Genomic DNA, 144,179 nt, shown 5'->3' with positions numbered 1-144,179 from the left:
TCCGATTGTGGATTTCTCACCTGTAGTAGTCCTTCTTGCAGTAGATGTTGCTTTCCTTGACGAAGCACGAGCCGTCGGGGCCGAGGGGCGCCTTGCACTCGCAGCACTTGAGGCAGCCCGAGTGCCACTGCTCGTCGACGGCGAGCAGGAAGAAGCGGTCCTTGATGCGGCCTCCGCACCCGTAGCACGCATCGTAGCCGCCGGGGCCCTGCAGGACCCCGTCCTCCTGGTCCTTCAGCATGTCCCCCGAGGCACGCACGCTACTAAGTCCGCCTCAACCACATCCACGTATTAAAAACATCGCCTGAAACATTTTTAGTTCCACTTTAATTTAATTTTATCAATATTATAACAGTTTATGGAGTGAAAAATAAATTTTAAGCAGTTTTAAAATTACTGATTTTAAACTTTTTCAATTGGATATAGGAAAATGTTATGTTAAGTGTGGTTTTTGCTATCTAATTTAATTTATTTTATTTTAAATATGACTATTGCTCTTATCCCTACTTAGTATTTTGATTTTTAAATTGATGGTATAATTTTCTGAGATGATTATAGAAGGAAACGTAATGTCATATAAGATTCTGAAGGGGCCAACAGGATTGAGTTTTGATGTTAAATTTGGCGTTAATCATCAGTGCAACTGCGAGTTTTTGGTGTCAGCGAGCGCGATTATTTTTCCCCTGACGCTTTGGCATTGAGTCATGTCAGTTGTTTTAATGATGCGGTGAGGAGCGCGCGTGCGATTCCCTGCCATTCTCTGCTTCAATGGACGACGGGTCAATACGTTCGTTCGGTCGGCGCGTGGCGTACTGACTGCTGGGTATGTGCTCGAATTTGATCCGCTCCACTATTTCGCCCCGGCGTGTCTCATTATTCGAAAAGCGGCGCGAGGGCGTTGCCTCTGTGTGTGCAATTCAGCACTTTTCCAGCAGCCCACCTGCTCGTTCCCAGCAAATTCGACGCCGCCGCGACGATTTCCAAATTGTTGCCATTTCGCTTTTGTTTTGACAGCATTTGTTTTTGTTGAATCGTTCGGTCTGTTTTCTTCTTTCTTTTAATCCCCCCAATTAGCGCAGATCTGTCGGAGAAATTATGCAACACGCGTGTCTCCGCTGCGCAGCGGGCTGCCGAGGGTGGAAATCCAAAGGGGCTGGATGGCTCTCGCATTTCCTCTCCCGAGCCAGCGAGCACTTTCGTATTTACAAAAGCTTTTGCTTTTCTCTCCCGTTCTCCCCGCTCAGCTCGGCGTGGATAAGTTTCAACCTGCCAGACACGTGTGTGTGCTTTTCACTCTACTTCAGATTTACATCAGACGAAAATGGGTCATTATAAATTGAATTAGAAGAATGGTAACTAACCACTTTGATCTCGAAATTTAAAACTTAGATGATTTATGAAGAGATTAGTAATATGGCAGGAATTTAAGTATTTTCTTTTAATAATTATAGAAATTTATTTGATGAAAGTTGAATGTAAATCGATAAACTTGTGGAGATATGTCAATAGCATTTATTGAAAATTTAAATAATGATCGCTATTGAATATTTTTTATTTTTTACATGACGCTAAATCAATAATAAAGATAAATGTACGTTTCCAAACTCGTGCCAATAATTCTTATATACAATTTACAATTGTTTATATATTTTATATAATATAAAAGAAAACAATGCCAATTTGTTTAAAGTTGTAAAAACATTTTAATAAATTAAATATAGGAACATATAATATTTTTAAATTTTATGTTAATATACTAATGTTAAAAGTAAAAGGTAAATTAAAAACCTAAGTGATGAGCGATGTGTGCAGTCAATATTGACTTCAACGACCGGATTTATAAAAAGAGCACCTGCACAATAAAAAATCCTTTTGTTAATTTCAAAATTAAATTAACCTTTGAAGTTCCTGAAAAGGACCTTCAGTTGAAATTTTCCATAATTTATTTACCCTCTTAGCTAGAGGTTGGCAAGGGAATAACCGAATGACAAAAAATCCCTTTTAATTCCAGAGATAAAATATTTTTAAAAGTATATTTTGGAAAATAAATCTGAATCTTGCTATAAGTTAAAATTTTTGCACTTTCTTGGGCAAACAAAAGACAAAAAAACATTTTAAATTGTTTGGCATCCTAATTCAAACCATTTTAATCAAAGCAATAATTTAAAATTTATTATTTTCTAATTAGGACACCAGGTACAAGAACATATTTTGATTTGCAGACTTTTCATTACAATTTATTTATTATTAAAAATCAAAACTGTTCCATTTTTCATCTTTCAATTTGCTCTGGAATTTGTAGAGGATTAAAAGAAGAAAAATACCTGCGCGTGGTCATATCAAAACCTAGTTCAACAGTAGGAGATAAACTTCTATGGAAAAAAGCTCAAAAGAATGGAACGAAAAATAAAACTTCAGATAAAATAAACAAAATTATACCCCACCGCAAACCTAATACCACAACTAGTGTGCGTGTAAACCTTGTCTATTTTTTTCTTTCGTCTTTTAGAAATTTGTATTTTCCTTAAAAACTGCAGAGAAAAACCGGACGGACAAAATTGCAAACCTTGCTTTTAGCCGCTCATCCTATTTTTTTCTTTCAAATCAGCACAGGGTAAAACCTTTCAGTAATAATATTAATTATAATTCCGATCGCATAATTCAAGATTGTAATTAAAGTAATTATAAATGAGCAACTTTTTCGTGCAAAATTTTAATCAGGTAAAAAATAAACAGGTGTTGCTGCCGTTGGAGGAGACCCACTGCGCGTCTAGCTTTTTACACGCGAGAGCAAATCAGCGAGCACCTGCTCTTGTCGGTTGTTTCGTCGCTGGGCCCCTTTCTTCTCTGCCGGCAGCACAAATATTATTACAAGGATTTTTTGTGCCGGGCAAAAATGATCGTTCGCCGGTGGAGGTGAAAGAACAAGGTCGCTTGTTCCGAAGAGAGAGAGAGAGAGAGAGAGAGAGAGATAGAGAAAAAAATGCATGCACCGTGGGGCGCGCTAACACACAATTTTCGGGCTGAAGAGAACAATGTGTGCGGCGCGTGTAATTACTACAAGAAAAATTATACGCCTTCTTTGTGAGTGACAGGATAACATCTCAGGAATCCTGCAAGCCGAAAATTTATGGCGGATCGCTGCTTTTTGCGCAAATTAGCAGGATTTTCGGGCATTCCTCGCGCGAGCTGTGGCGAATATTTATTATCGCTTAATTGCTGACGAGGAGAATTTCCATCGCACCTTCCCTTCCTCTCACTGCTCAAGAGAGCATGTGCGCGCCGCGCGCGGTTTTTGAGTGTATTCTAAACATGCGTGTGCGCGGATACGGGCGACGAGTAATTACGCTAGATTGGCTCCGCGCGCACCGAAAGTGATTTGTTAATTAATTGAAGTCGGGTTTCACTCTCTCACTCATTCAGCAACAACAGGAAACTTATTTATACTTGACTGCCGCGTAGCTCGTGTTTTGACACACTTTTCTTTGTCACTCGCTTCACTTGCAAAAATTATCTCTATGGTTCGGATTTTTATAAGGTTAAAAGAAAGGGAAGACTTTTGATGATCTGTGAAACAAAAGTTAAGGTTCAATCGGTTGAAAGTTTCCTATATGAAATTATTTTGCAAAATTTCCTTGAAATAGTTTAGAAAAATTGCTGACATTAGGCTAAAATTTGCCTTTAGAGCGTCGTTTAAATTTCCCCGAAAATTGGCTTTGAAGAAGATTTTTATCCCAATCAAGTAGTTAACTTATCTACCTCTCTTTTAAAAATCATGATTTTTTCGTAAGAAGAGAACTGAGCATTTATAGCTCATTATTAGCACGCTATTTGAACAGATCGCGATGATAGGAATTAAGAAATCTAGATCAATAATATGGACTGGCTGTTAAATTTATTTATTATTATCTTTTTAAGAGAAAGAGTGTGCGAAATTCTTTATTTTTCTTAAATTATCCCAATGAAAATCCGTCTGGATTGTATTTTTTGACCGCTTGCTGTGTTTCTCTCGTCGAAATCTGTACAGGTTTGCGAAGGAAATTCAAATTCATGATTTTCAGAAAATATCGACCACTTCCCTTGGTTGAAGAGCACAATCTTTGAAGGGTAGTCTATTAAATTTTATTGCAGTTACGTTTTTATGTTGCAAAATTAAATTGTATACATTAATAAAACTACAGCAAATAACTAAAATACGGAAGCCTAAAACGCAGTAGTATTTAAAACGATTTATTCTAATTTTTTCTTAAAACGTTGCGATAGGTTATTTGTTTAAAAAAATATTGAAGTAATTTAAATGAAAATAAAACTATGAGCACTCTTAAAAAATTCTCCTCTATCCCATTGAAACGTTTTCTTGTTCTCAAATCAACAAAAAGTTATTTTTATTCTACACCTTTAAGCCTGTCGGGACATTCCAAAAATAAAATAAACCAATTTTCATCGTTCAAAATGAAATAAAAGCCCGAAAGCCCCGCATTCAGCCACCGAAACGTGCACTCCGCCGACAAATTTTGGAGATACACGCGAGTTCCGGAAGGGGTTGAAGCCGGCAAATAAGTGTGTCGGTCAGGACGCAGCTCGGCGGCCGAATCGAAACAAACAGAGCGGCTGGAGAATCGGATTTCACTTACCAGCTAATGAAATATCCCGAGGCGATGAGGAACGAGTAGCGCGGGTTGCAGACCAGCATAAAAAGCGGTGCCGCTGCTTTGGGAATCGCCCGGGAGGCTCGAGGCGAATCCCCTCTTCACGCAGCCTCCGCGGCTGGACCAGTGCTCGGCGGCGAGCACGCAGCCGCACTCGGCGCCGTGCACCAATTGCGGGCCGCGCTGGCCGACGGGGGCCGGCCCTGCGCTGGTTGGAGCATCTCGCGCTGAAGATGGATGCATTCCGCGTTGCGAGAGCGCCGCTCGCACACCCAGCACGCTCTCTCGACAGCCGCCACTGCACGACTCTCCTCCAGCTGCTTGCTAGTCAGACGCCGCTGCTCTCTGCTCTGAACAAAACAGATTCAGGATTCAGGAGCTCAGCTTGCCTTTCCGTCTGCACAAATAATGCAAAATCGATGCCATTCAGCCGGGGTATTTTGAAGCTACTTGGAGGAAGACGGGAAATATTTTTAATTCTGTTACAAAATTTGAAAAAAATAGAATTTAAAAATATACAAACACGCGTAATTAATTTTATAAAATTTAATCTGCATTGTGCTTTACCTCCAAAAACAAAATTCATAGCCACAATATTATAGCTGCAGAGCAGAAAATCCTGTATCAGCAAACGAGGAGATAAATCAATCCCGGCACTCACCCTTTCCCTGACTAAATTCACAAGCTCAAAATGCAATATGATGAAAAACAAATTTCAAAGAGCAAAGCTCTACTTCTTCCAAAACACAAGAGTGCAAGAAGGAAAAAATTCCCTCGTAGCTGAGGAAAAGAATGTGTTTGAAATTAATTTGGCTTGGATTGGCAAGTGAAACATAAGGATTTTTCTCCTCTTATGGAATGAGACCTAATTTTTTCAAAATCTGAAATGAAGACATTTTAATGAGAAAATTTATTTATGTTGGAAGAGTACGTCGTACAAAATGAATTGTTTATTTAAAAAATAGAGATTTCGTCTCTCTTACATGTTTATTGTTTTGCTCAGAATTTAGTGCATAGTCGAAACACACTTATATTCTATTCAACAAACAGTCGATTTAGAAATCTCTGCTGAAGCCTGCAGCTAATTTACTTTTGTATTATTGTTTTGAGGGTAAAGTATACCGCTGATCTGAGGCTTAGGGCTAAAAAGCGAGCTGTATACGTTACAAAAACATATATCATTTCATTAACCCTCTCAAGTTTCACTAAATACCCAAGACCCTGTGACAATAAATTGTTTATTTGTACGATTGGCAAGTTGGCAAAACATAATTGTGTAAGCATTGCGTGTAAACGATTGCCGAGTAGAGCGTGTTGAACTGGCTGACAATTCATGTAAATTCAATAGTAAATTCTACGCTGTAAATTAAGTACTTTCGCTATTTTTCCGTTTCATTAACAGAATTACCCAATTTTTCTATGAGTATAACAGTAAAACGAGCATCTGAAAATTTAAAGAGCCGGAGGCATGAAGGAATTTATGGTTCTCATTTACTTTCCCATCAAACAAACTTGTGCAGAGATAAATTGGTGATTTTTTTATTTTTTTTTAATAATAGCCTTAATTCTATATATCAGAATTTTCATGGCAGTATATATAGACGAGAGAAATGCTATAAGAGCATTTTTGTATCAAATAATAGTTGTAATTGTAAGTTACGCACCAAATGTCCGAAAGTGATTTTAATTAAAGCTGCTGATGTTTTGGTTTAAAACAAACCGTTAAGTGAATGTCAACCAACTTGTCCTAAAGGTTTGCATTTTTGGATGCAACTAATAAGCAGAATAGTGCATTGTTAATTTGCTTATGAAATATTTAAAACTTATAATTATGTTTCTTTTTAATTTAATATTTTTTAACATATATTTGTAAAGTTATTAACTTTTTTGAATAGTTACATTTAAGAATAAATTAAATTTATTTTATTTGTATTTTAACCGTTTTAAATAACAGATTAGTTTTTATTTGAATAGTAGTAAACAGTTGTACGAAATTTTTCAGAGTAAATAAATTTATATCGCGCTCTTACTAAATCTAAATCCATGGAAATATAAAAATATTATAACGTTTCTATGTTCATAACTCTGTTCGGCTCAACCCTGAATTCTTCCGATTCTTCTTGTGACTTAATAATGAATACCTCACGTATAACCATTCAGTGAAAAGGCGAAAGCTCCTCTTTGCACGCATTAGTAAGCAGAATAAACTAAAAATCTTAACTTTTTCTATAATTTCTGAATAAGGCCGAGGGCTAAAAAACGAAATACTGAATAGTGTATTTTTTTGGTTCTTCCATCAAAGTGATAATTCGCAAGAAGAGCGAAAAGGCTCGGCGAGAGCGAAAGAGAGTTAGTGGTGTTAGTGTTAGTGTGTGTGTTGCTGCAGAGAGGGGGAGGGCGGCGGGAGGGTGTGAACAGAGCGTAATTACCGCGCGCGGCTGCTCAGCGTGCATCAGGCGCGGACAATGCGCGCAGCAGAGAGCCGACTCGAGATAAGCATCGGGATATTCTTACACCTTGCCTCGCTCTCGCTGGTTCATAGATCATAATATTGTTGTTGATGCACTTCCTGTCTAATTACGCCGCTTGAATTATGATAATGGCCACACGGCTGCTCTTTTTTCGTCGTTGCAACGGGTCTCTCGTCGTCGTTTTTAATGCACTGCTCCCATAGCACTTTGTTCGACTTTTTGCACTCGCGCAGCACGAGAGCATTTTCGCAGCCGCGTCTGGAAAGTCTAGCGGCGTTTCTTTCGCGTCATCGCGGCCATAAATTACGTTTCGTTAATTTCCACTCTAATTTCGATGGGGCCACGCGATAAGCGCGCCGATTTTTAATAAAATTACACACACCGCTCACGCTAATATGCATATTCGGAAATTAATGCTGCTCTATCATTATAGTATAATATATACACATTTTAATAATTATCCGCATGCAAAGTCGCCGGTTTTGTATTAATAATTTCCTCCTCTCTCTCCAGTATATCAAATTACAAAAGCGAAATTAACACCGTGCCGCGCGCACAGGTTGTAAAGTATCGCGATCTATATTTATAAATTCTGACATGCTGTTTTCATCACAAGAGAGCAGGCCATAATGGATTATTATAATTTATGACCCACAACAAAACCACATCACGCACCTCTCTCTCTCTCAGGCTCTCTTAATTAAACACACCACCACCACTTGCACGCGCGGTCCCGTTCGCTGCTTATCTCGCCGGCCTCTCGTGGCGCCGATGAATATTTAAGAAAGCGACGACACTCATAATGCCTGACGTTAATGGCGTAGAGAACATGACGTTAGACATGATCTCCCGTTTTGGCCCGCAAATCTAATTTTTTGGCCATTAGCGGAACGCGAGCTGCCTATCAGAGTAATCTAATTATCTTGTTTTCGCCATGCGACCTATTAGAAAAATATGCTAATCAGCGGAATGAAGCGGTGTCTATCTTGTTATGATCTTTTTTAATATTTTATGCGGTGCGCCTTAAGCACTCGCTCCTTAATAGATCGTGGAAATTTCACTTCATTCCGCTGTGAATTTTACGCATTTAAATTTTGAAGGTCATGTTCTGGATTCTGTTGGCTTCACTCGCAGTCAAGTCGTTAAACAGCAATTAGCACAAAAAATTCATAACAAAGAAAAATATTAAAAACAGTTTCTGGACCATATTTTAAATAAATATTCCGTCTCAAACTAAACGAAAAAACTATTTATTTCAATATTTGAATTTTTGTTAAGTTTTCTGGAGGTATGTATATTGAGACAAACACATTTTAATTTCAACGTTCTTTTTTCATAAATTATCATGTTTTTGTGGCTCATTATTCGCCGAGATCTATATTTAACCGTGTGTGATTTGAGAAAGGAAATCCGCTTTTCACAGAAACTAATCATAATTTTAATGTATGAAGAATTGCTTGTTGTTTAAGCAAAATTTTTATAGAGATTTTATCACCAGCAGAACTTAATTAAAGAATACAAAATAACATTTACAAAAGAATTAAATGTATAGTTTTTTAAACATATTTACAAGATTCATATTTCTTTTTTAATTTAAATTAAAATTAGCAGTTACACACAATTTCTTAGAGTGTATAAATTTATACTCTGCTCTCCACTATCGTTATTATTCAATTTAATAAAATAGTGCCATTTGTAATTGTTTGGGTATATCTGTTAATCTTCCGATTCTTTATTAGCTTTTACAGAGACATTTTCACCAGCAAAACTTAATTAGAGATAACTAAAATATCAAAGTTGTCAAATGTATAGCACAGTGAGTTTGGATTTTCTTTATTTCGGTAATGCATGCCAGTTTTTGTCGCTTTTAGTGCGTAATTTGAAACAAAATCAAGAGTCTGTTTCCATCTATCTATACTAGGCTATTTTTACTCTAAGTTTCCAATTATGAAAATGTAAAAATCCCTGCGGATTCCTTGTTGAATCGGAAAAAAAGAAATAAATTATTTCATTACTGTAAAGTAAAAGCTGTTATGACCTTACGTTTTGCTTATGTGGTGACTTGGTGAGGAACCAATTAACAAAATGATATCATAAAAATTGTTAGTCTGAAGCTTTTTAATAGATTAGATTTTATCTCTTGCGCCGTGGGCAATATCCTCAAAACGAGCAATGAAGGCCTCATGGTACACATAATAAAAAGGTATGATTTTTACAAGCCATTAAAACAATAATTTTGTACTGCATTAGGCGAAACAGAAAACCGTCTAATAATCAACACTACAACTTTCCAGGAAATCCGTTTAAAATTATTTTTCTTGCTTACAAACAATGAGGATTAGCTTAAATTTTTTCAATTCAATACCTGAATGAAAAAATGAAATTTGTTAATGCGGTCATCATTTTTTTAATTTCAATCGCCCCATTTCCTCTTTTTTGACGGTGACATGAAATTGGAAGTATTTCAGATTTAGAGTGTCATTTTACGTCAAAATTTTTGACAGCAAATGATTTATGCCGGCTGCAGAGGAGAGTGTATATATATTGTATGTCAAAAAGGCACACATTATTGCCGAATGCTGCTCACGGTCTCAATTAGATCAGAGAAGCCGGCTAAAATAAGCCATTATAAAGCATCTGCGGCGCAAAGGCACACGGTCATTAACTTTGTTTTGTTCAAATAAACCATTAAGATCCAATAACACGCTCGTTTGTGTTGCTGCTCGCTTACAGTGAGTGAGAGCGGAATCAAAAAATAATTCTCTCGTGAGGGGAGCAAAAGGCAAGCAGTATATAAGCGCAGGTGGTTTTGCTCGGATTTTGGGTGCGAACGTCGCCTGGGTGACGCCTGGGTCAACGGGTCAACCTCATCATTCATCACGTAGCTGTGCGGCGGCTTGACATTGTCGCTTTTTGCACTCCTCGCTCTCTGGCGCAACGAGTAAATGAGTCAAGACATTAAGGGAGCAGCAGCATCAGCAGCAGCGGCTCACGAGAAATTTCTTGTGACGAGCAGTGTTGGATTTCTTAATTAGCTCCAGCTCCCAGACGACGGCAAACGACGCATAGATTTAAATCGAGTCGACAAATATTGTTGCTCGATGAATATTATTTCAACATGTGCAAAAATTCGTTTTCATTTGATACTTTTTAATTTAGTTAATTTTATAATTATGCTTTAATAAATAATATATTTTTCTCACAATTAGATCTGTGATTTAACTTGTCAAGTATTTAATCTTTCAATTCATATAGTTTCCAGAGTACGTGAAACAGTTGACCAGAGAAATCTATCTAAATAAATTAATCAATGATGTGATACGTTGAGTAAATTAATTTAAAAATAAAATAAATTATTTGATGGTAAAAAAGTTTAACATTTTATTATTACATGTGTGCTATAAATTTAATTTAAAATTAAAAATATTTAATAAATTAAAAAAATAAATTAAAATATAAGTAATTTATTTTTGTTCTTTAAAAAAAATTAATTTTAAAATGCTTGTTATTTTTTAAATATTTTTTACAATTTAGTTAAAATAACTTTTGTTTGATTTATTGAAAGGAGTGATACTTACCCGGCAGAGAAATGTTAATTTAAAAATCAAGCAGCCCCTAAAATGAAAGCAGATGTAGAGCGAGTGAATATATAAGAGGGAGGAAAAAGCCCCTCTTCTCCCCTCGAATGCACCGCATTTTTGGCTTTATTAATTAACCGAGTTGACAGACGCATTCTTTTTACTTCCAGACGTGTATGGCGTCGCTCCAATTACGGAGTTTGTCTAGCAATTAGGCGAAAATTTTCCCGAGCGTTTTATTTCAATGAAATTGGCAATTTAATTTAATTGCACCAGGCATCGGTTAATTTCCATTCGATCGTTTTGTCCGGCAAACCACGCCTCACGATGATGATACGACCTCCCAACGCAACCTCTGTGCACCTCGTAAAGCCCTTTGGAATAAAAAATGTGACGTGTTTCTTCTTTTAATACCACAAGCAGCAGCAGCAGCAGCAGCACACACATCGCTGCTCTCTGTTAATAGCACAAGCGAGGCACACAACACGAGCTGTGTGTGTATTTATTTTCCAGCATTCTTCTTCTTGCTCTCGGCCGTTGTCGTGCACATTTGACTTTATCTTGGCATGTTTATTGTCCGGGCCAAGCTGGAATCCTCGAGAGAGCACCATTTCTTATTTCCAGCAGCAGAAGCAGCACCGAATCGCCGCCGCCGCCGCCGAGGCAGATTGAAGCGCAGCACGGGAATTGAAAATTTCCAAATGGATAAAAAAAATCAAGTCGCCCTCAAGGGACGTGACAAATTGTTAACTTTTTAATTTTGTGTGTTCCTTAAGTTAAATTGGAACTTTGGAATTTATATTTTAACATTTATAATTCTTTAATTGTTTTAACATTTTTCATGGTTCAATTTTTGAAAATTTAAAAATCTCGATTTTTTGTTTGGAAAAATAGCAGCAAATAGCAGTGCATTTTTTGTTATTTTTAATTTTTATATCAGCCTTAAAGTTATATGTCTTTTCAATGACACGAATAAGTGGAATGGTATATGTATAGGCGCACGTCTCACATCTTATATTTTTAAGTAATAATTCTAGTTATTTAACAGTATCAAATAAAAATAAAAAACTGGCTCTTTTCCTAATTTTAAACCAAAAATAGTTTAAAAACCATTACTAATTTACCTCGAAAAATATTTAATATATTATAGCTCTCAGGAAAACTGTCTGAAATCGTAAAAATCCATGATAAATCTCCTAAAATAAATAAAACATATCCATCTTTCTCAGTTCTTGGACCGTGATAAATCAATCCAATGAGCAGTTAAACGCGAAAATATTTAATGAAATCAGTTTCTAACCTTTTCGGCGATGAAAATTTGGACAAAATTTGTTTCAAAACGGCACTGCTTTGAAAATTTGAAAACATATTATTTTTAATTCCTTTCAATTACATGTTAATTTTCGTTATAACTCATTCAGTAATTTGACGCGCGAGAATAGACGTTTTTCTATTTTTCACATCCCCGTGTGCGGTAAAGAGCGGCAGTGAGTCGATTTGCCCCGCTTCTTCCCAGCAACATTATATCTGTGACCAGCATCTCGCACCTCAATTTACATTTGGCCAAACCGGCCTCTAACTTGGCGCACACACGCTCTCTGCGCGTCCGACGCGACTGACAAGTTGGAATAAGTTTTATTGCATCTGGTCGTCGGCAAAATGCCGCTTTTCTAATAAGCATCGTGGGTAAGCAGCAGCGGACAAATTGCAAACGTGATGAGTGCCTAATGTATGCGTATGCAAAATTAAATTAGGCCGTTTAACAAAAAAGGGAGCGGCAGAAAGACGCAATAAATTGAGGCAGGAGCTGCATTGCTGGCGGTAATGTGTTGTCGCCAACTGACATTACTCCACTCCTCCCCGTTTGATTCTCTTTCTTATTGTCGTACAAGAAAACACAACACTCTCGAAATGGGCTACCGAAATCAAATTTATATGAGATCCCACGATTTTCCCAGCAGCAGCAGCAGCAACAAAGTGTAACGCCTTCTCGAGACGCTTGTTGATGCGACCGTGTTTTAAATTGTAGACGGACAGCGTACCTGGTTTTCTGTATATATATATATATATATATATATATATATATATATATATATATATATATATATATAGAGAGAGAGAGAGAGAGAGAGAGAGTATATACGAAGTATAGACATCTGTTCGAAACGAAGTTTTCAAACACCGTCTTTTAAGGTTAATTTAAATTAAAATGAAACACGTTTAGATTGAAAAACATTAGAATTGTTATATCTACAATACGCAGTTGATCCATTTAACCAGTCTAACAATATTTCTCTGCAACACTTTTTGGGTGAAATGAAATTTAGATTTTAAGTAGGGTGACAGTCCTTACCATTTTTTGAAAGGCATGCTGACTTTACAGGAACTTTTCTAAAAATTTGCAGTGCTACTTAGGTCAATCTTTTTATATGCATGGATTTTCAAGGTTTTGATACATCAATTAAATTTTAATTTGCAGATATGAAGGTGGATTGTATCACCTAATTGCAATTGAAACCAGCCGGTGAATAATAATTTAAATTTTTGGAATAAACTAATGATAGATTAATTTTTTAAAACTAAAACCAACTATACACTGACAAATTAAATTCTTTGAAAGTATAGTAAAGTAAAGTTATTAATAAAACTATTAAATTCAACTTGGTAGTCTTATCTTTATTTTTTTAAAAATTTAATTACAATTTTTTACCTAACAACAGCTTCAATAATTTCTAAGGTTACATGGATAGCCAATATTTTATCAATTTTAAATTCACCTTATGAGTAAAAGTGGTTGAAAGTAATGAATTAATCGTCTGCATTTTAATTTGATTGACATCAGCAAGAATTTTAGCTGAACTCGGCTCAAATTTACCAACAAGAGTGAACTGAAAAATACCTTAACATTATCACACACAAATTCAGTGGTTTGAAAGTGTAGTGGAATATTTTCGTAATATTAATCTAAATTACAATTAAATATATACTGCTCAGGATTTTTAAGAATTCAAGACGGAATTTTTATTATTATTCCCCGCCTAATAAACTCTGAAAAGAAAATTCACACTGGAAATTAAATTGACCAACGTAATTTCCGAAGCCATTGATAAAATTTGAGTGGGCCGCCGAATACATTAATTCCAAACAAGGTCTGTCAGTGTCTCTCTTTTTAGGGACCTGTCACAGTCACTCTGGGGTCTATTCATCAATAATTATTATTTTCCGAGAAAGAGAGACAAACCCACGCATGGAAATAAATTCGACTTGTCCTGTAATAATATAGCTTTGAATTTGGGCAATAAGTTTGGAAGCCGCAGTGCGTGTCGCGCTGTCAAAAGACACACAGATGCGACACAGTAGCGTTCTAAATTAGTCCTTGGTCGCTATCGGACGTGTTCGAGGGGTCCTAATGGCTTCAAGGAGGCGGACAAGCTGCCCAGGTAATTCGTCGTCCTCGGTCCGCGCGCGGGCCCACGTTCCTTTTCTCAGCGCTTTTTTGGGCGTGCCTGACACCCTGCATGAACGAGAGAGGTACAAAAATATTTATGCTGCTCGCCCCGAGCGAATGCCTTTGTTTATTTATTTGTTTTCCTAATGATTTTCATTATGGGAGCCGATAATAATCTCATTTCGCTATGCAAATCAGCGTATGAATATTAATCAGGCGCCGACGAGCGAGCTGGGAGAGTGCACGCATAAAAGCACTCAAGCGATCGACTCACAAATTACACGTCTCAACAATGTGTGAATGGCTTCGTTCAACGCGGGAGGCATATTTTTCCGATTTAAATTGATCGACTCAACATACATCCACTTGTACGATTAATTTTGAGGGCATCTATAATATGAAGTATAACAACCTCTAATAATATGCAGACAGATTTGTAATAAATGAATATTAATTTTTATAATTTCATTCGTTTATTTTTATAAATGAAAACTTTTGACCACAAATAAGTTTTGGATTAATTTACAGTACGTCTAATTTAATTCTTAGATCCCATGCAATAACTGATCTTACTATTTAAGTCTCTTGAGCTGCACTCTTAAATATATTTATCCTTATTTGGAGCTTTTGAGCATAGTATTTTATAATGGTAAAAATAGTTTTGCTTTATATTTCCTGCTATTTGAAAACAAAATATATATTTCAGCGATGAAATAATTAATGGATCATCCCTTACTACGAAAGCTGAAATGAAATTAATCTATGTCGCTTTTATGCGATGACAATTGCAGATGTAAAATGTTAATCACGGCCGGTGAGGCTGAGCAGTGTCTTTCCTGAATAAGAAAAAGCTGCAGTGGCGAAAATTAACCCATGTTACAAAGTCTTTCGTCGGTGAATCTCACCTTAGAGCAATATTTCCATTTGGGGTTTTTAATGGAAGACGTTCCTGGAAGCCGAGAGCCTATATTTGTTCTTTGAATGGTATAGCTGCAGAACACGGAAGGGAAATACACACAAAAAAAGCTCAATTACAGTTTATCATATAAAATTATGACAATTTTGTATTAAGGTTGAAATAAAAAAATGTTTCTAGGACGAAAAAATCAATTTCCTGTTTTACAAATATCGACTTTTCTCCATTGAGATTTATCGAAACTTTTAGAATTTGGAAAAAAATCATAGACTAGTGGACTTTTTTATAAAAATATATAAGCAAAGGGGTACCTGGTCAAAGGATCAGTTATTCAAACTTTGATTTTCTCTTGCGAAACTTTGAGCAAACGCCAAGAACGATGCAGATGTTCCGAGTCTTTGTCCTTTTGGGCCTCTTGAGCCTGGCTGCGAGCGCCGCGATCGCCGATCCCACATTCGCGCTAGCAAGAGGAACCATAAAAACTACCCTTCCTGCTCAGGTAGAGGGAGTGACGACCAACAGAGAGACCAAGAATCCCTACACCACGAAGCCAGGGTTTAGAATTCCTCGAGGAACCATCAGAATTACCCGCCCTGCTCCAAGAGAGCCCTATTAACATGGCCAAATTCAAATAATTTAATTTAATTGTGATATTCGTGTGTGCTCAATTTATTCCTACAATCAAAATTATGCTGCTGTTGGTGCGTTGTCATAAAAATCTAGTCTTTTTGATGAGGGCCAATTCTGATCGTATATGAATATGATATATTATGTGATAATGGTGATAATTAATTATTTTTAAGTGATCTCATGACTTTCTTTACGTGCAAAAAATTCTTGTTGAATTTATGTATTTTATTCCTGAATTTTAAACGCTTCCTATGGACAATATTGAAATTATGTGCATTTTGACTTAAATAAAATGACTTTTTTATAAAAGCTATTATGTTTCTTTTTTTGAAATGCCTCAAAGTGATCACCTGCGCATTGGAATACTGAAATTTTAAATTGCCCAAAATTAAAAACCCAAATATACATGTTCCTGGTTTAATGAATTAATACATCAAATCTAATGTAATTAAATGTAAAACAAAAAGTAACTAGAGGTTTGAAACCTCCCTTAAAGACCAGATATTTTACAAAAAATGCAAGAAAAGTTTGATGAAGCTCCAGGCAAAATGTTATGCAGGATAACTCAAAAGATATTGGTTATAATGTTTTCTCGAATTATTTTCATTTATACTTTTCCTTCACATTTCGGCCAAGTTAATGGTAGAATGAATTAAAAAATAATTAACTCACCCCATGATATTAAAAAAAGAAACAAATGAAGGTTAAGTTACTTGAAATTAAAATAATAAGAGCTCGTATAACTCATAAAGTGTCAGATATAAAAGACAAGTCGGTAAAAATGTTCCTTTAAGGGACAGTAATTTTTCTAAGAACGTGTTGCTTTAGTGACATATTTCGCAGAAAATAGTCTTTGAGCCGTGACGTCGAGTTGTCAGTCTAATTGATCTTGGCATGTCATGACATTTTCACGCTTTAATTGCCACGCTATATAGCAGAACTACTACATAATTGATCGCAATTATAATTACACGCTTTTTGCTTCACGCGCGATGACATTGATGCGGGCATGTCACACACACACACTGCGGTTATTGCGACGGAATGCGAGAAGCTCATGAACTTATACAGCCAGGGTTTAATAATAATAATTCTTAAAGGCTGTGGGAAAATTAAATCACTTCTGCGGCTTGGCTGACTGAGATGAAATATAAAGAAGCTGTTTTTCGCCACATTTCAGTTCTTTTCCAAAGAAGTTTCGTGAGTCATAAAGCGCGTTTTACGAGCTGGCCGCTGACAAAAAATTAAAAAGCGTGTGATGTCTCAAGTAATATTTTTAGTGAGAGCGTTTAAACCACGTGTAAGACATCAAGAGTGTGCTTGCTTACGGATATAGCACGAGGAAGCAGTAAATTTATACTAAGAAGGGCGAGCCGCAGACTTGTATAGAGACAAAGGGAACACACGCAGCCACGAAAATAAGCTGCACTGCTATTTAGATGTGATTACCGTGATGTGTTATTCGTTCTGAAATGCGACGTGTGACATTTGAATGAGATTATAAATAATTGGAAGACAAACACTTGCATCCTGACTCACCGCCGCACGCGATCGGTAAAAATAGAATCGACTTGGAATTTTTTTAATGTTCACGAAGGTGATTTTGAGAATTTTGGCCATTTTTGTGCCTATTTTTAACGGCAGGGGTCACGAGTGGCAACTGCTCTCCATCACCATTAATGAGCAATAAATTTTTCAACACCGAGAGCACCAAGACCTAGAGGTCTAATTTTAGGGTTTTGAGAAAAGATCTTGTCAGTTTCTGAGACCACACATTTCCTCAAAACCGCGGTGGCGGTATTCGCCTCGACGAATTTCAGGTGCAGGTGTGAGCCTTCAGCCGACAAAAAATTTAAAAATAAGTCATAATAATTGTCAGGGGAGTGAACAATCTATAATTTGCTTCATTAATACAATAGATTTTATCTAAATATTTTTATTACATGACCATTTCCATAAAAGAAATTCCCACAAAAGATGAAATTTAGCAATTTCAATATTTGTATTAGAAAAGTTTCACCTCATTTGTAATCTTTTATTAATGAATTCTATAATAGTTAAGCGACTTCTTACATCTGTCAATTTTTTAAATAAACATTGGCCTCCAATTTTTCAATCAGGGAAAATTTATACAAAAAAGTGGTTAAAAATTAAACAATAAAGTTAGCAATTAAGAGATTTAATTCATATTCACAAAAATTAAAATATCGTCAAAACAATTTGGTAATAAGAAACAAATATAAATTTAATTTTTTTTTGTTTTATAGTTAAAAATAAAATTTTATAAGCTTAAAAATTTTAAAAAGCTTGTAAAATAATTTTAATTTACGTGTACAATAAAAAGACTATCTGATAAAATAGTTTCTATAAAAATTCAAAAAATTACGTGTACTCAGAAACATTTGTGACCTGCTTTCATAAAAAAATCATGGATTTGCAATATGCAATAACGGTACACAAATATTGCAACTTTTAGGAATGGGGGGTGGGGGTTGATAGATATTTTTCACGATTTTAGCAAATTACACAATTAAATAATGTAAAAAAGTATTGAAATTTCCCATGCAAAATAAATGGCTGAAAATGTGATCTCTATGAACCGCATTTTTAATCCTAGAATACAAAGAGATTCTTAATGAATTCATTTATTCCGGAATATCTTGTAAAAACACAACGAAATATCTTCTCTGCAGTGACTTTGTTATTTTGCAAGATATTATTTATATGCTCAACTTGAATTTTTCATTTTTAAACACAAAAATCGTTTATATTTCCATAAAAAAAATAATAACAACCGTTTTCAGTAAAGGAGAATTTAATTTATAGGTTGGTCATGATTATTAATTGCAAATACCATTTAGTGTCCAGGTTTTCAGTTCATTAAAAAAATGTTCAAAGCTTCAATTTAACATTTTTCTTTCATCTAAAAAATCGCAAGCTTCAAGTTTAAATCTAAAAAATTCCAACCGGCAACAAGCACTCTCGGCGTCGAATTCAGCTACAATTTACTGCATCCTCGACGGTTTAAAGCCGTACAGATTGATTAATACGCCGCGATATCAGAGACTTATTGGTGTTGTTGGTCACAGGTAATTGAGCACCAAGTGTCTCTCTCTCTCGCTCTCGCACACACTCACACACGGAAGTAGCGGGCTGAAAATAAATACCGTGAGCGCGAGCGTAAATCCATCTCTGCCGGACGAAAAAAGATGCGCGCACGAGAGTAAATCTCAATATAATGTGTAAAAATAGCGGCGAGCGGTGAGCACCGAAATGTTTCGCCTCATGTGAAATGACAGGCCGGCGTTTATTAAAGAGAGAGAGAGAGAGAATGAGAGAGAGAGCGCAGCGTTTTCGCCTGCTCTCACTCTCGGCGGCTTGATGGACATGTGCTCCGCTTTGTAGCTAATTGGGCGTATATGTTTAGCGCCCAATACATTAAACGCGCGCAGAGATGAGTATCATCTCGTCTCATTCTGCGGTGCGAGCGAGCCTTCCACTGCGCCGCGCCGCGTAAATGTATATTGCCGTCATCACCATAAACACCTGAAGGGCCAAAGGTGAACTCACCAAAATAAACGGCAATAAACTCAAATTAATCGGCTCGGATTGATGATGCCCGGTGATAATCACCTCTTCACTCGGGGCCGTGTTGGCGCGCAGCTGGCGCAGGCCACAAAGCAGAAGAGGAATATAAAATTGCTTTTGATCCTTTGTCCGGGCTGATGAACCGCAATTGACACACACGGCTTTTGAGGAACATTCTTTTAATCAACCCCTCTTTGACGAAGGCGACGGCGGATGGAAGAGTCACGCGAGGCAGACGTCAATCCGAGCCTTTTAATTAACAAGATTTAAGTGTGCAGAAGAATCGAGATTTTTAGAAATTTGAAATTAGTATCTATTCGTGTACAATTATTTGATATATTTAGAGCTGTGAAAATAAGACGTTTTTTCGGGACTGCAAAAAAATACGGTTTTCAACTGGTTGTTTTAGACAAAATTTATCCCAATAACCATTGTGCATTTTTCCGATGACCTATTTTTTGCCTAAACGTTATCATAAATGTCATTTTCTTGTAGAGCAGGGAATGCTCCAAAAGCACGAAAATAAATTGAAATAGACATTGTTGATTCATTATTATTTATCCTTTACTGGGAGAGACTCAAGTCAAAGTTATTCCAATTATTGTTCCCTCATTGAACCGTTCAACCATTCCTATCAATAAAAAGTGAAAAAAAATCAAAGAGAACAAAAAATGAAAAATTCATTATAGTGGCGAACTCGCTAATGCTTCAACTTAACGTCTGCAGAAACGGCAATTTAGAATCTTTATTTTAACAGTGGAATATTTACAAACATATTTATCTTCTTTTCATAACCTACTTTTTAGTTCTCTAGTCTTTTACCCAGATGAGTTAAATTGCAAGAGGATCACAAATAATAATAATTAATACATAAAATTAATTTTTCCAAGGTGATATTCCGCAACTTCCATGGGAATTTCATTCCTCCACATAATTTATCAAGCCCCAAACATTATTTGAATTTTATTTTGCTTAGATATTTTAAATATTCTTCAACTTCAACAAAAAAAAGAGATAAAAATAAAAAGTTTTAAATATTGAAAACAAATAAAAACTGTGAATAGCCATTAAGTTAAAAAACAATAAGTCTTTAAGTAATATAAAACTTTAGTTGGTTTAATTTTTTTTGTAAACTATATATTATACTAAAAAAGCATTTAATTATTTCAAAGAAAAGCGTAGAATATTGCAAAAAAAATGAAAAATTCATTATAGTGGCGAATATTTAACATTTTTCTGTTAAAGTTGGGAATACTGTTGAAGGGGTGGTAAAAGGAACGTCTGAATTGGGACCCATGCACCCAACCTACTGAAAACAGTGACAAAGAGAATGAATCATTTTTATTTTCTTTACATGAAAAATTTCCTTAAAAATTAAAACTGGCGAAAATTTCTCCTATCAAAGCATTTCTACAGATTTTGAGTCAATTTAGATGGTTTTAGACTGACTTTAGATGGATTTAAATACGGTTTAAATGATTCATGCTGATTTGATTGTCCCGAAACGATTAAAAGAGCAGTAAAAATCTATCGTCTTAATTTCACAGCCCTAAATTTGAAGCTTTGTAAAACAGAATCCGCTTACGAACAACGTAAATATTGGTTTTGATATTATATTATTTCAAAATTCAGGGATTTCCTTTTCGGTAGTTATTAAATTGTACAAATCGTAGACTTGAAAATTATATTTAAAAATATTTTTTAATTAATTATCTTTTAAATGGAGAAATTATATTACTTTAAGAATAAATTAGTGATAAAATGCTTAACTTACGTTGGATTATTGAATTAAAATATATTTTATTTACATCCAAAATATTCATATGACTATTCAGTAAAAAGTTGCATGCAAAAAAATGGAAAACATTATACCAGCAGAGAAATTTAATCTGCAGATATATATTTGTTCTTCCACAGCTTCTTATATTTTTAGGATTTTAAAGATGAATTCATTTCTCGGAGAACAATTAATCGCACACATTGTCTACAAAAAGGAAATATGTAAAAACCGTTAAAGTACATGCCACTATTACCTTTGTTTGTTTTTATCGGTTAATTGCACAAAATTAGGGATACAATTATTTTAGTTCTAACTTGTAAATGGTTTGAATTTTGACAATTTTGCCCGTAATAATCCCTGCCTCTTGGTTTTAAATAAAAAAGCATTTTAAAATAATGATTTTGAAGGTTGCTAAATTAATAGTTTGAAATTGAATTTTATATTAATTTGCAGAAATATTTGTGAGAACCATTGCGACCTGTTTACTTTTTTTAATTTTCATAGCATGCCTTGAGTGTTCCATAAAGTGTTAAACTCAACATAAAGGTTCAAGAGCTATCGTGTGTATCAAAGGAATAAGTAAATCAAAACTAAGAAGTACATTGCAGCTTGTATTGAGTCAGCAGTGCGTGTTGCACCGGAGTGGAACGCTCGCTCGCTCACATAATACTCAGCAAGTTATGCGTCTGAGCCTGAATTAACTACATTTCTCGTTGATGGCAATTAAATACAGTCTCGTCCAGCGCTGGCGCATTAATTCCACCCCAAGGTAGCGCGAGATCAAAGCTGTGCTCGGACCAGCCGGCGCCTCTTTCTCGCTTTCAAATTGAATAAATTTATGCTTCGGTGCGGCCGTTCACGTCGGGCCGGTTGCATACGGCGCCAATGCAGGCGTTTTTTCCGCTCTCATCCCCGTAAGGGTAATATCTCACTCACAGAGTGCTGCACGACTCGCCAGCCCTTTTCTCTTAACGCTTTTGAAGAGGCCCAGACGCGCCAGAGCGAGTCAAACAAAGGACAATATTTTCGTGGACCCACATTTCAATAAGCCTAATCTGGTCTCGCGGTGAGAAATTTATCCACACAGCAGCAGCAGCACAACTTGGCTTTTTGATTCCTCTGCGCGGCTGGCTGACGGCGTTTGTGCCGAGTCAGCATATCTGGATGGAATAATAATAATAGAAAATGTAATCACACCTCAAGGGCACCACTACCGTGTGTGTGTGCCAGTGCATTTCAAACCGGGCATTAGACGAGCAAGGCGAAAAGAAGCGCTACTGTGATTGTGCGCCATTGTGCGCGGCCAATCGACTCGTCTCTTTCTCGATCATGCACCTCTCTCTCTCTTTGCCTGTGTACGTCGGTTGCAGCGTTTTTGTCTTGCCGGCCGACCAGAGATTTTCCGAACGGTTCCCACCGACTTTTTGCTTTGTTGTTTGTGTTATGTATGTATCTCTGCCGGCCGATGCCTCCGCACAAAGGCGTCTGACGGAGGATCGAGGCACGATTACTATTACGCCCGCCGCGCACAGTTCTCGCGCTGAACGATATGACCTGTCTGTCTTTGACGCGCACCAAACAAACTATGTTTGTTCTTTATGCATCACTAACACAGACGGAGCGGATGCGGTAACAATCGTCGATTGTTTAGCACGAATCACAATATTGAAATTTGAAATGGCAGGCTATACGGCAAAAAATTTGAAGAGAAAAAATCTCCAGCCCTCTGACTTCATCAGTAAGGCCTCGTACCTGAAAAAAAAAATGAATCCAAAAGTCTAGAATTAACTGCTTATTATATTATAAATCACAGTTCTTTGAAAGCATTTAAATCTGACTGTGAAAATCAAATCTATAAAAGGAAACGTGAAGAGATTTATGTTTATCGGCTTTGTCCAAAATTTGCAAATTATTTTTAATAAATTAAGCGTATATGTAATCGATAATATAATTAGCTGCATCCTATTGAAAATTTAAGATGGAAATAGAGATGTATTACTAACTTTGAAATGTCAGACCTAATCAAAAAATCTAAGTCTTGTTTGAAACCTATGGTGATTTTGGGTTGGGATATGGCGCTCTTTAAGCATTACAATTTAACAATTGCGGGCTCACTCGTAGGTTTTTTCTTTGATTTTCTAGATTTTACATTTTAATTTTTTGTCAAATAATATAAATAAATGATGTGATCTTCAAAGTTATCTAACGATTAACATTGCGATTTAAATTGCATGTGATTTTAATTAAAAAAATATACATAATTAAAAGGATGACTTTAAATTTTGTTAACAAAATGCGTAAAATGCTACTTATGAATTAGAACATATCAATAATAATTATAAAATTTTCATTGCATGTTATACATTTTCAGCCAAATATTTAAATATTATTTATGTCATTCTAAAAAAGCGAGAAAATAACATTTATTTTCAATATTTTTACAATTTAATTTCAACTCTTTAATGATTTGTAATTTAATACATGCAAATAATTGCTTATTGTTAAGCGGATCTGAAGTACAAAACAGGAATAACAAATTACTATCACCTGCCTTACATAGATTTTTCTTGATATTATTAAAAAAAATCAAAAGTTTGGATTTTAATCAAGCAGTGAGCGAGCACTATATTATATGTCTCATTGCATATCATTTTTTATTTTGTCAGAAGGAAAGTATCTTCATAATTCACACACCGTTAGATTGCGACTAAAGGAGTTGAAATCAAGCGAGAACATTGTTTGCAACCTCTTTTTCCTTTGTTTTACAGTGAATTTGTGGAAAAATCTTTTTACCTTTAGCTCAAATAATCCCATAAATTCAGGAAAAAGCTAATATCCCGTAGGTTTCCATTTCAATTTTTGTGAAAATCAGCTCAAAATATTGCATGCCAATCAAGCGGCAAGAATGCGCTTCCTTCTTGAAAATCAGGATTTATATCTCCAGATTAAGGATTTACTCTCCTTACTCCAGATGAGAACTTTACCTCATAATTCGCACACTATTGGATAGATCGCGACGAAAGGAATCGACATCATGCGAAAAAATCGTTAACGAACCGTTTAATTTAGTGAGAAATCTGAAACTAATTATAAGTAAGCTGTTTTTCGGTCCTGATTTCATTATTGCGCATTGTAAAGATTAACTGTTGCTAATTTTTGCACACAATAATATGCTCAAACAAACTGTAGTCAACAATACTAAATTTTCTTAATTGTTGGCCTGTAAGAAGCTTTACTTAAATTAATTCCAGTATTGCTCATTCAGTTCCAACTAAAGAGGATTGACTCTGAAAAAACCTGGAAAATCGTTGTTGCCCATGCATGAACTTATCCCTTAGGATTCAGTTGAGACCAAAATTGACCTAAATTTTTGAGAAAAGTGGCTGTAAAGTAAGCATTCTTTTCAAATGGTTAGGACTGTCTCCTTACTTGACATCTTATTTTATTTCACAACAAAAGGCTGTTGGACAGATCTCAACCAGAGGAGTCAAAATCTGCCAAGAAAATGTTAATTTTGGAGAAAATTTAATGAGGAATACTAGAAAAGCCTGGAAAATGCTTGTTGCCGATGCATAAACTCATCCCTTAGGATTCGGTTAAAGCCTAAATTGATCTAAGGAGCGCTGTAATTTTTTGAGCAAATTGGCTGGAAAGTTACCGTGCTTTTCAAACGGTAATGACTGTCTCCTTACTTGAAATCCGATTTAATTTCAAAACCAAGAGTTTCCCCAATAAGTGGCATACACCGTTGGACACATATCGACGAGAGGAATCGGAATATGCCAAGAAAATAATATTCAAGCACTGTAAATTTCGGAGAAATTTGGCAAAATTTGAATTTTTACTGTAGCAAAGTCATTGTAAAAAAATGTTTTATCGATCAACAATTGCTATTGCATCCAACAATTTAAATAATTTTCAATTGTCACCGTGAATCAATCCACTTGAATCATTTATGTTCTCTCTAAACAGCATTTTTCAGCAACAGCTGTCGAAAGGCGAAGGCGGGCATCTAGCTGACTGACTGAGCTGCTATCCGCTATTCTTTTCACATCCATTTCGCGTGTCAGGCAACAGTTTAAATAGGCGCCTTTCTTCGCGGAGGCTGCTGTCCGTCAACGCACAATGCTGGGCCGAACCGGAGGCACACTTTGCAGCACACGGCTGGCCTGCTCACCTTTGTGTGTGCGTCTCGGAAAAATGCGCGAGATGACGAGCAGCGATAGCGCAGCGCCTGCCAGCCGCCCGCCAGATAAGGGCGCGCGCGACAAATAATAAAGGGCCCCGCAGATGCAGATAGCAACCAGCACCCACACTCATAATTTCGAGAATGTCATTCACACTCCCGGCTGATGCTGCCGCCGCTGCTGCTTCTGTTTTGCCGGCAAACAGAGGCATTGTCTCGAAATTTCATTGTCGAGATGGCCTGCGCGAGATATCACTGGTTTTGTAGATCTTTCCTGGGTGCTCTTTCTTTCTCTCGAGGGGTCCGCTGACGGGGCATGACTTTGCACATCGCCAGCCGCATTGTGCGCCCGCAGCAAGCAGCTCCTCTATAACTGAGAGAGAGAGAAGAAAAAAATACACATGCACGCACGGACAGACAGAATTCCTCCGCGAGACGGATAATTTATTATTAAAAATAAATCACCACCCGAAATTTTATATTACATATTGTGAGCGAGCGAGCGTGCTTTTTGTTCGCGGCTCAACTTCTTTTTCGTGATGAAAGAGGCCAGCCACGTCGGGTGGGTGAAGGACGAGGCACACCGGTGTTTGATGAATTTATTTGGGAACTCGCTAATGCTCCTACTTAACGTCTGCAGAAACGAAAAACCTAAATCGTTTTGCGCCTACTTAAGCATAATTATGTTCACAGTCGAATATTTTCAACCACATCTTCAAAAATTGCACTATCCCAGAATAGTTAACTCACAAATGATATTGAATATTACTTCTTGATATCAAATTTATCTAACAAAGGTATGAATGAACTATTTAAAGTTCGTTTATTAAAGTGTGAACCATTAGACAAGCCTGATAGATTATATTTTTAATCTTCTTTTGCTTAAAAATGTTTAAATAAATTAACCATTAAAAAATCTTTAATTTGAACATCTAAACAATATGTTTTAATTAAAAACTATTTAAAATAAAAACAAATAAGAATAACCAATAAGTTTTCATTAATTTAATACTTTAAATTTAATTTAATTGTTAGTAAAGAGAATATTATAGAAAGTATTTAGTTATTTTTATCGCAATTCCTGCACTGAGCTTTTCAGGCATGGTTTGTTAATATTCCCATTAATTATGTGCAAATTTTTTTCGCCGCTAATGCTTTGCATTTTAAACACCAAGACATGGCTGCAATTAAAATTGTTTTTTTTCGAGCTTTTTTAAACTATATATGTTTTTGCTGTTTATTTTTCGAACTGAGATGGTCGCATTAAGAGAGAAAAGAAGTGATATTAAGGGAAATCAAATATCTCTTGGGACAAATATTGAGCAATTATTTTTCAATTATTATTTTTTTACTTTGTATGACATTTAATATAAATTATTTCTAGTTTCTCAAACTCTTCCAAAAGAAATAAATAAAAAGTGAGGATAAATTTAGGATTTCAAAAGTTTATAGATTTTTCTAGGGCACAATATTGTCAGCTTGTATCATTAATCATGATTTCGATTTTACACTACTTACTGTCCTTTGATTGAGCTTTAAACCCATATAAGTTGGTTTAAGATGATTTTTTTTAATAATATTGAACCCTAAATAAATTTTACGATTTAAAGACAAAAATTCGATTGATTAAATTCCCGTAGCCTGTGTACCTAAGGAAATTCATTAAAATATGAACAATATTTCACTTAAATCAAGCCTGTGGCATTTACAGATTTTCTGTAACAGTATTCAATTGATCTGCACTCGCCGCTCTTGGCCTTTGTGAGCACCGCGTGGTGTAATAACATTAACAGACTAGGCACAACTAATGCTAAAGCCGGCGTGCACAATTGGAAAAGGAAAATGTTTTATTGGCGCTTGCATGGCTGTGTTTCCTTTTATTGTCCTCCGCTCTTTCTCTGCGGTATTAACAAAACTGGCCAGCCGCGCGAGATCAGAAAAGGCCGAAGCGCGAGCGAACGAGTGAGCGAGCACTTGGCTATTTATTGTTTATCCATTTTACACCCTCACCAATTTATTACGCCGAGAATAAAGATCAGAGCTGAGATGCGGATGATTTTTATTGTATCAAAAGGGTTCCGCTGTGTGTGAGAAGCGGCGCGTTTCACAGACGTCCGCGCGCACATGCAGTCATAAAGGTGCTGTGTCGAAGGAAAAACGCCGTGTTTATCGCGCTCATATAGTTTCATCCCGCTCTGATCGTTTTATGACACCTGATTCAGGCCTCTTTAGCATATATATGGCACAAAATTAGAGGCCGGCACAAGCCTGTCCTCGTGGTCAAAATTAAATTCACAATTTTCTGAGTAAAAATGTATTTTTGTTTTTATTTCAGTCACATAACAATACAGAGTAAAGGGCAGGTACAGATATCACTTTAGGATTTAAAATTATCACACGTAAAATAATTTGATAAATGCTAACAGTCTAAATAAGCTTCAAAGATAAATCGAGTAAATTTAGAAGAAAATAAGGTTGACCATTTTATCAAGTCTCAAAAGGAGCAGGACGAGTTGTTCTGGTGGTCCCTCGGGGAAGCCCTGTGGTAACAGCCTGGATCTTTACGTTGTCGTTCACTCTTTTAGCAGGAAGGGTAGTTCTTATCGTTCCTTCAGGTAGTCCTACGTAGGGGCCGACGATCGCAGCGCCTGCAGCCAGGCATAGAAGGCCGAAAATGACAAAGACTCTAAACATCTGCATGGCTTGGCGTTTGCTCGAAGTTTCGCAGGAGAAACTCAAAGTTTGATTAACGGTTCCATTTTTCAGCTCTCCTTATATATACAAAACTGAATTTTGATTAAAAAATTTGTCTATGACAAAAAAAATCTTAACAGATTTCAGCTGATTTCAGTATAAAATAAAATAGGAATAATCCATTCGTCTTAGACTGATATTTTATTTTCACCTAGACGAAATCTGAAATTCTCAATTTATTTTGTAAAATTTATCAAGGAGATTTGTATGAGTCATTTACTTCCGTTTTCTCATGCTGCGATAGGAAAGCATAAAAGTCTCTCGGTGCCTTGGATATCTTTCACGCGAACCAAAACGGGAAAACCCAAATTAATGGAAGAAATCGGAGCTTAATTAGAAATTTAATGATCAGGGATAGTGGCAATTGAATCGATTATTTTTTCTGTTGGCCTGATGTTCTTTAAGATACCAATTTAACAGATTTCACTTAATTTTAAGTGAAATCTCCCCGGAGTAAAGTTGTAATAAAGCAAGTGTAAAGACCACAAAACCTTTTCAAAAAAAGGTATTACTTGCCTTCTGCATAAAATTCTATGCATTGTCAGTGGATTTATAATTATTCTTCATTCAATATTTTGCATGATAATAGTTTCAATTCGCATTTGAACCATTTTGGTTTGATACTATGGAACAAATTGTAACATATGGCTCCAGTAAGTAGACACAGAAGAACTTTGGCTCTATACCCTCCCGCGTTAAAGTGTTTTGTGAAAATAAAAAATAGTTTGTGATTAATTATTTCTTATTTTAATTTATTTCAATGCTTACAATTTAATGAAACTTAAAAATATATTTTACTACAGAATACCTATTTTAAAATAATACAAAAGTAATACAATATAGGTTAAATCTATTTAAATTATTTAAAAAATGCCAAGCCTTATGTATTACTATGTAGGATGAATCATTAAAATGGAGTCCTTTCTTCTGAAATTTAAATTGAAAAGGACACTTTAATTTTGTAAATGTATAGCCCTGAGTGCCCACAACAACGACCATGATCTATTTTGGTTTTGCACACGTGCAGGCCTCTAAATTTTCACCCACTTGACGGCGATGTGAGAACAATAATGTAGGCACGCACCTTTCTCGAATCCAAGCGCGAGTCATAAACAACTAAAAATCTTTTCGGCTCTCCACACGCGGCGGTGCTTGCCATGTTTTTAATTCTTCTTTTTTTATCACCATCACAAGTCTGTTAATTTTTATATTGCAACCCGCACAACTCACACACTCACACACACACTCGGATCCGTACCGAAAATTGCTTCGAGATGCACCTTTTTCGTCCAGCAGAGAGGAAGAAGGAATTTCTTTTATTTCACGAGAGATGTCATAAAACTGAAAACAAGGGAACAAGTGCTCTCGTGGTCATAATTTGATAGCCAGTTCTCGAAAGGCTTTGAAATACCGCGGATTTTACTCTCACGCATTCCGCTCACTCGGCATTCCTGCATGCGTAATCAAAGTCAATTGCTCTGAAATGCGTAAAACGGCGGAATTGACCAAACAGGGACAAAAATGAAAATTGCCTCGCCATTGTTCACAGATTCGAAGGCCGCCGAAATTAGTTTCGCCTCCATTCTATGCAAAACGGCCAAATTCCCGGTTATTATACGCAAAATTATGAAAATTACCGCGCAATTTTTGCTCACAAAATGAAAGGGAGGAGAGAAATCATTTTTATCAAATATATATTTTTTACTTGAAAGACGGGTTTGAACTTAATTCTTAACAATGAAAAAATAGATTTAATTATAGTATTTAAAACGGTTCAGAGCCGATTTTAGTGGTTTTAATTTTTTGCATAATTTCACATCGATTTTCTTGCCAATAATATATATTTTATCGACACAGCTTAGTATAGCTTCTTAAAGTGATAATAAATTGAATGGAAAATATTCCACTGACTAATTTAAATTAATTAAAAGAAACAATTAATAAATCACAATTTTCAATCAATGGTTTTTAAACAAAATATACATAAAAATTTAAAAAATATTTAACATTTTCTGTACATTATATTCAATTCAATCTATAATTTAACTGTTTATATTTTTTTAAAATGTAGATGGTCCCAATAAATTTAAGCAAATTAAAATGATTCATAAACAATGTTTGACCTTTTTAATTAAGACTGAATGCTTCTTAAATAATATTCTGTGTGAATTGTGATCCTCCTCGATTTGCGCTTTAAAGTTATCTAGGCCCAGACAAAAAAATTATTCGTACGTAGTAAATTTCCAAACCTTCATTAAAAATAAATCAAAAGCAGCACGAGCAAAGACATGTCGATCGTTAGCAAAATTATAAGAATTGCCGTGCAATGCATGCTTTAAAAATGCAGGATATGAAAGTAACTCATTCGGTTAGGGAACGATTTTTTTAAAATAGCATGGGTTTGAAATGATTTTTTTATGTGTTTTACCCACATTTCCAGAGAATACCTTTAAAATAAAAATCAGATTTTTCAGGAGATAGCAATTAATTTACCAGGAAATAAATTTTGGGTAATAAATAATTTAACAACAATTAATGCGCTTTAAAGGCTAGAAAGTATTTAATAATATTTTTAATTTTATTAAAATATTTAATATTTACCGCAATTTACACCTTATGAGGAAGTTTAAATAAAAATCGTTTTTTTTGCGCAATTTAAACCCTATATAGAAACGGCAGTGTTAAAAGTTTTTTAGTGTTTAATAATATATCACATGTTGTTCAAAAGTCATAAAACTGTGTAATTTGTATAAATTTGGTGCCTTAAAGTAAATCAAATGCAGAGAATAAATTTACTCGACCGTCCTTAATGTAAACCCTAAACTCATTTGAAAAAACACATATTTGCCGAGGCGCAGCTATAGTCGTTCCCGCGGAGCATCTGGATTCCAGAAGAGCAAACCGAAGAGTATATATAATTGAAGGATGATGAATGTGGCGCCGAGCCCCGACTCTCTGTATACCATTCATTTGCATAACAATTAGAAAAATCCACTTAACACCTCGGCAACAAGCCCACGATGAGAATTAATAAGAGAAACTCAATCTCTTAATCGAAATTTCGGGGCGGACGAAAGTGGGCGGCCGATCAAACAGACGACCGATTTTGGATTAAAGTTATATAAACGCTTGTTATTTATTTATCTCTGGTGAGCGAGCATTGCAAGGCAGCCCTCGGGGGGCTAAAGTGGCGGTCGAGATTTATGCGCGCGGCGATGACACGCCAGCTTCCACGGCGGATGGACAGATTTATGTTTTGTAATATTCATAAGCGCGAGCCATGGGACACGCCATTAGAATTGTGTAAATAAATAGGCAGCCCTTTCATCACCTGGCCTCTTGATTTAGCACCGCGGGCCAAGAGTCGTATTTTAAATTTTATTGCTAATGGGATTCTCTCTCATCCAGTCTCTGCGCGCATAGCGCGCGGCCACGGACCTCGATATGTTTTTCTTCGCGTGCTTTTATTTAAATGAATTTTAATTTCTGTAATGAAACGCATAAATCATGGCCTGCTTAGCGGATCTCATAATTCCTGCAGCGTCTCGGTAATGAATTTTTCGTTCCGAGGCCAAACGTTCCTTTCGCCTACAAACACAAATAATACCCAACAAGCATCTTCTTTAAAGGCATTTGAAAGTATGCATGAGCAAAGCAGGGATATATATGAGATCATATTTTTCAAATTAGCGGGGAAATCGCCAAAATTCATTTTGTTGATTCCAGGTATATTTAAGTTATTAGAATTTATACTCTTAAAAGCTATAAAAATTATATTATTTTAATTTATTGTCATTGACAGCTTTTGCTACAGTCATATTTCTAAGATTTTTAATTTTTTTCTTTTGTAAAACATTTTTAATTTTATATAAATACATTTTTATAGATATTGTTTCGAAAAACAAATCAAATAATTTCATGTTAACGAATTTAAGTTTGATAATTTGTATTTATATTGTTCTGTACATGTAATATATTCATGATATATAGTAATAAATGTAAAGAATAGTGAACGATGAAATCGATAATATCTCTAAATAATTATCACTCCCTTGTCAGTTTATCTCAATGGTCTGCGTTGCATTGAGTAGCATCCCTTAGTATAGTATGAGTATCTTTTTTAATTGAGGTAAAGAATAGTCATCGTCACTCCGGTTTACTTATGGGTCGTAAGTGGTTCAAATAACATAGCATCTTAAAACTGAAGTACACTCACTAAGTTGATAGAATTACATAGATCAATGGTATAAGTTGCAAGCTGATGGCCTGATTATGAAATGGTCGGTTGAATCAATCGCTCATTGAGTTTTGAAAAATTCAACCCAACAAAATTTCTTATGACAGCCAAATTTAAAAGGAAAACTGACAATTTAGTTTGCCTGCACTTGCTTTGCGAGAATCTGACTGAGCGATGTTTGGGGTCGAGTGCGGGCTAATTTGCGCCATGTTTGGTTCTTTTGCATTTATAAGTTCATCCGGATTCGGGAATCGTTTCTTGCTGGTTTGCGCCTCTCCAGCAGGCGTGAATTAATTTAACGGGTCGAATGTCGAGCGTTTTCACGAGTTATTTGCTATCAGGATAAGTAGCCCACCTTAAAAGTGGTGACTTGGTAATAAAAAAAAACTCTGGGAAGGTTGCGCTTGATTAAAATTTCTTTCGATTTTGTCTCTCAAATGGTATGAATCTTGAATATGAGAGAATTTATTTAATTTTAGTTTTTTCTTTCAAAATCGGAATATGGTAACCTAGGTTAATTTGGCTTTATTTTAAAAAGTGTAATAGATCTGAATAATTTTTTTAAATCAATCGCCTATATCGTTGGATATTCATTAAAATAACGGAAAAAAATTAAATAATAAGAACTAGATGTTTTAAATCATTTCTATAGATGGTTTGGTAATATTAGGTCCTTTTGAAGCATGTCTTTAAAAATAACATTCATTATTTCAAGAAAACAAAAAATAGTTGTTGTAATCTCTTTCACCTAAAAACACAAGAAGATCATCTAATACATCTTTAAAGAAAAACTCCGTTTCTTAGAAGCTGAAACGGAGCACTTTGAGTGTTTTCGGCATCTTTCATCCTCACATGATCGGAAAAAAATTATGTGTCAAAAAGCTAGTGCAAGCAGTGCCGTACGTCCTGCGACTGCAAGTGTTTGAAATCGGACCGCAGCTGCAAAACAAGCAAACAGCAATGAATGGTCTTTGATTTGCCTGCCGAAAAACTGAGGGGGTGGGCGAGAGAGAGAGGTGTCCGGTGTCAAACGCAGCAGCCCGTGCGCCGGCCGGGTCAGGTGCCCCCGACAGCCGGAAGCTGCAACCTTTGCAGACCGATGCATCACCGCCCTAATCACTGCTCTCGATTCGAGAAAATCTGGTTCTTATTTACGGCAAATGCGCGCCGGTTAAACGAGAACACCGGCGGAAACTGCTGCTCTCAAACAGACATGCTCCATCGCACTCTTTCCCAACGCGTGTGTATTGGGAATTTGGCTTGCCACACACAAGGGGTGCAACATTCTGTGCGTTCCTGTCAAGCAGCCTAAATAATACGGGCATAAAATATGAGCGTTAAAACATAGAGTCAAATTTTAAAAAAGGAGATTAAAAAAGAGATTAATTTTTAGGGGTAAAGTAAAGCTCGCTGTTTGATTTTTGAATTTTTCATCGTTCTCTGAATCTAATAGTCGAAAACCAAGATGATTCAGCATGAATTATTTAATATAGAGTTCATACTAATGAATAGCGTACTGTTTATCTACGTCTAATCAGTATGTTGATTAGATTTCTAGAAAATCGACAATTTTTTCAGACCTCCCAACCGCTATAGGAGCATCAATTGCAATTTCATGCCATTTGATTCTTTTACTTATGACTGTCTATACCGGCCTAAATATTTGTAAAAGTGTCCAATTTTTTTATTTTTCTTTCTGAATCTTCCTTCATTTAAATTCTTTGCTGTTTGTAAGCCTGACGTTTTTTTTCGCGCAAAAACTTCATAAAACAGACAGATTTTTATAAGTCATAAGCCAGTCTAAGAATTTTTGACATAATTTTGGTTCTTAACTACAAAAGGGGGGAAAATTCCCACTTGGTCTAAGAGACGTAATAAAAAAATCTGTAAAATGACTCTTTTGTTGGAAGCAATATTTAAAAAAAAAGTTTACTGAAAACTTAAAAAAGTCCTCTGAAAACTTGAATTAAATTTCCAAGTCTTTTAATACATTTTCACCAAATTTCAAGCAATAAATAATAATTGAAATAAATATTTCATGTCATTTTTATTCTCTGGGATAGAGAAGAAAATATGTTAAATTCTTAAAATTTTAAACGAAATCGACTCCTCCAAAATTTTGTTGTTTGATGAGACCCATTTGAGCGTTTAAAACATAAAGAATAAATTTAAAAAAAGAGATTAAAAAAGAGGTTCATTTTTAGGGGTATTAAAGTCAAACCCGCTGTAAAATATGAATTGCAATTCACGATTTTTTAATTTTTCCATCGTTCTCTGAATCTTATAGTCGAAAACCCAGGATGATTCAGCATGAATTATTTAATAGACTTCAGACATACATATATGTATAGCGTAATGTTTATCTACGTCTAATCAGTACTGATTAGATTTCTAGATAATAGACAATTTTTTCAAAGCTTCCAACCGTTATAGGACTATCAATTGCAATTTCATGTCATTTGATTCTTTTATAACCGTCTATACCGGCTTAAATCTTTGCAAAAGTGCCATAAATATTGTCCAATTTTTCTTTCTGAATTTTCCTTAATTTAAATTCTTTGCAGTTTGTAAGCCTGATGTTTTTTGCGTGTAAAAATAGATTCGTTTCAAAAACTTTATGAAACAGAAAGATTTTATAAGTCTAAGCCAGTCTGAGAATTTTTGACATAATTTTGGTTCCTTAACTACAAAAGGGTGGTGGAAAAAATTTTCAAATAGTCTAAGAAACATAATAAAAATCTGTAAATTGACTCTTTTGTTGGAAAAAAACTAAAAAAAACTTCTGAAAACCTGAATGAAATTTCCCAGTCTTTCAAACATGTACATTTTGTCAAAATTTCACACAATAAATACTAATTCAAATAAAAATTTCGTTTTATTTTATTCTTTGGGAAGGAGAAGAAAATCTTTCAAATTCTTAAAATTTTCAACGGAATCGAATCTTCCAAAATTTCGCTCTTTGTTGAGACCTTTTTGGATTAAATCTCACTTTCTGAAAATGTTTAGACTATTCAAATTTTAAAAAACAGATATAGGTAGATCCCATCTGGCTCCCTATTGTACAAATATTTTATTATTTGCCTGTAAGAAAAAATGTCCCATCAATAAATGAAACTAACATTACAAGCTTTACGTAATAAATGAGGCAACGTTCAATGTCCTACAAGACTATTTGATTGCTTTTAAAAACCATTGGATTATTTTAACCAAAAGCCCCTCTAAAATTGACTGTCATAAGTTTGACAGCCCTTTTTTATATTTATTTGATCTTGCTTATTCTAGGAAAACGTCTTTTAAGCAGTGAGATTCCAGCATCACCAGCATGGCGGCCTCGGTCCACTTTATCAGCGAGCGCAGATCAGCGATGTTAATGTTTCTGCGCTTTTCATCAATTCCGGTGACCGCAAATGCGAGAGGTAGATAAGAAAGAAAAAAAACAGGCCTTTCAGTCATTCAGTCAGAGGCGGACGAGCGGGCATACACACGTTTTACGTATTTGATGTGGGCTTGGCTGCCGGCAGCGAGCGAGCGAGCGAGCGAGAGGTTGATTTTATTTTGCGAGCTGGTCTCGCTCTTTTAACACGTCTTAAATTTATTGTCGATAGTAAAATTTATGCAAAGGAAAAGATTGCGCAGGCCGGAGAATAAATAACTCTGTCAAAGGCGTTAATGCGATCTTTATGTTAAAGCCTGCAGAGCACATAAAGTGTCGGTATTATCTGTCAGATCAGGTGGGCTGCTCCTTTGCTGGGTGGCCAGCCTTTTTATTTTCTGCTCTCGGCGGCCAGCAGGAAGAGCAGAGCATCCTCGCCTATATTATTCTCGAGTGCGCTGGTAATTTAATGGTAATGATGGCGGTAACAGCTGCGCGCGTGTGAGTTGCATGCTGCCTGCATGCACTCTCGCCCTGCTCGCACACGATTCATTGTTTAGCACCTCTCGGCCACCAACAACACCAGCCATTAATATTTATTAAATTTATGTTACATGTCTCCAGCCATGAATGAGCCGATGAATGGACCTTGCATGCCAGGCAGTCCCGAGAATGCAATTTATTTCATATTTTTTTTCTCTGTAGAATATTTTCCAGATCCGTGAAGGTATATCTAGAAGGTCTTTTGTCTAATTTTTTAAACAATAATAAAAGAAAATTGGATTTGTTACCCCCGGACTGTTCCCAAGTCTAAATTTAAGCTTCCAGTTCGCTTTAAAATGGTAAAGATATTTAGTTTTCACAATATTTTCCGTTATTGAAAATTCCAAAAAATCTAAGGCTCAAAGGCTGCTTGAAGTTGCAAATAAAAAACTTGTACGGCGGAAAAATTAAAACTCGTGAAATATTTACTTCAATAAATATTTGCTCGTGTGAATTTCAGACTTGGAAATTTAATCCATTTCAGCTGAAAGTCAACATTAATGTTTACTTCCGACAAAAGAGTCATTTTCCAGATAATTATTTTGTTTCTTAGACGACTAGGAAATTATTCCCGGCACTCTTTCTGTTAGAAACCAAAATTATGCAAAATATCTTAGACTGGCTTGCGACTTTTAAAAAAATTTCTGATAAAATTGTAGCAGAAAGAGGTGGGGGTAAGTATCCCCTAAGCCCTTTAGCTGTTTAGGGGAGGTCAATACGAGTCAAATTGTGTGCAGTTTTTGCAATAGTGATGGTTTGAAGTTGACAATATTTGCAAAACACAACAAAGTTGAATATATATTTTTTCTTTCGAATTTTGAAGAATAATTTATCAAAAACACCGCTTAGAATATCCTAAAAAAATTCACACCTGTCTCGGGACGACCTTTTATAGGAAAATTTAAAATAACAAAATCCGGAGCTCATTTCAAACCTATTTACTTTAAACAAAAATTGACGCAAAAGTAAATAAAATATACATTTTGCGAGCATAAAACTCATACGGAAGAGATACACGCGGCAAGGCAGTGTTCAGTGTAGCAGGAAGTGTATGCTTTGAGTTTGAAAATCAACACATATGCTCTCGGCGCGAGGCACTTATGTAAATCATGCTTGCTTAGCAGCTCATCCAGCCAGTTAGTGCTCCCATTTGTAATATCATCATCCGCAGCTTCTTTCTCTCAAAATGTTTGCTCTGCGGACTAGCTTTTTAATCTGGTTGAGTGTTGATAATCATTTGAGCAAACATGGGCCGCGCACTCCCGCCGCTCTCTCTTTCTCTCTGGCGCGCGCCACGCCGCGTGCGTTTATTTTTTTATTCCCCTGGCTCAATTACATTTTCGCCTAATTAAATGGAGAGCAAAGCGACACACGATGGAAGCAGTTTGTACTCGTAAGCATTTTTGCGTGTCTGGATGTATATTTGAATTTGTGCAAAACGATCCAATATCATTGAGATTTGTGCTGAAAATATAATGATATGTTATATTTATCCTTTTAGTCAGCGAGGAGTATCTTTTTAATTTTTTTATAATAAAATTCACAAGGAATCCAGGGAATGCATGTAAGTCGATTTCATACAAAAAGATTAAGATTTATTTTGATGGAAAAACCCTCATCGGCATAAAATAAAAACATTTAAAATAAAAAATCTCTGGTGTGTTATAAGTTGATTGAAACATGGCAAAAATCATAAACTCAAATATTTACCAATTTTTCTCCAAAATTTATATCACTTGGCCATATTTTCTTGGCAGACTTTGATTTCTCTTGTCGAAATGTATCCAACAGTGTACGACACTTTTTAGGGAAGCCTTTTGCTAGGAAATAAAATAAGGATTTCAAGTAGGGAGACATTCCATACCAATTATTGTAAAAGGAATGCTATCTTTAATATGTTATACTTGTCTAAAAAATGCAGTGCTAGTTTGGTCAATTTTGACTTAGTTTTATACGTCTTGACAATAAGGATTTTCCGTAGGGCTGGGCATGGGTATTGAGCGGTTTTTGCAGATAGGATCCCGCATTTTTGGTGCTCATGACAAATTACATTTAAAATGTTTAAAAACTCAAAAAATCCACGAGTCAACAAAAACCAAAAACCCATTCACTCTCCTTGTTGGGCATTTATTCTTTAATATAACCATGAGGTGCAAAAAACCGCACGAAACTGGTAAAAACACTGCACTGCAAGTTTTGAAACGCTCCCCGGGAGATACCCAGCCCTGATTTTCCGGGATATTGGTCTTTAAATTATCCAACAGAGACTTCGCAAGAACAGTATAATATATACTGAATCGTCAAGGTACGACGAAATAGAAAAATGCAATTGGGTGGTAAATTTACCATTTCAAACGACCTCATTTAACGTTAGATCAAATTTCAAGTAATTGACAGTGGAGAGAAACAAGAAACGTTTTCTGCCTCCATTAATGTCTCCAGGAGAGGCATCTGTGGCGCGCGGCAAAGTCTGGACAAAGGAGCCGGAAACCGCGCGCTCTTTCTCTCTCTCTCTCGATTCTGGCCACGCCACAATGATCCTCTCTCTGCCGGTGCCGCTTGCTCGCCTGCGTGTCTGCCTGTCTGTCTGTATATATATATTCTTCTTTTAAAATTATATTCATGTATATGATTGATAATGATCAGGCGCACATCAAAGGGGGAGAGGACCTGAGCAGAATGCTGCTTCATCACCTAGTTATGATCAATCAAAAGGCAAGAGCGGCTGAATGCGCGCCGCTTGTGCAGCTCCCGTTGGATAGAGATGTAACCCTTTACCATTAATCAGCCAATTCAAATTTCAAATGCACGAGAACTGTGTGCGCCGCGCGCATCGTGACCGGCGGCACTCTCGCCAGCCTCCTTCCTCCCCTCGAGCATTTCATTTCGAAAATATATTCCATTAATTGCGAATTTGGAGATCGCCTTTCAAGAAAAATAACGTTTTTTTAGTAATCAAACAAAAAATTGTAGCCTGGCTAGCCACAATAATTTAAAAAATGATCTAAAGATAAATATTAAATTCTCTGCACTAAAATTTCTTTTTTTAGCAATTTATCTTCATTTTAAAACTTTTTTTTGTCAAATTTACCTCAGTAATTTTTTTCCAAAATATAGTTTCTTTGAAAGGATTATTAAACTTTTCTTTTTAGTTTTATATTTTCATGTACCCTATAAGCTGTTAACTTAAGTTTTACGCAATCGTGTAATTATTGATGAGGAACAACACATACATTATGAAGACCGTTGTAACAAATTTGAAACGGTTCCCTCTCCGTACACATGTATAAAATTTAAACAATTTGTAAAATTAAAATGTAATTTAAAATTTCTGAAACACTACTTGAGTTTAAGCAGAAATTCAACTGTATTTTTTGTGGTAGCAGCTGCTGCCCTACCATTAAAATTGTTCTTTTGATTTTTATAAAAACCTGCAATTTCACATTTCAATACTCTAATAAACAGACTCTGCTCACTATGTTTGCTTTCGAGGCATTTTCAAAATATAATGAAACGAATGTTTTTACGAAGAAGTCTTTTTTATTACAGTCCAAATACACAAAATTTTAACATTGTACATATAGGAAGAGTGTACATTTCAGGTAAAAAATTCAAAAATTCAACAAGAATTTTGTACGTAAAGAGTGACAAGAGATCATTTTAAAATACTTAATTATCACATAATATATCATACGATCACATTTTTTTAGAACCTCTATGCACAGAACTTCCCGCAGGCTATGAGCTCAAGTCTCAATAACACCGCCGAGCGGATAACATGGTGCCTGAGTGGCCGCAAAGAAGCTTGGGCCCAATCGTGACCATCTTTTCGCCTCTCCGCACCGAGGTCTTTAATTGAAACGCCAGACATTTGTCCAAAAAGCCGCTGGAAAGGTGCGCAAACCAGACAGTGGCGAGTCGGCGCAGGTACGCCTTTTAGCCCGTTGAGCAATTTGAGCATTTAGAGTCACTAAACTAACCACCTTTTTGCCATCTCTGACATTGGATAGCCAGCATTAGATACCCGAACTGCTCAAAAAAATATAATTGCTTTTGACACTCCTGAGAATGCCTTAACAAAGCGAAATGCGAGCCAACGGGCTGGCCCTCATCAAAAAGACTAGATATTTATGCCAACGCACCAACAGAAGCATAATTTTGAATGCAGCAATAAATGGAGCACACATGAATATAACAATTAAATTAAATTAATTGAGGTTGGCCATGTTACTAGGGCTCTCTTGGAGCAGGGCGGGTAGTTCTGATGGTTCCTCGAGGAAGTTCAAATCTTGGCTTCGTGGTGAAGGGATTCTTGGTCTCTCTTTTGGTCTTCACTCCTTCTACAGGAGCCGGACGGGTAGTTTTTATGGTTCCTCTTGCTAGCGCGAATGTGGGATCGGCGATCGCGGCGCTGGCAGCCAGGCTCAAGAGGCCCAAAAGGACAAGGACTCGGAACATCTCCATCTTTCTTGGCGTTTGCTCAAAGTTTAGCAAGAGAAAATCAAAGTTTGAATAACTGATACTTTCACTATAGGTTCACAATTGCTTTTATACATTTTAATAAAAAAGTCCACTAGTCTAAGATATTTTTCCGAATTAAAAGGTTTGATAAATTTCAAAAGAAAATATCGTCGATATTTGTAAAACAGGTAAACCAAAAATTACATCTTTACGACCAAGAAAATGTTTTTATTTTAGCCTATCAACGTAATACAAAATTGGCATAATTTTTTTGATAAAAATTATATTGAGCTGTTTGTGTGCGTCATTCTCTTCCGTGTTCTACAGCTATGCCATTGAAAAGCAAATATGCTCTTGGTTTCCTGGTATGTCGTCCATTAAAAAAATTCAAATAGGAAATATTGTCTTAAAATAAGATACAACGAGGCTCAAAATTAACTTAATCATGGATTTGGATGTGAGTTAGAGAGCCGATTATTTCCTGTGTGTCTGATTTACTTCAACAAATCAATTAAGTAGAAAATTCACAATTTAAATACTTTTGAGCATCTCTAACGCCCTTCTGTAGAGCCCAAAACAATCTAGAACATTATTAATTGCCTGTGAAGCCCTCTAAAAATATGCAGAATTGGTTGATGCATTATCGATTTATCTAAATAAATTCGATCGTTCGAGGTAATTCAACAAAAATTTTGATAAACCTATTGCTCTAAAGGAAAATCAACCTGGTAATCAAATTTTTATAAAATTTTCAAAGTTTTTGTTGCTTTTAGTTTTCTACTCAAAATATTTTTCAAAATTCACTATTCAATAAGCAGAATTTTATTTGTTCATGACGCGTTTCACTACGTTTTGAACTTATGTTTTTGTCTTTAATGATCTTTATTATTCGCAGATTGTATTTTTTTTAAATTGTGCTATGATTTTTAAATCAAAATGACGTGTTTTATAACTGTTGTTGGTTCCTTGTAAGGCATTGATGGGAAAAGGAAGTATTTGCTTAATAATGCGAGCTCTATATCTTATCGGCTATCAATTTATTTAAAATATGAAATTTATGACAGATCAACATTTTAATGCACTATTATTTCGCAAACGACTTAAAAACTTGTTATAAAACTCTTGAATTCGAAGCCAAAGAAAATGGAATCAAAATCAATCAGTTAACGTGATTATGCTTAAGTGTTATAGGATATTTAGTTATCTTTCCCAAATATTATTGAAAATATTATAATTAAATATTTCCATTCAATTTATTGATAGTTGATTTTTCTGAATTATGCCTAACAATATAATTCTCTCTTAAAATAAAACTATGTAGTTGCAATTTATCAAGTCCATCTATCAAAATTAGGAGTCTTCAATTTCAAGTCCCACGGGACAGGTGTATCCAAATTAATCACATTTTATTCTGTTTATACTCCGTACATTTGGCTGCAAGGTAAATTTGGAGGCATGTCCTTTCAAAAGGTTGACCAAATTGGTTCCTGTTCCAGGAAGCACTTTTTTATGACTTTTTCAGACTTGGCAGTGAAAGTTAAGGAAAATAGAAATTATTTTGTCTAGGTTCACTTGACATATCGATAGCTTTCTATCAGCAATTAATCAAATTGACTAAAAAACCGGAAATTGATTTGACTTTTACAGTTTAAAAGGTCACGAAAATGATATCCTTATACAGTCCTAGAGTTTCTCCTGCAAAACTACTTTGAGCACATACCAAGTCAGTAGAAGAAACATGCAGACCTTCTTGATAATCTTCGTTAGCTTCTTGGCCCTGGCTACCAGCGCGCCAACCATCAATCCCTTCGATGGGCCCAACTCTATGAAGGGCTTCTCCAAATTCGAGTGTTCAGGAATCGATCCAGGTCTTGAAAGAAGCATCAACACCTACGTTGAGAAAACTTTCGGCTCCTCGAATGGTCATGTCTCGTGCTGGGAAAGTGATGAGGAAACTCAACCCGATATGTTCACCTTCGTAAATGAGAATGGCGTCGTTTATTTTGGACGAATCAAAGACATCCCGGAGACTGAAGAATTAGGGTTACCTTCAGGAATCATCTTATCTACCAAGCCTGCTCCTAGAGAGAATCAGCCAATCAAAGAGTCCACCACCACTGAGCCACCACAGGGACTTCCTCAAGGAACCATCAAACCTACACGTTCTGCTGAAAAGGAACGGACATAATTAATCGTTTAGTTTTCTGCTTTTGAATATCAACGTTTGTGTCAAAATACGGTTTTTGCTTTTTGTTGTACAATCTAGTCTTTTTAAATTCCGTTCGGAGTAATCTCAACTTCTGACGGTTATTTTCCTGAAGCATAGGTTAGACGTGCTAATCTTGTAGTGATATCTTAATTTTTTGCTTTCTCTGTTGTGGAATGTTTGCTCAATTTGTGATACTATTGTACCTGAAATGCCAAAATTGTCCAATATGTTCTCAATATTGACATCAGCCTAATCATCTACTGTGATTTTACTTTAATAAATATATTATTACAAAAATATGCTGTTTAATTCTCAATGTTTTTGAAACTATTTATTTAACACGCTTGTGCAGCTCCCGTTGGATGGATCCCTTTACCATTAATCAACCAATTCAAATTTCAAATACACGAGATGTCTGTGCACCGCGCGCATCGTGACCGGCGGCATTCTCATCTGCCTACTTCCTTCCCTCGACTATTTCATTTCAAAAATATATTTCTCCAATTGTTAATTTGGAGATGGCCTTTCCAGAAAAAACTACATATTTGACTATGTTTTTATACAAATCGAACAAAAACTTGTTGCCACAATAGTTATAAGAATCTTCTGTAGATAAATAATTAAATCCCTGCACTAAAATTTCTTAGTTTAACAAAAAGACATTTTAAAACTATTTTTTGTCTAATTTACTTTCATGGTATTTTTTTTTAACTTTAAAAAAAAAAATTATGGTTTCAGCTTCAGTTTTATATTTTCATATATCCTAAACTGTAATTTAAGTTTTATGCGTTCGTGGTATAATTCTATAGGTGCGTGTCACATATATAATGATGACTCTTTTAACAAATTCGAAACGGTCCCCTTTCCGCACACATGTATGATATTTAAACAATTTATAAAATAAAATGTAATTTAAAAATTCAAATTTCTTGAGTTCAAGAAGAAATTCAATTGCATATTTTGATGGCTGCAGCTGCTGCCCTACTATTAAAAATATTCGTCAGATTTTTATCAAAACCTGCAATTTCAAATTTCAATATTCCAATAATCAGAATCTGCTCAAAACATATTTTTTTTGGGGCATATTCAAAATATAAAGAAACGAAAGTTTTTTTCGAAAGTCTTTTTTATTACATTCAAAATGCACAGAATTTAAACATTACACAATATAGGAAACGTTTACATTTCAAGTAAAAAATTAGTAAATTCAACAAGGATTTTGTACGTAAAGAGTGTCAAGAGATCATTTTAAAATACTTAATTATCACATAATATATCATATGATCACATTTTTTTAGAACATCTATGCACAGAACTTCCCGCAGGCTATGAGCTCGGGTCCGAATAACACCGCCGAGCGGATAACATGGTGCCTGAGTGGCCGCAAAGAAGCTCGGGCCCAATCGTGACCATCTTTTCGCCTCTCCGCACCGAGGTCTTCAATTAAAACGCCAGACATTTGTCCAAAAAGCCGCTGGAAAGGTGCGCAAACCAGCAAGTGGCGAGTCGGCGCAGGTACGCCTTTTAGCACGTTGAGCTATTTGAGCATTTCAAGTCACTAAACTAACCACCTTTTTGCCATCTCTGACATTGAGTAGCCAGTATTAGATCCCCGAACTGCTCAAATATCTATAATTGCTTTGACACTCCTGAGAATGTCTTAACAAAGCGAAATGCGAGCCAACGGGCTGGCCCTCATCAAAAAGACTGTTAGATATTTATGCCAACGCACCGACAGAAGCATAATTTTGAATGCAGCAATAAATCGAGCACACATCAATATCAAAATTAAATTAAATCAATTGAGGTTGGCCATGTTAATGGGGCTCTTTTGTAGCAGGGTGGATAGTTCTGATGGTTCCTCGAGGAACTCCAAACCCTGGCTTCGTGGTGTAGGGATTCTTGGTCTCTCTGTTGGTCTTCTCTCCCTCTACATGAGCAGGAAGGGTAGGTTTTATGGTTCCTCTTGCTAGCGCGAATGTGGGATCGGCGATTGCGGCGCACGCAGCCAGGCTTAAGAGGCCCAAAAGGACAAAGACTCGGAACATCTCCATCTTTCTTGGCGTTTGCTCAAAGTTTCGCAAGAGAAAATCAAAGTTTGAATAACTGATACTTTCACTAGGTTCCCAATTGTTTTTATACATTAAAATAAAAAAGTCCACTAGTCTAAGATATTTTTACAAACTAAAAGTTTTGATAAATTTCAATAGAAAATACCGTCGATATTTGTAACACAGGTAGACCAAAAATTACATCTTTTCGACCTGGAAAATGTTTTTGATTTTAGCCTTTCAACGTTGTACAAAAATGGCATTAATTTATTTGATAAAAATTATATTGAGCTGTTTGTGTGCGTCATTCTCTTCCGTGTTCTCTAGTTTCCATTAAAAAAGCAAATAGGCTCTCAGTTTCCTGTCTTTCCATTGAAAAATTCAGATGGAAAATATTGTTTCAAAATGAGATACATTGAGGCTCAATACTAACTTAATTATGGATTTGGATGACAGTCGTTGTTTTCCAGTGTGTCTGGCATACTATAAAATACCAACACTTTTGAGCATTTTTAACACCCTTCTATAGAGCCCAAAACAATCTATGAAACGTTACTAATTGCCTGTGAAGCCCTCTAAAACGTGCAAAGCTGGTCGATCCACTAACGATTTATCTAAAAAAAAATCTAATTTTCGAGGTATTAAAACAAAACTTTAAACATTAGTTTGTAACCCTATTACTCTAAAGGAATATCAGTCTGGCAATCAAGTTAAAATAATATTTTTTTTTTAATGTTTTTTTGCTTTTAGTTTTCAATTTTAAATATTTTCAAAATTCACTGCTCAGTAATCAGAATTTTTTTATTCATGACGTGTTTCACTACGTTTTTAGCTATAGTTTTGTCCCTAATGATCTTGAACTTTCGTAGAACGTCATTTTATCTAGATTGTGCCAATTTTTGTTTTATCGAAATCATGTGTTTTTTCACCGTTGTTGGTTCCTTGTAAAGCATTGAAGGAATAGGGAAGTATTTGCATAATAATGCGAGCTCTATATCTTATCGATTATCGTTTTTTTTTTTTGATGATTTTAAAATACGAAATTTAAGACACATCAACATTTTGTTAAGCTTTTTTTGCAAACGATTTGAAAACTTTATAACTTTTGAATTCAACGCCAAAGAAAATGAACTCAAAATGAATTGGTTAACATAATTATGCTTGGTGATGGGCGATTTTTCATTATCTCTCCAGAAATATTACAATGGAAAATATTATAAAGGATATATTATTTCAATTTATTGATACTTAAATCTTTCTGAAATATGTCTTAAATTTCTCTCTTTTAATATCAATTTATAGTAGCATTTTTCAAGTCTATATACATATTAAACATAAGAGTCTTCAATTCCAAGTCCCACGGGACAGGTGTATCCAAATATATCAATTTTTATTCTATCTGCTCTGTAAACTTATTGGCAGCATGGTAAATTTGGAGGCATGTCCTTTCAGAAGGTTGACCAAATAGGTTCCTGTTCCAGGAAGTACTTTTTCTATGACCTTTTCAGACTTGGCAGTGAAAGTTAAGGAAAATAGAAATGATTTTGTCTAGGTTCATTTGACAAATCGATAGCTTTCTATCAGAAATTAATCAAATTGACTAAAAACCGGAAAAGGATTTGACTTTTACAGTTTAAAAGGTCACGAAAATGAATTCCTTATACAGTCCTGGAGTTTCTCCTGCGAAACTACTTTGAGCACATACCAAGTCAGTGGAAGAAACATGCAGACCTTCTTGATAATCTTCGTTAGCTTCTTGGCCCTGGCTACCAGCGCGCCAACCATCGATCCCTACGATGGGCCCAACTCTATGAAGGGCTTCTCCAAATTCGAGTGTTCAGGAATCGATCCAGGTCTTGAAAGAAGCATCAACACCTACGTTGAGAAAACTTTCGGCTCCTCGAATGGTCATGTCTCGTGCTGGGAAAGTGATGAGGAAACTCAACCCGATATGTTCACCTTCGTAAATGAGAATGGCGTCGTTTATTTTGGACGAATCAAAGACATCCCGGAGACTGAAGAATTAGGGTTACCTCCAGGAATAATCTTAACTACCAAGCCTGCTCCCAGAGAGAATCAGCCAATCAAAGAGTCCATCACCGCTGAGCCACCACAGGGACTTCTTCAAGGAACCATCAAACCTACCCGTTCTGCTGAAAAGGAACGGACATAATTAATCGTTTAGTTTTCTGCTTTTAGATATCAACGTGTGTTTGAATACACTTTTTGCTCTTTGTTGTACGATCTAGTCTTTTTAAATCCCATTCGAAGTATTCTCAACTCCTGATGGTTCGTTTCCTGAAGCAGGTTAGACGTGCTAATCTTGCAGTGATATCTTAATTTTTGCTTTCTCTGTTGTGGAATTTTTGCTCAATTTGTGATATTATTGTGCCTTGAAAATATGCCAAAATTGTCAATATGTGCATTTGACATTTGCATAATCAACTACTGTGATTTGTCTGCAATAAATACATAATTAAAAAAATAACGATGATTCATTCTCATTATTTTTCAAACTATTTGCCTCTAAAGTATAAATTGAAAAAACTTGACCTCCAAGAAGACCAAGACAAATGTATGAGAAAAAATTGCAATGCAAACCAAATTTATTTATAAAAGCAAAATCTCTTCAAAGAAGCCGCGTGAGTAGGTGCCAATTAATAGGGTTGCAGTTGACATTGAAAACTAGTTATAAATGAAATAAAACAACGACTAAAGAACAAGGATGACGAGGATTTACAAATTTTTCTTATATCTGAAATGAACCATTTTAAACAAATTTTTGTAAATATATTATGCAGCAGATATTAATTTTAATTAATAAATGTTTTAAAAATTAATGCATTAAAAACATTGTTTTAAATAAATAAATTTGTTAAAAGTTTGCGTCAGTTTATACTACTTCAACTAATAATTTTAGGGGTGCCAGCCATTGACACTCCAATAGCAGAGGTAAAGCACTCTATTATAAAAATTTCATTCCATTAAAACTATAAAACAGCACTAAATTAAAAATTAGGAATATTTATAGTGGTATACGTAAATTTAAAACAACGCTCTCCTTGTCTCATTTATATAATTATTTTCTCTCACGTCATGGGGAACATAAACTTTTGCTTTAGAATAAAGTGAGTCAAAGGACTTCTCATACAGATTTGAGTGTGGCGCGGCAGAGCGCATTGAGAAGAAATCTCAACAGCCATTGACGTCGTGGCGGCGTGTTGCAGCGCTGAAAGGAACTCGGTCGTCGGCGTTGCGACTAATGCCCCGCGGATTGAAAAGAGCTCGTCATGTGCAATATGCATGTGCATGTGTTCCAGATTTTCAGCCCATTAAGGCACCTCGAACATGCATTGCATCATGCTCACTCTGCGTGCTGCGCGTATAGAATTGCACGGGCCGCGCGCGCGTGTCTAATTGGAGCGTCGGGGGCGGCTCGGCACGCGCCTTATTTCTATTCGCTTTGTTCTGCGCCGTGCAGTGCGGTCGGTGCGTAATGAATAGTCGTGCACGTCGCGCCGAGAAGCCACCCTTAAACCACTTTAGGGGCCGAGAAGCGCGCCACGCGACTCACCCTTTGTGCGTTACGCTGATCCGCAGAGAAAGGAAATGTTTTGCGAGTAAAACAAGCCGAAAAACGAGCGCCGCTTTTTTACTTTAGCCGGCCGGGGGTGCATATCATCATCGCGGATCCGGACGCGATTAATCGTCTGAAATATCAATCTGTCCGGAATTATCACATCACGCCTCGTTTCGCACTGCCGGCCTGTCGTGCGCTAGCATAATTTATGGTCTCTTGTGCGGTCCAGCGGCGCTCTATTGCTTTTTTATGATCTCCGAGCATTTAATGAGAGCGAAAAATAATTGGCTGCGTTTTGCGTTTCCCTCATCTCGTAATTGAACGGTGATTTGCATGTTTACTCGTCGTATTATATTGCTGTTTTGTCTCTTTGGACCTAAATTATGGACACGCAAGGGTCGGTTTACTTTGTAGGAAGAGAATTTCTTTGAAATACATGACATTACAGGCGTCCGAAATTTCATAATTTCAATTGTTTACGTCTATATTGGAAAACATAAAAATGTGATTGAATTTTGAAATGATTTTTGGTAAGAAAACAAGCCTTCAACTTTATTAATACAACATTTTATGCTAATATATGAATCGCAGATTACCTCTAAAATATTTCAAAACCAACCTCCATGTTTGAAGTTAACTAATGTTTTTGTTCCTTAATTTTCAACGATGTCTATTGTGTCACATTTGAAGTAAAAAGTCCAACTCCAGGGGTAAACATCATTATTTTATAAAAAAAAATTATCCGTAATGTAATTATAGTATTACTATTTAATATAAACTTTCTGCCGCAAGGGACACTATATTTATTAAAAATTTAAAAATTAATTCTGCTTATTACAAAGAATATCAATTTCTCAATCATATATGATAAATAAAAAAACAACAAATGCAAAAATAAAAATTATTTTATAAATAAATTTAATTTATATTTATTTAATATTTTTACAAATTTTTTATAAACTAGTTCAATAAGCTAAATTTTCTTACTTAAACTTGCATAAAACGTTTATAACTTATTATATTGTATTTAAACAATTTCTCTTAAAATATGCCAATAGCATAATAACAAAAATGAGCAAAAATTGGAAGAAATATTGCAATAAACAGGAAAATTTATGAGATAATGAGAAAAATTCCCTTCCAGAATATAATTAATAGAGGAAGAACATCTACTTGCTCATATATTATTAAAAGAGTAGAATTTTGGGCTTGAGAGAGGTTTTTTTACGAGGAAAGTCTACATAGTTGCAGCCGGGAGAACAAGACAAGTGGTATAGGGTTTCCCAGGATTGCGGCATGCCTTCTCCATATTATTATTATTATTATGGTGGTCAGCAATGAGTACAATCAAGTGATTTCAATGACCAATGATTCAAGAATCCCAAAAATGCTGCTCGTGATGACTGATGAGGGGTCGAAACATCCGACTGTACAGTGTGCGTAAGCGAGTCACGTTATTTTTCCTTTCCAATAAGTTCCACCCTGATTTAAAATCCATGACAACGACGAAGAGCTATTCACTAATATTATTTATTTTCCATGAAATATTACTTTTTTAGCCATATTTTAAAGCAAGATCAAAAGTATTTTTTAAAACAATCAGTGCAACAGAACAATCATAGCAACAAACAATAATAATTGCAACTGTGCAATAATAAGAGTTTTCTTCAATCATGCAAATTTCCATTCTTTGTGTCATTGTAGTAAAAATACGATTTATGCATTGTTTCTGTTCTGAGAGACAATGCAATTGAAAGATCAACACCGACATAATCTAATTGGCTCTAGCACCCAAGTCAAGATAATTTATTTTCTCGGCAGAACAGTACTACTTGAAAAATCTTTTTGGACGTATGATGCGTCCCTCTGTGTACGCATCCCTCAACAGTTACGACACATTTATCGCCCATCGCAATTGCAGTGCCGAGCCTTTTTCGGTAATGCGCCTCGCAATATATAAGAAACGCGAGTGTGTGTTTATGCAAATGACAGAAACACGCTCTCCATTGTGTTTAGAGAGCGCATTATGCAAACAGCTCAGCCAAAATAAATAGTACATTACGGGGCTTGTTTGTATTTGCACAGTGATTGCAGCAACATTTGTACAGCTTAATTCCTCCTCCTGTTTCTGCTGCCAAGAGAATTGCTGTGTCGTGTTGTCATATTAGCACACAGCCCTACATTTGTCACCAGACTGAAACTATACTAAACTTCTTGCCCTCTTTATATTATTATACTTGGCAGGCTTGTTTGCTTTTCTAATCGAAACGCATAATATACACACACATGCTGCACGCGCGCACCCTTTGCGTTTGAGTGAAGTGAAATTCTCGCTCGAAATGATTCATTCAGGTTTGCAAAATGAATGCGCCGGCGGCAAACAATGCCCGCGGCCGCTATGCTGCTACTATATACTTCAATGCAAAGTGAGGGAGCTAGCATATCGAGGTTAATGGAATAAGTACAGGTTCCGAGAAGAGATGAAGCTGCTGTCAAGTATGAATATCTCAACCGTGAATAAAAATTGATTCGAATTGCAATATCGGGTGCTTTATGTGCGTTATGCAGAAGCGAATTCAGCAAATAATATTATTGGCATTCCTGTTTGCTCTTCATTGCGGTTCAAGCAGGCAACACAACAATTTTTAAATAATGCAAAACAAACGAGCGTTCGAATTTTGTAAAAGTGAAAGTCTGGCTTTTGAGGAAAGCTTATTTATTGCACCGATCGGGGAAATTTAAATGATATACTTTATATTTTGTGTTATAAGCATAAGCCCCCGAGGAAACATGCTTTTTACAAAAATTTGGCAGGGGGTTGAGAGGGTTAAGCACCCCTAAACTCTTCATTTGGCCAGGGAAGATCAAGATGAATCTAACGGTGGTTAAATTTTGCAGTTCTGATGGTTAAAATCCATGATTTGGAGTTTGCAAAACACGGAACAGTCGAGAAAATTATTTTTTTTTAAAGTTTTGCCTGGGAAAAACTCCAATCTGAAATATTTACACAAGCTCACACACTTAATTATACACCTTTTGAGCTCTTTTCCGAGAATTTAATTAGAAACCAGAACAAACCATAGTGGCCATTGACCTTGATCTAGGTCATCGAATTGTCTCAATGTTTTTTTTAAATTGTCCTGTAAAACCCGTAAAAAATGATTATGCTGTCGAAATATCTTTACTACGCAATTAATTATCTAGTAAAGAATGATTTTTTTATTTAAATAATATTGAGTTTGCTTAACCTCATGCCGATTTTGTCCTCCGACCCGTGACATTTCGTCAGCTACCATAATTTGTATAAGAAAAACTCTGTTGGTTTTAGCAATATATTTACCGTTCTGGATCAAGTTATCAGATTTTTTTAGTTCATTTTCATATCAATTTCGCTTTGCCTTTATGAGTATGACGGAGATACGTGCCTCAAGATCGTATATGATTAAGATAAAAAATTATTAAAATGTTTTTTATATAAAGAACTCTAGGAAGGAGAAATAACGACCTCGAAATTATTTGCTCGCAACATTTAGATTAAAATAAAAAAAAAATCCAATCTTTGCTTGCTCAGTGCTATACCAAGTATGATCAAGTCCGTCCATCCTTTGCAAAGCAAATTACACACGTTCAAGTGGGTTCGCAGACGCGGAGAGATACATGCGTGCTCATTTGCCTACACACTGAATCCCCATGGGAAAGCAGGTACGAGGAGAGAGACAAAAGCGGAAAGGTCTCCCCCGTGTCACGTTTGTTGTGGGAAGATCGCGACTTATCTTGGAAATCAGCGTCTGAAGCTGCTCTCTCACGAATCCGCAAACGCGTATAGAGAGAGAGAGAGAGAGAGAGAGAGAGAGAGAGAGAGAGAGAGAGCGCAAAAGGGGGGCGACTCGGGGCCGAAAATAGCAGAGAGATACGAGGGTGCGGTGGCTGGTTGCAGGTGCGCGCCGGAACAAAGGTGGGCGCATCTGATCGGAAGCACCCCTTTCACCGGTGCGCGATGGATAATCGGCCAATTATCAGGCAAATCGCACACGCTGCTTGTTTCTTTCTTTCTTTATCTGTGCGCTGTGTTCCACCACGCCAGGGCGAGCACAACACGATTTACAATCATCGGCTCGTCATAAAGCCGATTTTTGAGCATGAGGGCTCTCGGCCATAAATAATGCTCGCTCGCTCACCAACCATCGCAGCGATATATCTGTCTTTCTCTCTCTCTCCTCCACGCTCCCCATGATATGTATGATATTTTTTATATATGTATAAAACGAGTGCCGCCACCGAGCCGAGAGTTGAGTTGCACGTAGACCTTTATGGACCGAATAATTCGACCCTAATTGGAAACGCACTCGCCTTTTTATGTTCATTGTGAGAGAGTTGGTTGCCTGATTATTTTCGTGCCATATGCACTCTCCTCTATTTCAAGTTGGATTTTTTATTGCATCTCGTCAAATGCGCACGGCTATCAAATAAATCTTGGCTCCGCGTTTTATGTGCAAGTGCCTAGTGCTGGACGCCAAATATGATATGGCTCCCTCAGCTGCCTCCATTCGACTTTTGATGCCAATAAAAATCTACCGAAAATCTAGCAAAACACCTTCATATAAAATGAGCAAAATAACATTTTCTCAATTCAGCGATTGCAGCAAGGATCAAGAATCGGGACGTCTGCCTTTTTCCTTCCACTCATCCACTCCAAGTTGCAAGAGAGCACAGTTTTTATCTGTATAATGATTATGTATACAAACTCCACTTAAGGAGGCAAACGTTTGCTGATTACACCAAAAACTATATTTTCTTTGTCATAGGTGTAAATAAAATAGCATTTATATTGATAAATACTAATTTTCATAACACTTCGATTGGAGAAAGGTCAATTTCCGTTACATCCACCTAGACTAAAATCACTTTGAAAATTTTCTAACCTTTTCTTCGACGAAATCAACATTTTTGATATTCTAAATACGACCAAAAAGTTCTTCATGCGTATCCACTTCCGGGCTCTAGTGCTAGGATTAAAAAGTCAAAGATTCTTGAAAATCCAGTTAAGTTTAAATTTTAAATTGGAAAACAAATCGTTTGTATACATTGTTGCTCATTATATATATTCGAGCACTATTAGCATTTTATTCTGAATCCATGACGCTCTTTATAATTTCACTAGTAAGTGTTTGTCCTTGGTGGATTTATTTCATGATACGTATTTCTTGATATCAAAACATAAATACTATATTATGCATTTCCTTTTCTGGACAGGGCTTTTCTTCATTCAATATAGAGGTTACTGGTCTAGTGGGCCCTATTATTTGTTCACGATAATATTGGCGAACGGGCTTATCGCAGACTGCTGTGGCCCAAAGGTACAAGGAGCGCCACTTATCTCATTCGGATAGTCTAAGATATTTATTGTCATATAATTAAATAAAAAGGAGCAGTTCCACGAAAGATTAGCAAGATTGAACGAACTTTTGAGGTAATGGGAGCTGAGGTCGGATGTTGAAAAAAGAGGTCGGTTGCCCTCTGTTTGAGTTTTTGAAGTTCCCCGAAAACTGATTGAAAATTTTAACCATAACTTTTGGACATGTTTTGATCTCGAAGTGAAAATTTCTAAAATTTCACCACCCATCATGACTCTCAATTCTGAATAACTTTGATAAAATAGTAAAAAGTGGTGAAGGTCAAAGGTCACGGTCAACTCCAACCTTTTTCCAAATTTCCTATTTTTAGGGTGATATTTTTAAGAGTAGCCCATTCAATTCTGCACAATATGGCCAAGTTTCAATCATGCAACCGCAGCAGTTCCGCTGCACTCTGGGTTCAAAGCCGCTCAACCATGAATGACCATAGAATATTTTTCGGTTGAGGATGGATTCCATTTTTCGAATTCAAAATGCTTTAAAAATAAGGGCTATTTAAAGTAAGATTTCGCACCCAACAGCTGGAATTCTAATTTTGATTTAGTTCCAGGAGATTCTTGTCCTTAGACTTTCTTGTGGCGTAACTAGAAGGGATCCGATAATTTTGAATGCCGGATATCGACCTTTTCCTTTCAGTACTTCAATTTTTTCTAATTCGGTTTCTATCTATTTTTGACAAAGATATTGGACTTAACTGTAATCAAAAAAGGATGCCTTTATAAAGCGGTGTTTGAAAACGGAATCGTTACAGAACAACACTTTGCTCTCTTGCAACTTGAAGTGAATCCAGAGACTGTGGAAGAAACATGCAGACGTTCAAAATCGTGATCCTCTTGACCCTGGCTGCAAGCGCCCTGACCAACAAGAAAGGGCTCAACCTCCGCAACCCTTTGAAGGGCTACAAAAACGTTCCGGGAAACTGCTCATCAATCAATGCCAACCTCACCAAGTACGTTAATGAAACATATGGTTTATTATCGAATGGTCGAGGCATAGATTTGTTTATTTCGTGTTGGGCGAAGGGCAAAGGAAGTACTTCCAAAATATTCAGCCTGGAGGTGAAGATGGATGGTATCACAGAGATTGTACTATTTGAACGAATCACAGAAAAGTCCTTCACAAAAAAGTCAAGAGATCGGCCAAAGGATAAAAATAACAACCCAAAGAAGAACAAAGATGAAAAGAATGGAAATGTGTCCAGAAAAATCCCGCCTGGAAACATCAGAAGTACCCGTCGTCCTGACCGAGAGGAACCATAACAGGTCTTTAATCTACGTATTCATTTGTGCGCTCTTAGCTTTTGCTTAATGCTTAATTGTTATTTCCAAAAACATGTGATCTAGTCTTTCTCTAATAGTGTATTTTGGATTTTTGTACCTGCGATGCAATGTGCTCCTTATGTATTATTTGCTCTATTTTTACTATTTGTAATACCATTCTTGGCTAAAATTAAAAAAAGTCTTCCACAAAAAATTGCTATTATTTTTAAAAACCCTTACAAATTAATTTCAAAGCTGAAATTGGATCCTAAAAAATAAAAAGATCATAGCTTAAATCTAAATTCTTCACGCATTGAACATTTTCCCCTGCCCCATCCTTCATTGGACTTATCTCCCTGACTTTTAATGTGGTCAGCTTCTGGTCATATAATAATACAGCGGTTGGATGGAAATCTTGATTTTTTTTAAAGCGTGATGAATTATTGCATTTTTTTTCGATATTTCTCAAAATAAGTAGCCAAATACTTCGATTCAATTTTTGATTGGGTACTGAATCTTAGATAGTTGACTATTTTTTCTGAACTTCCAGTCGTCATGGGACCATCCAAATGAGCACAAATTTTAAAAAGCCACTTGAAAATGAATTTTTAAACACACGGGACAATGGCGAAAAATGTCAAGCAGCAATTTCATGAACGTGTGAAACAAAAAGAAACACTAATGAAGAATCCTTACAAGGTCCTTTTTCATATTAAAGTGAAATTCCGGACATCAAGAAAAATATCCGGAATTACAATTTTAAATGTAAAAATTATAATTGGACTTTTTCATGTGCCAACTTGAAACTGCTGAGATCATTATCCAGGAGTGTCTTAAAACGAATTGAACGAGTCGGTTCCAATGCAGAGCTATTTTCATTATTTGGAGGACAAATAAAAATGTGTATTTTTTTTCTCATGGTTTTATTTTCAATCAAAAACTTATATCTTTTCAAAATGCAGTGAGCAAAGGGATTTCATTGCATAGCAGCAAAAAATTACAGAAATCAATTGGTAAATATTCAACCCCATCGCACATATCTTGATCGCTCACTCCCCTCGCACGTCGTCAACAACAAGCAACACCCGCCCGCATGAATTGGCAAAAAAGCGACAAGTCACACACTCGACAGCGTCACCCGAGTCCGAAATTCAATAATTAATTGCCAATTATTTCCCGGGGGTGTCCCCGCGGCGGGGGGCGCTGACTAACCAGGCGTCCGCGCGTAATCCGCGTTCACCCTTTGCAGCCCGCGCAACGAGCACACCGGACCGAACCGAATCGAATCCCCAGAATGGAAAATACACCTGCAGATCGAACGCTGCTAACAATGCACGGCGGCGCGGCTGAAACATGAATCCGACCGAGAGCACAGCGCAGAGAGAGAGAGAGAGAGAGAGAGAGAGAGAGAGCCTGGTGCACGAACTGAAAGGGATGATGTCGATTTTGATGATGCTGATGATGATACAGCGCGAGCAGGTCTCTCTCTCTCTCTATCTCTCTCTCGCTCTCTGTCGGCCTGTTATAATGATGCAGGGGAGCCGGATAACAAAGCTAATATTCTGTATATAGCTCACAGAGAGAGAGTATGTAACGCCCATTGATGTATAAAGGGAGGAAGATGCAGAAGGAATATATCACACACACACACAGTAGCGAACGAGCGCGCACAATGAAAAGAATATTTTAATGATGCGCTCTCGAGCGCCGAATACACACACTCGCTGGATGCCTTGTAAACTCTGCGCTTTGTAGGAAGGCAGCGTGGCTCAAGATTTCTCATTAAACCATTTCAATATGTTATACGCGGATAAATGTATATTTTTGAAAAGCGGAAGAGTGAATGGGACATCTCGTATGGAGAGTGCATGTTCACGAGTGGCAAAATGAGATGATGTGTGTGTGTGTGTGTGTGCTGCGCGAGTGATGAGCACAGAGTGAGTGCAATTATTATTTTACTCTTGTGGCTTTCAAATTGAATGAATGAATGAATGAGTGCAAACGAGGCGACTTGCAATCATTGCGCAATGCGACGCAGTTAGACTCGTGCGCCATAGCAATTAATGATCATAAAACACAAATAAAACATGGAATCGAATTTTAACACAAAAATTTATTTATTTTCCTCATTGGGTCCTATACGTAGAATGAAGGGTGAACACCTTTAATTGAGATTCTAATTAATGTACGTGAAATAATGTGAACTATGGTTACTATAAATTAAAAGTCAGTTATGATGAGCTAATTATATGCAAAAAAAAAATTAAAATATAAACAACGTTTTGTCAAAAATATATTTTCAAGGGACTCATTTAGATTTGTTAAACAAACAGAAATAGAAATAATATTTTACTTTTTTTGTTAAAAAATATTTTTAAAATTTTATCGAAAACCGATTGTTTGAATTATGAAAAATGAATGAAAAACAATGAAAATTTAATTAATTTAACTAAATTCATAGTAAAAAATGAGTCGCTGTGAAAGAATAATTAATAATACAAATTCTAAAAAATAACCAAGCTCAGCGTTTTGATATTTCCCTCCAAGTGAATTTTTAGAGATTTGAACTGCAGCAGATGATTTCGAACAAGGTGGCGTTCAACTCTTCAAGAATAAAGAACACTTTCGTGCCACTGAACAGAATATGTACTCGGAAGAGCTCTAGCTGTATAATTTGTTTGTTACAAGAAAAAATCACTCTTCTGAGAACTGCTCTAAGAGCTGGAATATGAATAAAAAAAATAAAGAAAGAAAGAATGAAACGGCACCACATGCGGCTCTCGCAAGATGGTCCCTTGTAACATTTATCTTTTTGCCTGCCTGCATGCGCATTACTCTTTAACTTCGAGCCAGCGCAGTTCCGTGAGAAATGACAAAAGCAAAGGACGGAGAGAATTTGAATGCAGACTAAATTAAACTGAAGCTAAAGAGGGTCCATAAAATATTATTTTGATGACAATTTACTGGTTTTATAATAGCACATTTAAAATAAAACGAGACGAATTCTGTGAAGGTTAAAATTCCCTCCCGTCTAAATTAAAATAAAAACAGAAATTATTTTTCAAAATCATTATCAATGTAAATTTGATTGTCTCAAGCTCATGAATTGCGAAGAACTAAAAATAAAATCATATTTAAGAAAAGCAAACAATTCGTAGTTTATATCAAGCTGTATCAAAAAACACATTTAAAAAAATATTTTTTGCAACTCAGTGACAGCGGATAGGAAATTGCGAGGATAAAAAAACGAGCGTACGCTTGCCTTCACTCACTTTACTTTTATATATATTTCAGGGCGCTCTATCGCGCGCACACTTGCAAAAGAAATATATTTTCCGGCGGCGCCACCAGAGCAAACTTTTAATGACTCGGCATATTTTTCAGTTGCACAGTGAAAAGTTTTAACAACCCTTGAAACTTCTCGCTCCGCGCCTCGCTTTCTGCAAAAAGTATGGGTGAAAAAAAATTGGCGCGCGCACACCGCTGCACACGCTGCAAAGAGAGAGAAAGAGGAGGTAAAGCGAACGACGAGAGAGAGAGAGAGAGAGCCTTTTTAACGCGATGGCGTGAGAACTTTATTGATTTTGCGCGACTTCTTCTTCGCCTCTTCTCCGCCCACCCCTGCGATTTTTTGCAGCAGTCTCCGCCCTGCTCGAGCGTAAAGAGTGACAAGGTTGGAACTTTTTCTTTTGAGCTGCCTTCATTGGAAGTGAACTGGAAAGGCAAAAAGAAATAAAAAAAATCTGAAACTCCGGCAGCTACACCAGCTTCTGCTCGAGTGCAAAATGAGCAGCAGCAACAGCAGCTAAATTAAGAGAGAACGCGCTGCGCCGATATACGTATATACACTCAAATTACGACGAGGGAGTGCTGAAATAAAAACAAGCATTCAACGAAAAGTTGCACGCTCAAGTCTGGAGCTTTTTAAGCTAAAGTACGCCCCAGACCCCAGACGCAAAATATATATCCTTTGCATTAAGTGTCGATTGAATGAATCCACGTTATTTGCATTTAAATTTTCACTCGCTCCACTTAGCGTCATTAAATAAATTAAAACACTTGCTTTCCGTTCAGATTGAAAGATAAATTTTCAAAGTAAAGGAGAACTAAAATTAAATCGGAGACTTTACTTGGTGTTCCTGTTCTGGAAAATGCCTTCCTTTTGGTTTACTTTAAAGCGGCGTATACGTGTAAAAAAATTTTAACCTTAGACATTTTCTGTAAATAGGGTAGAAGTCAATAATTTTCCCAGGGTACCGTTTAAAATTCTTTCTGTTCCAAGGTTTGCGCATTAATTACGCAGTGAACTGAAAGTCATTTGAATTTATTGCAAAATTTTCAGGATTTTATTAACTGCCAATTGTGGTATAAGTTCTAATTAGTTTAAAAGGTTGACCTGTATATACCAATCTACTTTGAGTTTTTGAACACTAAAAAAGGTTCCAGGAAAAACTGATGAAATTAGAAATTTTTCCCACGAACCTATGATTTTTCAAGCAGTGAAACAATCATTGACTATGCACATTTCCCAGAATCCCTAATGTAAAATATCCGCATTCTCACGGGTCAAGAAATAGAGAATTCACAGTGAAAAATCAGTATAATACAGCAGAGGCGCCAAAATATTCCAACTGTCAATCAAATAATTAAGCTTTCCTAGCATTTCCGCCACACCGCAGTAGAAAAGAGTCATCGGCGATAAATAATTCCCGAGAAGCGTACGAGAAGAGAGAGCGTTATATGTGATTATTTTAATAATATTATATATAGTGAGGTGTGCGCGGAGGAAATTCGGCGAGCGGTATATCGGCCCATGTAATTAGAAAAGGGCCGAGTCACTCTTCTTTATGCGCGCACAAAGCCGGTGGAGTAAGGTGGTAGCCGAAGAACAAGTGGCTGCTAATAACAAGAGCACCTAATGACTGCTGATGAGCCGCCTTCACACCGCCGCATCATTTGTCCCCGCGTGCACGAAGAAGTGTAATCATTCAATTCACACACGCACACCACACACTCCTGCTGGCATGTGCGCCATGAATTAAATCATTACCTGCTCCCTCTGACCAGCAAGCAACGTGATCCAAATCCCTGAAATCGTAGCGGATGCAACACGTCTGCCTCTCGAAGACTAATCGCTTTGTTTGCTGATTGTGAGGTGATCGAATCGTTTACTTAATAACAGAAAATAAAGGAACGAAAAAATAATAGAAAAAACGTTTTTTAATAAAAATTGATTTAAAGACACAAAACATTTTCGTCTTCAATTTGAGCTTATCTTCAAATTTAACAATTTATTTAGGTATTTTGTAATAGTTTAAAATAATAGAGGAGGAAGCAATAATTGTGCACTATACTTGTTATAGTAAATTATTTGACCAGTTGCATAAACCCTTAGTTATTGAAGCCGCCAACAGATGGTGCAACCTAAAGACTTTTTTAAAAAATTTGTTTTAAGCGGTTTTAAGGCATTTCTGCTGTGATTTCAGACTCATTCTAGCTATTTTGCTTTTTTTAATTAATTTGCTATTTTTTGACTTGCTGAAAACCAAAATCGGTTCAGCCATTCGCCGTAGAAACGTTGGAAAAGATTTTTTTATTTAAAAAAAATAGTTTTTCACGATTCTACAGCGATTGGCTCAACCGATTTTGGTTTTCAGCACGTTAAAAATTAGCAAATTAATTAAAGAATGCACAGTAGCTATAATGAGTCTGAAATCACAGCGGAAGTGCCTTAAAATCGAAAGTCTACGGTGGTGCCATCTTTTGGCGGCTTCGAACACTTAGGGTTTATGCAACTGGTGAATTGGAAAGTATGTAGTTTCGTTATCTTGAACGTTGAATAGAATTTCCCGGGGCACGGCGCCCTATACTACATATAAACACGGGAAGAAAATTGTTACCCCTAAATTGACTGATGCAATTATTAACATCGCCTCTTTTAGCGTTACTCCAGACCAACCAACGTGGCTGCAACTTAACGTCGATCGAGGTATTATGGAGCCTGGTGTGTCAGTATTAAATGCGCGCGAGTGTGCGGCATGAGTGATGTTTTTATTGTGGGCGCGTGCTGCGCTGGCCGCCAAGTGATGAGAAGGCGAGCAAGCAAGCGCAAGGAACACGCAATCCACCTGCCTGTTGCATTTCCGAAAACCATAAAAACAGGGCCGCTGCTTCCTCCACCTGATCTCGCCGGGATCGTGCTCTTTATATTGCCTGATCCGTGCGCGCATTGCCGCCGCCTGTGACCAACGGAGCAAAGATGAACAACGTGTGCAATAAAGTTCATTTTCTCTGCTAGAAGAACAACAGTCTTCTACCTTCGTTGTGGGTTCATTAATTTCAATATATCATTACTGATTTTCTGTTACGTAAACGACGAAGAGTGCAAAGTATTTTCAATCGTACTATAAAATAAACATGATTACGCAGATTATATTTAAAATTATAGTTAGGTTTAAAATAAAAGATAAATTATAAGTATACAAATTTTTAAAAAATGCCATTTTTAATAGTATAAAATATATGATATTAAAAATAACAAAAAACTAGTTAATCAATTTAAACCTATTTTTAAAAAAAATTGAATATTTTGTAAAAAAAAAATTAATAACTATTTATTACACACTTTTACTTAACTAAGCGTAGATAACTAAATAATGGAAAGTTTTCAGTCCAATTAAAAATTCTAAGGTTAATTTGCAAATAATAATGTGAAGGTTCCTAAAAATTTTGTTGCAAATCCTGCTTCGGTTCCTTTCGGCTGCACCAAATAAATAAATCTTCCCGGTTTACTCTCTCTTCAGACGCACAGAACAATAAATCAGAGTCAAATTCTGGTTTTAGGGGAGACGCGCAGGAAAACAATTATGAATGGGCGGCCAATTAAATGGCAGCTTTTGCCTGTGTCTCTGCTTGGGGTGGTCCGCGACCCCGAGGTCACTTCCTGTCACAGCTCAGACGAGCTCTGGTCCATAAATTTTCGCTCATCCTCTCTCTGACGACTCTCGTCGGCTGGGCCGCTCTCAGACTGAAGCATCTCCGAATCTTCCTCTCCGCCTATTTTAAATTAGACAGAGTGACGTCAAAAGAGCAGTGACATAAATTCTGAATCACGCCGGGCATTATATAAATCTCGGGCGCGCATTCCTGATAGGCGTCTGTTGCTTCTCACAGGAAATTTCAAACTGTGATTAATTCTTGATGATTGCGGTGGAAAAGAATGTTCCCCTAAACAAAACTTTTTGAACGATATTTTAGATATTTGACAGAGAGTCAACAGTGAATTTTTCATCAGGAAATTAATTCAAAGCATGAGCTGAATATTCCGATGGATTAATTTATTAGATTGATACAAGGCAATAATAACGATTGAAAAATAAAAAAGGTTTGTTTTAATAATGTGCAATAATTAAAAGATAACCTTGATATATACTATTGAAATTCAAATTCATCACTTGATCATATTTTCTTAACAATTTTCTATCCCTCTCATCGAGATCTATCCAACGGTTTACAACATTTTTGGGAAACTATTGGTTTTGTGAAATAAAATAGCATTTCAAGTATAAAGAGACAGTCCTTAATTATTTGAAAAGCATGATAACTTTGCAGCCTCTTTTCTCAAATATATGCAGTGCTACCTTTGTCATTTTTGACTTTAAAAAAACTCCAGGGATTACTTTACGTAATGGCAACCAGAATTTCTGGGGTTTTGCAATTTCCTCTTTTTTAACATTTAAATATTTTTTCAGAATGTTAATTTTTTGCTGGTCGGTTGTAGATTTTGATGCTTTTTAAATTCTTACATTCAGAGTTCAGAATTTTTTTGATTTTTTTAGAGTGCATCTGGATTTAGCAATTTTAATCGGATTTATTTATGTCGTAAAGAGATTGTTTTGTATTTCTAGGGTTATTGTTTTCGATTTCATATTACTTTCAAATTTATTTTAGTCACTAATCATGGCAGGAAAGTATTATAAATGTTGTCTATTCTCGTATAGATGATGAGATTGGTAGAATATTTATTTATTAACAGACGTGAACACCTTGCGTACAACTATTTACTTTTTTATGTATTGTTATAGAATATTAATTATTTGTGTTTAATAAATCAAATTTATATTAAATAGTAAATATACAAAATTTTTAATTATAAATTTATGATAAATTTATTTTGTTTTTAATACCAATTACGAGACTCAATTTCTGGTTCTGTCTACAATTCATAAATATATAAAAAAAACTCACGCACAAAGTAACCAACATATTATAACATTGGTGTCAGATTGAAATAATATTAATTTTATTCATTTTTCTGTTGGCATGTACATAATTTAATGCAATAAATGCACCAATCCACATATGTATATATCCAACACACAGCTACATTCATTCAAAAAGAAAAATAGAAGTTGCTACAACTTCTCTACACAAACAAAAAATTCTTCAGCACTATGAAGAGGATCTGTTCGAATTATAAAAGCTATATCAAAATTTGTTAATTGCCATCACACGGCACTTCCAGAAATTTGAAATCCAAATTAAATTCTAACCAATGATGTGATAAGTGTTAGACCAATAAAAAAATATAAATTAACTGTTGCAACTACTATACAAAATCTCCGAGCTAATTGCAAAACTTCAATCACTGAGTTTTGTCCAGCATTTGAACTTCAGGTTGGAAGAAGCAATGAGCTAGGAAGACGAATGTGGCGCACTGATCGTTCCAAGGGTTGCTTCATAGTATTTATTTCCCTTCCTAGCTCGGCTGCGTGCGCGTGCAATTCGACTCGACGGCGGCGGTGTTCCGCTGGTTGCTTCCCTTTCAGCGGAGCACATGTTTCCTCTGCTCGGCGGCAGCGGCGGCGGCGGCGGTTTCTTCGTCTTCTGCGGGCCGCACCACGACAATCATTCATCAGCAGCGCGGAATATCAAGCCACATCTGCGGCCCACATGAGACACACAAAAAGATAACGCGCCGCAGGAATGAGAAATAAATGCGCGTACACTCGCGTAGCCCCATTCAGATTTCTTTCTCTCTGCTTGCGACTGGTTGGCTGGCTTTTTGCTCCACTCAAAGATGCATGTGAAGAGCAGCAGCAGCAATGCACCGCTGAAACGAAACTCAAGAGCACCCGCGCGCACTGCAGGGTTGAGTAATTTTTCACTCGTCGCTCCCCCTTTCCCACGATGGCTCCGAAAATATGGAGTATTTTCGCCGCTTTTGCGCTTGGCTTTGCCGCAGGGTTAAGTGGGGAATAATCACTGCTGACTTTTATTTAGAAAAATAATGCACTTTTGAGTCTGAGCACTGAGAGGCAAAAAGCTGCTTTATAGAATGGTTTATGTGTTTTGAATTTAATTATTATTCCCTTTGATTAGAAGAATCCAAATGGGTAAAACATCTTGTAAAAAATTTTAAAACTGTATTTGTATTAAATTTACAAGTTTTATTTACTCTAATTTTTAAGCTAATCAAAACAAATGTTTGTTTTGCTAAAAAATATTTATTTTTCACAAGCAACCAAATGATAGGGTTTAAAAATTTAACAAGATATAAATATGTTTAAGTTTTTTTTATTTTGATCACATTTTTTTAATATTTTCACTTATTTAATCTATAAAAAGGATATAAATTCTCTTGGTACTATCATTATAATATGTATAATCATTGGAATTAATACTTATATGACGCATCCTCTGGTCAAGTTCAATCTCACAATGGTCGGAAAATCCAAGCAAAGCGTTTAAATTCTGAGAATTTTGGCTGATGTCCACGTCGCTAGTTCTCAAATCCGTAGCAGCAGACCGTAGGTAGCGACACTGTCTCTTATTTCAAGTCATTGCAGATCTAATTCTGCCTTTTTTGATTAAGTATTTAAGTGGAAAACATTATAAACTAAATTAAAATATTGAATACAATTAGCAACTGACCAAATTGTAATTTTTTTATCAAACATCTAAGCAATTTTTGCAATAGTAAAATTTTCCAAATGGATGGATAGTAGTTATCTTGTAAAAAATTTAAAAAAAACTATTTGTTGTAACTTTAATTGTTTTGTTAATTTAATTTTTAAGCAAATTAACAAATGCTTGTTTTGCTAAAAAATTAATCATTTTTCACAAACAACCAATTGATAGGTTTTAAAAAAAATTTATAATTGTATAATTTTTGCCAAAATTTAAATATAACTAAGTTTTTTTAATCTTGATCACATTTTTTTAATATTTTAAAGCTATAATAAGGATATAAATTATTTTGGTACTGTAAAACATATATTTATTTGAATTAATACTAATACATCATAGTTTCAAGGAGAATCTCATACGTCTAGGTATTATGCTATTCAAATTAGAACAGCTACTTTTCAAGTGGTACAAAATCCATGCCATCAAGATCTAATCAACAGTGAGGAATTTATGAGGCTACTTTTAACAAAATAAATCATATTTTAAAAAGAGGGACACAGTGTTTGAGTTTTTGCATGCAAACTTTAAACCAGATTTCCTGGGAAATCTATCAAAATTGTTGCTTTCCCAATTTATAAGGAAGAAAAACTGTTTTTTTTCCAAAATTTTCAGTAGTTCTGCCAGATGATACTGTTTAAAGATAATTCTTAGTCGCTTGAAGTTTTGAATAAAACCGGAACGAATTAAATCATCGAAAACTTCGACATTTTTGGAAATTGTGGGCTATACGTTTGAGTTTGAAGCAAATTTAAAGTTTAAAAACAACATTGCACAGTATAAAGCATGATGAACCCGAGTTTTGTGCGGGTAATTGTTTCCATACTCATCCTGCACAGGGCGTGGAGCAGTGGTAAAAACGCACGTCTGCGCGGATCGATTTGTCAAATTCCTGTGCGTCGCCGCGACATCCGCAAAAAATGCAGCGGCGCAGAATGACAAGTGTGGAGCCGCGCGCGGTGCGATCCATCTTCCTGCCCGCGGGGCAACTCGGAAGTTTTTATTTCGTTGTTTTGACGTGCGCGGATCAGCGGCGGAGAGGCTAAAAAAACGAGCGAGAGCTCACCTTAGTTGCCGAAAATAAATAGAGTAGATAAAATGTGTGTGAGTGGTGTGTGGTGCATATACATACGCAGTGCTGCGCTGCTGGGCGAAGCGCCGCCTCTAGAGTTAGCGTGTAAGCGAGGCAGTACGCGCTATTAAACGCTTTCCTAGCGGTGCCACAGCTGTCCTCGCCATTAGTCTTGCCCTTTGAGTCGCGGCCAGCACGCACAAATAAAAAAGATCGAGTTTGTTGTGAGACCGCGTGTAAAACATTACATCAATCAGCCCGCGAGATTTATACAGCACGCCGAGAGCCAGCCAGCGGCTCAGCCATGAGCCTGCCGGATTATTTATAAATAAGTAGACATTCTTTTAATCGCCCTCCGCGCTCTCTCTCTCTCTCTTTCTCTCCGCTGTAATTTCGGATAAGGGCAGGTATTGAGCGCGTGGCGCGGCGCAGCCCTCGTTAATTAATCGCCCCTTTGAAGTTGCTCATCCACACATGAGGAGAGATTGCTTTGCTCCGCTTTGCCCAACTCAAACATCACAACGCCGACAAATTTATTGGCTCGACCGTGTCACTCTCTTTTTCGCCCTGCAACCCACGTCAAACACCGTGTGTACGTACGCAAGCGTACACTATGCTTGAAAATGCTATCGGCCGCGGCGAATAGTCGGCGGAAATGCCGCCCTTCCCAGCCAGCGCCGCGGAGAGTGCAGCGCTAGGCAATCCGCACTGCACAACCGACAAGCGGGTTGCAATGATGCACAAAAATGCATTTAGAATCTCATTCGTATATGAAGATACGATTTTTAAACACACATTACTTCAATTTCTCCTTGCCAACGAGTTAAGTGATTAGGATACTTTTAGAATTCGTGTTTCTGGTATAATTTGCAACTGAATATATTTAAAAACCGATTAATTAATCAAATAATTTTCTTTCAGACTCTAATTAATTTTCAGTCATCCCCGGCCCCTAGGCTGGATAGGAACCTTATGAATTAGACCTGCAGTGGAAATGGAGAAAAATAAACAGTTTTTATGATTCTCAAAACAAAAAATTCGAGGGATTTTTCGATAAAGAAAAGCTTATTTTTCAGACCTATCAATATCAATTCAATAAAAAATTTCTCTTTGATGTCAAACCATGTAGTTTTCAAATAACCAATTTCATTCAAATTTTACTTCCTGTATTTTCCAATTTTGGAAACAAGACGATTTATTATGTTCTAATAAACTGTATAAAAATTTTATCAAATGATTTTTTTAAGAAAAGATTTATTTCAGGAAACTACATAGAATCTTTCCAAAATGATTTTTTTATCCTGCTGACTTGACTTCAAAAAATTATGGGGACTGAAGAAGAATTCCAAATCGTCAAGGATCATTTTCGAAATAAAAAATTGAAAACTTGCTGGTAAACCTTCGGAATTGTATCTTTTTAATTATTTTTAAAATGCAAACTTTGTAAAATATTTGTTCAAATCTCTTAAAATGTGATTTTATTGTAAAAAAAATTAGGAGAGGATTTTTTGTAAAAACAATTAATTATTTCACTGTGGTAACTTTTATAGTCTAAAAATTCATTTCATACTCTCGAGTATTGCATTTGATTGGGGATCATTCTAAATGATTAAAGCGAGGCTGCGTAATCAGCTTGAAAATAAAACAACCAAGATTTACCATTTTGTATAAAATGATATATTTAATGTAAATAAGGTTTGTATATATAATTTGAAAATATGCACAAATGTCACAAATAAAATAGCATGTGGATGGTCATGAGTAAACTGCTGTTGGTGGTTGATCTTGTTTTCTTTGTCTTACGAGTTAGTAGAGTACATATTATATAATAAATACAGCGGTGTACTTTTGTTTGTTTGTTTGTTCCGAGTGAAAAGGAAAATCATACAATATGATATATAAGTTATACAAGTGTTGGCTGATGCGAGTGGGTAAAAGCTGAAACGAAGGAAAATGAACGCAGAGATTTACAGACGTTTTAAAAAGAAGTTGGCTGGCTGGCTGCGTGTATGGTTCATTACAACATGCAATTTGCATAAAGGAGATTCAAATTTCACGTCCATTAATAATTTTTACATCCACAAATATATAAGCTATACACACTCGCTCCTTGTGTCATTATTGTGTGTGTCTGTAGGTAGAACATGCACGTTTTGTGCCGAGAAGCAGTTGTAAGTGTCCATTGCCGCCGCGACCGCACTCTCTGCACACAAGTTTTATATAAAATCTTCTTTCTCTCTCTCTCTTTCTCTCTCGCTCGCGCTTGCTTAGACGCACACACATTTATATATTTATGTATACGTATCCTCTCGCCACTCGCTCGCGTTTATACACAGACACGCTCTTTGCATTTGAATAATCTGTATGTATGTATGTACGCGTACTATATGCATTCTGCTCGTTTACGTATTTAAGTATAAAACAACACTGCATTTTACATTTCACATACAAACAAAGCGCCACGATTTACATAGTAAATAACTCTGATGCTGAGATGCTGCGCGCGGTACGTGAGAGAGCGAATGGAAAACTCAAAGTAACCAACACTGAGCTACACTGTATTTAGTTTCTCTCGAATCACTGGCGCCTCTCTCTCGATGAAATAACAATAAATTAAGCGACCGCACCGTCCTTATTTGCACTCTCGATTTTAGTCCGCGATCGAGGGGGGTTTCCAAATAATTGTACTCTCGTGGTGAGCTCACACGCAGTCGAGCGAGGAAGGGCTGCCCATCATGTACTGCGGACTGCACGAGGGGTCGCCCTGCAGGTGCAAATAGTCCGAGTGAGGGTGGCCCAGGTGCGTCTGCTGCAGGTCGCCTCCGCACGGCGAGTCCAGGCCCTGCTTGTCCGACGGGATCTTCCCCTCCTGCTTGATCATCATCCGCCGCCACTTTGCTCGTGCGTTTTGGAACCAAACCTGTGAACACGAAACGAAAAAGGGTTGTAGAAATTATGATTCGGCAGTTTTCCATTAAAAAATCTTATATTTTAAGGGCTCTGTCCGGAGTTTTTCGAAAATCGTAAGCTTAAACTCTGTCAGGCTCTCAAATTTGATAATTCTTTACGCCAAATGATTATTTTATTGATATTTTTTACAGTGGCTGACATTTTCAGAAGAGCTATAATGGGCTGTTAGTCATTTGGTAGGTTCTCTGAGTTAAAACAGTTCAAATGACTAAAAATTTAGACAAATATTAAAATCTTTACAAGTAATCAAATAAAAACGTTCAAATTCTGAAATTTTTGGCGGCTGGAGCAGATTTTCTCAGATATTTTAATGGTAAAATGAGCTCTTTCCCAGTTTTAATTCATATTTTTCAGTTCTGATACATTTTAAAAGATTTCATTTAAATGTTTGCTTTCCAGAACACAAAATATGAAGTCTATTGATGGAAAATTGTTTTCATTAGTTTTTTTATTGGATAGATCGTTTGAAACTCTCCTTCCCGTGCTTTGTGCAAACCGGTTTAGCCGATATTTTTTGCAAGTCAAACAAGCGAGCTGTAAATGTTAAGAAATTCACTGGGGCACTACATGAATTGATTAAATACTACAAAATAGGCCAAAAACAAATTTAAATCCCATAAAGCCTCGAAATTGTACAATTTATAAAGAAAATTTCAACTTGATGTAATTTTCAAAAGCTAATAAAATAATTTATTTTTTAATTCCTCCAGCAACTGGAACAACTGTATACATTTATAGAAATTGAAATAATTCCGCTGCTACTCTCTCTTTAAAGATTTAATGAATTAAGTGCCAAAATCCAAAATAAATCAGGTTGATTGTGATAATTTTAAAATTAAAATAAAAATATTCTTCGCCATTTTTAACCAATAATTTTTTATTTTTTTACGAAGTAATTACATCAAGATTTCGCGCTTTGATGCCAACTAGCAGTGTGAATGGCCAAAGAATTAGCGTTTGAATGCGGCCAGGGCACTCCCCAGTATATTGATAGAAATGCAAAGAAGCAGTTTTGGAATTAGCTCCGAATTTTCCTCCCCTGTGGTCCGAATCTGGCGATCAGCTCTCGAGGAGATCGGAGCAGCAGTACCGGTTTGAATAATTCATGAGAGGGACAAGATGGTTCCGTGTCACCTGCACGGTAGGCTTAAAGGTTATTGGTTATGTGAAGAGCACCAGCACATCCCCCTCTCTCTCGGCCGCTGCTTCTTCTCTCTCTCTCTCTCTCTCTGGTGTGTCTTATAACACACGGCACAAACGAGCCAGCGAGCGGACGGACGAAAAAAATAGAATGCTCGTATATCAGAGCCGCGCGGCGTATATAAACATTATGGCCCATTGTTTGGAGGCCGCCGTATCAAATAATCCAATAGAGCGGCCACAAAGCAGGTTCTTACGTGCTGTATAAATTTTATCCATCGTCGAGAGGCAAAAGAGAGAGAGCGAAAGAGAGAGAGAGGGGTACCGTCCTAGGGCCATTTTATTTTATATTTTTCATGCTTTGATTATGCAGCTTGCAGACAAGAGCTAGCCAGTCATGTTATACCACTGGTCTTTTAATTTGAATAACAATGCCGCATTGTGTAAGCGTATGAAATATTTTCCAGACGTCAGCCTCTTGAGATGAGTTATGTTTCATTTGGAGAGAAGCAGGAAAATAAAGAACGCACGCTTTGTGTGCGCGTCTCAGTGAATGGCCGCTAATTTGGGCGAGGTGAATATACATTCAAGCCGCTGCTGGATGAAAGCATAAAGTATTATTCCCCTTATCTGCATTCCTCGCCATAACTTTTATCATAATTCGCTGAAATCTGCCATTATGGCCTTGCCCCTTTGGAGTAAAAATTTATGTTTTCAGCATGTTGATGAGAAACTATATAATAATGAGTTAAAGTACTAAAGGTAAACTATTTATTTGTTAGTAATTTGTGACGTTTAAAAGAATGAAATTAAAAAACAAATCAAAATATATACTTGGTCTGTAAAGTACAACTTTTTTATTTTAAATTATATTTTAATTTTAAAAAAATGACATAATTTACTTTTTGATATTTTTTAACATTAAAATTTCAATACATTTAACTAATTTATAACTAGAAAACAAATCAAATTATAAATATTAATTTTTAGAGATCAATTTAACAACAGGATTGTAACAAATAATGAACTCTAGTCTTGTTAACTCTGAGAAATATAGTATTTAACTTATTTAATATAGAACTCCACGTTAATTAGAGGTCAATATTTATGATTCATCACAATTATTATGCTCCGCAATTAGATGGTGCACATTTGTTTTATAGTTTCATACCGCTAAGAAGCTATACAAAATTAAGCGTCACTGTTCATGTTAAAATTTAAGTTACTGTATAATTAATTACTCCCAGCAAACACAAATCTTGATGGGAATCCAACTTAAGGTCTTTAAGAATTTTTTTAATTTTAATTCAAAGTAAGGAAAAGGAAACCAACCACCCCCATTCCTACATTTCACCATAGCCTTAACAAAAATATTTAGCCAAGGACTGTTACTTTTTCGTCCATTTTCTTTTGTTTTGGTGAAGATGAACGCCTTGCGGTTCACCAGAGTCCAAATATTTACTCGGGAAGAGAGCAATGAGAGACTAGAGCGCGACACTTTGTTTACCGAGCGGGTCGGCCGGCGCGTAGTCGTCGGCCGGCAACCCCGATCCTCTCAGCGCCCCAATCACGTCCCGCCCATTTGCCCCACTTTTTCATTCCTCCTCGAATTATGCCGAGTGCGTTTTGTCCCGGCAGAGCCATACTTGGAGCGCTCGTTGGGTCATAATTGTTATTTTTATTTCCCATCGAGCTGCATGCGGGCCCAAAAATGTTTATAGCTGCGCGCCGCGGCACGTTAGAAATGCTTTTTTGTCAACCCACTCGCCGCGTTTCAAAGAACAACCAAAATTCATCAGCACCGCTGGTTTCTTTATTTTATTTTCTCTCATTTTCCTCGTAATGTGCCGAGCCGCTGGCTGGCTGGGAAGAGCAGCTCTTCTTTTTTTTTCTTTCGCGGCCTTCAACAGCGTGAATGCCCAACTTGCGGACATAAATATTGCTATTCTAGCCGCGCCACGCGGCTCCTATTTAACAAATGGGGCCTCCGTGAAATTTATTTATTTGGCGTCTAGGAATTTGTCCTTTTCGGTCAAATGGGCACCTCGAGCGCTTTACTGTGAAAGTGTAACGCAAATGCTTGACAAGAAATTTACTGTCCGTGTCACATGAGGAAAATGGCTTTGAGAGAGTTTTATTTCCTTTCAAATTCATCACAACTATGGCCAAATTTTTAATTTCCGCTTTTAAAAAATGTTCTAGTAAAAAAAATTAGAGCAAATATTTTCTTGTCTGGACAGCCGAAAAATTTGCATTTTATTTTAAATAATTAAAAAAAGCTTCAACAAAAATCCGAGATTGCCTTTTAGATTATTTATTTTTGCCGCACACCTATAATAAATCAGTTGGGGGTTAGGTCCGGCGAAAAAGCGGCAGCAAAAATTTTAATAGCGCTGAAAGTAACGTCTCGACATTCAGAGGAACAATGTCCCACGACAAAGAAGGATGAAAACAGAGAGGGCGTGTATTCAAATTCAGAGAGAGAGAGAGAGAGGGTCTTCGAATGAAGAAAAGAAAAAAGAGTTGCGGGCAAAAACAATTCGCGTCTTGCTCACATGCTTGCGAGAGAAAGTGTCGCGGTCTGTAACTAGTGCTGCCGACTGCCGATCCGACGAGGGATATTCGTCGCCGTTTAATTATTCAGAGACCTTGCTTTGAAATGCTTAGCATGTGTCTCTCGCACAAGCATATTGTTCGCATAGCGCAGCTCTAATTCGAGGGTGAGAAAATTTATTCAATCCATCTGCACAGCAAATTTGAGCTATTTTGCAATTTACAAGAAAATTAATCAATCCTATATTAATGGATTAATTCAGTCAAACATAAATAATAACATCTATTTTTTTAATTTACTTTCAGTTGAAACAAAATTACGTTTCTTGTAAAATTGATATGACGAAATTTACTGAACATTTCTTACAAGTATTAAAATGGAACTATAACGAAAAAATTAATAAAATAAAGTTAAAACAAATACTTAAAATAAAATTTATTCAAAGTGAGCGTTTATGAAATTATAAATTTTTTAATTTAAGTACTTAAATATATTTTATAAAAATATAATAAACAACGAATTAAACAAAACCTATTGTTTTTTGTTAAGGCTGAGCTGCCGCTTCTGAAAACTACACGGCTGCGTGCCGATTATTTTTATTATTCTATGATTTGTAAACGCAGCAGCAGCAGCCAAAAAGCACACGACACGCGGACCAGGAGGAGCCGGGCAGGCAGGCGGCGGGCGCAGCAAACATAGTCAGTTTGTAATATAAAAGAGAGAGAATGAAAGAAAGAGGACCACCCGTGTGCTCTCGCGGCGAGATTATCTATTCCTTTTACATCTCCTCGTAAAAAACAAGAGCGCGGCTGCACATGCATAATATATATGCTCGCTCTGCGCGTGGTATTCGAAAATGTATAAAACACAAAACCACACGGCGAGAGTTGCTCTTGCGGGGAATAAGAGAAGGAGGAAAGTCCTAAAATAGAAAATGCCGCCGTCCGTACGTCGCAGCAGGCGCATTACAATAATTCATGAGCGCCGAGCGCGACTTGCATAACGCATTTTGTTGAATGCATTATTATTATTTGTGCACCACAGACAATTTATGGCGCGACGTATTGAAAATGCAAGCTGCTTGAAATGCATCAAATGCACGCGGTTGGCCTCTACAGAGATGAAACAAAAAGCGCGCACAGTTCATTCATTGCCCTCGTAATTCTAATTGACTAGAAACTGCTTTTTCATGGAGCGAAAGTCCTGAGGCCTTTAAAGCAAAAAACCCCCCGAAGAATTTCCATTCCTGCAGCCTTGTTTTGAAATAATTATTTTGCAAAATATTTCTTACCTGCAGAACTCTCTTTGGAAGACCCGTTTTCTGCGAGAGCTGCTTCAGATCTTTGGCGTCGGGGTTGTGGTTGATGGCGAAGTACGACTTCATGGTCCTTAGCTGGTGGTGCTTGAACGAGGTCCTCATCCTCTTGGTTCTCGACTGGCTGCTGGACAGCCCACTTGGACTGGCACTCGACCGGCCGAACGGCGTTGCCACATCCAGGTATGAAGAGTCTGAGTTGAGATCTGCAACAGTAAAAACGTCGGTTCAAAAACTAACTAATATTCCTGCAAATTATGGCTGAGAATTGCAGACGAAATAATTTTCCTGTTTAATTTTCCTCAGTCGTGGTTTTTAAACATGGTAGCCGCCGTGAATTTGCGGCCAAGTTGTGCGAGCCATGAAAACAATTGGTCTCCCCAGGTAATTTAAACACTGTCAAACTTTGGGCCACCGCAAAGCCAAAATTTTGCTTCAGCTGATGCAGCCAAACTTAAATTTCGTGGCTGGGACCAGTGTTTTTTATATCAAAATAAATCTAGAAAATATGGTATTTATTTTCATATATAATTCTTCTTCATTTAAAACTATTAACTTGTCATTTAAAAGGAAGCAAAATCCTACACGTGCATTTTATTAGTTCAACTGCTGATTTTTTCCCACAAAAATAAAAGAAATTGTTAATATTTTAAACAAAATTTATAAATCATTTGCCTCAAAACCAATTATTTGTCACTGAACGCCAATTTTAATAAAGAATATTTTCTTTAAAATTTTAAACACTATTATTAATTATTATTATTATTTATCAAACATCATTTCCTTTAAACTACTATTTATTTTTAATAAAAATGTCCTGTATCAAAAATATAATTGGATACTTTATCTATGTTTTGCAATGTAGATTATTTTTAAATTTTAAATAAGCCACCCCGCACACTTTAGGAATATGAAAGAGATTATTAATATTAAACATAAACCTCTAACCATGGTAGTTGACAATTACTAATAATTAAGATATACTAATAATTGACTCCACAAGTCCACAGCCCAAGCATGAATTTCGTTTGCTAAATTGATCAACAGAAACTAAATTCACGTACTTTCGAAATAACAGCGCGTGTACGTCTCGCGAGAGTGTTGGAATGCTGCGCTGTTGCTCTCATCATGCGTTCCGTTTGAAGCCGAAAACGTTAACGACGTGATCGGTGTGAGAGCAAGCGAGCGGGCATCCCTCTTGATATAGCTTATAAATTAAATGTTGCGCAAAGCAATTAAGACCCGAGGCTGAGAGGAGGGTGCAGGTTTGCGCTTTGCGAGCCATTCATTCTGATGGGCGGCGTGCATAAATCGCGCTGGGCGGCGGGCGCGCCATAATTTAAACGCGCGGCGTCCACCTTCAAAGGAGCGTGAAATTTATATTTAATTATCCGGCGTCGCGACTCATCTCATGCCAAAAATTGTCACCCTTTGAAACTGCATGTGTGCGTATACAGAGGAAAGCATAATCCACGCGTATTATATCGAGGCGAACGGCGTGTATTTATTCATTGCAGCAGCAGCAGCAGGATAAATAGGACGGTATGTGCATGCACGTACTGAATTGAATAATCAATTAATCAGGCTGCCGATTACAAAATAGGCAGTGCATTCAACGCGCGGCGATTCTAAATAATGGCCTCGCCGCACTCAAACTGGTTCAATTCAATGCTATGCTGCGTGCTCCATGCCAGCCAGCATTTTTGCTTTGCTGCGCTGCTGTGTTGTACCGAGAGTGCAACTCTTTTTTTGTGCCGTACACTCACTCTAAAATAATAAAACACGGCCGTATTGCACACTTGCGCCACTGCATTTTATTTAAATGGATAAAGGCTGAAAAAACACGCTTGGCACTGCAGCTCAATAAGGCCTTGTAATTCATTAGTAAATTGCTTCTTTATTTCAAATATAACAGAAATTTTTCATTTATAGGTATAATTTTAAATGATGAAAAATAATATACAATTACACAATCGTGTGTAGCAACATGAAAAATTTATTTTTAAATGGTTGTCGATTCTTAAGTAAGTAAGTAATATATAAATCATTGAATAAATTAAATTCACCAAATAAATTATATTGTACAAATATAAATAATAAAAAACAACATTTTGAAGGTTTTATATTACTATCAATAAAATAAAAAATAAAATAAATGTAATTTTTAAATATTTCACATATAAATTTAAGCACAAAATTACCCAGTTGAAATATCAAAAATAGACGTTTTACAGTAATATATAATAGTTTTATTATTTACAAGAGCAAAGATTTTAAAATAAGTGAGAATCTTATCTTTTGTTTTGAAATTTTTAGTGGATTGCTGCAAAATCCTGGCAGATCGTTAACCTTTACTTGATATCAAGAAAAAAATGGACAAGCCGTTTAGAGAGCAAAATCATTTAATTTCGAGCCAAAATTTTAAAGTAAAAAGCGGTGCCATTGAAAATTTTAAGCTTTTGATCCCTTAATTTTATTCTTGGCTTCAATATTCAGATTCAATCCTATATTCGCAGATACTCAAAACCAGATAATAAAAACTGGTAAAAATTTCAAGCGACATTCAAATAGGAAATCAAATTGGAAGTGACGGAAACCTAAATTATACCTATTCCTTCAACGCTTTACGCAAACAAGCTGCAGTTAAAAATGCTAATTTAATTCCGTTGTTAATTGCCGACTAAATTCAGACTGAAATGTCTGTACTTGTGTGTGTGTGCGTTTATCGCCGAGCAAAGATCAAGTTCTCAAGTGGAAAGAATCTTAATTCGCTTTTAATTGAGACAAAACGCTTAACACAAAGACAACTTAAGTCTTGATGGCTGGCGGCGAAAAGGGGGCAAAATATCCTTGAATTCAAGCACGTAGTTTGTGTAAACAACGAAACTGTGACGACGCATTATTGCGCGATGGAAGGAAGGTGCGTAAACGTATTTACGCCGACCGCGACTCGCATGGCAGTCACACGAGAAGAACATGTAATGCTTTTAACTTAATAACGCGAGTGAGTGTGTGTTGCGGTTAAGTCGGCGCGGTTTATGCTCGGCGGCACACTCACTCGTATATATACGTAAATATGTGATGAATTCAATAGGCATAATCGATCAGCAATACACACTCACTCACAATGAAGGCAACGAGCGTGGCGAGCAATATAATTTATTTCCCTGCTGCGGCGGCGGCGGCGGCGGCGGACGCGGGAAATAAATTATTATTCAGAGTAAAGCACCTTTTTCGCCAGACAGCATTCAAAGAGTAATTAGCGCGCTATACCGAGGAGCAATAAACTCTGAATGCACTTCCCGCCTGGCAAATAAACACAATTCGAGTGTGAAAATTGCAATTTTCATTCACTGCACCGGGCATTAAATTTCTTCGATATTTTTCTCCCGTGCCAGAGCGCTTCTTAGAAAGGGCGAAAAGTATAAGTTTTTATATTGCTCCAACCCCTACACCGCAACATGGCATGTTTTATTGCTTCGGGAATGTTCACTAAAGGTTGCTCACCTTTACGAGAAGAAATAGAGTGTCGGCGCCTGAAGGGTGCGTGCCGCGCGCTGCTCAACTTTTTATGATTGTATAAACTGTGTGGGGTCAAACGTCAAAAAAGGACGCCCGCGCGCTCGCACCTGTTACTCCAATGTACACACTATTATTAAATAATAAATTTCTCGTTTGAGAAACTTCATGTTGAAAATAGAAGAAAAAAAATTGTTCAAGAGGTGAAGGAGGTGCGAGGAAAACAAACAAAGGTAAAATTGAGGTGCAAAGGTTCATTTCAACATTTTTTGTTATTTTTTTTACTTTTGCTGCGGCATTTTCCAAGAACGGAGAATTGATTTTTTTTCATGTATTGTTATTTAGTTTGTGTTAAGATTACTCAATGGAGTATGAGTAGAAAATTTCTTATTGCTTTGATGAATAAAAATTTTGAAATAATATTTTTTAATTTGAAATAGTTTCTGTTTGATTATTTTCATAGGGTTTGAAAATTAATTTACACGCGGGAATATTTTAAATGTCATATATAAACACGTAGAACTAATATAGTTTCCAAATAATTATTTAAACAAGTTAATCTGGGAATTTAAGAATATAAATAAATTAATTATTATGAAGTTATTTGTTTCGGATAACCGCTTTCAAGTCAGTTTTCTTTTTTGTGAAGACTGCATAGCAAGAAAAAAAATTAATTTAACTTTCTTTCCTCTATTCCAATCTACAAAATAATCTCTTATTGTTTTTGTTGACTAAAAATCAATAGAATTTAAACCCGCTAACCCTGACGAACTTGGAAGCGCTCGTAATGCGAAACATGATTCAATCATCACAACAGATCCGTTCAATCTGGTGCTAATCTCCCAACAAAGCCACCCCCTCGCGCAGGCCCAAATCCAAAGTACATACACGCGTTTGTGTACACGATATACACATGTATATTTATTCCCCTGGCGAAAGAGAGAGAAAGAAAGAAAGTGATTTGGCGTATCAAATTGTGCGTGCAGTGCCACTTTATTAGCGTCGTCGGGTGCGCGATTATGCACGCCAGCCAGCAACAGCAGGTCCCCTTTGCAGAGAGCATTTCACGTCACTTGACATCAGCAAATAACAAAGTTGACATTTCCCCGGCTGGGCTGGTCGTCGTTCGGTCGGTCGGTGCTGTCGAGAGAGCAGGCCGTGAAATACGGCGTTTTCCCTGCCCGCTGGTTGGAATAGATTTGCAGAGAAGGGTCAAACGCGCGACATCAAACAGATTACGCCTCGATGGCTAATCCATCATGCCGCTCGCTGCCCTCGCCGCCGCCACCGCGCCGTGTGTGCGCGCGTTATCACGGCAGCATCATTATTTTGATTTGCTCTACTCCGCGCGCACAGCATACACACACACACAACACAGCGTCAGCAGGTGACTTGTCGGCGATAATTAATATTTGCCTGCTCTCTCTGTGATGGCTGCTCGCTCGATCGTTCCATCAGATTTGCTTTTTTTTCAATATTTCCCAGCTATTCAACGTAGAAAAAAATGAAAATCAATGCTAGGATGACTAGGATTGCTGGTTCATTGGAATTTAACTTCGGAAAAGAAATAAAAAAGAAACCAATTTTTTGAAATTCTTAAAGTTACGAGAAAAATTTCATTGATATAGTTACAAAAAGGAAATTTTGCCAGCTCACAAGAGATAATTTTGTCCCTTTTACGGCTTTATTAATTCACTGCGCAAATCTTTAAATGGATCGCAGTCTTTTTTCCCAGAATTTTAAAACCATTGCTATAAAAACCACTTGATCTACACGCAAAATTCAATTTTTACTGATTTTTTTTTTAATTTTTGGTTTAAAATAGGGCATTTGAAAAATTTCCTAGAAAAAGGAAAAACATTAAGCATAAAATTGGCTTTTTAACAATTAATTCAAAGGATTCAACGATAATACTGGAATATGACTGCACAAAAGTTGCCAAATTAATAAATAATTTTATTTCTTTTGGGAACGAAATCACTTGAAAGATGTCTTCCGGGTTTATTATCTATTTTTCATGTATTTAAAAATTTCTCCAAGAGATAAGAAAGAAATTTTCCTCTTTCCCGAGCTTCAAGTAAAAACCTAGCAAAAATACAAAACCAGACGGCATATTAAGAGGGTTGCTCAGCTGCTTTTGAAGCGTACAAAACGCAGCGCGTGGGCCAAAAAGTCTCGAGTGAAAGCACACCCCCAGGAGAAGAATTTTTGCAGCGGCGCAGGCAAGGGGATGAAAAAGGGGGAATCAAAGACTTATTTTCGCTCATCGGATTTCCTCCTCGTCGTGCCCGTCGCCGCCGCCGCCCTCGCGTATACGTGTGTATATATATGTATAAGTGTCAGCTTATGGAACTGCACACATTTTAATTGGCAAGATGGCGGTCCAGAAGCAGCAGCAGCAGCACTATGCTGCTGAGCAAACACGTGACCCTTCCCTCTGGCTGGCGCACATCTTACAAGGGTCATATTCAAGCTAGCTTCAAACGGCCCGTGTATTTTTTCCTCTCTTTTCTTTCCGAAGGAGTGGTGTCTTGATGCAATTCTGCAGAGGCGTACGTATTTTATTTAATTGACAAGCTCGCGAGCAGCGAAAGATAAATACCAAACACAGGGGACGAATAAATCGCCGCCGTGAAAAATTGAGAGGGAAAGAAAGAAAATACAGCCGCGCGCTGAAATTTATCTTTCCTTTACGTAAATAATCGCACGCGGCTTAATTCTTGACTGCTGTGACGGATTTTATTTATTTGCGCCAGGGAAAGAAGATCACCGTAAAAGGCCGACTGACCTCTCCGCCGTATTTGTCTCGCGACTTTACGTGCTCGGTGCGCGTCCAACAACATGCAAATTCGATTTCAGTCTGCAGAGGAGATTAGCTGCTAACCTTTTAGATAGGGCTGTTAATTTTAGACGACTGACTTTTTTCTGAGCTTCAAACCTTCATGACCAAGAATCCTGGAATTTTGAACATTTAAAACAATATTTAAAATTGTCTGAAGCCATCTAATTTGTTCAGTGATTATTGTTTTTTCTTTAAAACTATGAAGTAATTAGCCTCGTGTGTGAGAATTAGGACCATGGCAGCAACCATTCCCTGGCAACCCAATCCTTTTGGAACTGGAGACCATTCTATATATATAAAAAAACGGGTTTCCTTCGGAGCATGCGGCCTATAGATCGATGCAAAATTGTATAGTGCATTTGAAAACACTTTTAGACTCTAATAATTGCCAAAGGCTATATTTTGACGCACATTTAATAATTAAAATAGTCATTTCGAACCGTCTATATAGTGAATAAAATCGATCCAAAAATAGTAGACTATTTTAGTTAAAAAAAACAATTATTGTTAACCTTTCCGATTATTTGACTTATTTATTTAACAAATTGGATCACTGTTGAGAAAATTTGACACTGAGGAAATTGCATACATATTAAGCTAAACCGACAGTCTAAATTTACAATTGCCCGAGAGCAAATAAAATAAATAGAGAGAAACAAAAAAAAATCGATGGTTAATTGAGCTGACCAAACGTTATCTTAACTGTCAAGATCAATTGAATTTAGGTTGACAAAAAAGTAATATTTTTATACATTGCTATATTAACGTTTTTTTTAAATTATTACTAAAAAATGTATCAATAACTTGCTGGCAAGAAATTATTTTAATTTGTTTCTTTAATTTACAAAAATATTTTCTTATTTAAATTTTTATTTTAACATATATTTATTAAAATCAATGAGATTAACTTGAATAAGTAGTTTATCTTTTTTATATGGGTTTAAAAACTATAAATGATGTATATTCGTGTCTCCTGGCAATTAAATACCAGAAGTAAAAATTTAATTACGACCAAAATTGTACGTGTCATTTTATATATTATAATCTCTATCATACTAAAAATATAATAAATTCTAAGCTTCCAAACACTGACTCATAATTTCACTTTTTCTCCACGTTAGAATTATCGCCATCATCAAATGAAACTTTATTAATAAAATCATAATTAAAATTAAGAGGTAGAATTGACGAGGATTAAGAGCAGGGGGTATTCGTTCCAAGAATAATTCAAACAAACTTTTCGCTCAATTTGCGCGGGTAACGTCCCGAAAGTCCATCAGAGCAACAAAGTTTAAGCGTCGCGAGCGGCGAATATCAAACGCGGCGTGCCGACCGAATAATTGGGATCGACACTCTGGTACAACACATTTCTGAGCAATTGAGTGCGCAGCGCTCACGAGACATCGCGTATATAGGGTTGCTTTCATAATTTGTCGCGCGCGCGTTCGCTGCTCTTTCCTCGCGGCGGCGGCGGCGCTGCTCGTAACTCTCAGCCAGGCTCTTTGGGCACTTTGGCCGAGTGCCCACAATCAGTTAGCCGCGACGCCCCAATTAAAATTGCGCCGCTCATTACCTTTTACGTGACGACACACACCCCTTTGATCACAACCTACGGTTGGTTTTTCATCCACGGCGCGGCCCCTTTTGCTCGCGCCGCGCGGCTACAAAAAAATTCACTCTCCACTTTTCTGCCGTGTGTTTGCAGCGCGCGGCAGTTTGTCGGCTCGATTTACGGGGTGTCGCACGCCTCTTTCCGTTTTCACACTTTTGCACTGAAGGAGCAGAGTTGTTGAGTGCGGAGCGAAAGGTGCACTAATTTGATTGTGTGTGAAGTGCGCGAAACACGCAGCACACGCTAAAGAGCATCGTATACCAGCGAAAGAAATGTTTTATTTATTTTAATAAAATTCTAATGGTTGCGTAACCTGCTGGTTTTGAAAGAAGTTACAAGATATTACAAAATAAAATTGAACAATGTTTAAGATTGTGTAATAAATTGTTTCAGCTTTTTAGGCAATTAAATTACTAAAATATGTTTATTTCTTCAAAATAATAGTGGTTTGTTTTTATATTGACGGTCATTTTTAACCTATAGAAATTCTAAATCAAATTATTTTATATTTTGCTGCTCTATAGCCAAAATTTTCCAAATTAGCTAACAGATTTGTTATTGGACCTTTCGTTGCGACCATATTTACTTCTGAATCTTGAGTTTACTTAAATTATGCTTCCTAAATTCACTTCATACAATAATCCCATTAGCACCATTAATTTGTGAAGATTAATTAGTAAATTGCTATCTAATTCTAATTGAGATGGCTTAAATTTATTGAAATAAAATTTAAATTGTCAATTATCCTTTTGTTTGATGAATAAAAGAACATATTGCGAGCAATATGCTATATTTTTTAAAATAAAATATAATAAAATAAAAATATGAATGCAAATTTAATTGATATTACAATTATAAAAAATTTTATTGATAATTAATTGAGACTTTTAACCGGTTATTGCTTTCTATAAATTTTGTACTAATTTAATTTATTTTATATAATAAGTTTATATTTTTAACGCAATAATAATAATCTGTAATTTAATATATGGGAGAAATTATATAATTAAACAAAATAGCACTCACCAAGATTTGCAGTCATGCCCTCGAGGTCCTTGGGCTTCCTCTTGCGTGGTCGGCCCTTCTGTCTCGGGGTGGTGGGAGCGGCGTTGGGGGCGGGAGCGCCGTTGAAGAAGGGTTTGGGCTCGAGGGCGCAGGGCGAGGGGTTGGGCGGCGGCTGCGGGGGTAACGACGGGGGCAGGCTGGAGGCGTAGTCGCCGGCGGGCGACGGGAACGGCGGCTGGTGGTACGGGAATGGGTTGGCGGTGAGCTGCGGGCACGTGGGCCCCGGGGGCGGCGAGAGGGGCGGCGGCAGCGGGCCGCAGCCCCCGCCGGCCGAGGCCACCTCGAAGTGGTGCTGGCAGAAGACGTTGGGCCCGTGCATGCCGAACTGGTCCCCCTTGGTCAGCGGCGCCTGGCACGCCGAGCACGTGAAGCAGTGCACGTGGAACACGAGGTCACGGGCGCGCATCACCAGCTCAGAGGATAAGATGGCTGCTTGGCATCTCGCGCACCGCCGCATGCCAAATAATCTGCAACACACACCGCAAAGAAGCGCTCGGTTAGATTTCGTTACTTTCTTGCAAAACTGCATATGCGATCCACCGATTAGGACTCGTATTTCATCTAAGATGACAGGTTATTAAAATTAATTTGCATCTTGGTGCGTTTATATTGGTCGTCATAAATTAGACAGGTGCATTTTACATTTTACAACTCGGAATTGCGTGGATTTGGGATAAATTTTAATTTGTAACTCTCGTTTTGTATGTTTTATGCGGACAGAATTTTTTTATGAACAGAAATGTTGATGTAGATTTAAAAACTAGGTAAAAGCCAAGAGATTTTTAACAAAATTTAAAAATAAAGTAATTTTAAAATCATTAGAGATTCCTGAGTACTATTTTATATCTAGTTAACAATCTAACAGTCTAGTAAAAATATGTTAGCATTTGTAAACTTTAAAACGTAAAATGTATTAAAATAATACATTAATATATTGTATAATATATGGCTTATTTAACTGTCTTTATTTCGTTTTATTACCCATTTTTATAATATTCAAAAAAATTTATTCATCTGGTTCCCATAGTAAAAGATAAGATTATCCTTTAAAAAAGACATAATATATCGTAGTGTGCAAACTTCCGTCTTCTAATAAGTTAACATTAGATTTCATTTATATTTCATTTTTTAAAACAAAGATTTTCAGGTTTGTTTGATCTCTGGGCTCTCATTATCTCTGCTGCAGATAAAACTTTGAGCAAAATATGTAAAAGCTTCGCTGATGATGTTCTCTGTTGTTAATTTTCTATCAATAAGGATGTCATGTTTCCGAAAAATATTAAATTTTGTTCGGCTTAGCCGAATTTTTTGCCCTGCGGTGGCTGGCCATTTTCACCGGGAGCTGGCGCGGCTGACAATTATTTAATCGTGAAGTTTAATAGTGCTTAATGACCCCTGAAGGACTGGAAGGACATTCTTTTAATTTTCGACCCCTTTTCACCGGCGGCTGGCGGCTGCCCACGTGACCCAAAATTTGCTGGCTGGTGCTGCGCAGTGTGGCTGGCTGAGACCATGACTAATCCCGACCAATTTTTAACCTTCTAAAATACAAAATTTTATTTTTCTGGTGATCCAAATATTGAAAATTAATAAATCACCGTCTAACAATTCACCACACAGGCTTTTTGAGGCCTGTAATTCGTTGGTCCCAGACGAATACACACAATTAAATCGCCCTAATGATCAATAAATCAAGCCGAATTAACAGTGTTCCCCGCCGCACTGCTCTCTGCACAACCGCGCGCGCATAATCCAGCAGGCAGCGCGCGGAGCAATGTTTCGCATGAGCTTAACAATTCCCGGCAGCATTCGTTCAGTCGTAATCCGCTTTTGGGCGCCCATTTTGCGGCTAATGAAGCCGAACACGGGCCAATATTTGCCTAGCAGGCGACGTTTTCGGCGAAATACGCGCTGCTATAATATGCTGCACGATGTGTATTTGCTCTCTCGCGGCGGCTGCCGCAGCGATTGTTTGCTTTAGGTTGCCCGCAACACAGAGGAGCCACAGTAGCGGCCTAAGCACCCGGCTCTGTGTCACACACACACTCGCTCGCTCTGGCAGCGCTGAAACCCGATCCGGCCACTCGAGCCGCAATAAAAATACACCATAATGTTGTGTCAAACTAGCGTCTGATGACACCGTGATTAAAATTATGAAATTCGACGCCCGCCGCCGCCGCTGCCACAGCCGCCGCTTGATGAGAGCGACGAGCACAGTGCGTCTCATTATTTTCGTGCGTGCATGTGATTATCAGACGAGCCAGCAGCGCGTCATGGGAAAAGTGCAATCATTGTCTGGCCAGATTAAAATCCAATCGCCCCCACTTGGCTGCTGCAGCAAGCCCGCGTGCTTTTTACGCCTTTTATTCTGTCTGCATGTCAGCAGCTAATCCAACAAAGCTGCGCATGACGGGAACTATTTTTATTCCTGAACTTGATGGATGATTTTTTAATTACAGTATGTAGAATTTTCCCTAAATTTTAATTATTTAAAGGGTATTGATGCTGCCAAATTCTGGAAAATCCTTGTTGCCAATACACGAACTCGTCCCTTATATAGGATTCAGTTGAAGCCATAATTGTCCCTTAGCACCGTAAATATTTTAGAAAATTGGTTGCATGCTTTTCAAGTGTTGAGGACTGTCTCCTTTATTTCACAACAAAGAGTTTCACTAAATAAAGGTTTCATAAGGTTCTCAACGAGAGGAATCAAAATCTGCCAAGAAAATGTGGTCAAGCGCTGTAAATTTTGGAGAAAATTTGAAACATTTTAATTTTAACTGTTTAGCAAGGTCCTTTTTGATTATTGCAAATTGTAGAACAAATTTTGTATCGATCAGCAGCTTATTGCATCTAACAATCCAAATAATTTCCAATTGTCACCCTCTATCGATACAATTTAAAGGAACTCTTAATATTCTTTCTTAGATAAAAAAAATACCCAATTCAAAAAACAGTGAAATATAGCTTGGAAGAGAATACAAATGAAACCTAACCACGAATTTGTTGTAATTTAAAAAAAAAATCTTACAACAACCGGCTCTCAATCAAACCTGAAACAGAACTGCATGAAAAAAATTGTGTCAAAGCAAATTAATCGATCGATTTGTCTCGTCAAGGAGAGTTTTTATACCACAAAAATTGCCCATTTTATAAAAAATATGAAATTGAATTCCCTATTTACTTAAGATTTGCCTCCATAGCTTACCTGTGTTTCTATAGAAATAAACTTTTCATCAGTCATTTTCTTCTATTTTCATGAGTGTATGATGTAAAAAGATACTTTCAATTTCGGATGGTATGAGGGGTTGCTTGTGAGTTCTATTTAAATGGGAGAAAAATATCAGATCAAACATCAGATTTGTACATATTACTCAAGAGTCTATTTTCTTGTTTGACGGCATATATATATTTGGAGGAGCAGCCGCCATACAAAAGAGCCGCGTGACACAATTTGCCATTCAACTTTTTACCGCATCAGAAAAACGGCCTGGTCGCTGCAGTGGCTGAATGCGCTCGCGGGTTCCCCCCGCAGATGCGAAAAGCCGGTGAAAATAGGTTTGATAAACTTCCTGGAGTGGATAATTTACATGTATGCAGCAAAGCAGAGACGTGATCAATAATAAATAATGGAGACATAAAGAGCTGCACACAGATTGTTACTTGTAGCGTGTGAAATTCCATACACACGCAGCGTGTACAAATGTGTGCAGCGTCCTTTGATGCGTGCACCCCTCGCTCGCTCGCCGCCGCGCCGTCTGTTTTGCCCATTGACAAAAGCCGCTGCGGCGACACACAGTAGCAAAAAGCGAGAGCAGGTCACCTGTGGACCCGACCACAAAGGACCCTCCCCGTGGGGGGTGCGTCTCCCTCTTGCCACGCTGTCACCAGCAATTTTCAAATACGTCTCAATCGCGACGACAACGTGCGCCGACCTCGCGGTCGCCGCTTTTCGGTTTTGAATAAAAAAATAAATAAATCACGCCTGGCCTCACACTCGTCTCATCCGTGTGCGATTCTAGAGATAAAATTAACCGTTTTGACGTTGTGACAAATCTGACAAACACCCGTACGGTTGAGTCAATACGGCGGAATTAATTCAATTTAGTTTACACGATTTGAACAAAGGGAAAATATTTAGGGGTGAGCAGAAATGTTGGTTTTTTTAAAAAAAATATTGTTAGGGAAACTGAATATTTTTTTCCAAGGGAAAGCCATAAAATTTAAAACTGGTTGTCAAAATCTATATTAGAATCTGTGAGATATTTTTTATATTTTTGGAACCTGATAAATCATCTCCTTGTATAGTCCAATTTAAAAATAAAGGAATGCATTTAATTCCTCTTGTCAAGCCCAATTAAACGGATGCTAAATTTGTGGCTTATCAGTCTAGTTCAAAGGTCAATTCAGGACATTTTCTGAAAAAAATTGGTTGTTTTTATACCTTCTCCTTTTTATAAATTAAAACCCCCTCTAAAAATTAGTGTCTTAAAATGCTAGAGTCAATTTAACTATCATGTTCAAGAAATTCCATTTTGAAATTTATAAAAACCAAATAATTTTAGATTTTGGCAAACATTTTCACCGCCTAACAGAATGGCAAAAAACTGCTCACCGTTAATAGACTTGTCTTGACGTCCCCTTATGAACTGAACGGTTAAGACGATTAATTCCCTCTCTTGATTTTTCCTATTTTTCAATTACAATTACTAATTTTACATTTCCATGCAAAGGTATAGAATTAATATATTAAAAAATCGTATATTTTCAGCAACTTCAATTCACTCTCATCCATCGAGTTTGATGGGTGCAAACAAACGAGCGGAAATTTTGCTTCGGCAACAAATCAGCGGATGATTATTTATTTATTTACCCTTTTTGTTTATTTGCTTTAAAATACTATAAACATATGTCGGAACGCAGCCGCACACGTGGAACAAAAGGGAGAAGTGGATCCGTCTCGGCAAGGTAAATATGAAATGCAAAGTGAAAATCAGGATGTATCAAAACGTTTCAATGGCCACTCGAGAGTTTATCAACACACACACACAGCATATATGAGACGGCGGGGGCATTTATGCTCGTCTCATGCATGAGGATGCTGCGAGATGAGAGCGCGCGCAAAAGGGGTTTTGTTGTTGTTCAAGTGGCTGTCGTTTTTTTGCCGGGCCGCCATCGACAATGGAAGATGAGATGTAGATTGGCCAGACCCGCTGCCCGCATATGCTGCACGTCAAATCAAAATTCCACCGCGCGCGCTCTCCCTCTGGGAAAACAAACAAAACGCACACACAATCTCGTGTAATATCCGACTCTGTATTATATGGATTGCGCCTCCGCCTCTCTCTTCCCCCTTTTATCCTGTTTTATTGTTCCTCTCTTTATCTTTTCTATGAATTTGGCCCAAATCGTTCTCTGAATCCACGGCATTTTTTTTTATTGTTGCTGGCGAACGTTGCCATTAACCTCTGGAGCTAATGGGTGGCAAAGGAAGACGGAAAAAATTAGAGCTGGTGTTTCCTTAAAGGCCCACTGACGTGACTTTTTAGAAACTGTTGGGACATTTTTAGAAATTAAAATGTGTCAATAAGTTTGAGAAAATTCAAATTATTTTGTACAGTCGTGAGAGCCGTTTCAAACAAAATTTCACCCCATGCACCAAACATTGCAAACATTTATTCAAATAACGCACAGATGCTGACTGCGCAGAACAAATAACGAGAGAAACGCAGTAGGAATAACAACAAATAATAAAACATAAAATTCAGCCGGGCGGAGCACTCGAGGCTGCGCTTCAACCCTTTCGTCACACAGCGGCGTACGCGCAGAGAGAGGGTTGTTACACGCTCCACGAGGCAGCAACTAAATATCAGAAGCCAAAGCGGCAGAGGGGGCATTGTGTGTGTGTGTCGGCCGTGTTGCATAAACGCGTTCATTGAAGCTTGAAAACCAACGGGCGATACACACACCGCACACAGCTGTATATTTCAAACAAGATCGCGGCCCATTATAATAATAAGGGTTGACATATTTTCTATAGGCGATTACACGCGGCGACTCTCAAGCTGCGATATTATTGCGCGTTGTGTGTAAAAATTGGTGAAAAAGCGTTTTTGGCTGCTCCTGCGGGAACACAATAACTGTCAATCACCCTCGGCGCTGCTTTTTTATCCGTGTTTATCCACGGCTTTTAAAAAAGGATCATGCCACTCGAACACACGCACCAATTTTTTCGGCAAACAGTTTAACGAGCCTGGTATGTATAATCTGAAAATAATAAAGACGTTTCCAACTCTTTTCCCTTCTCCTCCATTTGTTTAGAAAAGCAGCAGTCGGCAGTAGAGAGCTGTGTGCCGGCGCATAAAATCGATTCAAGGGTCTTTTTGTTGCAGAAAATAAATGTTTAGACGTGCCTGCTTCTTCTTGAAAAGATGTAACAAGCACCTTGAGAGCCGAACAGTTGCTTGGGAGCGCGTGTAATGAGCGCAGTATGCAACTCTCACAGCAGGCACGCCGCGCGCACTCGGAAAAGTATAAAATAATGCACTGTATATATATAAAATGCACCGGCCGGCCGGAGAATGAAAGAGCGGACACAATGATTTATTGCGAAATTATGCGCCGACATGCTGCGGCTGCGAGCACTGTGAATAATTTAGATACGCCGCCGAGTGGGATGCACTTTGCTGCAAATTGAAAATCGATTTGTCCATTCTGATGGTGAGAAATTAGTGGACAGAGTCGTGAAATTTATTTATTTGGCAAAAGGGGAGGAGTAAGTTTAAACCATTATTTAGAATTTAGCATTTTTCTAATTTTTCCTGCTGAAAATAGTCGTTTTCAGATAGTTTTGTTTTTTTTAATTGCAAATATTTAATTTCGTCGTTTTTATTAGACTGTAATTGAATGCACATAATTTTTAAATTCTTTAATTCAGTGGAGCGGTTCAACGGTCATTTTAAGTATTTGAACTGTTGCTTATCGACCATTTTTCAGAGCTGAATTTATTTTTCTCCTCGAGATTGATCCAAAGATGACTGGACAAAAATTTACAAGTACTCAAATACTTGAAAAATTTTTAATGTACCTCCTTTTCCTTTAAAAAATATTTCTTTTTCATTAAATTTAAATCAGCTTCCTTTTACCTCTACTTTTAATTCAAAATCTGCGTGATCCGTGCCCATTTGAAGCTTGGAAAGATGAGGTGTCTAAATTACACAGCCGTCTGGTCCTCTACCTCTCCATTCAACTTGAGAGAGAGAGAACGCAGTGTCAAATTTTCGTCTCGGGCGCTATTTTCTTTTCAAGCCGGCCCGACAGTGTTTTAAGAGTAACTTGATCGTCATCTGCGCACTCGGGGAGAGAGAGAGGATATATTTTGACAGTGCGAGTGAGTGCTCGGCGCGATATTAAGATGTTGCACAATTGTGACAGAATCTCATCTTGTAACCTTATAACCTTACAAGACGACCCCCTGTTGAGGAAGTAAAAAATCGCGCATCGTAAAAAGCTGAACACGCATTCTCTCCTGCTGATGCGTGCCGAGGCAACACTCTGGAAATTATGGCCACGAAAATCATCGCGAGCGCGCGCGGCGAAGGGAAAATTCAATTTTTACTCGGCGAGAGGTTGCGGAGGTCACCGCGAGATTTATTTGGAAATTTTCAAACTTGGGCGAAGCTCGTAAATTTTTCCGAATAAATATTTTGAATTATTTATCGACGGTGCGCCGGCGTTCTCATCGTTCGAGTTCATAAATAAAGAGTTGAAAGAAGCGAGCCGAAAGTTGTTGTTATTAGTTTTTACTCCTTGCTGCGACCCTTTAATTCCGACAGAAACGCAAGTTTTCACACGCACGCTAATTCACATCACCATAAAGGGGCCGCTGAAAATTTATTTTCAATCCGACTCCACTCGGTGTTATTATTTATTTTTCGAATCAGCCGCCGCGGTGGGGGTCCAGGCGCACCGAGAGGAAAAGGCACCAAAAAGTAAATAAATAAACGCCCGCGGTGATTATAAATACAAATTTTCTCTCGGCCAGCGAGATCGTGCGAAATTTTATTAGTTTTTAATAAATTTCGCAAGGATCGACTCGTAGCTGCCGCCGCCGCCGCCGCGAAACTTCCTTTTTATCTTTCTCGGGCGAGCAGCGTGGCGCGGCGGGCGAGTGTTGTTTTATGTGTTTTTCGCAGCCGCCATAAAATGTCTCTCTTTCTTTGTTTGGCCGGGACCACCACGGGGGGCGCAGACACGCGAGGGATCGCCCCTTAAAGGGCCAGCGGGGCTCCAGCGATATGCATCTTTGCATAACTCCGCGTGCCCCGCTTGCGCTGCTGCTGCTCCGCCGAGACACATAGCGCGACACAGAGCAGTGTGACAACGCACGCACCTCATTTTTCATATTGTTTCGCGGAATCCGGCCCGACGCCCGGCTGCATGCGTTCATGTCCCTCCCAGTGGGAAAAATTGCTGCTGGGATGGACGTTGGGCAACTCTCCGGACGCGGCCTCTTTCCTGTCAGGTGTGAAAATATTTCGTGGAAGAGGTGTTTGGGTTTGGACTGGATACAAAATACCACGCTGCACGAAATGATGTCGACAAAATTCAATTTTAGGTGTTGAATAAGGTTTTATTGATGTAAAATAGTAAACAAAGTTTAAACATAAAGCTAAAAAAATAAATTTAACAAATTTGGGAACCTATAAATTACACGTAACATTTTATTTTCCACTAAATTAATTCAAGTAAAGCACTTTAAATTGATGATTGTTTTTAAAAGTAAGTTAATCTTATTTTAATTGTTTAATGACTATTTTTAATATTTTATTTTAAATTTTGCATGCATTCTAGTTACTCTTATGTAATTGTATATTTTATAATACTTCTCATCACTCCCTTTTTCACATTTGAATCCATCTTGTTCGAAACCACAAAGTAATACCTATAATTTAAACATTGCCTCGTAGGCCTCTTAGTGAGATTTTTCTACATATTAATATTTATCAAGTTTTTGTTGCAAATTAACACCAACGTGCTAAGTACGCATTTTAGCTACTGCTCTCGGAAAGGATATGAATTTTGCATCTAATTTGCATTTCAACTTTGCAAGCCTTAACTGGTTCTTGTCAGTTGCACTTACTTTTCATGGTCTCTCCCAACATATTGTTGAACACATTTATGCAAATTCGAGCTGGATTATCGCAGAACGAAATTTCCACGGCAATATATCACAAAAGGCGCACAAATTTCTAGTCACATGCACATCTATCTAACTGTAAGCATATTAAGACTCTGGCGCATTAATTTGCATTCATTAAGCGCGGTGCACGCTTTTATTTAAACGTAATAATAATTTTCAGCGGCGGTGGTGGTGGCGGCATCCGACAAAAAAATCGGCTGCTCTTCAGGATGCATGATAATGTGTGGCGTTTGTGCGCTGTGAAAAGGCACGATGATGGCTCTCAGCATGAAGCCAATAGATAAAAAAGAACACCAGCTTGCTTTTGATAGCTAGCGTGCTCTCCCCGAATTTCTCTCTCGCGCCACGAGAGCAGATGAGAAAAATAAAACTGCTCTCTGTTTTTACTTCTCGCCGCAGACTCCTTAAGAAACCGCCTACTATTTTTATTGCGGCCGATATTTTTTATATAATTTCGGTTGGAGGACGAAAAAAGGTACCGCTGCGAACTTTCGGGCTGCTTGCGTGTTTAACACAATTTTTTATTAATTTATTGCCCCCAATGAATTAAATTCAAATCATCATATCGAGGCGAGCGGGCTACAGGTGTGCTCCGCTTTCCGGACGGTTTCTGCAATCTCAGATGGAGAAAATGAAGAAATTTTACGACCAAAATAAGCTCAATTTCTCACGATTTATTTATACAGGTGCTTCCGGTGACAACGCTAACTGTTTGGAAAAAATAACGAAACGACTGTCTTATGTTTTCTGAATTATTTAAATTGTTTTTTTTCTGGGAAAATACCTTCTTGGAAAAAATCTCTCAAAATACTTTCTGCATCTATATATAATTTACCAAGCAGGTATTTTAATTTCAAGACCCAAAATATTCACTTTCTCGCTGCCTGCGTCTCTCATGTTTAATTTGTGTGACAGTGTTTTCCTGTTCATTTTGATAGCGTACGTTACAATTTAACGCGCACCTTTCACAATTATTCCAAGAATCCGGCAAGTGATATAGCGTATCAAAACGAAAATGAGATAAGACTCCTAAAACAACTAACGGCTTTTGTGTACACACTTTTATTATTTAAAACTTTATTCCAGAAGTGAAACACGTGAACTAAATTAATTGTTTTTGAGTACTTCAAATATACCGTTTCTAAAGTAAATGGATTTTAAGAGAGAGACTTTATAAAATCATACTGTAAAGATTATATAAGTGTATTTATCCGTCCAAATTAAGTTTTTCCCTTGGAGAGTGCAGAGTCACCTCGCGCTGTGAGCCGCCGCGCTGCTGGTTGACGTGGCGCGAGTCGCGCTCATCATCGCCTTTAATATTCCGTAATTACCGGCTAAAATAGGTGCAAATTACGGCCGACGATGATGAAAGAGCGCACGTATCTATTGCTGCTGCAATAATCAAATTTAATGGCTTCATACATGATTCCCTTTGTCAGCTGCCCGCCTCGACGCCTTCCAGGACTTGGGAGATTTTTAACGCAGACACTCTGCTCCGTGTGTGTGTAATCCCTTTTTAATAACAACTAACCTGCGTAATTGCTTGAAAAGTGTGAAAAAGCTTATCACAAAATTTGAAAATGTAATTGCGGGCATGCTAATTACATGGTTCGTGCTTGTTTGTAAAATCACCGACGCAGGTATCGCTTCATAACCATCTCTCACCCGATTTTGAGCCGTGTTTGTAATTTTTCATTTATGCATATTCAAATCTGCGTGGCTGTGAAACAGGAAAAAAATATGCGCGCTTTATCTCAAAATACCCACAGCGAGAAATGCAAATTATCGTTATTAACAACGGCCCTCCTTCCTGCCGCGCGGCCACAAAAAAATATCGCGCGCCACACAAATGCATTTCATTATCCCAGTAGAACAATGCTCACCGCGCGCATCACATAGGTATCTTAATCAGTAGTCTAATAAATTATATTCAAACCCGATATATTCATAACGCCTCAGCATAATTTTTTAGACTTTTCCTCCTGTTCCAAAGACCGGCAGTCAGCTTGAGTTTTTTTTTTTATATAATTTTACTAATCCTATAAGTCTTATCAGATCAAACTGCGGGGAAACTAACGCTTTTGCTCTATGTAGCGCTGAATCCATTTGAAATTTTTCACGAGTTAAAAGGAAATGAAGATTATTTTACGAAAATTAGCATAATTAATTGTACCAGAACTTTACAAAAGTTAATTATTGACGCTGAAAAAATTTAGTTGTTCGTTATTTATTAAGTGTATGTGTTAAGAACTAAACGTGGGTCATGCGATTTAAACCTTTTTACCAACTAAAACCATGCAAATCATAGTTTTAAAAGTATATAAAATCCCAATCAAAATAACATAGCTAAAGCCGTTTGAAAAAGTCTGAAAAAATATATAAAGAAGACGGAAAACAGGGAAAACGATTTTTCTGTTTAATTTGATATATTGACCTTAAACCGTTTAAAGAACAATTAATATAGTGTTCTATGATCAAGGTACTGAAAGAAATTTCACTCTCCAGCTCCTTCAGACCAGTTTCTCTGATCAGAGCGTTAAATTGAAATTTTCATTTGATCGCATAGGAAAGGAAAACAACCATTGACAAAAAACAAATATTTTTTGGCAATTTAATCGATTTTATCGGATTTTTATGATCATGTTTTATTAAAGATTAAAATTCCCGTAAAATGGGTTTCAGTGTGAGTGTTTAACGGTTGTTTTGAGTGAATCATATAATCTCATTAAACTCATCTGAAAAAAACTTACCATAAATTTTGTAAATCAAGCTTCGGGCTGAACGATTTGGCCTGCGCGCGTTCAAATCGTCAAAATAACGTATTTAACTGACAATTAGAGCCTAATAAGAGAGAGGCTATGGAGCCATATCACTTTACACACACACGCGGCTCCGGAGCTATCAATTAAAGCAGAAAAATCAACAAAGCAGCCGGCGGCAAAAACAACGTGGGGAAAGCATTCACTATATGGTTGACCAGCACTTTCGGTGATTTATTGCCTGATAAACGCTTTTACTATTTCTCTGTGATTACACACGAAACATCATCATCAACGGCGCAGATGAAACACACACATATCATGAAAAGGCTCGCGGACAGATCGGCGTCCACTTCCGCTACGTTTTTTTTTTTTTATGTCGAACACAAACGTGCCGATTGTGGATGGCATGTTTGCGGTCTGACTGGCGTGCATGATGCTGCTGCTGCGCCCAAAAATACGTATTATTACTATCATGTGGTCCGGCTAAGAGTGATTTAGCCAGCGAATTGGCCCCTGAGCGCAGGAAGCAGCAGAATTACGTGTGTGTGTACGAGGCGCTCGGGAAATAATCGAGCTGGCGCTGGCACACGCAATGAGACCCGAAACACATGTAATGCGCGCGGTAATTATGCTTTTTCAAAGCCGCACCGATGACAAAATTATCTCTCGCATGCGACCAGAAAGCGCTCTCGGCCAAAACTACAAAAACTTTTTGCCTCGTCGGGGGATTCCTCCTTTTCACGGAACTCGGCGAGCCAGCTGCCAAATGCTTTTACACCCTGCACACACACATATTCATATACAGGAATCCGCTTTTGAATATTCACTACTTGCCTTTTAAGTCGGCACGGCAGAACCGCCTTTGTGATTATACATATTTCGTTCATAATTGCGGTCTCAGACGCTAATTTGGACGCTGATGTCTTACTTGCAATCCGTGCGACTTCCTCAATCGCATGAAAATTTTCGCGGACCGCCTTTTGCTTAATTGCACATGTATATTTCCAACGCTAATTGCACGCGGAGATGTAAAAGAATTCTGTATAACGTCAAGATGTCAACCTGAAGCTCTTTGGACAGCTTCATACATAAAACTGCATTTTCTTCCGGATTGCTCTTTATAATTACTGGTCAGTTTATGCATTCAAGGTTTTGAGTGTCAGTAAAACAATTTTGGACTGCTGCTAGAAACACTGACTCATCTAAAAATTGAAGCTGCACATGGAGTTGATAATATTTTGTTTCCTAGAAGATCGTCGCCCATTCTCACATGCTTCCTTTTTGTAATTGCCCTGTGGTACTGTATAATGTATTTTGACTAAATGTGAGAATAAACAAACATATATAAAAAATATACCTTTAGTAAAATCCGAGATTGCCAAGAGACATGTCATATTATCTCAAATAAACAAACCAGCTTGAAAGCTAAGATATTTCAAAATTAGGGGATTGGACTGTTGTGCCCTCTGTTAGCTAATTGCAGAAAAAAATACACAACAAATTAAAATGAGGCAGTTTGCCAATTGGGAAAGTCCTTAAAAGTGTTTGGAGCTATCAACTGTTGGCACTACCGTTCATTTGCATTTTTAGTCTTAATTACCAGTTGTTTAAACCCTCAGTGTTTGAAGCCGCCAACAGATGGCGCCACTTTATACTTCCATAATAAATTTAATTTTAAGGCACTTCCACTGCGATTTTAAACTCAATCTTGTCAAAGTGCATTTTTTACTTAAAATGATTTCTTCTGATGTTCTGAAAACCAAAATCGGTTAATCCAATGAGCGTAGAATCACGAAAAACAATTTTTTAAAATATAAAATCTTTTCCGACGTTTCTACGGCGATTGGCTTGACCGATTTTGGTTTCCAGCACGTCAAAAGAAAGCATATTAAATCAAGAATGCAGAGTAGCAGGATTGAGTCTGAAATCATAGAGGAAGTGCCTTAAAATTAAATTTTATACGACAGTATACGGTGGTGCCATCTGTTGGCGGCTTCGAACACAGAGGGTTTATGCAGCTTGAGAATTCAACATTGATTTCAGATTAAATCCTTCTAATTATTCAAAGATTATTTTTAATTCTGTCGATTAGCAGAAAAGCAGGTGAACTATGAAACGAACCGATTCAGCGCTTTTTGAAATCTTAATCTGCTGAGAGCTGGCTTCTTTAGAATTGCGTGCTTTCATCTCCTAAAAAGTAATGTGCCTTTGCAGCAAGTGGCGAAAAAAATAAAGCGAATGCCAAATTTCAACAGTAAATAAATCAAGATTTGGCAGCAAACTCAATTATTCTATTCTTAACCTCTGCGCGCGCTATTCATGAACTCGCAATGCGGCAACAGCATATACACACACACAGCACGCGCGTGTGTTGCCACTGATAGGCGCTCGCATTCATTAAAATCTTTAATTAATACATGTAAATCAATTTGGGCCTGCATTTTATCTGCTTCATATCGGCAGCCGGGAACGGGCCGCGAGCCGGAGACCAGCGCCAATGGAACACCCACTTCCTCGTCGATTCATTCATAAAAATCCCATTTTCCTCGGGTGTTGAGTTTCAACAACAACAATTAAATTCACCCATCAACATCTCGGACGCTTATCACACGGCCGGAAAGTAATTTGACGCGTGATTTGCCTTGCGTTACTAAATATTTTCACCTGTCTATTTACTTTGGCGTCTCTTTTTCGAGATATTTATATGCACAACATCCTCATTCTATAAATAGAATATTTTTAGATTCTAGGATTGTTATTTTTAGCTGAATCAAATATTTATGGACTGTTTCAAAGCGTGCAAAATCTATGAACTGTGGAAAATGGGGTATTTTTGTAATTTTTTTTCTAATATGTGAAATAATGTAAAAAAGTTGTATTTTTTCTGACACAACGTCCGGTGAATTTTTAATTTGATAGTAAATAACATTGTGTGAATGACTTGTAACCATATTTTAAATTTTGGTCAAAGATTTAGAGATTTTATTGAAAAATGATATTATATGACTGTAGAGACGTTTCAAATTAAACATTAGCTGTATTTTTAATCAATTGTTAGGGGTTCGCTATTTTTATATCTTCGTCAATTGCAGCTTAAATTGTAGGTCCAATAATAATACAAATTAAATTGAAGCATCACCACTAAAACTCTTTTAAAATTTAAAATAAATCAAACAAATTTTTTAATAAAATTGTTGCAAGTACAAAAATAATGTCACTGCTTATATGTATTTAATTTTTCATTGCTAAACACATGTCTTAAGTTTTTGCATGTGTATAAGATTACATCCGATTCGCGTCATAAGCATTTTACGAAAGACAATGCTGTTGGTAGCGTGACAATGGTTAAGTCCAGCGCGCGCGCGGCACAACTATGAGCCGGCTTGATACGATTGCGTGATTGCACCCTCGAAATTAGAATAAACTAACTGGCTGACAAGCGGCTGGCTGACTTTTTAGCAGGCTTGCTTTCGTTTGTCATACACACAAACAGGGGACAGCCAGCCCTATAGGGCAGGGCAGGAATGAATTTAACGCATCCCTGCGCTGTGTGTTTATACGTGGAAAACCGCATCTGCTGGGAAAATTTGTCGACGAGTTGACGAGATATACGACCCGTCGTAAAGTGCATGTCGCATGCAAGCGAAAAGGGAAACGACGGTGCGGCGGCAATTTCCGCGGTAATTTACAACGCGCGTTGATTTTTGACGTCTCCACGAAGAAGACCCGCTCGCAAACGGGGAAAAAATTAAATGTTAATAGGCATTAACAAACGAGGAAATTGAATTAAATTGGAAAAGTGTTGCTTCTCTGCTCGCGAAGATGTTTGCGCGGCGTCAGGTTAATTATAAACTTCTGTGCAAATTGAATTCGTGATTTCGACTGTCGTGGCGTGTGTGCGCGCGGAAGCAGTAAAATTAGAAAACAACTTTGTGTATATTGTGCCATGAAGAAATAATTGTATCTTCAGGAGAGTAAATTTTAATGGAATATTATTGCTAATGAACCATTATTTGCTCTGGAATCATCATAAAAATTTCATATAGAGAAAAAGGGAATTACAAACAGTATGAATTTGACTAACTTATAGTGTCACTGAATAAGAAATTGAATAATTTTGTAAACCCTCTAAAACCAAATTCGTTCTAAAATGTTCGAAAATCAAAAGATGACCTTTGTTTGCTACAGTTAAAATCAGAATTTTATTAATTTTCTCTAAATTGAACTGCACTTGATCCCATTTTCTTGGCAAATTTTTAATCCTCTCCTCGAGATCTATTCATCCCTTTAAGACACTTTTTGGGGAAACTATTTGTTGTTAAATAAAATACGATTTCAAGTAGGGAGACAGTCCTCACCCTTTTTGAGAAGTATAATGCACTTTTCCTATATACAAATTCACAAGGTCAATTTTGGCATTAAATAAATTCTTTTAAAGCTTACCTAACAGCTGTAACTGATTTACTCACAAACAAGAATTCACACCGTTTGCTGTCTGAAAATGCATCCGTCTGTCACAAATGTAAAATGTACAGTTTGTCATCCTCACTTGAATGCGTCATGAACCGCGCACAGTGTATAGCACACACACAATTGCTTTCACAAAAATGATGGGTGTACGATTGCATCATGTCAGCAGCCAGGCAGGCTTTGAATAGTTTCCTCTCGGAAACGGCTCGTTTGTAACCTTTTTTTCACAAACCGCAAACAGCGCGTGCATCCGATAACGAATCTCGAAGACAAGTCATTATCGGTAATCTACCGCTCGAGTAAATAAAGTACACCTTCGAGAGAGCGAGTGAGTGTGTGTGTGAGTGTGTGTATATAATTATCCATGCTCAAAACATGCTCCTGAAAAATAAACGTCATCCGTGACACTTTCTGCCGAGGACGACTAGGATTTTTCCAGCAACAGGACGTGAAATTTCCAGTCGTTGCATCAGGCGCGATAACGACGCCAAGCATTTTATCAATCTCGAGTTCTCCACTCGTCGGTCAAACGCCCGCCAAATTCACAATAGGCGGTTTCGTGACATTTTTCTCCGTCTCTTTTTTACCCACTTGCGTCGAGCGAAAAACGAGCCAGATTAAAATCTCGCGCGCAGCACCCGTTTGAATGCATTGTGGATTTGTGAGTGCGCGCAGCTTAACCGAGAGAAATTCACAAAGGCAGCAGACTTGACTGACATATTAAGATTTAAATCTGCATGGAGATCAGCGCGCCGAGAGAGAAAAATCGTGTGCTCATGCATTAACGCCTCCGTCTTTCTGCGCGTGCAAAAAACACCGCAAACAAAGGCGCATGCTTATGCAAAGTTGGTTTTGCTAAGTTCATTATTGTGTTCGAATAGCGTCTGCTGGCCGGATTATTTATTTTAATCTGCGTTTACCGCGAATACACGACACTCGGGAAATGTTGAAAAGACACTTTCTTCACGGCTTTACAGACTTTTGACCTCGAATCTCCCGCAATAGTAAAAAAACAATAATATTTTGAAAATGCTTTTCAAGGGGTTTAAATGAGGACAAACAACCAACCAATAGGTGATATAGATGTGTTTTAGACTTATGTTTTTCGGTTGACAAGGAAATAATTTTATTTTAAAACAGTTCTTTGGTGGTATAAATTATTTTTGGAGGCATTTTAGTGTTTTTGTAAAGGAAATCCTGGTCTCTGCCAAAGTTTCACACAAATTTTGGGGTTTTCGAGTGTTTTGAACATTTTATAAGGAGAAAAATTAAACAGAGGGCAATAATTTATTTTTTTACGACCTTGCCGATTATTATACCTGTGATTTTGCTTTAGGATAATGATATCTAATATAATTATAACTATTAGCTGTAATTAGGTTTAGTTTGACGTATTTTAATAAGTCACCAATGTAAATATTGACTTAAACAAAATAAAAAACTATCTGAATCTGAATCTGAATCTTATTACTTATGATCTTTAATTATTTCTGGAGCGAAAATATCGGCAGCTCTGAGAATGAAATAAATCAATTTTAGCGATTTATTTACATTTTCTGGTTAAACGAATCAATTTAGTTTTTGTTTATTTTACAAAAAAAAAAACAATTTTGACTGCTTTTAACAATGTCGTTTTTTGCAGTATTGTTTTTCGCAATATCGTTTTACAGAAAAAAATCAAATTATAGCAAAACAAATTAATTAATAATTAATATCCCCTTGCCTATCTAAAGAACCATCAAATTTGTCAAAAAAAATCAATATTCAACTTTTTGATATTATATTTTCGACTCATTTAAGGAAAACTAATACATTGTTAATTTATGCAGTCATAAAAAATGCCAGCAGTGCCTCCTTATGCACTAAAAAAGGACATAAAAACGATTCGTATATATGTACTTCCTGGTCTGACCTAAAAAAGCAGCAGCAATTCTGTATTGAACCTCACTTATAGGTCGAACGAGTGAGTATGTATATTTAATTGTTTCATGCCACGGTGTCATTTCCTGTTTGTTATTTCTGTTAAACTTTTCACATTTTTTGCTGCTGCGTTGTCGAATGCACCCCAGTTCGAGCTGTGATTCCGAGAAATCGGCATCTTTCCTTTGACTTTTCCGAGCCAAAAAAGCAGCGTGTGTATATGTGCTGCAAACACGCCGCGCGGCGCGCGGAGGGAGAAAAATGTTGGCCGGCGCCGCGTGTGTTATTCCCATAGTCAGCCAGGCTTAAAAATGATATAACAGCCCGGCAATAATAATATTTATATCGTGACGGCCTGCACGAAAGCTGTTTCCTCGTATTTCAATGACAAAAACCACCGTCTAACACGAGATCTCCGAATTTTTGAGCTGCAGGTTAGCCGGCCGCCAGGGGACCGTACAAACTTTTGCAAGGGCATGTGTGTGTGAGCTGCAAAAGCACGAGACTTATATCGTTGCGAAAATTGAAAGGCGTGTGAGATGTCAACAAATATTTCATATCCTTGAAGTGAATTGCTCCATGTTAAACTCTTAAACTGGAATTGGAATTAAATTATTGTTATAGAAAATTTACTTTACATGCTGAATCAAAATATTTATTGCATTTAATAATAAAATTTGAAATTTAAGATTTCATACGCAAAACTTTAAATTCTCCAGTGGAAACTGTCTAAAAACATCAATAAAAATTATTATCTATATCAAAACCCCCCTGATTTTCAAATTTAAATTTTACCAATCGAATTTTGCAACCAATAATATTGAACAAACTCTCATAGTTTATTAAAAAAAATTCTGATTCCAACTAAAGATCTTTTCCTTAAAAATATATACTGTTTCAATCTCTATTTAAAAAACCCTTTGCTAGTAATATGGAAATTACTTTTCTTTTTAGAAATTTAAAGTCTGTCATTGTTTCTGATATTTCTTTTATTTTAAAAACATTTTTTTTGCTTTTCTCAGATTGTATTATTTTTCTGAAGCAATGCTTATCTCTGGGGCTGCTTCTGTCGAGCTTTCTATGCATCGCTACTGTTCACAGTTCCCACAAAGATAAAATTATCAAGTCAACGCCAGCAGATATATTGTGTTATTTATCATATTTCCAGCAGTTGAGATTTGCATTCGGCCGCTCACGGCTCTTCACGCAAGTGCATGCAAAGTATTCCTCCTTCGGGTCCACCTCGGCGGCGCCGGAGGCTATTTGTTTGTTTTCGGCAAAGCACAAATATAAATGTGCACGATTCTCATGATATTCACCCATGTTTGTTTACATTAATTACCACGCGCGGCGGGAGTGAACTATTCATAAAGCAATAAAATCGGCGGAAACTTGGGAAGATACGCGATCGACGTGCGCATGTATGCAAATGAGCTCCAGGGACAAAGACAAACGCGCTTCCTCGGTGCAATGGTAAGAAAGAGAAAAAAATGTGAAATTAATTAGCAAACGGGTCACTTTTCGGTGGATCCGAGCGCGTCGTCATGCCCTGGGATTTTATTCAAATGAGCGGCCGCGCTTATCAGTCGGAGGCAGCTTCCTCCGGGGTTATCGGTTGGCCCCCGGGGGGGTCGTGCTTGGCCAGCCAGCCAGCCAACGGCGTAGACTCGACCAGACACCAAGACTTGCTCGCCAAGTGTGCATAAACTTACACGCTATTAGCACAAAATTAGATCGAAAAACGCGATTCGACGGAAACTAAAACTCGTATAGTCTGTCCGGACGCAATAAAAATCTTGTTATTTTTTGCAAGGAATGCGAATCATATTTATTCCGCGTGAATGTGATTTATGGGGTGGAATGAGATGTTATTTGTTGTTTTGTTTGCTCCCGGTAATTTTTCCACTTATGGAGTTTAAAAGGTGGATTGCTAACTATATATGGTTTCCGGTATACCTACAAATAATGTTAGAATTAGAGGTCTCAGCCAGTTGCCGGTGAAAAAGGGTTAAAAATTAAAAGTGCAGGATAAAAAATGTCTTCCGGTCCTTCGGGCCGTTAAGCACTGTCAAACTTATATTTTAAAATACTGTCTGTCAGCCGCGCCAGCCGCCGGTGAAGTTGGCCAGCCACCGCCGCCACTGAGCAAATAATTTGGCTTAGCCACCGCCTTAAATCTCGCGGCTGAGACCTCTAGTTAGAATTAATTTAGTGTCAAAGAGTCAAGATTTGTGTGTGATGAGCAGTGATGAGTAAACTCTTATAGATGATATTTGAATTTATTTAATTTGAAGTATACTATTTGCCACAACAAATACATTAATTAATACACAGACATTTTTGTTATTGCAAAGTGATGAAAAGTTTTATTAAAATACTTGCACTTGTTTTAGATCAATCCCTATAGTATAAAGACATAATATATTTAAATTTAAAAATAAATAAATACGTTATTACTTTAATTAATAAATAATTTAAATAAAAAGTAAATACTCAGTCTCAATTTAAGGAAAAAATTAGTAATATCATTGTACTGATAAAAATGTTACATTTCTTTATATACAATTTTTATTTTAACCAAAATCTAAATATAATGTTAATATGTAGACAAATAGAAAGTTAAATTTTTATTTCAGTTAATATATGATGTAATTAATTCAATGAAAATTTCGTCTGTTTTATAAATTATGCTTTTGCAAGCCGACTTTTCGTGATGAAATGAGTGTGTCTAATGCAAATGACTTTTGAACCGGACTACTTAATTATCCTCCCTCTCCACACCGGATTTTATATATTCAAGCAGTAGAATTCGCTGCGCAGCACAATTAATATTCAACAGCCCCATGACGAGATAATTAGCAATCGTTGCAACGAGAGCGAAGCTTGTAATCTCGATGAGCGCCGAGCTTTGATTTTCGAATTCACCGCGATTCCACTCTCCAATCGGCATAGAAACAATAATCCGTGCGTATATATGCGAGGATTAGGGAAAACTCGAGTGAAAAATGTGAAGCATGACTGGATGACATTATTATCTCTCATTCTCTCATTCTCTCTCTCTCGTGTGCGAGAGAGTGGAAGTCGGTAATAATGAGCCCAACCAGGCCGCGCGCATGCAGTGTTTGTATTATTTTACTTCTGCTCTCATCATGCTGCGTTCCGCCCGCGCATTTAAAATAAAGGCAGTGATGCGACCCGCCGCGTATTTATCGGGATAATGACCAGGAATCTGGGTCTGATTACGAGCCACGTGGGTGGTATCAAAGATAATACAATAATGTGTAATCACATCACTGCTTTTGGCGTGTCTCTGCTCTCGGCGCGGCCTCGCTCATCGAATCATGTTTTTTTTCCATTCCCAGCAGCAGCAGCATGAGAGAGAGAGCACACACAGCGGTGCAGCGCTCGTTCTTTCTGCTCTCATGAGAGCTAAGAGTGCAATCAGCATGATGAGGAGATAAACGTAGGCAAATGCATGCTAACTAGGCAGCCTGTGAATTTTCCTCGCAATTTTAAAAATAATTTAGCCTGCCAGTTCTCACAACAATTTTTGCTTTTAAAATAAGACATTTTTTCCTTTTTAACTGGATTTCTCTCATCCAAAATTCATTTGAAGAAAACGTTAATGACTATATTTTCCTCGAAAAATCAAGCAAAATCGTTGCAAAATGTGGGTTAGCAAAAAATATTGAAATTTTAAAACAACACAGCTTTCCTTTAGACAATCTAAAATTTATGAGATAATAATTTGTAATTTTTCATACTAATCCTGATCCAATGGATACATAATTTAAGGTCAACAGCCAAATTATCTTTTTTTTGTCTCGAATCTGATCTTGAAACCTTTGCTCTGCGCCGTATGGATTTCAGTGCTAGAAATTCTTTTGGTTCTTTTAAAACAATTGCTTTACGCTGATAATGTGGGTTTCGCAAAATCAATAAATCCAAAAACAATTCATCAAATTATTAGATAAACCTTCATACAGAGATTTTGAAGGGTACAAATTTATCATATTTATATTCATTATTTTAAAACAACTGAAAAATAATTTAAATTTTTTTCAATTCCACATTGAAAGTTGAAAAAAAGGTTAAATAAAAAAATATTAAAAAATTAGTAAATTTGTTTATTAAAAATGATGTAATTAATAGTACCAAATATATTTCTAGTTAAATTTAATTTGCTGTTTTAATTAAATTTTCAATAATATCTAAGGTTTTGTGTTGTTTCATTTCTCCGAAATAATAATTTAAATGGCGTGAATCATCCTGCTGCTCCTAATTTACAGAGCAGCATTTTTTTAACTTTTCGAGCAACGAAGTGCGTTGCAAGGAAAATGTCGTGACGTGGTGACAGTTTCTACAGATTTCCAAGCGGTTTCTAGCTCACAACAGGTTTGTGAGTATATATAAATTATGAAAAGAAATATCATTCTAACACTGGCAGCATAAAATTATACGACCAAGAATGGAAATTGTCACGAGCTCACACGCATAAAATATAACGAACGAACGAATCCGCGCACACGCGTGATGCATGCGGCACCTGCTGGCTAGCGAGAAACCTGTCATCATTGACTTTGACTAAGAGGGCATGAGCAGAGAGAGAGAGAGAAAAAAAAAATAAACCTACCTGTAGTAGTCCTTTTTGCAGTAGATATTGCCATCCCTTGCAAAACACGTGACCTCACCGTCGAGAGCCTGTCTGCATTGAGAGCATTGCAAACAGGTGACATGCCATTTACGATCGACGGCCAAGAGGTAGTAGCGATCGCAGATACGTGATCCACATCCTGCGCAGGTGACGGCCGCGTTGTTTTCTTGTTCCATCTTGCATTGCGCGAGCGGAGCCGGCGGAGCCGCCACGCACTGCTGCTGCGCCGGCGGAGGAGACGACGCGGACGCACCCTTTGCTCCGCCGCCGCCGCCGAACTCGGAGAAGCGGCAGCACGACGACGCACTCAGCAAGCCGCTCGTGTTGTTGTTGTCCGTGGTGGTGGTGGTGCTGGCAGCCGAGGAACACCCTTCGCCCTCGCCCCCCGACGACGAATCCGAGTGCACCGGCAGGTTCGGCGACAGGTCCCGCGAGGGGTCGTACGCTGGACCTATTGTGTAGCGCTCATGCTGCTGCTGCAAAAATAAAAAGCGAAACGTTTTTATTAAAAATTACAAATTACCTAATGAAGGTGGATTCAAACTGAACTCTAATACATGTTTTTCCAAGTTTTTTGTATTTTTTTTTTTACAACATCTTTGAAGCTTTCTTAGGTGCCGAAATATCTCCATTTCTATTAATTCCGACAGATCTTTTGTTTGTATGGATTTATTTCCTTTTATCATTAAAATGAACATCCAGTACAATCCAATTTTAATTGGTCTCTTGAACTGAAGGATTAAAAAATCGATTTAGAAGGGAAATATTAAAGTTGGCTATTTTAGTCACAAGTTTCTAAAAATCCCAAAAAAAGCTGGGGCGCAAAATTTTTAAGCCGCAGAAGTATAGTTTTTACCAGCTGATGCCTCATCCTTGGAAAAGAACATGATACAGAGGAAAATAAATTTAAAAAAATAAAAAGGCATACAAAAATTAGAAAAGGCTGAGATAATAAATGCTTTAATGTATACAGAAATATAAGAATATGTTTAAAATTTTTAAGAACATATTTTAATACTTAACCAAATTGCTAATATATTTTAAAAAGCCGAGAAAAAATAATTAAAAAATACGCTTGTTATATTAATTTTTATCTATTCTACTGGTGCATTTTCTATTTTGTATAATTTAATAAATTTTACACTTTTATTTTTAATTTATAAAATTTAAATAAAATCAAAATGATCGAGCTATGAAAAGAAATCCTACATAAATGATAATATGCCTTGCCCCATCTGCACAGTTAATTTGTATCAAGACAACATCACACCTTAGAGACACAATTATCAATTAGTAATCAAATCATTTGTCTGAAACAATGAAACCAAAACATCAACTTGTCACAGTTTATTGGCAGGATGATATAAATAATTTTAGATTTATCTAATTTCAGTCCCAAGCAAAGTACTAGAAAACCTCTTACGCATTGATTTACAGAATGCAACTTTGTCGCGATGTTAACATGCAAATTGCGATGCGTAGATGAAGATAAGGTGGTTAATGTGCAGAAAAACACATAAATCAATATGTTGCTTATACAACGTAAAGCGTTATGTCTGAGGAAATTAATTTACTGCTCGATAACAAACATTGATTTTCTATCATAGGACACAAAAATCATATTTTCATAAGTCAGTTGGAAATATTTGCTTAGTGGGCTGAGAGAAAAATAATAAAATAATACTTAAACTCGAATAAAATAACTAAATGCTCCAAATCAGGCATAAACCACTTTAAATAGTAAAAAAACACATCCAAAAATAATTCCATTACAGTTTTAAAGTGGTTTCAAATTTTTATGACAAAAGTTAAGTCCTCAAAATTGTCAAATATGTAAATTTTCTTTCAAAAATTCAACTAAAGATAATGAATTCATGCTTTTAAGGAAACCATATTTTTATCTTGGTCGTAAATTTTTAATAATACGCCTCTCCAAAATTAAATTTAAATTTTAGTTCCTTGTCTGGAAATGATTTCTCACATCTGAAAACCGATCACATATGCAACAGTTGTTCTTTTTAATAAGGAAATTTCAGTTGTATTTCCTTCTAATAAACACCCCATATAATATCGTTTGCGTGTATATTTAAATAAACCGTGGCGTCAATGCCGATGCGTAATGAGCTTTTCATTACAGCTGCTGTGCACGCCTGCATTTAATTCAAATTCCTGGCAGTAAAACCAGGCGAGGAATTTTCTTTTCGCCGCAGCATCGCCGACGCGCGCAATGAAATGAAAAGTGCGTGTGAATAAATAAATATTATGATGAAGCCGGCTTGTTGTTTTCCTGAAGCGCGGCGCAAGCAATAAGTATGTCACAGCGCGCGGCACTCCATATAAATACACGAACGAACGAACCAACGTGTATACCGCTCTTGAGACTCGTACGTGCACATGAATGCGCGGCTCTTTGCCAGGGAGTTTTTCAGGGGGCAACTTTTTAAGCCTCTAAGCTATTCGTCATCATCGCCGCTCAGCAAAGTAAAAAGCAAGCGCCAGTGTGATTTCTATTTCAACCGGCTCACTATTTGATACACTTGCATGTTTATTTATATTCAACACCAACTTTCTTTGCTGCGTTCGTTTCCATACGATACGAACACACATGTAAGCGGGTTTTCATATCAAGGAAATGACTTTTTTAAAATAATTTTGGGAATTTTCATCGATAACCTCAAAATTCTGGAGATAGCTTATATGGCCACATGACTATTTTCAATTTAAACTAAAAATCCGAAATTCTTTATAGAAAGAAATGTAAAATATTAAACCAATAGCCATGATTTTTTTTATAGATTCGATGATTTATGTAGAGAACGTAAGGCGTCTTTTATTAGGTAACTATTGATTATATAAAGTAATTACTTTAGATTCTTCCTGTCATATTGTTTGGTACAAAATTATAATGTCTTATAAAGAGTGTATATTTATTAGATTTAAATTATTTTTTTTAATACAATTATAAAATTAGTCTAAATTTTCTGCTAATTTTCGATTATTATGTTAAAAAGGTTAAAATATATTATAGAATTACAATAATATTTTTATTAAAAGCAGTGTATTTAAAAACACGAAATATTTTTTAAGTAAAAATTTGATTGGCTGTTTTAAGTAAATTTTAAAAGCTGTTTTGGGTTTCGTTGTTTTATTTCTTTGAAGTTAACATTAAAATGGCATGAATCATCCTGCTGCTTCTAATTTACAGAGCAGAAATTAAACAGAAATTTATGCAAAAATCGAAAATCAACCCTTTGTTAGGGATACTGGCAATGGGCGCTGCCACAGTGACAAAACAATGGAAGAACTCCGTAAAACATTAACAAACTAAAAAGGTTTTGCACGTGCAAAATATTTTCGATTATATTATTTTTTGTCCTATGAGCTAGAAGCCCCTAAAAACTGATTTTAAAATTAAAATGCGTTTTCTCAATAATTCGATGAAGGAAATAATTATGACATATTGCTACATAAATCTCTGAAAACAAGCATGTTTATGCTGGATACCCCGTCTAAAAATGTATTAGTGATTTTTCACGCAGAACGTTCTGATTTATATTTTCAGTAAAAACTGCGCGGTGGTGGTCGTAATTCAATTGAAATATGAACAGATTTAATCGATCGGAAAAACGCACGGCGATATTTATTGCAAGTGCCAAGGACGGCACTTCAATTAGCCTGCAGCCAAGTGGCGATTTTAATCACTTGCAGATCGCCTGCATGAGATAAAAATTTATTTTCCCGCGCTGATAAATTACTCTCGGCTCTCAGCCTATAGGGAACCTGTTTTTGAGTTACGTCAAAAATTTTCAGAGCCAGCAACCTCTCTCGGCCGGCCGGCTTTTTACTCCTGCTCTCTCTCTTACTCATTTGCGATGCTGCAGAGGACTGTGAGCGCATTAAAACAGCAGAGTGAGTGAGTGAGAGACGGGTTTGTATAAATTTTAAAACACACACAATCTCTCGGCTGCGGACCGAGTTTTTTTATACCCATTCATTGACAGCTTACATAAGAGCGTGACATGGGACCTCAATGATTATTCCAGCTCACGTTTTATTTTTCAAAGTAAAACTCTTGAAAATGCTGTGTGCTGCGCGTACAGACAGAACATACGGCACTTTAAAAGACGACGAGACGCCGGCGACGGCGCAAAAAAGCGGCAGTCGAGACAAATAACCTGCAAATCGCGCACCGTGCACCGTGCAGCCACCGATAACGAAAAAGGGATGGCAAAAATTGGCCACTTTCGTGACAATGCACCCTCGATTTCGTTTTTAATTGAATTAATTATCAGACATTAATATTTGATTCTAATTTTGCAGCATTACTTTTGTCTATTTAAAATTAATTTATTTATGATATTCAACATGTCAACAGGAAAATGAGAGAAGCTGGCAGTAAGGCTTGAATTTTGATTTCAAATAATGAAAAATTGCATACCCCTAAAATTTATAAATGAAAATACTCAAAAGCATTTATTTCAGAGTATTGGCCAATTTTTATTTTAATATCATAAATACATATTACATTTAAATTTAACATTTTAAAAAATAATTGAATTTAAAATAAATTTTTAAAATTTAAAATAAAAAACAGTTTTTAATTCAAGTAAAAATGTATATAAATGAATTTGTGTTTATATTTATTTGTTCTACATATTCAGTAAATGATTGTGAGTATCCGCTTTTCGACTTTCAACCGGTGCCCTTTTAAAGAGAGGGTCGAAACTCGAGTCGCCAGGCATGCGAGTGGTTGGCGAGCAATTTGTCAAACGGCTCGACGATAAATCAAATCGGCCGCCGCCGCGTGAGTTGTTGGCACTCGAGAAAAGAAAAGAATCGCGCGGCCGGGCACTCGCTGTCGCAAAAATGCAACTCCTCATTCCTAGAAGAGCCGGGATGAATGATCACAATCAACACCTCGCTGCTGCTGCTGCATGTACAGCTCGCGCCGCGGTCCAAAACATACACGCTACTTGGCAAAAAGCAGCAGAGCAGTGCTCACACTCGCAGCTATTTAGATGCGTTTCTCCTGCTAATATGTGTGAACGGCGGCGGATGCAGCAGATGTTAATAGTGTGCTGCTCACACAAAAGCAAAAAAGCTGGGCCGTCGCCACCAACAACAGTGCAAAAAATGCCACGATCCTCTTCATAATTTTGGCCTCTCTCCCTTTCTACACTACACACATATTTTAACCATTAAGACTATTCTTGAAACCAACCATAGTCTTTTTGGGTGGTTTGAATTCTTTTCCTGGCTCAGTTTTTCCTTGAGTGACTGCAAAACCAGTGTTTTGAACTTAACATTTTCGACATTCCATTCACAATTATTCGCGTATCTCTCCATGAATGTTTATTAAAACGACTGCTTATAATTTTTTCCTAATTTAATATAGTTTAGTGTTTTAAATAATGTTTTTTACAAAGCATACAATTCTCTCCGATATATGGCCTTGTCTTAAATTATATTCACTAGATTTTTTGCATTTTGAACAGAAAGTAAAATTATAAAACATTTTATTAAATAAATTTGAAACAATATATTTATAATTTTATAATAATTTAATAAGATAAGTTTGTTTAATACCATTTTAATTCAATATAACAAAAATTTTCTAGAATGCGTAAACGGTACATACACTATATTTAGGCAAATTTAAATTTATTATGTTATAATTGACTTAAATCATTAATAATCAATAAATAATCTCAATCACAAGCACAATACCATATTTACAGCGAAATTCTGAATTAATGTCAATTTTTAGTTCCAAAATAATACTCTCCAGGAATCGGAAAGAGCTTGCAATTAGATTCCGTTCTGATAAAAAGTTTGCATACTTATCAAGCGGTGTGCACTGTCTCCTTTTAGAAAATCAGGATATATTATGGCAAATTTACCTAACCTAATTATTACCATTGGATAGATAATTTAACGACGAGAAGAATTAAAATCAAGTGAAAAATAGCGGACAAACACTGTTTTATTTTTCGAGGAATTGGCAAAAATTTGAAATTAAATTTGTTAATTTCATTCCCGATTTGACTATTGCACAATTTATTGATGAATTTTTCTGTGGACTTTTAAATCCAAAAATTCTAGAAGTAGAAATTCAGAATGATGAAAACCAATTTAATTAAGCGAATAATAATGTATTGCACACCAATATGTACTAGAATTTTTTTTTTAAATATATTTTAAGATTTAATAATTGACAAATTTAATTGCAGCAATTGAAAATAAAACAGTGAAAAAAGTTAAACGCCAAATTGCGCGAGCCTCGCCGCAAAACAACTCATATTTTTATCTAATTATTTCGGTTCATTGGTAGCATTGAACTCACATCAATTAGTTGCCCTTGAGGTTGGTTTGGCCATTTCAAAATTGTGTATTCATTTGTCAAAGTTCCAACATCGTTATCAATTGACATTGAATTCTAACCTTGAACTTTGAGGTGCAGCATATATGTATTATCACCAAACGAGGGTTAACGTTTATTTAATATCCTAACCATTATTAAGTATGTCGAACATACTTTCCGAGCCATAAAAAACTAAAAGGCCCCCTTGTTAACGAGCTAATTGCTTTTGTAGAGGAAGTGCAATATAATAACGATGAGGCCCGCGCGCTGCAAATCTGAATTTAAAATATTTTTCTTGAATTTTCGTCTAATCTCTGATCTAATGTGCACGCCACTTGTCATGTTTTTCGAAGCCCATCAATTTCGCGAGCTGGCAGATCGGAATTTGTGATTTCGGAAGCTTTTTTTCCAGTTGGGCCACTCGAGTGGCGCTGCGTGTGTGCAGTTGTACAAAGTTTGTTGCACGACGATTGTCACACATCACAACTGGCTGGCTGGCTGCGAGTGTGTGTGTGTTGATTCATTAGAGCGTAACACTGTAAAAGTGTATTTCATGAACATCAAACCCGCAACAGCAGCCAGGCAGCCAGCCAGCCAGCATTATTTATGAAGCAAAGCAAGGCAGCAGCAGCAGCAGCGATGTGCTAAGAGTGTAAATTTTATTGCCGTTCGCTTCTTTCTATAAGGCATAAAAATCGACGCGCCGGAGCATTTTTTTCCAAGAAAGCCATTCGTAAAAATATTACTCCCTAAAAACTATTATTATTCTCAAAACACAATTATGGTTTTTACGACATTTTCATGCGAGGCGTGTGAGCAGCTAGCGTACATATCATTAGCAACTAGGATGCGACATGAAAAGTCGTGCGGAATCGCCAATCCGAAGAAGAAACAGAAAAAATAATGTTCAATGTCTGTGCATTATTTGTACATATATGTATATGCGTGTGTGTGTGTCCTTCTCGTCGGAAAGCTGCTACTTCATTGTGCGCCGCGAAGAGCTACTGGCTGCCACTCTACAAAAAGCCCTTATCGCCGCGGCCGCATAATATCCATTCAGCGGCCTTAATATACATACGAACACACATAACTCTTTTGACTCAAGCAGATCAAACGCCGTGCGCCGTGTGGATTTTATATGGCCCCTTTTAAGATTAACAAAGTGGACTTTCTTTATATGAGAACAGGCAGGCTGCTGTGAATGCGTCCGCGGCGATTCTCCTAGGTCAATACTGTGTGTGTCTCACTTCGAGACCTTTTCTCGACTGTGCGATAAGACCAAAAAAACTTTCTTGAAAAGTGGGCAGCCACTCTTTGTTCGAAATGAGTGTACAAACCAAATGAACATTGCTTCAAAGCAAAGATTCGCTCTAATAATAAATGATTAAAGAGACTCAACAATCGCAAGGTAAAACATGAGAGATTAAATTTTTGTAATTGCTTGACCCGGTCAAATTAAAAACAAAAAATCCGCAAACTTTAATTTGATTGATGAATTAAAAAATAAAATTGCTATCGAATCTAAAAAAAAATAACCGCTAAAGGAAAGTTAAGCCCCAAATTTATTCCAAAACCTTTTTTAGGTCATTAGGGTACCGATTTCATAGCTCTTTCAAGGTGGAAAAGAGCTGCTTGCAGATGGCATGACCGGTCATTTATAATTTTAAGGTTGTTTACCCCTAATTTCAGATTTCATCCAGCTTTTTAGAGTTTTCTGACGTGCAAATATAATCTTTGATGTGTTGAAAGCTAAATTCGTAATCTAGAAACTTGCGGGGAAAACCAATTATAGATTTTTTATTTTTTTCACAGCGTCTGGGAAAACCAATTAAATATTTTTCGCGTTTGAAATGCACAAAAGAAGAACTCAATCTTAAATTTGGAAATGTCTTACACCCCTAAATTTACAGTGGTTCCATCTGTTAATTGACATCAAACATAATTAATTTGCTAATTCACTTTATAAAATAAATATTTCCGCCTCCAAACTCTCGTTGATTACAAAATCCTTGCAATTTAAATAAATTTCCAAGATTTTGAAGAACAAAATACAAAAGAAACACCTATATAGTCTGGCCAAATTCTTTTCGGACAAAATATTTGTCCCTCCAAAAAGCCACAACACCGATTCCTCGATTCCTATGGTGACTTTCTTTATGTCATCCAGCATCCAGCGCGGATTTTCAATTTTCCCACGATTAGTGGATACATTATATTGCTGCTGCATCAGCCATTTCTCGCGACAACCGTTAGGCAAACACTCTCGGCGCGCGGTGACAAGCGCGTCACAGTTGCAGCACCAGCAGCGGGTCAATTGGCCGCGAATTAGTGGTTTCCAGCTGTTTAAAGGTCGTAAATTAGTCTGGAGAAAGAAATTCTTGCGGTGTGTGAATGAAAATTGGTGCATCGCCCTTTTCACGCGGTGTTTTCCCATGATCAATTTTTTTTGTATCAGCGCGCTCTTTCTCTCTGAGTGAAGCACGGCCATCGGTGCTCATGTACACCTCTCTCAAGCAGTCAATTATAATAGCTTCTGTGTATTGTGTGATTGTGTCGGCCCGTAAATTCATAGGCTTGGGAAAAATTAAGTGGGACGTGCTCATAATGGCCTGCCGAAGAACAAGCTAATTAACGAAATTATTACAAATCCTGCGCTTCCTCTTGCTCTCTGCGCTTGAAGCAGGCAAGCAGACGACAATTTGCTGATGTTTCGTGCTCGAATTTTAAGATTTATCGCGCTTATAGACGAACATAAATTCAGTGAGTTGAAATTAAAGGTTGTGTATGTGCGCTCTGCGTGTGTGTGCGATTTGCCAAACCGATAAGTGTCTGCAATTTTCTTAGCAATTAAGTGTTGTATGTGCGCGCGCGGTACACACCAATGCAAACATCGTTTGCGACAACACGCATTTTAGGCACTCATTGTGTTTGACAAGTGCCCCGTGTTGGCCTTCTCCGTTCATGGTGCAACACAGCGGATGAGACGATTGCCATGAAATATTATGTGAACACACACACACACACAGCTTTTTTTTATAAAAAAAAATAAATAATCGTGAAAGAGCAGTAAACGCGCGCGGTGGAGTCGTTGAATATTTATGATGCTTGATGAATATTTGTGGATGCATCATTTGTGTTTATGAGTGTCGAACTTCTTGGAATTGATCCACAATTTTTTATTTGCGGCTGTAAATCAACTTTCGCATGCATGTGGGAGTTTGTATCAACAACACCTTCCGTGCTAATATTTTCGTTCGGTTTTAGTTCAATATTTATTGAGTTTTATAAGACAACCATCAAGATAGAGGAAAGAAATTTAATTTCCAGACAAAAAATATTCAGTTGAACCTAATTATATCGAATTTAATTCATAGAAAAATAAAATTGAGTAGCTGAAATGTAATTATGATTAAATATTCGACGTTTGTAATAAAATTTACAAATTATGAAAAACCAAAAATATGTTGAATTTAATTTCTTCAGTTCCAATTATCTTTCAACTGTCTTATTTTACGCATAGCAATAATTGAAAATTACTAGAATTGTTTGCTAGGATGCAATAATCAAAAGATAGGACCTATTTTTGTACAATTTAAATCAAATTTTTCAAATTTTCTCCAAAATTTACTGTGCTTGACCATATTTCCTTGGTGGATTTCAACAATTCCTCTCGTTCAGGGTCTTACCCAACCCTGTAAGAAACGTTTTGGGGAAACTCTTTGTTGCTAAATAAAATAAGATTTCAAGTTGGAAATTTCCTCACCAATTGAGTCATTTGTTTGGTAACATAAATACAACTACAACTTCCTTTGCGTATGTTGTTATTCTCAGTTTTCTAGAAAAAGTCAATTGAAAAAAAAACTGCCATGTCAGGAAATTGTCACTCGAATTTTTATCTTTTCAGAATAAAAGATAAAAAAAATATGCAAAGAAAAAGGTCGGAAAATTTATCATTCCTGCTGTCAACCAAAAGAAATGTAAATTCAGAAACAATTAATGAGATTAGATAAAACGTCATTCAAGTGACAGATTTGCACGGTATAATAATTTTGAAACAAAATACACTACTTACTCAATCAACGAGGCAAAAAGTTACACAAATATAGCGGATTCGAAATAAATAAATCTGGCGAGCAGGAACTTTCAGCTGCAAGTCAGTTTTTTCTGCGGTCTCGGCGCACACGGCCGCTTCCAAGAAGGGCTGCGGTGTGCGTTTTTACAATTTCATATGAGTGTAACAGCCGCGCGAGTACGCGCGGTAATTTTCACCTGAAGCGCGTCGTAAAACAATGGATGAGGCGGGAGGAACTGATTGACCGCCGCCGTGCGCGTCTCGCGTATTGCACCCGGCTGCAATAAAAATATTGTGCAGCCGACGACTCGAGACACACACACTCAGCACAATTCCGCGAAAACCATAAACCGATATATATTTATTTCGTCGGCTGACTGGCAGGCCGGCCGGCCGGGCCGGTCCACGTTGTTTCCTCTCTCATGCGCATGTCGGGCCAATAAACAGTTTAAACGCGGCCGAATTTGCATAAATATTATACTCGTTTGCCTACAGGTGCGCGCCCGCAACATTTATATTATACGCGCCGAATTTCGCCAGAGAAGGTCGACGGTTATTTATACCACCGCGAAAATCACTAATTCGGGTTGAAATACAAGCGAAAGGAAACTTTTCGATAAGCAGTCGCCGGCGGCCATGCTACATTTTTTTAAAAAAAATTTAAGGAAGTTTTTTTTTAAATTTATTGCAGGCTCTTCCGCAGCAAGGTAAATATTCAGGTGATAAGATTGTGAGGGTCAGTGTATTTACGTGGTAATTTTCAGGGCAACGATTGTGCGTTCTTGCACGTATATATATAGTATACTGTTTCGAGAAATTTCTTTCATGTGCACTCCATTCATGTTAATGCTCGGTGCTTTCATTCAGAGAATTTGCAGTTAATTACAGACTAAAAATAAATGCATGAATGTATGCGGGTTATAAAGGGAAAAAAGTACACTGCATGTGGTACAATAATTTTTATCTGCCGGAAAGGGGGAGAGAAGTGTATTTATTTTGTTTATATTGGGAATATATGGTTGGTTTTTGTTGCAAATATTTCTTTGCAAGTTTTTATCTATAAAATTAATCAAAGTCAACAAAGTGGGGCTCATATTGTCAGTGAACGGAAAATCTATGAAAAATGCTGATAATCATTAATTTTTATTTTATTAACAATATTCCTGTATCCAGTGGATTTCTATGAAGGCCATGATTGATATTTCCTGTAGCAATAAATTTAATTCGCAACCATTCGAATTTTTAAAAAAATAATCAGGCTCGATTTTGTTTCAGGATACCGGAAAATTAAATTATACACACAGCAAAATTGTTTTGGACGAGCTAAAAAGCCGCGAAATTCAAATTTCCTCACTTCGTTTTGCACCTTAATGAATACGAAGCACATGAGCAGTGCTAAATAAACACAATTATAAAAACAACTACTGCAATGTTTGCCGTGCTTTGTGTATACATATATATGTATTTAATTTGTTTTTAATAGCCGTGGCGGTGGCAAATTAGCGCCGCGTCGCGTTGCTTATATGCCATATGTGTATATGTATGTGTGTGAATCGGCTAGCCGCGTATGCAAAGCAGAGAAAGAGCCATAAAGTGCTAATTTGCCGCGGCTCTTACACTCTCGCACACACATATGCGATAATTAATTATGCCGGCAAATCAATCAGCGGAGAAACACGGCGATTAAATAATATAATGGTCGCGTGTAGCGCTGTCGGCGATATTGAAATTACATATATATGTACGTGCGGCGCGCGTGCTAAATTACTAAATTCAATCAAGCAAGACCTATGCAGATGGCCGGAAAGAATAATATCCCTCTCGTGGCCTTCTGCAATTTTCTCTTCAAATGCGGATAATTATGCACACGTTTAATATCGATAATTTCTTGTCCGCAGGCACATACGTATGGGAAGACGGACGCGGCCGCGGAGATCGTGCTGCGTTTATTAGCTGCTTTTTTGTTAATTTGGGAAATTGAGGTTTTTTTTATTTAATCTCGTAAAATTTTCTGCTACTATTGAAAAAACTCCTTTTTTAAAATTACTTTTCCCCGCAAAGGATATAAAAAATTAATTGCACTTGATTTATTTTAAATTTGCTATTACATTATTTTCTAATGGTTTTAAACACAGCCTTGACTGCGGCTAGGAGTGAGAATGTCATCAGAGCAGAAAATTTGGCCAAAATTAGATTAGTGTTGTCAGATAGCAAAAACACTCTTCCTAACAGACTAGAAACCTTTTTTAAAATATAAAAATTGCCTGCAATTCCCATTATAAAATAAATACACGGGATATTTAAAATCACAAAAAATAACACAATTTTAATAAGGCACAAAATTGAAGTCAAAAAACCAATTAAAGCGATTTGTGATAATTTTATTAAATCTGGTGGAAACACAATAATTTGAGAAAATTTGGTTCCATATTTTCTTTCGATAATATTAATAAATATGAATATTAATATGCGTATGGTGACCAGGTGTCGATAAAATAGCACAAAGTGGCCAACCAGCAGAATATCATTTATTTTTAAAGTGAAAACTTTGAGTGAGGGTTAAACCCCAGTGCCTCAGCAAACATCCCTTGCCTTTTGGTGCAAAAATGTCACGGAAAGGTTTATTATTTTGGGACAGCGGGATGTTTCCTCATTCATGTACTGTGAATATATAAATAGCAAAACGATCTTCCTGTAAATGTCAAAAGCAAAAAATATTTAGATTTCTCTGAATTCTTTCAGAATTTTAGAGAGGATATAAGGTCAAGCTAAAAGTTTCTCTTCAGACTTTTGCAGTATATATCCACTTTAAAAATCAATTCTAAATATTTCTGAGAATTAATATAGCTGACAATTTTCCTCTCTTTTAAAGCAATTTTGCATTTTTTTCGTCTGCTCTCTATTTCACATTTTGCGCCTTTATTTCCATCTCTCTACAATCGCACCGGGTGTGAAAACCGCGGTTATTTCGGCGTCGTCGCGAGCGGTTGGTGAAAATTTCGAAAACGACCAACACCGTGTACTCCGCAGGCAGAGTTGCGCTCGTTTGAATGGGCCGGGAGAGCGCGGAGCAGCAGCTGAAAGCTCTCGTCGCGCCGCGCGCTCTTTCAGAGCCACCAGGGCGCTGGCTGGCTGGCTGGCTGGCTGCCTCTCTGTATTTTTGATACAACAACAGTTAGGGGGTTGCATTGTTGGCGAGCCAGAGCGTGCACAATCGATGCTGCATGCATGGTCCATGTGCTCTGCGGGTGGTGGACTCGCTCGCAGACAGGCGCGGAGGTCTCGCCTGCACCACTCCGCGCCGCCTCGTCAATCAAAATCTTCCACCAATTTTGTCTGCTGCCTCTAAACGATTGCAGTGTGTGACAATTTCAAATAAAACTCTATTAAAAAGAAGAAGACACAATCACACACGCTCCCAGCATCCGTGTTTGGTGTCCCACTTGAGTGGCTTTAGCATTCATTGATATGTGGTAGGTTTCGATTGCGGGATAAAAATTGGTACCCGTGGTAGGAGCCAATCTGACCTAAGCCAGAAATTTCACAATCAATGTACCTTGTGATGGACAGAAAATAATATTTTAAAATTTAGATAAAATTATTTTTTATTTAAATTTTAAGGAAATGGTAACAATTTTGAATTTTCATTTTAATGAAAATACATAAAATTAAAATTGCAATTAATTAAATTATTTGCGTGTGTTATAAAATTTAAGGTATTGCTAATTTGAAATATATAAAATTATTTTTAGCATTTTGTTTTACATTATATAGACAACAACTGTGATATTTGCAAAAAACTAATTGAAACGTTAATTACCCTCAAGAGCTTGGCTGTTTCGGCTCCATAAAAAATTGTGTATCGTTGTTTAGACGGCATATGTTGTCTCATTTTTTGACCAAATCGATTCATGGTTTGTGTTTAACATGCTTATATATTTTTAAAAATTCAACAGCTTTCCTAATCGCAAGAAATTTTGTTTATGATTTGAATTTTAAAAAAGAAAATTATTTCCGAGTTCAAAACATTTCAGGAAAGATCATCCTGAGGTCCTAGTGAAGCTCATTTCCAGATGAAAATTGCTTATTCGTAGAAAAGACGAAGCTTTTAACCAGTTTAGCTTTAAAAAAATCCCATAAAAATGAATTCTTTTTCCTAACTAAATGTAATTTTTGGAATTTACAGAGAAAAACAACAATAATGAGATTTATATTCGTTAGTCAAAACGGCTCTGATACCATTAGAATGAAATTAGTCCATATCAGAAGCAAAACTATAATAATCTCATTTTAATTTCATGCCTGAATATTTAGTATAAAAAACAGTAAATTTTAAAGATATAGCACGGGTTTTCTATAATACGCTTTCAGAAATTAATATTTTGCACCTGCAAAAAATATGAAGAACGTTTTGAGGAAAGTAAATTTAGATTTTTAAGGATTTTGGTGAATTTATATATTGACTTTGGTTATTAAAGTCACGACTTTCAAACCAAAAATTAAAACCATAAAAAAAGAGTTGGTAGTTTGCACCAGCCATAAAAATCTTTATCTAATTATTTGCAAGAAAAATTGTTCTAGAACTGTTTTGACAAGCAAATTATTCCAAAGGTCAGGCAGACCATAACGCTATAAATACAGCGAGGTCAGTTTCATGATGAAAAAAATATAATTTAAATTAAATCTTCAACATATATGATGAAATCTTCTTCAATTTTATATCGATTTCAGTTCTATAAAGTAACAAGGAAAGAAGGCGGAGATGCACTCGTTTACCCCAAGCAGGAAAATAATTACTGTCTGGTGCACCAAAAAATCAGTGTCTCAGCACACACACTATTGAGTATACTCGCAGCGGGCGACTATTGCTCTCAAATTGAACGAATGCAGCGGTGCGCGAAGGAAATGCGTGTCCGATACGCGCATTGTCTCTAAGCAGGCCTGACTAATAAAGCATTAAAGGATCAGATGAAAGAATAAAGGCCTGGCGAGTCCTTGGCAGGACCGCGCGCTTTGTGCCGCACACGCGGATCGCTCTCCGTGCGAGCGGCGAGTCGAGCCTGGCGCCGCGCCCGGCAAACGACACCTCGCGATCCTCGAACTCGCGTTTCGCCTTCGCCACACTCGTGCACAGCATGCGAGCATTATATAATTCGACTCCCGGTAAAAATTGCGATTAAAATTAAAAGCCTCCTGTATTTTCGCTCAGATCGCATCCGGCTCTATATCCTTTTGTTTCTATTTCTTTGTGATATGAAGATACATTTTTTCTTCAATGAAAATTGAATTTTTTATTTTCAGTTTCAAATGCTAAAAATCGGTTTTTAGTATTACAGAAACAAAAACTCGAAAATCTATATATTAGGATGTTTAATTTTGTGTAAGGACAATTTTCATTTTCGGTTTAGAACTTTTGAAATCAAATCCTTAATTCCCAATAATTATATATTAATTTTTGCTTTTTACGCAGATTTTTGTAGAGCACCGCATGATAAATAATTTACTGAAGAAATTAAAAAAGAATTATTCAATTAATTTTAAATACTGAAATTGTTAGAGAAAAATTTATCATTTTAAATCTTCTGTTGCTCGCATTGTGATATTTTAGATTTGGGATAAGAGGCTTTTAAAAAAATGATTAATTCGTTCAATATCTAAAATTTAAATCGAACCAACAGAAAAACAACAAAATCCCGTTTACATTAATAGTTTTCCTTCTTAAGAACACTTAATTTATCAGCTCTATTAAAAAAAATCAACCTCCCCTTCTCTCCCCAAACCAAATTTTTCCCTAAATTTCCTTATTCAACCCAGAATAAAACTCCGTTCGTGAACTAGAAATTTCCGCTCTAACTAAAACGACAAAAAGGCCGGTTGGTGTTGGTTGGTTTCCCTTTCAAAGAGCCGGGTGGGTATTTCGCAGAAAAATCGGAAAAATCAGTACTCACCCAGTGCATGATGGTGTTGGCCGGCGGAGCCTCTTCACACACTCCCATCGAGTTTGCGTCTCCCGTCGTGATTAGTCACTTGGTGCACCTTTAATTAATCACATGTAGCGCGCATATGCAGCCAGATTCGACTCTGCGATGGTGATCCCGGTTGCCTAGGTTACGAGCCACTGCACCACTCTTGTTGGCCGCCGAGCCACGGCCGAGCTGAGTCGCGGCCAGCGCCACCATCGGCCGCCGGCTCACTCACGGCCCCTGAAGCGCCGTGTGGGAGGCGCATCGCTCGGGTGGGGGGGCTCCGTTTGCCTCTCGCCTCTCGCGGCAGCCAAGGCAAACCCGCCGCGCACGCTGCTCCGCGCTCAGCTCCAGCAACAAAAAAAAAGAAAGAGAAAGAAACAAAGACAACAGAGGAATGAAAATGATAAGAAAATATAAATGAGAGGAGCAAGGCAAGCAGTTCTTGTTGCCGATGGCAATTTTTCTGAGCATTTTTTGTCATTATTTGACGAAACTATTGTAGTTCGTTTTTCTTGTCCAAGTGATCAATAAAAAATTCCTTGCCTTGTCTTCTGGGACTCAGTGGGAGTTGTTTTAACTAAATGAAGGGGCTCTCAATAAATGATTTTGGCTTTCAAAGTGGATTGATGCGCAGGGCAACGATTGACTCTACAATAATTAGAAGTTGATCAAATTGTTGAGTTTGAATAATCATCTCTATAGTGTGCAATAATAAAAGTAGGACCGCTAAATTTCAGATTTTGCCAAATTTCACGAAAAATTAAAGCAAAGCTTTACAGAAACCCTTTTAACCTTTAGTTGAAATATTCTCTAAAGATAAAAATGAGGAAAAAGCTACAGCATTTTTGAGATATACGCCTCAAAAGAACTTAAACAAAATATATTTTTTTCGCTTAGATGAACATATATTTCGTCCATCCAAATTTTGTTTACAAAATTAAAAACAAAAGACACATTCATTGTAAATACAATTTTTTTATTTTACTATATTATAAAAACTTTTTTCTGTTCATAATTTTTAAGTCTTATAAATAATAAATCAGTTTTTAATTTATACAAACTATAATTAAATAAAAGATTTTATTTTATTATTATTCAAGATAAAATTATTTATTAAGAGAACTTATTGCTACCGCAATTTAGCTTAAAATTTTATATAAAGTATATAAATTTAGACTGCGTTCTAAATATTTGGGTATAAGGTAAATAATACTTATATAAATTAAATTTGCTCCATTCCTAAATATCCTATCCAATCCACACAATTAACATATAAATCATCCAATACTAATTATTAACTTTGTTAATCAACTTTTTTTTGCTCTTTTTATCCCCGTCCTCGGAGCGGGAAGGGCGCGCACTGCACTAGCACGAATGCTGAAACCCGGGTCCCAATAACACCGCGGACGGATAACATGGGCGCACCAGGCCGCACAGGGACCCAGCCCACTCAAGGGCCACTTGCCTCCGCACCGAGGACTGCATTGAAACGCTGGACATTCGTCCCGTGAAGCCAAATCACGCATGCTGGAAAGGTGCAAACCAGCAAGTAGCGAGTCGCCTCCCAGCCCGTTGAGCAATTTGAGCATTTCGAGTCACTAAACTAACCATTTTTGGCATTTCTGACATTGGGTAGCCAGTATTAGATCTCCGAACTGCTCAAATACCTCTCATTGCTTTGACACTCCTGAGAGTGCCTTATAACAATGCGAGCCAACGGGCTGGTAAATACTTGAAAAGCCGAAAGTAGTATGAAAATATTAAACGATTATAAAGATTAAAAGTAGACTTCTTATTTTGTTTAGCGTCTTAATTTTTCTAACAGTTTTATATTTACTTAATCAAATCAGTTTTCAAAAAATTACCAAATATAAAAAATTATCTAAAATCCTATTTCGTCGAAAAATTAACTAAAGTTCTAAAAATCCAGCTCATCAAACTTCTCGTCATCTTGATCCTCCACCATTCTCGTCTGCTATTTACTGAATTTATCACTATAAATTATTTACCCGCATCACTCATTACAAACAAACGTGGATATAGTATTTATTCAGCAACAAAACGGCTTTATTTGCGTCAAAAATCTTAATAACCACCGTACTCCGATGCTAATTTAATTCCTGCCCTTTCTCTGGACATCCAAGTTTGTGCTTATTTCATACAGAATTTCTAAATTAACGCAGCAAAAACCCTCTTTGAGGTGGCCATACCGGCATTCAAATTAATTGTGCAGGCATTTTTTTGGAAAAGGAGACATAAAATAAAAATCCTGGCGTAAGAGTGAAAGGAAACTTTATGCAAACGAACTCAAAAAAACGTTGCTCTTTTCATGCTAATATTCCTCAAAAAAGTTCAACAAGAGAGGCCAGGTGGATCTTAATAATAATTGGTTGTGTGTTCAATGCTGTATATATTTTCACTTTCACTTTTAATGTTCACGCGTGTGTGCGCTCACAATGAATTGAAAAGGTGTGCAGCGAATTTCGTCAATGATTTTGATCGCTCTCATCGAGTCCTTGAGATTTGCATACGGTGCCTTGGCAATAATATTTTTATATTACGACGCTTTTAAAAAAACACATGTTGTTCCTGCAGTTTTATAATTATTGCAAAATATGGAATAATAAGAGCATCTGGACGCGTGACATTGGCGTAAAACGAGTTTAATGAGCGTGCATGCCCAAACACACACAGGTGACGCTATTAATTGAAATGGGAGAAGTTTAAATACAAACGTTGATAACAGAGACGATATACAATTATACTAATTGAAGATATCGCTTGTTTAATTGCTGTGCGGTGGCTGCTGGTATAAAGCGATGCACGAAAAATGTGCGGAAAGGGATAATATAATCGGATTACTTCAGCTGTATATTTTCAACGATTATTCAAATTAAAATTTAATTGGTGCTCGTTTTACGGTCTTATAGCGAAAACATACGATATTTAAAATTTTAGAGCATTTCGAATATTATATGATGAGCTTGTAACACAAAATATCATCATTTAAAATTATATGCTTAAATTACAATTTAACCAGCAAATGATGGAATAACCTAGGCCAGCATAGCATAATTTTAATTTCAACATGCTAAATAGAAAATTAAATTATTCAAGATGAATATTATTCCACAAATTTAAATTAAAAATCTCTCGCTCTCACTCTCTCTCTTTCATTCTCTCATTTCATCTGGATTTTTAAGGTTTTGAATTTTGGACGGTCGGATTTATTCTTTCTGAGCTTTTAATCATGCGACAAATTCAAATGAGCACAAATTTTGCAATTTGAACAAATATTAAATTGTACCAACGGTAAAAGATAACAAAATAAACGTCTAAAATTATTTTAAAATAGTCTTAAAACCGATTAAATTGGCAAAGAGTATGTAAAAATGTGCAAAATGATTTTTCGTTAGGAAATTTTCGTCGCGATATATTTTTATGCATGAAATATCAATCAATAATATTTTTTTAAGTGCTAAGAGGTGGGTTTGGTGCTCATATTAGAAATATTTGTAATAATTTCTCAGTTTTGAAGAATGAAAAAACGGGCAATTCTTTTCATTTTGTAAAATCCATCGTGTTATATTCCAAAAAATGACATTTTCACCAAAATTAAAAAAAAAAACGTAAAATGTTTGCGGGGAAAAAGCAATTTTTTTAAGAAATATGTGTAAACTGGTGTGTCAATAAACCGTCTCGATCGGCTCAGAAATCGTCTAAAACCGTCTATTTTTTGTACCAAAGAAATCTAAACATAAACTTTGAAAAAAATGGCTTGTCTGCGCGTCTTGAAATTTCAGTGTTTTGACATGAAACGCGCTTTTCCCGTGCTGAGTGACTTGCTCTTTATTTCGCGAGAGAGAGAAAAAGCTGAAGGAGTGGAACACAATGAAGTGAATGCTAACGCGCAGCCCTCAAACTATACTAAAAGAAATCTCGAACAATATATAAAGAAGAAAAAAACTCGAAATGAATATAATAAAGAATCGGGCGAGGAAAGGAGGGTGAACGGTCGGACGAGAGGTGGTGAAGTGTACGACAGCAAAGCACCCTCAAATAATACCTGCGCGCCGAATGAAAATATTGACTCCCCTATATATCAGGCATTATTTTCCTTTATCGACTTGCGCGCCGAAAAGTAAGTTGATATTCGGTTGCACACAGAATAAACGACCGATGATAAATATTTTAAATGATTGATAATTCCAGCGGCGAAATCGCTGGGGACGATGCGACGAGAGAGAGAGAGAGAGAGAGAGAGAGAGAGAGAGCGAGTGACAGCAGCTTTGTTGGCTAGAATTCGGTTATTCACAACATGAAGTGTGTGTGACTTGTTATAACGGCGGACACAAAGAGGATTATTCACTCTCCGACTTTGTGTAAGCGGCTTCTATTATTTGGACAGCGCGCGCAACTGTTAACGAGCAACTTTCCATACTGTTCACAGAATTCTGGCGATATACGCGTACAAGAATTTTGACGTCAATGCAAATCCAATCAATCGAACATTTGAATTGAAAATTCCGCCAAATCTAACTTGCAAAGTAAAAGTATACAGGCAAAGAGATTAGCTGATGAATTATAGGGTTGGGAATCTATAATGACAGTCGAAAAAAATTTATAAATGATTCTGAGCTATTTTACGAACGCTAATTTCAGGCATGAATAACACAATTTATGACTCTTGAGTAGCATTTAAAATCGTTCAGTAGTGCCATCCTGAAATACTTGTCAAAATCGCTTGTAAAAGTTATGCCTGAAAAGCACCTTAAAAGCACGCCATTAAAATTATATTTTTCAGGTGGTGTTTAATCAAATGAACAGTTGATTTTTTTCAAATCTCTAGAGGTAAAATGAAATTCATATTGAGTTAGATCAAACAACTTTTGGCTCTGTTTATATATTTTCATTGCAATTTTTTTAGCTGGGCTTCATACTTCAATTTTCTCTTTGTATTTTTTTTCGATATTTTTTAGTTTCACATTATGAAACACATACAGGCTTTATACTATAGGGTAATTTTTATTCAATTAAGTTTAGGGGACGCTGTAAAGTTAAGAAGTCGGTTGCCGAAATGAGCTTGGGAAATTTCCTGTAGTCAGGGTGCTGGTGGAAAAATGTATTCATATTTGTTTGCAATTTTGGCTTAAAATATTTTATATTTTTTTTATTTTCGAGTTTTTAAAGATACCTAAATTGGTTTGTTTATATTGATATTGCCATTTGAATATCTTTCCCTTGTAAAATCGAGCATATTCGATTTATTTAATACTTTTTATAAATAAAATAGGATAGTGATATTTTTGCAAGCAAAAGGTTTTTGAATATTGCCAAAAACTCGTTACATATTAGTTAGAGATACAAATTAATGCAGCCAACAAGAGAATTAACTCGAGAGGAGATTTAAACAAACGACTAACGAGTGTTTTCCCAAAATTTGTTGGATAAAAATACACAAACATAAAATGAGCAAATTACTTCAGCAAATTTTTACACGACAATGGTAATGGAGACTTTAGCTTTTAGCTCTTCGTTAGCGAAAGTGCAGCATCACCATTGAAAGGGAGTGGTATTTTTGGTTAATTTTTTTAAAATTGTCTTCATATATTGATTTTGAGAAATTGAAATAAATGTTATCTGCTACGTAAACAATAATATATAGGTCAACTCTTGCGCCAATTGTCTTCTTCTCTATAAATCGCAATTGCTTTATGCATAAATTTTCAGTAATTTTCATAAAATAGAAAAACGCATACCATGCAAACTGCATTTTCTTGATTAATTTTTCGTTTTACCTAAGGATAAGGAAAACAAAGAAACCAATTAAAATGGTGACAATGATTAAAACGTAGATGAAAAATGGAGCTGTCCGAACAAAGAACAATTGAATTGATTCTTATTCCTTTCGAGTTGTCTTTTTTCCTCGTTTAATCTCCTGTTTCTTTTTGGTTAATAATACCGAATTTAGTGACCCTGCCGCGCATAACTTAGTCCAAAGTAAGTAAGAGAATAGCTGTGTGCCACCGTCCGTTATCAGCACGCTCCATCTTTGAAAAATGCTCGTGCCCAGCAATGCAGGTCTCGACGCGCGAGTTTCATGATGATCAATTAATTATTTAAGCCGGCTATCAAAATGACCGAGTGGACAGCGAGCCGCTCCAATCGAGAGACAGAGGGATGCTGCTGCTCACTGGACCGAGAGAGAGAGAGAGAGAGAGAGAGAGAGAGAGAGAGCGTGATGCTGCTGGAGCACTTCTTCGGTGTCCCTTTCACGTTTGTTTATCGGCAGGAAACGCATAAAATATGGTTCGCCTTTTATATATATAAAAGGGACCCGTCGGCTGCTGCCGTCTTGGCCGCCGCTGCCGCCGCCGCACAGCTAAATAGTGAGACTTTAATATAAAAGAGAAGAAGTCGCTACTGTAAAGATAACCTCCGAACTGACTGCGCGGTTATTTTCTCTCGGCCGAAGCAGCCAGTCAAACCCCGAGATTAATTTCGACGATAAGCCAGCCCGCAGAATAAAACACACTGAGAGGGAATGAGCAAAAAGTCGAAAATAAAAAAGGAGCGGGCGAAATCAGGAAGGTGATTTATTAACACGACTCTACCGGCGCGCGTGGGGATGTGAAAAGTAGTGGTCGAGTTTGCTTGCTTACTTCGCTTTGAAAAAGGGTCAGCTGAGTTTAGTTTCCACCTCTTTTTGTGCTCTAAACTCTATTTAATTTTAGTCAATCGACGGTTCCTTTCTATAAGCACTAGATGGCAAAAGCGTCAATAACATAATTTAGGAAATTATAATTTAAAAATTGCACGATGGTCAATTAAAATTGAGCTATCCAAACCAAATTATTTCACCGAACTGTGATGGACAAGAATCCTAATACGATTTATTGCTTTATAAATTTTACTTTCCTCACGGGCTTCCTGAAAATCAAAATGTGTTTGTTATATATCATTTTAGTTTTGGTCCTCTTGAAAGGTTTGGAGAAACTCGGAAAACTGTATATATATATATACTTAATTTATGAAGCAAGCACCAGCCGAAAATTCGTCCTGAATTGGCTGGACTGTAATGTTTTTTCCGATAAATATAATTTTTAAAAAAAAAGTGCTTATAGGAGAGTGCAGAAAAATAATTCGCAAAAATTGAATCTATTGTGCCGACTGCTCGGGTGTCGCGGGGCTCGGTCCGCGCGCTCGGGCGCGCTCACGGGGTTCTGGGGTCGGTGTCTAGGGGGGAGGGTTGACCTCACTTGGGATTCTTCGCTCGCGGCACAAATAGCTAGCTTACTAACAATCTCTAACCTGACTTAAAGCGCTACTGAAATTCTAGAAACAATTCTACCTAGTCCTGGTTTAAGGGTAAATGTTCAGAAGGGAAAACAAGCAGGGTTTGGCAAGCAAGGGAACCGATTTTATTGGCAAACTAATTTAATTACAAAGTGAAATTGGCTCTACTTTAATAGGGCAGGAAAACAGCTCTGAAGGAGCTGTGAAAAACCTCCCGAAAGAAAAAGTGGCTTTAATCTACTGAATTTAATTGACTTTAATTTGAGAGAAATTACAAAGATTGGGTTTGGTGTGTTCGCCGGTGGCGGCCAATTAGCGGGCGCCCAAGTCAGGCGGCGGCCTTCTCACAGAGAGGCCATGCCCTGGACTTGGTGACAACGCGTCCCACACAGGCCACACCGACTAGCACAACCGTTTCCCCAATTTGCAAGCCAGACGCGGAACTCACGGGCGAGAAGCGGGCTAATAACTGTGACAAAACGCGACAAAGTCACGTCCAGAATGCCGCGTACAGTCCTAGCCACGCAAGTTCCACGCAATCTGACGCAATCAGCCGCCAGAAACAGAAACTTAATCGATCCGCGATCATCCGCTCTAAATCGCGCTTTAATCCGGTGAGCGGCGCACGCCCGGCTCACCGACAAGCGATATCTCTCACAAAACAACGAAAATTACAAAGAAAAACCGAATAATTCGCCAAATTCGCGCGGGACCACGCCAAGTCTCTCTACTTGCGTGCTCTGTCCCGCGCTATTCTCGCTTCACAATCCGCCAAATCCCACTAAATCCCGCTAACCTTTCTCTCGCCTACGCCGCTCAGGGTTCCTGGACCTCCGCAGGTCGCCAGGACCGCCCCGAACGCTCACAAAACGCGCTGGATCGACGCCACGCCGTGTGCTCCCTGCACCCGCGTTCGCTCGCTTCCAGACTCTCTTCCAGACTGCTGTCTAGCGCGCGCAGCGCTCTGATTGGCCGTGAGCGCTAGGCTCGCCTATTACGCTCAAGTGCCAACTTATCTTTTGACTAGGGCGGGCGGGAACAAGGGGGATCACGGCCACATGCCCCCCAGAAATTTACCTGGGGGTGCAACCTCCAGGGAAATTTCTCACAACAAGGGGGACACGGCGCGAAAACTTTGGCATATTAGTGGAGAACCACTTTAATGCGGTGATTTGACCAAAGGCTTGACGCCCTCGGTCTTGGCCAAGATGGTCGGCGCTTCTTGAGCGCCGCCAACAGGCGGTGGTTGTCCCACCACTGACTGGCCTTGAGGGGTTCACCAAACCTCCTCGAAGCCATCAGCTTAAGCCTGTGGTTTGACCACTGGCGGCTCGCTTTCGCGTGCATGGTTTCTTCTTGCTGTCGGCGACGCGCCGTCTTCGTCTGCCGCTGGCCTTCAGGTGGTCTGCGCCTCCTCCTCCTTCCTTCACGGCGGCAGGATTGGGGGCCTCTCTTTCTCCTGGGCTGACGTCCATCAGGCTCGTCCTGCATCGGCTCCAGAGCAGGCCAGGTCCTCCGAGGACGCGTCATCTTCGCACGTCGGCTTCGGTTTCGTCTGGTCTTCATCCTGTGGTTTGAGCAGACACTGCTCGAGCGCGGCCGCTTTAGACCGCGGCTCTGTTGCTCCTTGGTAGGAGACTCATTTCTCGCCCTGGCGTACACTTCTGCCAGTTTGACGTCACATCTTGGGGTTTTGAATGGGGCCTTAGGTGGCACCTTTACAGGTAGCACCTCAGGGGGACCCTCAATTGGGCCGTGGCTTTGCGCCTCTGGTGGCGCAGCCAGCGTCACAACAGGTGGCGCTGAACGCGGCTGAACAAGGGGCGCTGGTGGCGCAACATCTTGTTCCCTCTCAGGCAACGCTTTAGGTACCGCGCTGCGCGGCACGTCAGGGGGCACCACAGACAGAGCCTCGCGCCGCTCAATCAGCAGCGTTGGCGGCACCTCAGACGGCGTCACCCGCAGCGGCGCCTCATGCGGCACCTTACACGGCGCTGGCGGGATGGCAGCCAGCTCCGGATCAGGTAGCACGGCGGACAGAGCCCCCTCAGGTGGCGCAATGTGCTGTACCTCACGCTGCACCACACTAGGCGCAGGTGTCACATCAGGTGGCGCACCACGCGGCTCAGAGGGCTGTGCCGTCATTGGGCGCGACTCCTGGAACCTGAGTGGCCGCTTTTCGCGTTCCTCCCAAGCGTCTCTTTCCGCCCAAATCGTGACAAGCTCCATGCGGAGCTCTTTGATCCGGTGGTTAGCCGAACCAGGTCCACTCATCCAGTCAATCGCCTTGGCCTGCTGTCTGACTTCAGCCAGTTTCACCTTTACGGCGTCTGACTTCTGCCGGAAGAGGTTCTCAGCCCTCAGTTGTCGTTCCGGCGAAACCCACCATTCCATAAGTTCAAGTTCTTCTCGCGTTAGTTTCGTCCGCCGGCCTTGCCAAAGCCGTTGTGTGATCTCTCGAGCCTGCAACTCACGAGAATCATCAACAGGAGCAGCCATCAGGCGCTCGTACTCGAGGACGTAGCATTTGCGCTCCTCGTCTGTAGTCTGACGGCTCCCCTCGTCAACCGTCGGAGAATACGCCTCATTCGGCATCGATGGCGACGCCGGCGGCACCGCAAGCGGGGCCAGGGGCCTGGCAAGCGGGGCCGTGGGTATGGCAAGCGGGGCTGTGGGCCCTGCAAGCCGGGCCGGGCGCGCTTCTTCACCAAGCCGGGGCCAGTCGAAGCCGACCATGTACCCAATCACACACTGGCTTGCAGCCGCAGGTGACTGGACAGGCGGGCCAAGCCTCGAGGCGTCAATGAAAGGGCAGGGCCGACTCAGAAACGCGCCATTTTGCGGTTCTGGACCAGGCCATGTGTCCTCCACCTGAGGGCTCACAACTCGGGCATAGCCGGAGAAGTTTACATAGTCATTTCCAGGCAAGTTACAAAAATTTTTACCGTTAAACCAAGACATAGCGCTATCAGGGTAAGCTAACTGGGTGCAAGAGGAAGGGCAGTACAAAATTTGCGAACAACAAAAAATGCACTGATCCCGGCCGAGCCCCCACTTTGCGCCGACTGCTCGGGTGTCGCGGGGCTCGGTCCGCGCGCTCGGGCGCGCTCACGGGGTTCTGGGGTCGGTGTCTAGGGGGGAGGGTTGACCTCACTTGGGATTCTTCGCTCGCGGCACAAATAGCTAGCTTACTAACAATCTCTAACCTGACTTAAAGCGCTACTGAAATTCTAGAAACAATTCTACCTAGTCCTGGTTTAAGGGTAAATGTTCAGAAGGGAAAACAAGCAGGGTTTGGCAAGCAAGGGAACCGATTTTATTGGCAAACTAATTTAATTACAAAGTGAAATTGGCTCTACTTTAATAGGGCAGGAAAACAGCTCTGAAGGAGCTGTGAAAAACCTCCCGAAAGAAAAAGTGGCTTTAATCTACTGAATTTAATTGACTTTAATTTGAGAGAAATTACAAAGATTGGGTTTGGTGTGTTCGCCGGTGGCGGCCAATTAGCGGGCGCCCAAGTCAGGCGGCGGCCTTCTCACAGAGAGGCCATGCCCTGGACTTGGTGACAACGCGTCCCACACAGGCCACACCGACTAGCACAACCGTTTCCCCAATTTGCAAGCCAGACGCGGAACTCACGGGCGAGAAGCGGGCTAATAACTGTGACAAAACGCGACAAAGTCACGTCCAGAATGCCGCGTACAGTCCTAGCCACGCAAGTTCCACGCAATCTGACGCAATCAGCCGCCAGAAACAGAAACTTAATCGATCCGCGATCATCCGCTCTAAATCGCGCTTTAATCCGGTGAGCGGCGCACGCCCGGCTCACCGACAAGCGATATCTCTCACAAAACAACGAAAATTACAAAGAAAAACCGAATAATTCGCCAAATTCGCGCGGGACCACGCCAAGTCTCTCTACTTGCGTGCTCTGTCCCGCGCTATTCTCGCTTCACAATCCGCCAAATCCCACTAAATCCCGCTAACCTTTCTCTCGCCTACGCCGCTCAGGGTTCCTGGACCTCCGCAGGTCGCCAGGACCGCCCCGAACGCTCACAAAACGCGCTGGATCGACGCCACGCCGTGTGCTCCCTGCACCCGCGTTCGCTCGCTTCCAGACTCTCTTCCAGACTGCTGTCTAGCGCGCGCAGCGCTCTGATTGGCCGTGAGCGCTAGGCTCGCCTATTACGCTCAAGTGCCAACTTATCTTTTGACTAGGGCGGGCGGGAACAAGGGGGATCACGGCCACACTATATTAATAATTTTCAATTGACAATTAAATACCTTATTCAGAAAATTCATGAAGCAAGTCAAAAATATATCACAAAATCCTGCGATCTGTGTAATTTTGTTCAAAAATAATTTTAAATTCATGTATAGGTTTCATAAATTTAATGTAATGAATGTCAGAAAATTATTAGTTAGGATTAAGTGTTACATATATTTTATATAAAATCTCTGAGATTTCAAAAGTAAGGTTATTGAGATCGACGGACATTAAAACATTCTACATGGATTTATAAAAATTGATTACACAATTTGCTTATCTTATATATGTATCATATTAAAATATTTGACTCGACCCTTTAAATATATAAAAATTTTAGATATACAGTATTTATTACAGATCAAAATATTAAATTATATTATAAATTATATAATATAAAATCAAATAAGAAATAAAAGCAAAATATTATTTTACATAATAAAATTAAAAATAAATAACTAAAAAACTCAAATTTTTAATATTATAAATTTTTAAATTTGACAAATAGTTTAATATATTACTACAATTTCTCACATCCCTTTGTGCTTGAGCTCTAATGGCCAACTCGCCGCGCAGAGAACAAAATTCCAGCTCTAGGACAAAAAGCAAGAAGGCCGAGCTTGCGAGGAATTTCCAGTTTGATATCTCTCGGTGTGCTCGCACACAAATAATTCGGTGGCGTGGAAATAAAGCATCGCAGCAGCAGCAGCGCAGAAGGAATAATTATTTTCACCCGCTCGCTCTCATATGCGCCCGTCTACATATAAATTAGCGAAAAGGGGCCTGCTTCTGCTTCTTTTGCTGCTGCTGGGCAGAATATTATCGGTGAGCTGCGTGTGGACGCGCTAAAAAGTCGTAATACAGCTACCGTGTTCCACTTATGTGTGGACAGCAATTTATCCGCACTAACAAAGTGGCGTGTACTGCTCCTGGCTCTCTGCTCTGCTTGTTGTTATTTTTTCTCGTCACTCTCTCGGCTTTTATTATGGGCACACACACACACACACACACACACACACACACACACCTCTCGTCGGCCCAGGTCTTGTCCTCTGCTGCGAAAGTCTCTTCGTTCGCACGCTACCGCGTTTTGTTCTTTTTTAAAACAAGAGGCGTCACTTTTTCTACATTATCTCGCACCGAGCTGCAGCAAACCAGCAGCGTCTTTACTTCTTCACACACACACACACACACACACACACACACACACACTCACGCATAGCGGTCTGCTGCTCCTGCTTTTAAAATTCAATGCGCGCACAATGATTTTCTGATTAGCAATTAGCAAATGGACAACTTTCTTTGCCGCAGCTGAAGGTAACGAGCTGCTCTCGAGTGGAAATAAAAAAAAACAACAACTCTGCGTGAATTGTGGCAAAAAGTCACTTGAAATATTCCACTTCTGTGCTACCACTACTTGTGTGTGTTTCAGTCCGATTCTCGATTACTGCATGCGGAGCTTATAAGGTTTAAGTGGGAGAAGCATAAACATACTATATGCAACCCTTTAGCTTTGTTTGATTTTGCTCTCATTTCTTCAACTTGATTAAAATTTTGAGAAATAATTCAGAAAATTATAGTGCATTTTTTTATAGCGCATTTGAAGAAAAGGTGAATTCGTTACTTATTTAAAAAATTATCAAAAATCGTAAGCATGAGTGTGGAAAAACATGATTATGTTGAAAGGATAATAGTATTTGACTGCAAAATAGAAATAATAAAGGGGTAGCTATTGAATGAGAAAAGAATTGTAATGTTGTAAAAAGAACAAAATTATAATAACCTTTTGTCAGCATAATACGATTTATTAATTTTTTTCCTTTACATAATAATTTAAATTTTAGTGAAAATAGTCAAATTTTTATATTTATTTATTTTAATTAAAAATAATAATTTATTTGATGAGTTCTGTTTTAAGGTAATTGAATGATTTTAACTATAAATTTATGGGTGCATCGAGCATATATCCGTTGGACATAAAAATATAGATTTGTATAAATGACTTCAGGGAGGAATTATATTAAATCCAAAATTTAGCTAATTATTAACATCCTCACACATTATATATAACCATATACTACATGTAAAATATTATTCAATACAAAATAGTAATATAATAAATAAATTGATTGTGTAATATATAGCTCTTTACTTTAAAACATACTTTCCAAAATAATTTTTCACGCTCTGAATAATTACAAAATTTTCATCAAGAAATATCTGGGGTCGGAAATAATGAGACGATTTGCAGGGTTTGTATTTACTTTTTTACTCACTAAAAACCCTCAGTGACTATATTAATAATTTAGCAATATTATGACTTTTGAGCCACAATTAAATTCGTAAAAACCTTCATCACAGCCAAACCCGCAGACCTTATAAATTGCTTATTAAAAATTCAAAATGTCTAATTTCGGAATTATTAAAAAATATGATATTTCAATTTCTGAGGTAGCTGTATAACATTTGTTGGTCGTAATTTTAAAAGATAAACATGCTGGTTTTATTGGTTCTAAAAAAACCAACGCTCCAAAATATATTTTTTTAGTTGTTTTCAGGTTTAAAAAATAATTCTAAATAAATATTGGGAGCACATCACAGGTTTATTCCTCCTATTTTCAAATTTAGACATTTTTTAATAGAGGTCCAGTTTTTTCTGTCATTATACAAAAAAAGCTTTGATTTTAAGAGTAAATTTTGTTCACTGATTTTGTCCAGTTGTGCAGTATCAATTTTCTAGTTAAAAAAATCTTAAGAAAAATGTGTTGGGCTAAAAAACCAAAAGTCTGAGTAATTTCAGGAAAAAAACTAATCAACTAATCAAATATCGCCAGTTTTGTCAGAATTTTACCCGACAGCTCTCTTTTACAGCAAAACCTCTATAAACTAAAAAAAATTAGCTCTTATTTTCCTGAAAATTGCTTTTTATTAATATGTGTCTAATCTTCAATTATCTAGCAAAGTGGTTCATTAAAGAGGAATGATACTGCGAAAGCCCGGAAAATGCTTGTTGCCAATGCATAAACTCATCCCTTAGGATTCAGTTCAAGCCTAAATTGACCTAAGAAGCACTGTAATTTTTCCATAAAATTGGCTGGAAAGTTAACATTCTTTTCAAATGGTAATGGTTGTCTCCTTACTTGAAATCCTATTTAATTTCAAAACCAAGAGTTTCACCAGTAAGTGGTATACACCGTTGGAAAGATCTCGACGAGAGGAATCGAAATTATGCCAAGAAAATATGTTCAAGCACTGTACAATTTGGAGAAATTTGGCAATATTTGAATTTTTACTATAGGAAGGTCCTTTTTATTATTGCAAATTGTTGAACAAATTGTTTATCGATCAATTGTTTATGGCATCCAACAATTATTCAAATAATTTTCAATTGTTGCCCTGTATCATTCCACTTTAAATCGATTGTTTGTGGATTTTAACAACAATTCACCTCTGCATAATGTGCAACAGTCAAAACATTTTGAAATTTTTTTGCTCTTTCCTAACTTTCAGAAGAATAATTTAGTTAAAGGTGAAAATAACTTTTCAGAATTTCGCAATGCATTATAGATTCTGCACTCTAAGTTCTCAAACAAGCAATAAGATTAAATTTGAGGAGTGGTATAGAAAATCATTGAGCCCTTATTGAGTTACCTTCTTGGATCTCTCGAGTTTCGAGTTGCGGTTGCTGCGGTGCGGTACCAATTCACGAGTGCTTCTCGAACGGACAGCTTAATAACATGGTAGCAATAATAGAGCCGTGCGGCTGGCAGTGTATCATTACGCGCGACAAATAAAACGCGCGCGGCGGCGATCAAGAGGGCTGAAAGTGAGTGATTTGAGCAATTTGTATTGTCGTGCTTTTGGGGAGGGCGAGACGAAAATTTCTGGCTGATATTTCCGAGAGCGCCACTCACGTCATTCAGAGGCTTGTCTTACAATGCGAGAGAGACACCCTCATCCCCCGGGAATGAATAATACGCTCGTTGCGGCGTGCATTGCCGCGCACAAATTTCCCACTTGACGATAATAGTGACGTCTCGGAAACTAATTTCTAACTCAGCGCCCACGAATTTTTATCTGTCTGTCCGGCGAGACAGTTTTCGTGACGTAAAAGCTGAAACTGCGCTGAAAAAAGAAAAAGAATGGATTTCTTCTTCTTGTGTGTCGCTGGATTGATTTTGTATCCTCTTACAGGAGCAAAAAATTGTATGACAGCTTGTCGAGAGGAAGCTACTTTTTAATCAATCACGAATAAGGGGCTGCGTGTGCTGATGAAGTTGCTGAATTTTGTTATCTGCCTCCCAAAGGAATAGCAATCTTTCATCCCTTCGCGTCACTAAAAAAACACACACCCGTTTCGGAAGCATTGTATGTGACAATCATCTTCCTCCATGTGTATGTTTATGAATTTACGACCAGGGAAATTTCTGGTCCTACAGAATTTGATATCCTCGTAAAATGATCACACGTCGTATAATATGTAATGGTAGATTCTCTCTTCTGATGCGGGCACTGAGCAAATAAAAACACACTCGACGAACCCGCAGTTAATGACATCTCAAACCACGCCTTTCTTCCCGATCCTTGATGTTTTATTATGTTCTTCAAGTCTTGATCCAATTGACCCTCCCATCTCTAATTAAAATAAATAAAAGGACATGAAGAAAGGCATTTGATTTTCTAAAATTATTCAATTTTCCTCTGGATCCGTAAAATTACGTATTTAAACCTAAAATAATAATAATGTTTTTTCCTTGTTTTGCATAAATTAAGCAGCAAAAGAAATGGGGTTCCAGTGCACTTATGTCAAATAGGATCTTTCAATATGTAAAAACATTGAAAAATGGCAATCGTCTTCCCTTTTTCATTTTAAAAACTACACCACAACCATAAAAACAGATCTTCCCTGCGAATTGAATTAAAACACTTAATCAGTTTAAATATTTTATATATAATTAACAATTAATTCAATTAGCTTTATTTGTTCAGAATGTCGATGGGTGCAAACAGAAATATGAGATGATTGTAAAAAAATTTTTAAAAAAATATCCTCCTAAAAATTAACGATTTATTTGTTGTGTTATGGCAAAAATTATCTCAATTTCTCATTTCTAAAACGTAAGAGCAATCGGAACAAAATTTAAACAAAAAATAAAGTTTCTAAAATTTGGTTCGTTTGGGGATCTGGGTCATTCGCTGACAGCAGGGTAAAACAAACGTGCGAGTTTATATTTTTCTCATATCTGCCCATCATTGAACCAATTATCCTAGTGACATTTTGTTTAATTTTTTTAAAAACAATAAATTCAAAAAAGCTTCAAAGTTGAAATTACAGCAACAGCTGATTGATCGAGAGACAACTGCATCGATTCATGTTATGCACTTGTGCATTTGTTTACTCGTCTATACTTGGATTTCAATTGATAAACCAATCCCGCAAGAAGTTTATAATCGGAGGCCATTAGCTTGATAACCCCGCGGTGGCAAGACCAGCCGAGGTGATACATATTGGACCAAAGTTCAAAAGACAAAGAATATTAGATTGGCGAGAACAGCTTGCACAAATTTGATCCATTAAACAAATTGGCTTAATGGCGTTAATAAAAATAAAATTTACTCGAAGCCGTGGCCTTTGCCTGCTATTTTTACCAGCCACACACATGCTCACAAAAGTCTGGTATTTTATTTTTAATAATGCAAAATATAATTATGTTAATCCTTCAGCATAATCGGGTAAAATATAACTCTCATTTTCCGAAAATTAATTTTTTTCACAGACACTTTATGCTTTCTTTGTTTAACAAATTCTGCCGAATTCTTAAAAAAAATATTTAACCTTAACCCTTTATTCAAATATTCTATAAAAATCGAAAATGTGCTAAGATTTTGCAAGATTGCCGTTTCAAATTCTGAAAAAAATAAATCGGCTCCAGGTTTTAATTCTAATCAAGCGGCAAGCACTGTTTCCTAATTGAAACTCACGATTTAAAAAGCTAGAAAGGATTTTTACCTCATAATTCGCACACCGTTGGATAAAACACAACGATACAAATCGAAATCATGCGAAAAAAATACGCAAACTGACTAATTTTACGAGAAATCGGGAATTTTAATAGCTACGTTCGTTTTGATTTATTTTTTTCACATTGTTTGAGTTTAATTTTGTATTAAATTTCACAAATAGTTACCAAATGGATACCAACAGTTTAAAATATTCATAATTTTTGCCCTGTAAACATCAGATTTAAATCCAGACTGTGCCTATAAACATCCTCTACGAAAGTGTTATTTGTGACGTTTGCCTTCTTGTGATTGCTGCATTTTTTGTAGAGCTAAATTGTTGTAACAGGCGGCTCAAACGACTGTTTGCTGTAGTTCATACAATGTTAAAAATTGTTCGTGGCCTAATTTCAAAAACGGAAGTGAACCTGAATGACCCCAAACACAAGGAATTGGTCATCACACTAATTGAGATAATGGACATATTGTGTGATCCCGGGATGTTAAATGTGGGAATGTGTCTGATGCTCTCGTCATGTGTGCGTCCAACTCACAGCGCAGACAGATGCGAACTTTGACCTCGGCGCATGTACGCGAGATAAATCTTTTTTATTGGTGCGATATATATAAATAAATACAAGAGTGATATCACTCGGCTATAAAATGAGAGGAAAGCTCCGTTCTAGAAATTTTAAATTCAAATGGCCAGAGATTTTGAAATGCTTCTCGTTAAATTAGAAGCGGCGGCCATATACGTTTTTCTCTGCTGACGTTGGCCGTTAAGTGTGCATTTTTATAAATGCGCAAATTAATAAATTTCAGGATTACACGGGGAAAACTTGCTATAGCAACACGCATTAAAATCAATTCGCCATTCAGCAAGAGGAAAAATCCACCTCTATTAAAACAAATATCCCCGACATTTTATTACGACGAGAGTCGAAAGCAGGCAATTTAATGAATTTCCAAACGGAGCGTGTGTGGCCCATCATCTCGTATTTATATATTCCCCCAAACCCAATGACCGGTCCGGCTGAATATTCAAACGAATTTTCGGGTGATAACTAGTATGTGCTCTGCTTGTTTGGTTTTTTTCGGTTCAACGAAAACGAACGCCGGTAGCCGCGCAGCGTAGGAATATAAAGAGCTATCGAGAAATGAGAAACAAATACACACAGGTGAAAAATAATCCCTTCTTGTTGGCTGTCGGCGTATTTGAGTGTGCTGTATTTATTAATGGCCTGTGGATGCTGCGAGTTTCCTAATTTATTGCGGTCATAAGAACAAGACACCTGCACACTCAATATCTTTTCAGCAGCTCCCGCTCTCGCTCTCGACATGCATATAAAATTTAGGCCAGCGATCGAGTAAAAAAGGCGTTTTAATTCCTGGCCAGAAAGTAAAACGAATAAGAGAAGCAGCAGCGTCGTCGTCATCAATATTATTGCTGCCGCTTCTGGAAAAGACAAAAGCTGAACATTGTGTGTGTCTGGTCAAAGCAGCCAACGCGACGGCTCCCGCGAGATAACGATTTCGTCTCTCTTAATGTTGTTCCTTTGTGACTTCTCATAAATTTCGGTTTTACAACACACGCCGAGAAAGAGCGCAGAGTGTCGTCGGTAGTTTGATATCTATTTATTGCTGTGTTGAGACCCTCGCTCGCCACGTTTTATGTCTTTATTTTAGGGGGTTTGCCTTCTGTGTGCTTTGTCTTTTTCTGAAAGTGCGGTGCGCGACACTTGACGCGCCGACCTTAAGAGCAAAACTAAACCCAAAGATAAACGATTTACCCTTCATATCCTATCTTCCTCGTTTAATTGATGCAAAAGGGAGATTGATAGAGCTGTGACATTAAGACTGTTTTTATGGACAAAATTTATATTTGATAAAGTTCGCACTGTTTATTAAGAGCACAATAGTTATGGTTTTAAACTATTATATGTTTCAACTTTAATGCAGATAATTCAAGCGCACTTTATAATTGGGGGTGGCTAAATTTTGGAAGATAGACATATTAATATTTATTCACTCGATTTGCATGCCATGGATACAGGGTTCGCCAATTTTGCAATGCGCAAAAATGCACCACCGGTTTTTTTGCGCAAAAACCAGCTGGAAAAGCCACTAGTTTTGGGGTTTCCGCATTTTTCCGAATTGATAAGTCACGTTTTGCGCCAAAAAAGTCAGAAATATTGGAAAATTACGATGAAAATGAATATTTTAGGTGACAGTTTATACTGATTTTGTAAAAATCCCTATTTTTGGTCATCCATCATGAAAATTTTATGCATGTTTTTAGGAAAAATGCGCAAAATTGCAGAACAACCCGCAAAAAACAGTTTATCCGAAAAAAGCCGGTTTTTGCAAACCCTGCATGGATACACCACTCTATTTGTCCTGTCTCAATCAGATGATGTATAATTATGAACCCTAAGATATTTGTAAATGTAGATTTTGTGGTGAACGGTGTGAAAAGTGTCATATTTTGAAATGTTAAACAAAAAGAAATAGTTTAAGAAAAGAGAGAAGCAGCAAAGAGTGGTAAAAATTGATACGGACGAATGTTGGCTTTAAGTGTTGCATGAATAATAATTGCGTTTAATAAATTATTCATATATTTAAACAAATTTTTTTCTTACAAAACCTTCATTTTTAACAATTATTTAATATTTATGTTCGTCAAAGATTGCGATTAGAATTATTTCCTAATTTTGAGCACTGAATAATGAATGAAATAGCGTCACAAAAAGAGAACCAATATTATTTCTGCTTTTTTATTCCACTTAGGAGATGGTTGATATTTTCTGGCCGAAAATGAGATACGATATATTGCAAAATTTCAAAAAGATTAGTTTTGTCACTCGATTTTTGCCATTTTCCTGTGCTAAAAATTAGCAAATCCAAATTACCATTCATAACAACGATACGAAATAGTTTAAATCGTTTGTAAAAATTATTCTCCTTAGGGAGTCAGCGCAGGTTATTTATCAAGACTTTAAAATAACTTGTTTTTTTTTCAATAGCAAACATTTAAAAAAAATGAAAGAAATTAACGCATTATGTTTATGCAAATAAAACAATTAAGCTAAGAGTTTTTATGGGAAGAAACTAATTAAAAAATATGTAACGTTTTAATGATATATACACATTTTCCTGCAAATAATAAAACTAGTTAAGAAAATGAGTCCAAAAATGTGCAATATTTACCGTGATTTTCGAAACAAAGCGGCTCTCAAAGTACGGAACAAATAAAAAAATATGTAGGACTGGAAAAAGATAGCCATAAAAATATTAATTTTTAACCAATTCGACAGGAACAGACTATTCTAAGACGCTTTTAGTTAAATTTAACGCTGCATTAATTAAATCAGTAAACCAAGAACAGTCAGATCCCCCTTCAAAAACCTCTGCTGTGAACGGGAGATCCTTGTTGCGACTTATGGCAGTGAAGCACGCAAAAGACACATAATATCTCTCATCCCTGAGCTCATCTTGCCATTGTGCAGTCTGCAAGACACACACATGCTGACAATGACCGCCTTGCCGACACAGCACGCGGTGCGAGCGGGCCCTTTGAGGGAGGCTGCGTGACACGGGTCTCCCCTCAGGGGGCCCAAGGATCGTCTGCCCGCTGCGGTTAGCCTGGCGCCTCCCGTCGTCGATGCACGATGCTCTTTTCGAAAAGGAAAGGACCGTCACTGAATAAACAGATACACTTCAAAATCTCTCGACTGATTTTGCAGTTACATTTCCAGCACAGCTGAAGGAATTTTCTACTCCAGTGGCTCCGCGGGAAGAAAGGCGGGTTTTTTTTCTAAAATAATAATTTCCTGTGTTCGTGCGGTCTGTCTGCTATAATTAGTAAAATTATGAGGGATAATTATATTTCATTCATGAATCAACCTTATAATGGAGCATCGACAATTAGAGGTGCTGCTGTGGCTATTTTCGGCAGGCAAGAGCAATGGCTCATAATTCGCCTCGAGAGCTAAAAATAAATAGACATGCTAGAATAATTCAGGCCCAT

General features: G+C 37.3%; 2 protein-coding genes across 2 annotated transcripts in view; both read right to left on the bottom strand.

Moving 5' to 3' along the window:
* LOC135943027 (LIM/homeobox protein Lhx2-like) overlaps positions 1–4,786 on the bottom strand; it is a 24,830-nt gene extending 20,044 nt beyond the window's left edge. The window contains exons 1-2 of the mRNA XM_065489415.1: positions 4,635–4,786; positions 21–304 (exon numbers count right to left, since the gene is read on the bottom strand). Coding sequence (XP_065345487.1) covers positions 21–241 — 221 coding nt within the window. The 5' untranslated portion in view covers positions 242–304; positions 4,635–4,786. The remainder of the gene's footprint in view (positions 1–20; positions 305–4,634) is intronic.
* Positions 4,787–67,819: 63,033 nt separating this feature from the next.
* ap (apterous) lies at positions 67,820–122,846 on the bottom strand. The gene is made up of 5 exons (XM_065489011.1): positions 122,572–122,846; positions 106,170–106,666; positions 83,144–83,649; positions 74,121–74,350; positions 67,820–69,085 (listed from the first exon to the last, which is right to left on the bottom strand). The coding sequence occupies exons 1-5, from the start codon at positions 122,617–122,619 to the stop codon at positions 68,867–68,869; spliced, it is 1,500 nt and encodes a 499-aa protein (XP_065345083.1). The 5' UTR covers positions 122,620–122,846; the 3' UTR covers positions 67,820–68,866.
* Between the last annotated feature and the right edge of the window lie 21,333 nt (positions 122,847–144,179).

This window comes from Cloeon dipterum, chromosome 4, assembly GCF_949628265.1.
Source record: "Cloeon dipterum chromosome 4, ieCloDipt1.1, whole genome shotgun sequence".
NCBI lineage: Eukaryota > Metazoa > Arthropoda > Insecta > Ephemeroptera > Baetidae > Cloeon > Cloeon dipterum.
This window is presented reverse-complemented; position numbering and strand designations above follow the sequence as displayed.

What these genes read in the sequence shown, in the direction of transcription:
- ap (XM_065489011.1), bottom strand. Translation starts at nt 122,619, where the DNA reads ATGGGAGTGTGTGAAGAGGCTCCGCCGGCCAACACCATCATGCACTGG. An exon ending in CCAACACCATCATGCACTGG is followed by an intron (nt 106,667 to 122,571) that starts GTGAGTACTGAT and finishes TTATTTTTGCAG; the next exon opens with CAGCAGCATGAGCGCTACAC. An exon ending in GGGCATGACTGCAAATCTTG is followed by an intron (nt 74,351 to 83,143) that starts GTGAGTGCTATT and finishes TTACTGTTGCAG; the next exon opens with ATCTCAACTCAGACTCTTCA.